General features: G+C 40.0%; 10 protein-coding genes across 16 annotated transcripts in view; 5 read left to right on the top strand and 5 right to left on the bottom strand.

Annotated features, from left to right (window-relative positions):
- Window positions 1–841: 841 nt before the first annotated feature.
- On the bottom strand, window positions 842–2,625 carry med29 (mediator complex subunit 29). 2 transcript variants are annotated; one of them, XM_062418843.1, is made up of 4 exons: window positions 2,431–2,625; window positions 2,192–2,250; window positions 2,006–2,096; window positions 842–1,329 (listed from the first exon to the last, which is right to left on the bottom strand). In XM_062418843.1, exons 1-4 carry the CDS (start codon window positions 2,608–2,610, stop codon window positions 1,102–1,104), a joined length of 558 nt encoding a protein of 185 aa, XP_062274827.1. In that variant the 5' UTR covers window positions 2,611–2,625; the 3' UTR covers window positions 842–1,101. The 2 variants fall into 2 exon arrangements, with proteins under 2 accessions (XP_062274827.1, XP_062274828.1); XM_062418844.1 differs by having other exon boundaries at window positions 2,006–2,090.
- A 1,578-nt stretch (window positions 2,626–4,203) lies between these two features.
- On the top strand, window positions 4,204–18,682 carry ppp2r1bb (protein phosphatase 2, regulatory subunit A, beta b). Its single transcript, XM_062418842.1, has 15 exons — window positions 4,204–4,363; window positions 4,981–5,071; window positions 5,669–5,769; window positions 6,060–6,292; window positions 6,456–6,603; window positions 6,746–6,901; window positions 9,491–9,605; window positions 9,743–9,813; window positions 11,572–11,706; window positions 12,927–13,100; window positions 13,285–13,345; window positions 16,291–16,445; window positions 16,633–16,775; window positions 16,882–16,973; window positions 17,060–18,682. The coding sequence occupies exons 1-15, from the start codon at window positions 4,286–4,288 to the stop codon at window positions 17,074–17,076; spliced, it is 1,770 nt and encodes a 589-aa protein (XP_062274826.1). The 5' UTR covers window positions 4,204–4,285; the 3' UTR covers window positions 17,077–18,682.
- Window positions 18,683–24,839: 6,157 nt separating this feature from the next.
- On the bottom strand, window positions 24,840–68,193 carry sik2b (salt-inducible kinase 2b). Of its 2 annotated transcripts, XM_062419808.1 has the most exons (15): window positions 67,691–68,193; window positions 63,881–63,997; window positions 58,193–58,256; window positions 48,019–48,180; window positions 40,971–41,095; window positions 40,344–40,467; window positions 37,033–37,259; window positions 36,570–36,722; window positions 35,930–36,088; window positions 33,943–34,174; window positions 33,523–33,816; window positions 31,842–31,999; window positions 30,923–31,036; window positions 30,581–30,669; window positions 24,840–29,910 (listed from the first exon to the last, which is right to left on the bottom strand). In XM_062419808.1, exons 1-15 carry the CDS (start codon window positions 67,826–67,828, stop codon window positions 29,283–29,285), a joined length of 2,784 nt encoding a protein of 927 aa, XP_062275792.1. In that variant the 5' UTR covers window positions 67,829–68,193; the 3' UTR covers window positions 24,840–29,282. The 2 variants fall into 2 exon arrangements, with proteins under 2 accessions (XP_062275792.1, XP_062275793.1); XM_062419809.1 differs by lacking the exon at window positions 30,581–30,669 and having other exon boundaries at window positions 29,691–29,910.
- Window positions 68,194–70,435: 2,242 nt separating this feature from the next.
- laynb (layilin b) lies at window positions 70,436–75,402 on the bottom strand. Its single transcript, XM_062419262.1, has 7 exons — window positions 75,189–75,402; window positions 73,642–73,948; window positions 73,155–73,312; window positions 72,415–72,459; window positions 71,658–71,735; window positions 71,389–71,506; window positions 70,436–71,164 (listed from the first exon to the last, which is right to left on the bottom strand). Exons 1-7 carry the CDS (start codon window positions 75,259–75,261, stop codon window positions 70,837–70,839), a joined length of 1,107 nt encoding a protein of 368 aa, XP_062275246.1. The 5' UTR covers window positions 75,262–75,402; the 3' UTR covers window positions 70,436–70,836.
- A 4,696-nt stretch (window positions 75,403–80,098) lies between these two features.
- On the top strand, window positions 80,099–82,823 carry LOC133980714 (zona pellucida-like domain-containing protein 1). Its single transcript, XM_062419494.1, has 10 exons — window positions 80,099–80,192; window positions 80,310–80,536; window positions 80,712–80,902; window positions 81,024–81,096; window positions 81,190–81,287; window positions 81,404–81,487; window positions 81,585–81,756; window positions 82,318–82,426; window positions 82,535–82,558; window positions 82,666–82,823. The coding sequence occupies exons 1-10, from the start codon at window positions 80,099–80,101 to the stop codon at window positions 82,821–82,823; spliced, it is 1,230 nt and encodes a 409-aa protein (XP_062275478.1).
- A 522-nt stretch (window positions 82,824–83,345) lies between these two features.
- On the bottom strand, window positions 83,346–86,038 carry zgc:162608 (uncharacterized protein LOC100037332 homolog). 2 transcript variants are annotated; one of them, XM_062419490.1, is made up of 5 exons: window positions 85,902–86,038; window positions 84,999–85,084; window positions 84,770–84,828; window positions 84,592–84,685; window positions 83,346–84,464 (listed from the first exon to the last, which is right to left on the bottom strand). In XM_062419490.1, the coding sequence occupies exons 3-5, from the start codon at window positions 84,816–84,818 to the stop codon at window positions 83,606–83,608; spliced, it is 1,002 nt and encodes a 333-aa protein (XP_062275474.1). In that variant the 5' UTR covers window positions 84,819–84,828; window positions 84,999–85,084; window positions 85,902–86,038; the 3' UTR covers window positions 83,346–83,605. The 2 variants fall into 2 exon arrangements, with proteins under 2 accessions (XP_062275474.1, XP_062275475.1); XM_062419491.1 differs by having other exon boundaries at window positions 84,999–85,080; window positions 85,902–85,962.
- Window positions 85,804–90,569, top strand: LOC133980711 (uncharacterized). The gene is made up of 7 exons (XM_062419489.1): window positions 85,804–86,083; window positions 87,507–87,601; window positions 88,047–88,270; window positions 88,812–88,973; window positions 89,685–89,864; window positions 90,186–90,306; window positions 90,407–90,569. The coding sequence occupies exons 1-7, from the start codon at window positions 85,890–85,892 to the stop codon at window positions 90,550–90,552; spliced, it is 1,122 nt and encodes a 373-aa protein (XP_062275473.1). The 5' UTR covers window positions 85,804–85,889; the 3' UTR covers window positions 90,553–90,569.
- Window positions 90,565–122,451, top strand: si:dkey-103g5.4 (uncharacterized). Of its 4 annotated transcripts, none has more exons than XM_062419486.1 (29): window positions 90,565–90,856; window positions 90,981–91,143; window positions 91,622–91,810; window positions 92,038–92,212; window positions 92,942–93,081; window positions 94,284–94,460; window positions 94,545–94,654; window positions 94,777–94,934; window positions 95,730–95,957; window positions 96,593–96,931; window positions 97,020–97,168; window positions 98,724–98,982; window positions 100,443–100,613; window positions 100,737–100,894; window positions 101,067–101,207; window positions 101,598–101,742; window positions 102,250–102,401; window positions 102,644–102,769; window positions 103,028–103,217; window positions 103,757–103,831; window positions 104,334–104,459; window positions 106,951–107,010; window positions 107,100–107,216; window positions 112,606–112,760; window positions 113,135–113,221; window positions 115,252–115,398; window positions 115,613–115,798; window positions 115,974–116,083; window positions 116,787–116,922. In XM_062419486.1, coding segments are annotated over exons 1-29 (4,389 nt in total). In that variant the 5' UTR covers window positions 90,565–90,701; the 3' UTR covers window positions 116,788–116,922. The 4 variants fall into 4 exon arrangements, with proteins under 4 accessions (XP_062275470.1, XP_062275471.1, XP_062275469.1 ...); XM_062419487.1 differs by having other exon boundaries at window positions 116,032–116,083; window positions 116,787–116,872; XM_062419485.1 differs by lacking the exons at window positions 115,974–116,083; window positions 116,787–116,922 and adding an exon at window positions 122,278–122,451.
- Window positions 116,080–122,163, bottom strand: LOC133980713 (synapse differentiation-inducing gene protein 1-like). Its single transcript, XM_062419492.1, has 2 exons — window positions 117,511–122,163; window positions 116,080–117,027 (listed from the first exon to the last, which is right to left on the bottom strand). The coding sequence occupies exons 1-2, from the start codon at window positions 117,622–117,624 to the stop codon at window positions 116,884–116,886; spliced, it is 258 nt and encodes an 85-aa protein (XP_062275476.1). The 5' UTR covers window positions 117,625–122,163; the 3' UTR covers window positions 116,080–116,883.
- A 9,128-nt stretch (window positions 122,452–131,579) lies between the features above and the next one.
- Window positions 131,580–142,273, top strand: part of ttc12 (tetratricopeptide repeat domain 12) — a 17,576-nt gene continuing 6,882 nt past the window's right edge. The window contains exons 1-13 of the mRNA XM_062419484.1: window positions 131,580–132,340; window positions 133,302–133,456; window positions 133,748–133,769; window positions 134,026–134,103; window positions 134,221–134,342; window positions 134,699–134,758; window positions 135,282–135,353; window positions 135,715–135,775; window positions 137,169–137,357; window positions 139,270–139,339; window positions 140,146–140,234; window positions 140,628–140,796; window positions 141,289–141,384. Coding sequence (XP_062275468.1) covers window positions 132,289–132,340; window positions 133,302–133,456; window positions 133,748–133,769; window positions 134,026–134,103; window positions 134,221–134,342; window positions 134,699–134,758; window positions 135,282–135,353; window positions 135,715–135,775; window positions 137,169–137,357; window positions 139,270–139,339; window positions 140,146–140,234; window positions 140,628–140,796; window positions 141,289–141,384 — 1,235 coding nt within the window. The 5' untranslated portion in view covers window positions 131,580–132,288. The remainder of the gene's footprint in view (window positions 132,341–133,301; window positions 133,457–133,747; window positions 133,770–134,025; window positions 134,104–134,220; window positions 134,343–134,698; window positions 134,759–135,281; window positions 135,354–135,714; window positions 135,776–137,168; window positions 137,358–139,269; window positions 139,340–140,145; window positions 140,235–140,627; window positions 140,797–141,288; window positions 141,385–142,273) is intronic.

The following is a 142,273-nucleotide window of genomic DNA, read 5'->3' as shown; positions in this document are numbered from 1 at the left end:
TGTCAGTAGCTCAGATTGGTCTGAGATGTTACACAGCTGCAAGCCCACCAGGCTCCCCACTCACGTGCTTCTGTATCAGACTTCATTAATTCCTCTCTGCAACATATGATAGGAAGGAACCTCTTACCTATATACAACAGCTCAACAAGGATCCAAGTATAAGCCACATTTATTCCAGGAATACAGAGCACGCAGACAAAAGTGGCATGCTCCTTTAGTATGTTTATGTAACATGGAAGATGAGCCACTTGAGAACTTCTCACGGTGCCGGTCAAATGTGTTTCATGACTCCCTGATTTATCATGTGAAGGAGGAAACATATTGTGGAATTGGAGATTCAAAGTAAAAGTTGGCAAAATCTGTTAAACCCACCCGCAAAAGTCTCTTTAGATCCCAGTGTTTGGCAACTGTTCTGTTGCCCCACTTTATCAACATAACTGCTACTAAAGCATAGATACGAAAGAGCTTTGCTATTACATGCACATAAGTAACTTTATTCTACTGCCACTATACATTTTAAATCACAAACTAACATTTTATTTTATTATTTTACTATTTCCAGTACTCAACCTTGTAAAACTTTAATGCCAACAAATAAAAAGGTAAAATTTAACCATGTTTTGTTTTGTTTTTTAACCAAATTAACATCTACTCTGGGAACTGCCACATTTTCTTGTATAATTCCCCTTATAATTTGATTTTATCACCACAATGCCAGCATCTACATGGGTTTTTGCACTTTTAAAATCATGCTTTGAATAATTTAAAAGCATTTAATCAAATAAAGAGGATACTGATGAATATTATCTTTTCCATCTTGAATAGTGAGAAAACACCAGTATCAGTAGAAAGATTTTAATAGTCAATACAAATAAGATACAAAAGACTTGTGAGTTTTGAGTTGGCAATTACAACTTTGCCACCACCTGCTGGTCATCTTAGATCATGACTGTTTGTCAAGAATATTTACACAGCGTTTACAAGGAACATAAATTATTTTTAAAAAACAACTAAATACACAGCATCTTGAGAAATAAACAGCAAATGTGAAATTCCAAAAAGCCAGCGGATGCATAAAGAGTCGGGTTAGTGAGTCCAGGACTACATGATTCCCTGAGGTTGTCCTTTTCCTGCAATCTTCTTGGAACACTCCAGCAGAGCGTTGTGGATATCTTTGGCACAGGAGATCTGAGACTTGATCATGCCGAGGTACTGGGCGTAAGACATGGACTCTGTCTGCACTGTGTCTGGCTTGGTGGCTGTTGGAACCAGGTTGGGTGAATGTTTGGCACTGTCGATGCTCTGGGAGAGGCACTCATACGCCAGCCTCTGCACAGAGGACAGAAAAACATGATTATGTTTTCAATTGTAGGTGTGGACACTACTCTATTCATATGTGTTCACTCAATTTTATACAAAGACACATAATTAGGATCGAAAATCAGTTTGTTTTATGGAGGGTTCACAGTAGAGCTGCAATGATTAGACAATATATAAATTAAAGGGACTCATGCCTTCCTTGCATTTCACACAGCACTTTGAAAAAACTTGAACAGCAACAACCCCTCCTCCCTCCTATGTCCCACCCCCCACACTCCCTTCCCCTCCAACACCCCCCAAAGGGTAAAAAAGGTAAGGGTCACTTTAAGAGAAAAACTATTTTGATAATCAAGAAATTGTGTGGCATTTGGCATTTGATTTTTCAAATTCAATGATTTTTGGCCTTTCTTGGTCTTATAATCTGTCTTATGTCTAATAAGACATTCAATGACATCACCTTGGACTGCAAGTAAATTGTGATGGGTATTTTTCACTGTTTGACATTGACCACCTATTGAATGTTAGGGTGCATATATATTTCACTCTGAGACACTTATTAACCATTATTAATTTATCAAAACTAGCAATATTACTGAGTTGCAAAAGGTATAAATAAATAAAGGAAATGTTTCATTAATACCAGCTGTGATGATATACATGTGTACTTTGTGAATTTAAGCCTTACCAAGCACAGCTCCAGCTGATCACACAGGGCATAAAACTCCTCCAGGCTTTTGTCAAAGCGCTGAACGGTGGTGTCGCTACTTTTGCTGAACCAGTAGAAGAAAAACAAACACATTCAAAAATTAGAAACTTTCTTTCAGGTGCACTGCTGTAAAATGTTCAAACCCAACCCGGCTAAGTTACTCACATGCCGTTGTCTATTGACGTATTGTGGGCCAAATTCAGGGATGCAATCTTCATTAAATTCTGAAAAATTAAGAAAAACAAGGATTTAAGTTCTGAGCTTTATTTTCCTACTATTTAATTTATCTCTCATAATAAAGCAGTTGCACTGTGAAATCGTTTGCACAACAACTTTGTCTTGTATGTGACATGTTTTGGGACCATTTTCGATATTAGCCTTTAGCTTGATGCGGAGACAATTACCTGTAGGCTTTCTTTCAGCTGTGGAATAAGCATCTTAAATCTATGAACGGGGTCAAAGTCTTGCTGTTGACTCAACTGCTGCTGCTGCTGTTGTTGCTGCTGTTGTTGTTGTAATGAAGCAGACTGTTGTAGTCCGGCCTGAGACATCGAAACACTAGGTTGTTGCTGTTGAGAAGCCATTTTTGACCGGCTAACTGCGTAATTTTCTTCTTTTTTTCCTACCCGAATTCTGCGAAGACCCGCCCCTACTCTGCCTCTGATTGGCTCTGACTGTAATAGACTCTGAATCTAACTAATCCATTTAACGAAGGCAACAAGTACTAGCCAATCAGAGGCAGAGTAGGGCGGGTATTCGCGAACTACCAGTGGAAAAAAAGCGCTACAATCTGGAAAAAAGAATATATCCGGTTCCTCGTTTGCAAAGTAAAAGCGCTATAATTATTGTAGTATCTACGGAGCCCCTCTGGCAACATGGTCATACAAAAATTAAATTGTGTACACAATATAGCTATAACGTGCGCACGAAATACAAAGTAATAATATTAATATCATTCCTGGGTGCTCGGTGCACTCTCAGTGCCTCCCGTATTTCTGGTGACAGCTGCACATTGTAAGCTCTGACACTTTAAACTTGATGCAGCTGATTTTACATTATGCTCAAGCTCTGACACTGTCCTATGAAATCACTTTAGTCTTTGGCAAATCAAAGTGGAATGATTTTTATTGATCAGATATTATCTGTGGTAATAAAGGATTGCGTAATGTTCTAATCAGGGTTCTATTAGCTGTAATATAGCAGTGTAAAACGGATTTCAGCAAATCAGGACCAAGCATAAAAACATCATCAAAGTGTTAACATACGGGTTTAAAGGAATTATAGCACATTTCATCTGCAGGTAAACGTCAAACTGATCAATAATATAGTGATTTTATTGAATGACAAATGTCCAGAGAACACTATACAGACACATTCAGTAGTTCAGTCAGAGCAACAAGTCAGATAGGCTATAGGTTCCCTTGGCAACGTGATACATACTGTGAGCGCTACTGTAACATGATGCTACTTTCAAAGGAGATGATCAGTGAAAAAGGCACTTTTTAAGCTGATTTCAAGCTGAAACTGTGAACAGAATTTGGCCCGGACGTAGGCTATTGCAGGTTCTAGAGAAGGTGCGCTCGATTTGCTTACCCAGCTGTCCAGGAAGGAAATGTATATTATTAATTAGTATATTATTTCGTGGCCACGAATTAGTATTTCGTGCGCACGTTATACTTATTTCGTGGCCACGAATTAGTATTTCGTGCGCACGTTATAGCTCTATTGTGGCCACAATATAATTTTTTTTTACCATGTCACCAGAGGGGCTTCGTACTAATTGTATATTTTCATGTGCTAAAATCAAAGTACTTTGACCATTAGAGATTATTTTATATTGAAAAGCCTCCCCAAAAAGCTCCTGGTTCGTTTGAATGAGAGTCGTGCTACGTTCCTTTTACCTCGGAATTAGGATAGCCGACCTGAGAATGGCGTCACAGCTGAGATTGAAGTAAGAAAACCAGTTCTAGCCAGGTTAGTCCTTTAATAGCAATACCAGTTGATAAAAAAAACACATTTCATTGTATTTTTCTCATACAAACAGCGTAGCAACATGTCCACAGATAGAAGTTGAACAGTGCTGTGTGTACGACTGGCTTAGTGAGACACAAATAAGACAAAACTGCTAAGAACTATTCCTCGGCGGGTTTTATCGTCGGGTCACTGAACGCAGCAGCAGCAGAGGCTGAAGAGGGAGGGAAACCCCGTAGTACAACACAACAGCGCCATTCGGTAACTGTTACTGCAACAGTGTCCAAAATGGCAGGAGCTGATGGAGACGACTCTCTCTACCCTATCGCAGTTCTCATTGATGAACTGCGAAATGAGGATGTTCAGGTAATAGCATTAGTTTCCTTTTGTATTGTGCGGTAAAATAAATGAAGCCGCGTATGGTGTATTTTCTTAGTCGGACGCCTGAGTGTTATATCTAGCTAACGATTCCGGTCAAGGCCTATCATGCATTTTCTAACCGGGCGCACCCTTTACCAATCTATCATGAGTTACAATGCAAAAAAATATAATGGGGGAGTTTTGGTTGACATTATTTTTAACTGTCATATTAAGCTAATAAAATGAACTGCGTAAAGACGAGCTATATCTTCAGTTCATTGGTTAAACCGCTTGCGTTTGAACGTAGCATCGTAGCAGTAAGCGGTGGCTAATGTTAATGTTAGCAATGACAACAGCATAGCGTCCAAGGCCGCAGTGGGTTAAACTCACTGGTATTATTAGCTTGTGTATTACTCATCAACAAACTTAGAGCTGGCATTTTTTTTTAAAAATCATACTTTACAATGTTAGCTAGCATCATTTCTCGTGATAATGTCTTGTAATTGTACTCGGGTTAGCAAGGTGTAATGATGCTTATTCATTCGCAGTGATAAGTTGCGTAAGCTCTATTATGAATGCTTTTTAAAAAATGTTGTTTTAACGTTGGCTTATTTTGTCTACAGTTGCGACTGAACAGCATCAAGAAGCTGTCCACTATAGCTCTGGCCCTTGGTGTAGAAAGGACTCGCACTGAACTCCTACCTTTCCTCACAGGTAATAAAGTCATTCCTTTTTTACCCTTTTTAAAATCACCTGACCAGTGATACAGCAGCTGTTATTTTGTCCTGTAATAAACACACACACACACACTTTTACCATGTCAAAAATCTATTTATATTTTCTAATTTATATAATATCTAATTTATATAATATGAATATACAAATCATCAATTTCTATATTTAGCTTTTTAATATCTCATTTGTGATCTGGGGCCAAATGCTTCCGCTTGTTGTAATTATAACATGTACCCATCATTTAGTGAGATCAAAGTGTCAAAACACCTGTTAAAAGGCACCACAATACAGGAAATGACATATACTCTGTTAAAAAATTCTGGGGTAAAATATTATGGAATAGTTATGGAAAAGTTAACCTTTTTAAAATCACTTGACCTGTGATACAGCAGCTATGTTATTTTCACAAAGTTGCCCTGTAGTAAAATGTTTTAATATGGTGTACTTTTGACCCTGCCAAGTTGTTGCAATAACTGTCAGGTATGGTGTGAAATTTTCAGCCCTGAACATACACTCATGACTGTTTATGCGGAAATGTCAGTTTTTAAAATTATAACCTTTCTTTTACCTTTTTAGACACCATCTATGATGAAGATGAGGTGCTCTTGGCCTTGGCTGAGCAACTTGGCAATTTCACCATGTTGGTGGGAGGGCCAGAGTATGTCCACTGTCTCCTGGTGAGTTTTGTGGTACTTAAAGCACTGGAGAGTTAATGTAAATGCATGCATATTAACACATACAATTTTGCCCTGATTTTAAGCAGTAGTGGGGAGCCTGCCACTATTACTAAACCAGTTTTACTGTTGTTAATATCAAATACTGTATTTAAGCACCAAAGGGAAAACCTAAAATGTCACACTATCCAACAATTATACATACAGATTACATCCCCAAAAGCTGCATCAAAATATCTTCTATATGAATATTTGAAGAAAAGGGTTTAATCCTATTTTGTCTGGACACACAGCCGCCTCTGGAGAGCCTAGCAACAGTGGAGGAGACAGTAGTCAGAGATAAAGCTGTTGAATCCCTGCGGAAGATCTCTCAGGAGCACTCTCCAGTTGACCTGGAAGTCCATTTTGAGCCTTTGGTCAAGCGACTGGCCAGTGGTGACTGGTTCACTTCTCGCACATCTGCCTGTGGTCTCTTCAGTGTCTGTTATCCCCGTGTCTCCAGCACGGTCAAGGCTGAGATCCGCCAGTAAGTGACTTTTTCTCAAACTGAGGAAAGTGCTCCAACTATGTACTCTTAAGTATTTATGATTTTTAGTTATGTTTGTTTTTGTTTTTAGGCTTCTATTAAAGATGCTGTCTGCAATTAGTTTTGGGTCCCTAATAGAATTTATGTTTGTTATCTCCTATAGGCATTTCCGCACCTTGTGCTCTGATGACACTCCTATGGTGCGCCGTGCTGCAGCATCTAAACTGGGAGAGTTTGCCAAAGTCCTGGAGCTGGATTATGTAAAAAGTGACATCATTTCCCTCTTCACTGCTCTGGCCTCTGATGAGCAGGTATGAGAATTTTTCTTCCTCCATGTTAAATTAAATACCAGTTTCATCCTGCATTATCTTAACTTTCACGTATGCAGTTCCTTTTAATATGACTGTTAAATTCAGTGATGGCAAAACTGTTCCCATTACCTTTTTACATCAGGACTCCGTGCGGCTGCTTGCAGTGGAGGCTTGCGTCAGCATCGCCACTCTGCTGCCTCAGGAGGACCTGGAGACCCTCGTGATGCCAACCCTGCGCCAGGCTGCAGAGGACAAGTCCTGGAGGGTTCGCTACATGGTGGCCGACAAGTTCTCTGAGGTAAGAGGCTCTATTTACTATCCCATATTTCTTTCTCCTTTCCTTACTGAAATCCTGATTAAATGTTGAATTTAAGAAGAAAATTCAGAATTGAGTGCTATTTAGAGCTGTCCAGTTCCTGAGAACCATTTATCTTCAACAATATTGACGCTTGCATATTGCAAACTAGGCTTAATGCCAGCACTCTTTTCTTTAGAGCGCACAGGCACCCCCAGCTCTCAGAGTGGAAATTATATTTGAGTGTGTGGGCACATTTTGACATTTTGCAAAACTGAATGATGCAGGCAAAACAATATAAATGTTAACCCATCTAAGGGAATTTTAATGTGGGTTTTTTCAGATAGCTTATGAGTACTGCATCGTGTCAAGGTAATACTATTATTATACTATAGGTATACTAGTTTATCTTGACAATGCCGGTCAGATTTACATACATGTGCGGCACAAAGCCACACAATGATTCATGTCACGCACACAGCAGCACACTAAAACTAAATGATGTGAACTGCAGCAGTGACTCACCGCCAACTGGGAACGTTAAAGCACGTCTCCTGTGGTTGTTAAATGGTTTAAATATTAATTCACCCATTTTTTGGCAACATGTCGCACGTCATAGATAAAGAAACACAAAGTGGGCGTGTGAGAAACTAAACTAGTAATTACATTTATCTTAATTTGGTACAAATTGTATGTAATGCAATTTGATGATTTGACACAACATTTTGTGTAACATGCAAACTTGCACAGTAGAAGTTGTTGAAACAGAGCTTTTTTCATCTTTGATAGAGTTCAGGTTACTGAGGCCTTGAATTGCTTTCGGTGTTTGTGCTCAGCTGGAAACCATCTTTAGCAGGATCCAGAGATGAAATGGATAATAAAACTATCATGTGACTCTGAGTTTTAAAAAAACAACAACACACAAACCTATTCTCAAATGTTTGTGCTCCTTTAGACTTAATTAAAGTGCAGCAGTTACACATTTATGCACTCTTTTAAGTCTTTCAATGCCCCGTCCTTCGACCTGACAGGCCCAAGCTAAAAAATGTAACACATCTGACCTATGACGAGTGCTATTTGCAAATCTTTGAACATTATTCTAATTACAGCGGTTACCAACTATTCTTTTCATTATCAAGTAGTTTATTTTCTCAATTAATTGTTTTATCCAAGAAATGTGAGATAATAATTTAAAATGTTTCCCAGAGCCAGAGATGACATCGTCCCCAAAGAGGGTTAGGGTTACTCTGGACTAAAGTAATTATAACATATTTACATTTGAGAAACTGGAATACGAGAATTTGCACATTTTTCTTTTAAAAATGACTCAAAACCAAAAAAAGTTAGTTATTAAAATAGTCACTGATTAACTTAATTTAATAGTTAGCAACTCATCGATTGACCAATTGTTGTAAGCTGTAGTTCTGATGATGGTCAATACGAAAGGCCCCTTGTTTATGCTCAGCCCACTCTTAGGGGGTTGAGGGATATTTTAGGTACAATTTATGAGCAGCTAGCATGTCTGAAGCCTGTTTTTGTGCTTTCCCCAAACTGAAATATTCTACAGTTGTGGCCAATTCATGTTTTCTTCTTCTTCCGCGAGGGTCCGTGTGACACAAACGTTATCTGCCCATCTCCACGAGGGTGCACACACAACACAAACTGTACACATTGCAAGCGCATCAACAGCGCATGTGCTAGAAAAGCAAACAAATGCCCATGTTGTTTACTGCATGTATTTACTGTGGTGTTCTTCTCAATAAGTTGTAACATATAAGAAGTCCTCAGCTGCATTCAGACTGAAAACAGCCCGCCTGTTAAAAGTATATGAGGGGCTGTGTTAGTGTAAACCTGTTTTTGTTATAAGTAGTTGTTCAACCAAAAACAAACACTGGAGCTCTTCTTGCGTATGCATGGAATGCGTCTGTGTAGCAGACCAACGCTGACCCTCAATTTTAGTATGTATGGAGCTGAAGTCGCAGAATATTTGAAGTGCAAATAACAAGGGGGGATTATGTGGCCATTTTGACCATTTTGTTTTTTTATTTCAGCATTTAATGTTATAACAATGTACTTGCTTCACATTAAAACTTTACGATGTTGCACAATTGCAGACAGTTAAGTAAAGTTGAATATCTTTTTATATTACACCCATTTAATGCTTGAGTAGAGCATCCATAACTGGGTTTCTGTACTCTGAATGATTATCCAGGCTGTTGAAATGTATTCAGGATTTTTGTGTGTGAAGCTATGAGCAGGTTTGTGGAGTACTAAACATAATAATTAATAACTGATTGTCCAAGTCAATGAAACCACAGCTCCACCTTTTGATAGTCAGAAAGGCTTTTCAGTAAGAATAATTCATATTTTTTCTTCATCACTGACCCCAAAACACACAACCACTTTGACCACAGTTATCCAGCATTCCCCTCCCTGTTTTACATCAGATAAAAAACTTAGGTATCGATGTTTTGTATCTTATTCTTTCCTTATCTTAAAACGATGTCCGATCCAATATAGCATATTTTTTGTATTTACATTTTTTCTCACTTGTGTGGATATTGAGAGAAGTTGTTTTCTCTTTGAATGCAGCTCCAGAAAGCAGTCGGACCAGAGATCACCAAGAACGATCTGGTCCCAGCCTTCCAGAATCTGCTGAAGGACTGTGAAGCTGAGGTCCGTGCTGCTGCTGCCAACAAAGTCAAAGGTTAGTCCATGGGTCACATTAATTGGTAAAAGTATGAATGCCTGATGGAGACTTGAAGAGGTTAAACTGAGCAAGGCTTCAGCTTCTTGTCCAGGCCACTCTGTGTTTTACTGACTGTTGGTTTTTCTTTTTGTCAGAGTTCTGCGAGAACCTCCCGGAGGACAATCGTGAGCAAATCATCATGACTCACATTCTTCCCTGTGTCAAGGTAAAATTAAAAATTAAGAAAATTCTGTCTACCACATTGTGACACTTTTCTGGTGCTCCACTTCTCAGTTGAACTTAAGACTCTTTGATTTGTGTCATTAAGCGATGAAAAAGAGCTATTCTTTTTATAGTCTCACCCAAAGCGTCTATGCAGGCGTGTGGTGTTGTGACATCCGATTAAAGGAAAACTTTGTCTCTACAACCTGGGCCTTATTTTTGTAGTTAGTCGGCCATTATTCCTTTGGAAAATGAAGATGATTTATTGACCAATTCAACTACTAATATCGTGCAAACAGAAGAATTACACATCAGGTCACAACTGCTAATGTAATCAGAAAATCATATCGATGTGAAACTGAAAATCCACAAATGCTAAACAATAAAACAAAAAACACCAGCACATCAATTGTAACAACACTCTTATGCAATTGTCAATTTCATAGAAACTCTGTAAACAAAGTTGAACCACAAAGCTGCTCTGCAACAACACTATTTACAACAGACAGTTGTGGGTATTCATTTTAAATTAGTCTTTATTTTCTCTTCCAACTTAGGTAAAACCAGTTTTATTTACAAGCCATTTGATTTTATGACCACTTGTGTTGCTTGCCCTTCTAGACTCCACATTTAACAAGATTTTTCCAAATCTTAACAGCTGGTGACTAAAATGTAGTAATTGACTGAATGATGTTAAAACTATGGAAAACAAAAGTATCCTTCAACAAAGTCTTGGATGAAACAGCACATTTTCATGATTTCTAGTGAACGATGAAACATTTTTAAGTGTGCATCATCAACATACACACACTAAAGAAGAAGAGATGGTTTGATATAACAAGTATATCTATACATAGACGCCCAATACTATAACGATAACCATAACTGGCTTCAATACATGTTTTGTGTTGCAAAAGTCAAGAGGGTGAGACATCAGTTGTCTGTGTTGTTCAGATTTTAAACAGCAGGTGGCACTGTTGTTTTTATTATCACACTATAAATTAAATTGTAGTGCCATAGATTAAATATAATATAATATATATATTTTAATAGTGGTTGTGGCAGAAGAGGCAGACCAGAGAAATGTCAGGATCTATAGACTCCTGTTTGTAAAGGGAACATATAAATGTTGTAAAGGGCCATTCAGTTTATACTGACAACATGACAGTAAAGATATACATGTAGCAGTAAACTGACACACCAACGTAGAGAGGTGTGTACACAACTTACCATAATATAATTCAACAACATACTTTATATGACACGTAATACTTATGCATTGCATACGCTTCCCCATAGGCTTGGTGATATATGGTGCAGTATGTTGTTTTGGATTTGGAGCAAATATTTTCTAAAAAGTGTTTCAAGTCCTTAATGAGTTTCTACTTAAACCTTTTCATATGGTACATAAAGAAAAATATTGCTGACACAACATTTGGTATCACTGATGTTTAATGTGATCAGGGAACAGAAACATGTAATATTCATGCTTTCTTTTTTTTTTTTCTTAATATGTCATTTTGTTCCTGTCTACATCATATTTGAATGATTCAAACAGTATTTAAATGCAATGACTGTTGTCTACACTAGTATTAAGCCCACTTTGCTTTGTATTTACACCCACGTAGATTATAGCCTCCCTCTGTGTAGTGTGTTGTGAATATGACCGACAGCAGCAGTCTGGATGTTTATTTACGTACTTGCTTTCTCAACTATTTGTTTGTTCTAATCTCTGTCTCCTGTGTGTCCCATCCCTGACCAGGAGCTTGTTTCAGACACCAACCAGCATGTGAAGTCAGCCCTCGCCTCGGTCATTATGGGCCTTTCAACCATCCTGGGCAAGGACAACACAATAGAGCACTTACTGCCTCTTTTCCTGGCTCAGCTCAAGGACGAGGTAAAGGAAATGCAGACTTCTAATTGTCGGACACAATTTTGTTTCCCCGTGTTTTTACACTGCTGGCTTTGTAAATCGTCACAGGGGTCTGAGTGTAACCAGCTTCCTTTTTGACCTTTCATGATCAGCATTTCTGAGACACGTTAAAGGCACTGAACTGCTTTCGTCACATTAACCTTGCTGCCTTCTGACCCGGTAGGAGGATGATCATGCAGTTGGCAGTCAGACTAAGACCTTACAATTAGAAGATTGGATAGCTGTGTCTGAAGCTGTTACATTAACAAAATTGTAGATGCAGTGGGGTTTTTGTAATTGCAGTGGGTTGTTGGGATCTGTGTATGTATACTATGTGCATAACAATGGGCTGTGCAGCAGCTGACGCATGTCTGTACTTTCGTGTAACGTAACAGGTTCATCTACAGTAACAATGGCCCAATCATATCTTTAGTCCAATGAATACATTTCCATGGGGCTCATTTGCATATTGAGATTAGACATGAGTTTGGCAGATAATGCACAACTGTATATACATGTTTTGGGAGGCTTGAGGCTGTCAGTTCTGCCACTGCTCTCCTTAGTCCTATTTAAAGATGGCCCATTTTCCTCACGGCACAAAACAAGACCAGGAGTGTCTAATTAGATTACAGTCCAAACTGACAGCTTTGTCTCACAAATTTCAATAATTCAAGGTGCATGTGTCTGAGGCCAAATGCACAGGGAGCAAGACTGAGAACATTCTGTAGAAATGTCAAGAGATGAATTATTTCGACTTGTGCCTTATTTTGCTGGTAAGTTAACAAGCCCAGCAGAAAGTGGCGAATCGTGCAGTTTTACGTGTCTGCTTTCTGGAATACGTGCATGAATTTGTTTTTTGTTTTTTTAGCTCTTCCCAATGTTAATATCCTGTCTAGATAAGAACTAAAGCAGATCTCCATTTAAGGCTCTTGGATATAAATCTGGGTTACATTATTCAGGACAACAATACTTGATCTAATCTATTTTGTTTAGAGTGATTAAAGTAGCTTGGCTTGTACAGAGCCAATACAATTTGCACTTTGAGAGAGTAAAAAGTAGGGCTGTAATTGTTCAATACAAAGTTTCTTTTTGCTTGACATTTATATCAATTTATGGTGAAAGTGTCTAAAATTTGGAGACTTGATTGTAATAATGATGTGTTGTCATGAGCTTAACTGTTCATTTCAATGATCCTCCTTTCACAGTGCCCTGAGGTGCGTCTCAACATCATTTCCAACCTAGACTGTGTGAATGAGGTGATTGGAATCCGTCAGCTCTCCCAGTCTCTGCTGCCAGCCATTGTGGAGCTAGCAGAGGACGCAAAGTGGAGGGTCCGCCTAGCCATCATAGAGTACATGCCCCTGTTGGCCGGCCAGCTGGTGAGTCACAGAGTCAAGGAAGACCTCTGAAACCATATAAAATGTTTTAAAAGTCTTACTAATTCGTACCATGCGTTGAACCAGAATAGATAGAAATGTGCAGACAACCAGACTTTATTAGGCCTGATTTAACTGAAGGTGTCCGGGAAATTGATCTAACTATGTTGTGTCCTCGTTCCCTCAGGGAGTGGAATTCTTCGACGAGAAGCTCAACACTCTTTGTATGGCCTGGCTTATTGACCACGGTAAGGACGCTCTTGGGTTAAAGTTGTCCAAGCAGTTATATCATACATCAACGGATATTACAGACTAAATGTACTGCATCATACTAAAAAGCCACTAAATGGTATGACGTTAATTCCTATACCCCCTTTCTGTGTAAGAAAACAAAACAAAAAAACCCCAAATCCTTACTTCTCATGTTCTCCTTTTGCTGCTTCAGCCAGTGTCACCATTATAATGCACCAACCCCTTTTTTTGGTAATGATTTCGCACACAATTTAGGCGACATCTGCTTATTGTTCATTATACACTTCTGCAAGGTTGCATTAATTGTCGCTACTATTGTATCTGAAGCTTAATCAGTTTTCCATATCTCAGAGCATCACTGCTCTCACTCACCGACAGGTCTCCTCTTCATACCCTGATACCTTTTTTATTAACAAGACAAAGAGAGACTCAGGTAGAAGGGGAGGAAAATTAAGACCTGAGGGAGGGATGAGACGTGGCAATTTACAGATCTCTGCCAACATTTAAATGTTAGTAAAAAGGGCTGTGAATAAAAACCGTTCTTCTCTGTAGCTCTGTCTACAGTAAACTATAGCTGCGAGGAGGGAAAGAGGATGGTGAAGTACAGAGAGGGAAGAAAAATTAATCTGTTGGCACAAAGGTTTTGGTTTTCAGAATCTGTCATTAGACACCATAGTATAAATTAACTGACCTCTCGTACTTTTAAACGCTCTGTATGTTTATCTCAAGCTACTTGCCTTAACCTTGTTTCTCCCTGTGAAATTTATACGAAGTTATATGAAGTTAAAACTCACATTTGTAGGAACGGAAGTCTGACAGTTCGACTCAACTGAATGAATAGAAAGGGGGAACCATTTTCAGTCTCTTGCTCCGGTATACTGTGTGCCAAACTCTTCATTTGTATCTTTATTCCACCAAAATACAACATGAAACATAAGTGGCAATTAAGAAAATGGCCTGCAGTCTTTTTATTTAAAACTGCATTAATAGATTTAATTTAAAAGCATCTCACAGCCTCCTGCAGACATGACAGTAAGAAACTGAGGGGGAGGCAGAAACAGACTGAGCGCCGAGTTATTTTTTACCTCAGTTGTTTTAAGTTGTTTAATGCTGCAGTGTGCTAATGTTAGTCTCTGAGGGATGGCCTGGAAAGTTCAAAATATACTTCACTTTCATCTCATAAAGGTAATTAGTCATGAAATCAAAACAATTTTGCAACGCTGCCTTTTGTGAAGAGTACTCAGCTCTATCACGTGTGCGCTGTAGACTGTTGAGGTGCTGTACTGTCCTCACAGTTAAGTCCCGGCTTTTTTGTTTCAACAGCATCATTTAGAAAATCAATTTTTGACGTTTGTGAATCAATGTAGAATCATCCACATCCGCATTGTGATGCATGTAAGAATCAATATTTCTTCCCCCTCCCACATCTATAAAGTGGAGTTACTGTGGGTGAGCGTATCCCTGGGCCTTTGTACCCCTGGCTCACCTCGCTACCCAGCAGATCATCCATATTCAAATGCTGGATGAGTTGTGTACTCAACGAGCTACACAACACACCCTGCCTATAAAGCTGTCTTACGCATACGTTTTTCACTCAGAGTATATAGTGTTCTCTTCATCGAGTTTTCCAATTAGAGAGACGTGCGCTATTGAGGACAAAGGGCCAGCTGGGTTACATCATTGGAATGTTGCTGGTGTTAGTTTCTCTCTCTCTCTGTCTCTGTGTGTGTGTGTGTGTGTGTGTGTGTGTGTGTGTGTGTGTGTGTGTGTGTGTGTGTGTGTGTGTGTGTGTGTGTGTGTGTGTGTGTGTGTGTGTGTGTGTGTGTGTGTGTGTGTGTGTGTGTGTGTGTGTGTGTGTGTGTGTGTGTGTGTGTGTGTGTGTGTGTGTGTGTGTGTGGGGCTTAGGGCTGTGCCACCCTTACATAAGCCCTTTAAAGAAAGACAGGAATACAGAAATCAGCCCCTGAATCTTTGCCTCACTGACTCTATTGCAGAGACCTCCCTCCTCTTCTCTCATTTTAACACATTAACCATAACTATTTTGACTTGAAAATATCCACAGTGTGTCCAACCAGGATATAAAATAAAGTATTTTCTAATCTTCGCATGTACTGTACTGCTACTGAGACTATTGAATTTTGTTTTTTTTCCAGCTGTATAATCCAGTGTACAGATAAATGATGTGCTTAGTTTTTTTTATTAAGACAGCAGTCATACAGTCTCAGTTGTGAAATACCAGGATGTCTGAAATAAAACCTACTGACACATCCTACATTCTGTCTACAGAGAATTATCAGTTGGCTCTACAGATTCCCTCAGCTTTACAGAGTTTTATAGTTTAGTTTTCTTGCCCGCAACTTTACTGTTTTGGTTTACTGTCACTGTTGTTTTCAGCTGCCGCAGCACACTACCTGGCCCGCTCCAAATAGCAAACAGACACAGTAAGCAACTAGCTGTTGAAAGTAGCCAAGCTTTGAGTTAGTTGTGAAAAAAACTTAAATTGAAAATTGTTGTCTATGTGGCAAAAAACAAGACCTTGAATGATGAATGATGACGCCGCTCTGCGACTGCTGGACGAGTAAATAATTAGCAATCGTTGGCTAACAAGTTTTTCACATCAACTTTAAAGGTGATGACATGTTGTTGTTGTTGTGTTCGCTGCCCCAAAGTGGCCAAAATAAACATCATAGATTTAAATGCTTAAACATTACTGTAATTCATTAACTTCTTTACCACACACTTGAATTGAAGCAGCAGGTTTCTATGGGGGACGAGGGGGGAAAAAAACAAGAATCATCTTGAGTGCACTAGAAAAGCTTAAACCTCTGTAAGCAGTCTCATCAGGTTAATGTTTTCTGTTGCGTTTTTGTTTGCGGGTTTGTTGGATTTCATTGCAGTTCACTTGTCTCCCAAATTAATTAATGTCACGGTTGTTTTCTAGTGTATGCCATCCGTGAGGCAGCTACCTGTAACCTCATGAAGCTGGTAGAGAAGTTTGGAGCCGAGTGGGCTCAGAACACCATCGTGCCCAAAGTGCTGGGTATGGCCAATGACCCCAATTATCTGCACAGGATGACCACTCTATTCTGCATCAATGTGAGTCAATGCCACCTGATCCCAAAACTACTTTAACCTATTAATGAGACCCTTTTATTTTGTCCTGATACCATTCACTAGCCTTTCTAAGTCTACACAAGTTCCCTTTTTTACACCATATTTCTATATTATCTGTACATGTAGCTGACTTGTCGTCCTGTTTGACCACCTCTATTGTGTGTCTTAGGCCTTGTCAGAGGCTTGTGGCCAGGACATCACCACTAAGCAGATGCTACCAGTGGTCCTCAAGATGTCCAACGACCAGGTGGCCAACGTACGCTTCAATGTGGCCAAGTCCCTTCAGAAGATCGGCCCCGTCCTCGACAGCAAGTATGTCCCAACATCAGATGCTTCCTCTCCACAGTGCTGCGCCGTACAAATCAGACCAGCATTGAAAAGTAGTCTAATAATTCCTCTCTTCTGTGTTTGTCCCCAGTGCCCTTCAGACAGAAGTGAAGCCAGTGCTAGAGAAACTGGCCACAGACACAGACATGGATGTCAAGTATTTTGCCCAGGAGGCTATCAGTGGTGAGCACTTCTCTTCGTTTTCCAGTATGTATGAACTTAGTCTGCTGTACATCTTCAAAACTCATCCCTCCCTCTTCTCTCCACAGTTCTGGCCCTGGCATAACCAACCCAACATGACTAAACCAGACAACCACCCGAAAAATCAACGCAACACTTTTACAAGATATTTATTGATGTTCAGGAACAACTGGTAAATGTATAGAGAAAGCTGTTAAAAATTGTTTTATCCTTTTTTCTTTTTGGTTTTCTTTCTTTCTTTTTTTCTTTACTGTACAATGGTAGTCCATGTCCAGGCATAGCACAGGCTTATTTGTTAACCTTCCGCTTTGCTGTAAATGGGTGCTTTTAACAAAGGCAAAATGTGACGAAATTGCATTAAGTGGTGCATGCTGACTAATGTGCTACTGTTCTAGCTAGGCATCGCTAATCACGACCCCTCTCACATTCCTCCCTTTTTACATCCTTGGCCACTGTTGTACTTTAACCACAGTCATTGCTGCATACCACATGTCTATGTGCGCTACTCAGCGCCGTGCTAGGTCTCTGCACTTTTTCTCCCAGTGCTAGACTTAAACTTTGAGCAGCAGATGGTGCAACAAGCTGTTTATTTTGCCGAGCTTCCTCTCGAATCAGCCCCTTGATCGCTCTCATTTCTCCCAGAGACACTGGTGTGGCTGCCCAGAGAAGTGATTGAAAAGTCTGTGCAGGTCTAAAAGGCAGTCTCTTTTTTGCACCAGACCAAACCTATTGTGTCTCTTTAATACTTAACAGTATGGCGGTGTCCATTACTGCATATAATCTGATAAACTCTCATTGATTGCATGTACTAATCAATCTCAAATAGTGTCCTTGCCCAACTCCATCTACCAGACTACCCCCTCTACACGGTTTGTTTTCTGCTGCAACACAGATTGAATTGGTTGAACAAATGATTTACCTCAACCCAAAGTAATAGGGACCAGCTCAGTCTTAATGTGTTGCTCATAATTATCCCTCTTCCAAATCCACAGTGATTTTGTTCATGTACAAGGGTGGGAGTAGTAGTGTCAGTTGTCTGCAATATGTTCTCGGCATTGCTTTTAATCTTTGTGCCAATGACTTTGATCAGCAGTGGTGTTTTTTTTTTTCTTTTAGTATGCCTGGGTAAACAGTTTTCACCATTCTTTTCTTTAAGGGACACTATTCCTTGGACGTTAATAGGATGGTAAAGCTAAATTGACTACAGCTATCGGGTCTGTTGGATTAATGAAACTGCGATCACCTAGTTTCCCCCTTATGTCCATGCTAAGTCCTCCAGTGTGTATGAGATTTAAAAGCATACAGTCCGAGAAGGGCCACCCAAGGATCCTCGCTGGTGGATCTGTACACAGTGGAGAACAAGTGCATGCTTTCAAAGAAAGTGGGATGGGGGACATGGAGCATGTGTACGTAAGACTGCATAATGTTTTATTATGGGGTGGGAGCTGGGATGGTTATGGGCGGGTTGAATAAATGTATCGTCTGTGTTGAAAAAAAACTTTTGTCTTTTCCTGAACTCCTCCCGCTGTTCCCTCCTCCGCCCTCCCCTCTCAGTTTATTCTCTTGAATAAACCTTGATTGTTGATTGTCCTGTATCACGAAGACTGTGCTTTTATTTTTATTTTGAGATCTCCTCACAATTGGGATGCTGTACTACTGTATCTTGACCTGAATAAAATAACACAAAGGAACCAGTGTAATCTGCTTTCATAACTATTTACATCTCCAGTACATCAAGACCTCTCGGCTCTGTAATTACCAGTTTCTTACTGCATGATGACAGCTAACAGCAAATGATAATATCAAAACCACTGCTTTGTGTTTAACAGTAAATCTATCAAACGAATGTATAAAGATTCCAAAAATATAACATAAATGCCTTTAACATCAATAAAATTGTCACGTAAAGTAATATAAAAATATAATGCATTTAAGATGTGCAACACCATAAAAGTAGACCACGTAGTTTCACATGAGTCATACGTTTGTTATGGGATGACTAAACAGGTGTTTTGACAGTTTTAACAAAAACAAGTGCTGGATGAAGTTTGTGTAAACACAGTAGATGAAATATAAGTTGAGTAAAAGTACTGAGTTGAAATTGTAATGGAAGTGTAGAGCAGATAAACTTTTAAAGAATAAAAGATGAAAGCAGTGGATCTAGAATGTATGTATCTAGAATCTATGAAGCGTTGAGAGCAGTTGAACAATGACATTAAGAGCAGCATAAATGTCGTCAAAAAGGTAAAGATGAAAACAGTTGAAATGTTAGTTTACTGTAACAAATGAAGGCAGCTGAACTGAAAGCAGTTGTAAGGTCAGCTGAAATGCAAGGCTGAAAGGTTATTTGACACAGTTGAAATGTCAGCTGTAATGACTTAAGATGTAGCGACTGAAAGCAGTTAAAGTGTCATTTGAAGAGAGATGAAAGCAGTTGAAATGTCAGTCGAAGGCTTAAGAATGACACGTGAGACTGAAAGCAGTGAAATTGTTACAGGAGTTGAAATGTGAGTTTTTGTCTCAGCTGAAAGCAGTCGAAGTGTTAAATGATGAGATAAATGCAGTTGCAGTCATCATTTTTGACTTTCGCTTTGCCGCTGAAGGATTGAAGTATTCACTGCGTTGATGTCATGTCAGTATTTGGTATGGTATTCAGCACCTCTGGTATGTGGTCAGGTCTGTCAGCACATTTGGATGCTGGTCAGGCTTTGTCAAGCTGCATAGTGACGGAGTGAACAACAATTTTTAAGTACTGTCAGAATTGTGGTCTGGCTTTAGTTCTGGACTCTGACTTGGCCGATAAAACATTGTTTGTTCTGATGCCATACCCGAGTAGCTTTAACTCAATGTTTGGGGTTGTTTACTTGCTGTAAAATACTTTTCTTAAGTGGCACTTCTCCTAGAGACTACCACATTTATTCCCCCAGCACTTCACCAGCCTTACGGGGCCTGCTGCAGAGAAGCGTCCCCTCAGCATGCGACGCTGCGGCCCCCAGGCTTCATGGAGGGGGTGATGTGTTTCTGGTTGTGTGGTTTTGGCAAACAGCTCAGTGCAGGGGCAGAAAAGCTGGAATATACACTTTGTTGAGTACATACAAAAAACAAATAACGCTCACTATAATTCACTGATGTAATAAACTCCTTGGATATTTCTTTGTGGGCTTTGTCACAATATTTATACGCTTTTAAGTATAGTTTGTTAGCCTGTAAACGACTTCAAATAAATGTGGGATTCATTTCACATGTTCCTTGTCTCATATTTGGTCAGCTCTGACCTGGTAGGCAACTGCTGTGAGGATGAAAGCGCAGGTCCTCTAGGCTTTTTTGGCCACAGGGAATCACACAGAGCAAGGCAGAATCTGCAGCTGACCCCTGCCCTCACCCCCGACACCAGCCCTCACACTGACTACTGCTGAGGAGACAATGCAAGTTAAATAGTCTTCACTTTTGCTTTTTCACACATGAAAAACACATTTTTTTATCATTTTATTGCACATAGTTGTACTTGCTGTTTTTCGCTACATGCAGCAGATCTTAGATGCACTCGTCTTTTTTTGTTGATTCCAAATGAGCAATAAGCAAGCACAGAGGATTAAGGCAATAAATCAGATGGCAGGGATCTTTATTAGAATCTCAACTTTCTCTTTTTAATCTCCTCAAATCTCCCATCAGCCATTTGCCCTCCCAATCCTCCACCCGCCCCTTTTTACTGTATACCTCATCGCCAAAGCACATCATGCACATACCATGTAGTGTATGGTGGTAGCTGCTGCAGCATGTCAGCACATTCTGCTACAGCGAGGCTACCCTGAGAGCTATTTAGAATATAGTAGCTTCAAGGCGGGGTGTGTTTTTAGAGAAATGTTGAGAGCTAGGAGGAGGATTGGTTGTAGATGGAGCCCTTGAGACAGTCTATGAGGAGTTTTTTTTTTTTAAGCTAGAAGCAGAGGAACATGCCAAGCTTTAAACTACAACCCAAAATCTTCATTAAAACACGATTACTTGAGGACGAAGGCTAATCCTCACCTAAATCCACTTGAGTTCATGAGGCAGTAATGAAACAGCAGCAACCTATTTCTTTCCTATTTAGATCCTGTTATTTGGGGGTGGGAGGGAGGGGATTTTCAGCAGCCAGAGCACTTGACAGCGCTGAGAGCCCTGACGTCAATGCAGCTGCCTCCCAGGACTGTGTCATTTATAATGAAAGGAGTCAAGCAAAGCCCCCACGCAGCAACGGCGCACGCACACACACACATACACACACACACACACACACACACACACACACACACACACACACATTATGAGGTCAGATGCATCAGGGTGACAAATGACAAACATCAGTTGGGAAGAAGAGGATCGTTGGCCCACATGTTTTCTCTAAGTCACCTTGTCGCTTCTTCCCCCCCCCCCTCCCTCCTCTCTCATTCTGTCATCTATATTCACTGTTTATAAACTGTACAAACTTTCTTCTCTAGAATAATATCAGTGTGGCGGTGAGTGCAGAGAAAACACAAAGGTCGCTCAAGCAGCGTGTGTGTGTGTGTGTGTGTGGATGTGTGTGAGAGAGAGAGAGAGAGAGAGAGAGAGAGAGAGAGAGAGAGAGAGAGAGAGAGAGAGAGAGAGAGAGTCTTGACTTGGCTGTGACATCCATTCCAGAGCCTGCAGGAGCTGATTTTTTCCAGGCACTACTGGGTCATCTGCACTGGGATTTCTGGCTCTGTCCATCTGCCGGCCAGCGTGTATTCGGCTGGTATTCAGAGACAAGGGAATGAGGCTAAATAATGGGGGACACACTCTCTGTGAGTGTGGCGTGACCTTCAATGAAGAGCTGATTTCATAGAAGCTTTTCATTGCAAAAAAAAATCTTTGTTCCACCGATAATCCTCACACACACCGTGCAGAGCCACAGCATTTACGTCACACTCAAGTGCTACAAAGCCTGTTTGCTGCACAGGGCTTGCAGTTTTTAAGTGTGTGTGTGTGTGTTTGTATTTATTGCATGTTGGATATCAGAGAAAAGGTGCAGCTTTTTAAAAAAAGGAATACATTTTTTGCTCAGGGTTCAGAGCTTGAACGTTTGTCTCTGAGTCTTTTTAAAAAATGTTTTATTGAGCAGCACTAATCCTGAACAGTGCTGTGATCTCCTGCTCTAAAAGACGCAGTAGGATGTTGTCATCCACCCTCCTCCTGTTGTCATGGCAACCATTGATGTCATTACAGTATACTTTGGCCTGATGAGTGAATAGGCCTCTGATACTGAGATATTTTATTTGGGGGGGGGGCAGGAAGAAGAACACCAGCTTTCTTTGTCTGTCTGTTGCCCCAAGAGTGTCCGTGACAGGCAGCTTGTTGGAGGTCTCAGCAGCAGACAACAGCACTGAATACACACTATAAATAACTACATTCACAACTGGAAAAATGGCGTTCACTCGAATGCAGGCAAATTTGTGTTGGGGTTGTACTTTTCCAGATCTACAAGTGTGTGAAACTACCCTTCACATTTTACTTGGTGTTGTTTGTTTATCGCTCATGCAGGAGCAGGAGGTGTTGAGCAGGAAGGAGTAGGATCATTTATTTTCATTATTCATGCAGACACATGACATCAGATCTTTCAACAGAGTCAACTTAAGTTTGCATTAAAGGATGCAAAATGCACGGTTACATCAGCTCAAGTCTAAACAGTATGAGAGAGGATGAGTGTGTGCGACCATCCTTATGTTTCAGACTTATCAGTTTGGCTCAGCAGCACCAACAGTGTGTCATGCACAGAGTCTGATCCCAGGAAAAAGAAGTGAGACCCTGGTTTCCATGAACATATTGACCCCCTCCTCCCACCTCCCTCCTTCCCACCCACCTCTGGCAGAGTAATAGTAGGATTAGCTGTTCTCTGTCTAAGTGGGCTGATTGGATGGACGTGTTCCCTCTCCATGATCCTTTCCACACAGAAGGCATAAACAGCGCTGAGAAGTAATTTCATTTTGTGGTGGCACATTTTGCTCTAAATGTATTCACAGACTGAGCATTCACAGCCCTGCAACTTTCTATTCAGATGTGCAGCTGAGATCAATCAGCCAATCAGTGCTGGGCTGAGGACAAGCCCCCTTTGTCTACACTTTTCTATTTGTTTCAGAAAGGTCTGCATGTTTTAGTAAATATTGACAGGCGATTGCCATGGAAACGGACCAAATGTGATGTCAGATCAGTGACCTCAGACACTGGTCAGCTCTTATTGGCAGTGATGAATTATTCAGCCCCTCTTGCAGCCTGATAACACTGAGTATAAAAGCAAAAGTCTGCAGTGGATAACAGCTGGTTGAACAGTAAAAAGAGAAGCAGAGTTGTCTAGAAGATGTGTGTAAGCAGTGGATGATATGGATAAATTATACAGCACAATATGTGACATTTTGCATTGTTATATCAATATATCAATATATCAATATATATATATATATACACACACATTTCAGCAGAATATATACACATTTCAGCAGAATGTATTAGAAGCACAGAATCTCTCATTAAAGGCTTAGTACCCCCAAATAAAAAATATATGTTTCTGGATTTGGAGATATATGTCTCTAAGGTTTCTGCCTACACATAATGAGCATGAATTAAATTTCCATTGTGATGCTCACAACTGTGAAAATTCAAGGACTGGTTTTAAAAATTGGCAACTGCCTCTGAATGCATCATATTGGGTGTGGTGTTAGTCTGTGCACAACTAAAACAAGACTGAAATGATAGAGGTGTTAAAGCAGATACTACATCATTACCTGTTTTGTGTACCAACATTTAAATGGTGCTTGTTCCTGAGTAAATTTATATTTGACCGCCACAAGAAGTGGGGTCAGTAGGGTCTGATTTTTACCCTAGGGCCAATTGGGAAATGATCCAGCCATGATTTGCGTAGCAGTCATCTGAAGACCAGGGCAAATGAAATCATGGCCATCTGCATGACTAGAAACTACTTTCATTTAAGGGAGAAAATGTGTTTCTGTAATTTGAGTGAACTAACCCTTTAACGTCATCATCATGCGAGAGTTGTTCTTATGTGTCAGAAGTGATTTAAATTTAGCACTTATCATCCTGTGGTTGCGTCTGAATCATCCGTTGGAGTTGATGTCTGCTTCTAATAAAACCTGTGTCTGTTCTCGCTTACAAACAACTGCACATCTTGTTTTCTCACCTATATGTCAGACCAGAAAGGCAGTTTTAATGCCTCGGGGTAATTCTGTCCAGGTATGTTGTCACTACCGACAGGAACACGTCTTTTCTTTCAAGTACTTCCTCTGACTGCCCAAACATCCTGGTACTTTCTCTGTTCTCTGACGTGGAGAACTACCCATCTGTTATCTCATATGTAGTTTTACTCACATGCTCATTTAAGGCCGTGAAATGAAATGTGAGGAATTTATGAGACTATTAGCCCCATCAACAAAAGCAGAAATGAACTGAAGTCATTGGTAGTCTCAGTGCGGCATTTAAGGATATAAATATTTAAACGATGCAACACAACCAGTCCTGTGGCTCCTGCTGGATTGGCCGCATCAGGTGCTTTAGTTCTGGATGAAGTGATTTGAGGTCCAGCTATGACTCAACAGTTTATAAGAAGCACACACACACACACACACACACACACACACACACACACACACACACACACACACACACACACACACACACACACACACACACACACACACACACACACACACACACACACACACACACACACACACACACACACACACACACACACACACACACACACACACACACACACACACACACACACACACACACACACACACACACACAAGAAACACCCACAATAGTATGTTGAATAAACCTTTTTTAATCTCAACAGCAAGTTAGCTTATGTGTGGTCAACATCAATGAAGGTAAATATAAAACTGGATTTCTATTGATAGATTGATGTTTTTGTTTTATCAGCAGGAGGTGAAATTATGATACTTGGATACATGTCCACTAGAATCTTTATGACTTTAGTCTTCAACTAGAGAAATATTGCTATAATACTTTTAAATGGCATACACTGATTGACCAACAAGAAAAAGCAGGGTAGAGAAGCTGACAAAGAAGCTCCAAAACTCCACACGGTGGGTCATACAGGGAAACTTCTGAGGGACTTTGGTTTTGTACCTTTGTAAAAACCTGGCTCTACTTACTTTCAGGAAAAGAAAAGTAATCATAAGTAATCATAATAAAATAAATGATAAAAGGGTCCAACCAGAAATCATGGTACTATTCATAGTCTTAATTTAGATTGAAATACGAAAAGTAAAAAGGCACACTGAACACTATTCACGTTCAACACAAAAATTATCCTAGGTGCAACTTGAGCGTACACTGAGGATTCACTACACCCCTAATTTGTACAAAGAAACACTTGTCATGAACAGAAAAGTGTTGCTCTCTTTCTTGGATTAAATCAACAATCAGATAAAGTGTTACTTTGTCTGGTGTTTCTTTGAAAGAAATTTGTTTTGAACCCATTATTGGTGGGGAAGAGAGAGGAGAAAAGGTGTTTCCTACAGATTACAGTTTGTTTCATCTGCCAGGAAACAGCAGAGCGATACAAAACCTTTTCCACCTCGAACACCATCGCCTCCTCTCTCGCTACATCTCTTCTTCCCTTGGTTGTCAAAGTGCTCCAGTATTCAATTTCCACAGATCATCCTGTAGGTGTTCTAGCCTGACCATTAACAATGAAAAGAAAACAATCATCAAAATATTCACTTAAGGCGAAATCCACCCTTAAATACCCTTGCACTGTCATGTATCAACAATTAAATGTTCTGTAAACTCAAGAATTATTATTTTAAGTTAAAGCTGCCTCATACTCTTGTTCTCGAGTGGTTCATTGTCTTTCAAAAAGACATTCTCAACATGACCCACAAACTGGGCGTGACCTGATTCCTGTCAATAAAACGTGGGCGTATGGCCATATAAACATATCCAGCTCTCCAACTGGTTTGTACATTTATGGGTGGAACTATTAATGCAACCACAAGACCTGTTTTGCAACATGTCTTGTGGTTGAAGTGCATTCTGTTCTATTGAGGCCATTGTTGCTGGAGTACATCTGTTTGATTGTTAAAAGTCGAAGAGTTCAACACTGACTCTTTAAGCCTTTTCTCACACACCAAAACTCAGGTTTTGGTGTTGATGTAAGATGGATGTAAGGCCAGAAATATCTCAACATGATGTCATACTGGACAGTTTTACCCAGGAAAAAAAAGGTGAACTCATGAAGAACAAGAGAGGCTCAGGAACACACTATGTATAGCTAGCATTGTTAATTTGTTGAAATGAAATGATTAGTCGATTAATCAATGAACAGAAAGAAATAATTCTGCAACAATTTTGATAATAGATCAGTCCTTGCAAGTTATTTTAAAAAGTGAATATTTACCCTTTTTCTTGATCTTCTGGGAGACTAAATTGAATATTTTCAGGTTTGGACTGTTGGTCAGATAAAACAAGCGCAAGCTTGTTTGTTTTTTTGACATTGTACAGACCAAAAGATCAATCAAAATAATCATCAGGTTAATAATAAGTGAAAATGATCTGTTTTGCAACACTGTTAAAAAGTGTTTAGGGTGGATTTTGCCTTTAAGTCATGCACAGGGGCTGCAACCACAGTTGGTCCATATGTTGTAGCCATCATTACAGCTGGTAACTGCTGCTATAAAGAGTACTGGCCAAACCACTCTGTACTCTGACTGTGAACTCTATAAAACATCTGCTCAGTTGAGGCTACAGACTGAGCCTGACTGTCTTGTCTGAAGGCTAATGTGACTACACATAGTCCTACATATTTAACTCACGACCACTCAGGGTCACGCAGTCTGGCAGATGGTCATGGTCTTATAATCTCATCTCAACCCTATGACGTTCGCCGTCCTGTTATTTTAATGAAAAATAGTTTTTAAAAAATCATCATCATCAACTGCCAGAGAAGATACATCTGTGTGCTTCAAGTGGATTCAACACAGTCTTAAAGGACCAGTGTGTAAGATTTAGTGGCATCCAGTGGTTAGGGTTGCAAATTGCAGTGTTAGGTTTGTCCGTTCTGGGCTGCTGTAGAAACATGGTGATGCATAATGGCAGCCTCTGTGGAAGAGGACCTGCTCCCTATGTAGATATAAAGGGTTCAGTCAAAGGTTACAAAAACACAACTATTCTTATTTTCAGGTGATCATATGACAATTGAAACATACTATGAATGTTATATTCAATTTCTGCCAAGTATGTCTGCCAAGATGCCACCAAATTTTACATACTGCACCTTCAGGTGTAAAACAATAACAACAAAATAAATCCCTCATCTTGTTGCTGGCTGCTGTCAGTCAAAGAGCGTTGGTCAATAGTTGAAATCCAGTGTCAGGTGACTGCAGCCCCAACGTCAGAGAGGAAACATTCTTTCATGAAGTCTTATGAAGGGAATTTTTAGAGGGTAATTTCATTATTATAAACATTATTGATCATTAAAACAACACAGAGGCATGACTGGAGCATTGAGGATGTAAACCAGAACTAAGCAGTCACCAAAAAAGCTACAACTGTGCACAGGTTGAGTTATTTTGAATGGAGACTAGAGTCAATACAGTGTTTGTCTTTGTCAGTAATGATGGATATGATGCACTAATAATGTGATGGATGCAGAAAATTGAAAATTCTGAATTGTGCACGCACGTATGCACGCACGCACGCACGTATGCACGCACGCACGCACGCACTCACACACACACACACACACTCACACACACACGTCTCCAGGCTCGTCCCTTCACTAGCAGGGCAAGTGAGAGATTATCTCCTGGTTACATCATCAACTCCAGTGATGTCACTGCTGACGACTCAGAGGTCCCGGGAACCAATCAGAGCTGGCTGTACAGGTGAGGCTTCCATTCATAATCCCCAAACATCAAGGATTAATATTGCTTCAGTATTGCCACAAAAATAGAATAATATCGACTGTCTAACACGGCAACTTCTCAACCAAACACATGTTAATTACATCAGCCCTCATTTATCTGGCAAATGCATGACCCACAATTCAACTGTTAAACAGACGTGTGGCCGTTTTCACCTGCGAAAGCTGGTAATTGTCCTCATCTTATTGGCTGCATGAGTATAATGACGCCTGCCGGGTGTGTGCAATCAGATGGAAAGGTGGAAAAGCATTTCAGTAGTGTAAGAAATAAATCAGGATCAGTAGTTACAAGTTACAAAAAACACTGAAAACAAACAGAGGAAACTGTATTATTTACGTCACATAGCCAACACCAAAGCCTGCTGCGTTATAGCTGTTATATTATCTAGTCTTTTAACTAAATGATCTCATAGAGAGTTTATGACTGTTTAAAGCACAAATGTAGCTCAAGCTCCACAAATGGTGCATTAATCACCATCTTCAGCATGTATCGGTTTAGGCAAGTTATTTTTTAGGGGAGGGCGCTGTCAAATACTATGTATGTTAGTGTTGAAACCTGTGCACCTATAAATATGACCATCATGTCAGCCTGTGCGCTCACAGTAGTGGGTAAAACAATTTTCTATAAACTGGACAAGATCAGTTTCTTACTAACACTTTTAACACTTGAATATGTGGTGATATCCATGGTACCATGATAAATGAGGGCTATTTTCTCTTGTTCAGTTGTTTTTTTTTTCTACTGAAATAAAAAAAAATGCACAAAAGTGTTTTGAGAACCAGTCTATTGTTGTTGAAGGTGTCCTATTTTAAATACAAAAAGCACTGCCAGCCATTGTGCTTTTGGTTGCCAGTCAGTCAGTCCTAAATTAGTTCACTTCCAAACCATTTCTAGGTGAAATGCTGCACTCTGGCACCCTCCAGGATGTGCAGCATGTTCCCCGGGTTGCACGGCGCAGTCCTGAAGAGCTCATCATCTCACAGGTGACACAACATCCGTGACAACAGCAACTCCGCCTTCTCAGCCCGGCGAAGCTCAACTTGTGCCACTTATCGGACCTGTTCCTGTCTCGTAGGACTGATGAGAACAAGTACAGAGGAGGAGAGGGAGAAAGGGAGGTAGTCTAAGGGAGGATTTTGGTAGAAAGGTTTTCTGAGGTTCATCACAACTAAGAAAAGGAGTTTGTATTAGTCGTACAAAAATTAACCCTTTCCCTTCCCTGTTGCTACGCTTGTGGCCTCCACTTTTATCTCCACTCTCTCTGCTCTTAATGCTGTGTAGGTTCTCATTGCTTAATACTGCTTTCTGTCAACCCCCTCAGCTGGTTTCAGTTGACCAGTACAAAGCCATGCTGGGAGTCCACCGTCTCCATCATCTCACTGTCCAGGAGGTTGCTCTGGAGCTCAGGTAGACCCAGGTTCTCTGATGGCCCTGGACAAACAAAAGCCCTGGCCACAGCTCCTGCCTCAGCCTCTCCTGGAGCAGGTGGGGGCAGCAGGCAGGGGTCCAGTGGGAACTCATACTGCTCTGAATGAAGGGCCTCAGTGGAAGGGCCCAGGACCTGCTGCTCACAGCCTGTAGGGTAGCTGTAGCCCAGGCCGCTGGGGGAGGCGTCATGGTGGAGGTGGTGGTGGAGATGAGATCCAGGGGGCATGTGTTGGGTGTAGTGGTGGTGGCTCATGTAGGGGTCATAAACGAGCCCCTCCCCTGGTTCCATCAGGGGGCTGAGGCTATGGGGGTGGCTGAAGGGTGGCGAGGCCTGGGGGCTGCCCTGCTGCTGAGGCTGAGGTTGGTGGGCAGCTGACATGGGGGGACCCTGAGGGTTTTGTGATGCTGATGGATCCAGAGCAGGGACCCCTGTTGGGTAGGAGCCTTCAGCTATCTGCATCTGGTTGAAGTAGACCGGCAGCCCCATGCCCTGTGACTGCTGCAGATACATCCTCTTCTGGTGCAGTCTGTGAGGAGAGCAGCAGAGCTCAGTTAGATCAGGACGACACAGTTTGACTCACTACGAACAAAATCTTATGTATGGGCAAATCAGCAGCATGGACAAAATTTAGAATGAAAATGGAAATAGGAAACCAAAACTCTGCATTCAAACATGATATTTATGTGGTTTGGGGATTAATCGCCTCATTCCAGATCTTTGAATCACCGCCCACATCTCTGATTAGTTCAGTGATTTGTGTTTTGACCATAAACGGCTGTTTCCACCAGTTGCAGAAACAGTCAATCGGTAGAATCAGATTATAAATGGGGATGTCATTGTCCCACATAGCCAGCTCGCTACTTTGCTACATTCATGAAAAATAGTGACAGAAAAATGGCGACAAGCGTGGATGGGGAAAATGTAGCTTCACAAACTGTTGTAAGTACATTTACAGAGGTAATAACTCTTGAATTATATATTTCTTTTATCATTTTTTAAAAACAAAATGGCAACTCTGCTCTTTTTTCATTTATTTGCAAATGCTCTTTAGGTCTGATTGCAGATTTCCAGAAGAGGGAGGCCATCACAGCAAAATGAACACAAGACGGGAACACCGTAATTATGTTTTATAAACTGTAAGAACAAAAAATAAAAAATAAAAAACAAAATGTGTGACATTTACTGCATTGATTTACCTGTGCTCCTGTAGCTGTTGCTCTAAACTTCGAGGATTCTCCTTACAGAAATGTTGGCAGCTAGCAGGACTGTTAACCAAGACGCTGGCCTTGTGGGCACAAGAGAGATTGGTACTGATGACTGTATTCAGGATAATTACCATGGTAACCAGCTGAAAACAGTTTCATCATTGTTGCATCATGGCAGAGGTGATAACCGTTGAATTTCCAAATGATATCACTGAATGTTACGCAAAGCGTCAATTTGGTTTGATAAGACAGGTCTGTAACATGTATAAACTTGTATAAACCAGTACATGTAGTTTGAGTCACAACATGAGTGTATCCGGCGTTAGACTGTACCTGTAGCCTATGAGTGAGGTACTGTGTCTCCAAACTCTGCCTGCGGGACAGGAGAGGTGGCTGCGGCCCACCTTGGTATAAAGCTAGGCCCTCCTGCTGCTTGGATGCTTCACCCTTCAAACAAACACATGAAGCACGATGTGTTAGAGCAGGGGAAGTTTGTGCCCATATACACGCCTGCTCAAGGGTGCACACATCACAGTTCCCCTCTCCTGTAGGTTAATAAAGCTGTGTCAGGGTCTGGGTGCTTCATCGTCTGGTCTAACTGGATTATCCATGCTGTCTCCTGCTCAAATGCCTGTGTGGTGTCTGATCAGCCAGATGCCTTTCTCTAAATGGCATGTATCATAGGGATTACACATTAGTGAAATGAAATGAAAGCAAATTAAAAGGATGATGGGGCCCCAGTATCATAACCAGCAAAGAGCTGCTTTATTGCATTATGAGATATGGACAAAAAGAAAACAACTAGATCTCATCTGCTTTTACTACTGTTTTTGTATATTGTTTTTTTTACATGGAAGCGTAAGAATCTTTCCTCAAATGGTTCCCTTGTAGTGTGTCTGTGGGTGTATTAGTGGTTGTGTGTGCCCATCTCTGTGTGTGATTTCAGCTTGGGCCTATTGAGTGCCAGTCACTACTAAGGGTAAGTCTGACTGAATTCAACAATGGCTGCATTCACTTTGGCCTAGGCTCCAGGCCCCAGGGGGATGGGAGACAGTAAACAAGCCACAGTTGGCTGCCTCTCCTGGGGTTACACAACAGCCTGGGTGCCCGTTTTTTTCCTCTTTTTCTAGGCGACATGAGGTGAGGATAGGCGAGGGACTGAGGCTGAGAACCGGTTTGGAAAAAGAAAGATCTTGAATGGGGTTGAGTGTAGGATGTGTGAGTTTTTGTGTAATTATGTACGACGACTGACCTCCAGGAGGTTGTGCAAGTGGTGCTGTGGTCCCAGGGGGCCCATGACAGCCCCTTCCCCAGAGCCCATCTGCTCCACTAGCATCTGGACTTTGTTCAGCTCCAGGATGCCTTTGGTCCTCGCCAAGTTCTGTAGGTGCTGCCGGAACGCAACCAAACCTGAGAGAACAATAAATCCAGAAAAAACAGAGTCACTATTGATTTTCACAGCTGTTCAGAATGACTTCTTCCTTTGAAAAAGTATGTGAAAGGCTTTATCTTGTTTTAGAACGTCAGGCTAAATCCTCACTGATGTCAGCAAACTGATTGACTAGATACCACTTTTCATCTCCCCTTTTCGATGTACGTCAGGAGCTGTTGTGGTCGTGTTTGTGCGTTCACATACGAAAGTATCTGTGTAGCTCTAATAAGACCCATCCAGTAGTGACGAACTGTGGCTGCGAACGATAGGACCTGACTCACCGTGATGGTGGGAGTTATGTAAAACCAGAGTCAGCAGTCTGACGCAAAAGAATCCACTGCATTAACGCTTTCCAAAGAGGATTACAAAAAATAAATAAGTAAATAACTGCAAATACCAACTGGGAGGACACAGGTTGTCAATGTAGAGTTTGGGAAACAGGGCTCATTTTCAAGCTATAATTATTGTTTCTACGTGGCTAAAAAACGAGCAATGTATAACGAGCAGGCACAGAATAATGTCACGGTAAAGGAACAAATAGAGAGATAGACTGAGGTTGTTCAACATTCCCTCTTTTTATTTTGGCTCTCTGATGTTGAGTAGAGACAAATCCTGCCTGCCACAGACTGAAACTGAAAAGAGAAAGAAAATAAGTGAGCGACAGATAGGTAGAGGGAGAATGAGTGAAAAAGAGAGGGACAGAAAGGGGAAGAGGGAAAGATATGTGGGCTGAAACCTTCAAATATCTGTCTGTGATTCATAACATGAATCATCACCGCCGTAGTCATCGGAGGGACTGGAGAGGATGAGAGAAGGGAAGAGAGGAGAAGAGACGGGGGGAAAAAAGTGTGTGAAAGAGAGGAAGGGGAGCAAATGAGAGGGTGAGAATGAGACACTTTTATCCAGAAGGCAGTACATACATATATATTTATATACGTGTGTGCGTCTCTGCATGTACAGGGGTGTGAGAGAGCAGCTGCAGCAGGGGTGTTGCGTCTGTGTCATGAGAATCAGAGCTCTTCTTCCTCTTGACTGGTGCTCTAGTGCTACTGGAGCCTCTGATGTACTGTATGCACCAGGACACTTTATACATCAAACTCTCTGCAGCTCATAGTGACTGGGCTTCAGGAGATGTGTCTGATCTGGCATTTAATTGATGCTTTTTTATGTCTCAAAGATTTCAAAGCACTCCTCTCCATCAACCTTGTGTACTTCCACTTCTAGCTTATTTTCAATATATCACAGACACGCATACATACACGCATACATTCATGTCTGAACTCTGTATTCAATGGTGCAGACGGAGCACAGTATGGTGATGATCAGACACACCAAACTGTCTTGTGACTGCATATTGAGGTTGACCCTCAAATGGAGGAAGATACTGAACTCATTCAGCCAGTGTAGCCTGAATGCACATGTTTAGAGAAGTGTCATTTGAAAGAGAAGATGAATAGATATGAAGGAGAGAAAAAAATGAATGAACACCAGTGGCTCTGACCTTGGGTGAGCGAGGTGTCGGAAGCCCGGCGTCCTTCTCTGAAGCTAATGGGTGAGCGGTTGTGCGTCTCCCTGTGCTGAGAGGTCAGGGCGGCCATTGCTGGGTTGGCAGGCCGAGCGCTCAAGAAAGGCGTCGCGGTGACGCCAGAAGCAGAGCTGTTGGTCGGTACCACTTCACTAAGAGACGGGGCGTCCTCCAGTAGACTGACGTCACTATGCATGGAGCCCATGTCATAGCCCATGTCAGAGTCCATGCTACCCATAGAGGGGTTGTGTCCTAGAGCAAATAATTTACCTGGGGGACAAAGAACAGAGAATTGTTTTTTGTTCACTGGGGATTTCTGGAAAAACAGCAATTTTAGCATTATGTGTATGTTACATAGTCTAGTCTAGACGTGTGTTTGATCAGGTGACATTGCACCTTGATTTGAAGTCCCTGGCTGGTTGGTGACCTCAGAGAGGGTGTGTCGCCGTTGGCCAAAACGGGTCGTCTGATAGGCCGAGAGCATGTGGGTTGGATCATCGTCTGTGTCGGGCTCCTCGGTCTCAATGCCCTCATCGATCGATGTCTCCATCATGTTGCTAGGCGACGAGGTAGAGGACTTGCGGAGGACAGTGGGGGGAGGCAGGGGGTCCAGCAGGCAGCCGTTCACCTAGGAAGGGAGGGGGGAGGAGGGAGCGACAGAGACAAAACAATAACTATACATTCAATACTGGTGGCTCCACACTGAAGAAACAGAGACCCATTAACATGTTGAGACAAATGAAAGTTGTTAGGCATATCAAGCATCTTAGACACACACGCACACAAAAATCCATCATTTGCACTAGACCAAACGGATGGATAGAAGGCGACCACCATACTGTGAATCAGGGCTCCATTAGGTACTCTCCTCCTCCTGTTTTCCCTCCACACACCACAGCTGGCCTCATACTGAGAGTGTGAGTGTGTGTGTGTGTGTGTGTGTGTGTGTGTGTGTGTGTGTGTGTGTGTGTGTGTGTGTGTGTGTTACTACATACAGGGCTGTGTGTGTTGGCCTAGAGGTGGAGGGTGTGGATAAAGGAATGCAGGGCCAGGAAGTTAGCTTTGACTGTAAGTGCTATGTGACTGACACACACATACAGACATAAATTCACACACATACACACACGCAGACAAAGATCATCTGCATGAGTTGCCGCAGTAACTGGAAAGCCTGGTGTTGGTCTAGAAAGAGCAACTTTGCCCAATTCCCCATCTGCTTTCTGTAGTGTGCTGGGATAGGAATGCTGTTACTCAACAGGCACGCACGCACACACACACACATGTGCATGGGGGACAAATGGTGGAAAACGACATTGGGAAATAGATGATGAAAAAGAGTGTGGGTGATACGGTTAGAAGCTACAGGATGAAGAAGAGAAGTTTAGATAAAAAAGAAAAAAGTAAAAGAATAGAAATGAATGAGAAGAAAAAAAGAAAAGATGAGCTGTTGGCTGATGGGTAGGAAGTCATGGTGGTGAGATCGCTGGAGCAGCACAGCAGCTTCCTGTCCATGTGTGTTCACTCAGCTTCACATTAGGTCACATCATCACAGGACCGCTTACATAACCGGGCTCCATTCACGCAGATAACACGCACTCAGTCTCTCTGCCCTGCTCTGCTCACCACAGACACGTACAAACACTGTGCATGCACACACACATCACTCTTTACTGGAAACAGGACAGGGTTGGGATGGAAAAGAAACCTTGAAGAATGATACAGCATGTATGTCTTTGTGTGTGTGTGTGTGTGTGTGTGTGTGTGTGTGTGTGTGTGTGTGTGTGTGTGTGTGTGTGTGTGTGTGTGTGTGTGTAGCCCTGCAGGAGCTTGAGGCCGTCAACTCAGACCACTGGTGTCTGTGTTCTGTAAGAGCTGGTCAGCTCATCAACAGGCCTGGGGGAAAAGGTTGTTGGTTGGCACAGAACATAGAAAGAATGAACACACGGTGTGTGTGTGTGTGTGTGTATGTGTGAGTCTGCCTAAGATCTGTGCAGGACAGGCAGCTGTCCTGTCTGATGTGAGTGCTGGCTGAGAGCTTACATAAGAGAACAAGTCAGCTGCACTCTGGCAGGTTGATGGGGCAAGCCAATGCTCAAAACCTCAGAGGTATCTGATGTGCACACTTACACACGCACACATTTCTGATTCACAGTGAGTGGGTACGCTTATCATAGCGAATCACTGTCAAGCTTATCGGGATCATTTTTCAGGACATAGTTGTGCAGGCTGATTACTGCAATAACTACAACTTCCATAACCAAAAAGCCGGATGTGAGCGAGCCATCATATGAGGATAAAGGACGAACACACAGACAGGACACACAAACAAAAGGACATTCTTGTCATTGAAGCCTCAGACTGCTGATACTAGTGTTGAACCTACTTTGGGTGTGTTGACGTCCTCCACCATAAAATTCTGCTCCAGAGGACATGCAGTCTGAGGGAAAGTGAAAGCATCGGAAGAGGTTTGGGGCACAGCAGGGGATCGCAACAGGCGAACGCCCTGTGGGAGCAAACCCACCTGGGCTGAACCACTGGTTGACTGCAGAGAGGGAGAAAAATAGAGTATTTTTGACATTACATCAAAAAACCTGCCATTCGTGGCTGATACCTAACAACATCCTTGATAATTATGCAATTATGTCAAAATTGGGCTGCAGTGAATTTAACTTTATAATTCACATTTAGCAGCAAGACAGGAAAGCCAGATGGTAGGTAGTGAGGGGAAATGAAAGACAAATTGCACAGTGTCGGTAAGAAGAGAGAGAGAGGGCCAAAGAAAAGAAAATAATGAATAATGTAACTGAGGGAGATGCATAAGATCAAGGCTGGGTGGAATATACTAGGAGAGTGCAGGTGAAGACAGAACCCGGCTGGACAGAGTAATGAAAGGGCCACGTCTGTCCATTTGTTTGTTCTTGGGTGCAAGTGTGAATAACGCAGCTTTGATCAGGGAGGCATGGATGGTAATCTCAGTGTGCATTATTCAGAACCCCATCGTTGCCCTGACGCCCCACGGTTACCTTGACGACGGTCTGCTCTGCGATGGTGCTGGGCCGTCGTTGGCGGGCGTCGAGCCTCTGTTCGACGGGGAAGCTGCAGCGATGGGCCTTGAGCCGCTCCACCAGCAGGTAATAGATAGCAGCAAAGTGGTTGTAGCTTTTGTTCTGCAAAGACTGAACGATGACAGACAACATAAATGATGTTAGCTGAAGCCATTTCCCTAAATTTGGATGACTTAAAGGTTCAGTGTGTAGAATTGAGTGGCATCTAGTGGAGCTAAAACAGATAAATAAAAAAGAAGCATGTATTTACACCATATGTTTTTATCCTACTTGTATCTATTTGCATGTTGTTCAATCAAACTGCACAGATTAACATGGAGGAAGAAGTTTTCTGCACATGCATTCTGACATTTAAACCTCTCTTCTTTATACTCCTACTGAATATATGAATCAAGCTTTTCCCCTCTAGCTCAGTCCTCACCTCTATAGTCTTGTGCTGATCAATGCCAAGGCTGTGCATCAGCCGAAGGACCTGCTCGCTGTACTCCCCCACGCCGCCCTCGCCCTCGGTAGACACTGGCTGTTGGTACAGAACAGGCCGCTGCACTGGAACATCTAGAGTCATCCACTTGTGCTCTTTGATCTGGGCCACAGACAGGCGCTTTGATGGATCCAGAACCAACATCCTGCGGATCAGATGCTCACAGTCTGGGAGGGAGTAAAAAGAAAAACGAGAGGATGTGACAAGGTTTTTATAGTGTTTCATATTTCAGATTACCCCTTTTTATAAAAGGAAGAGGTTGTTAATGTTTGAAAATGCTGAGCACTTGTATAAGTTATGGTGAGGCAAATTAAGCCACAAATCGTCATGTCCTTTTCAAAGACGCCCGGATCAAGTGGGGCAGAAATAACATGAAGGAGCTTAAAATCTGCTCATTTCTTTTCTTAGTTTTTTCTGCCGCCACTTCTGAACAGCGTCTCTACACCCTTTTTCTACTTTCCTCCCCTCCTAATGAGAGCTCCTCACCTCTAGTTAATGGCTAAATGAGTTTGACGTCAGACACAGCTGGGTTCTTAACAGGATTACAGTTCCCCTGGTGTTGCCGCTTTGGCCTTACTGCGCCCCTACTGTCTGTACTACATTCCTGCCTGCCACACGGCATCCTTACCCATATACCCTGCTGCTATGCTCTTAAAGCAAAACAGGTGTGTTTGCAACAAATAAGCCCTGTAGTGATTCATTCCCTCCTAGATTTTTGATGCTTCGTCAGAGTATGTTCTTGAATTTTATCAATCACTACCTTGAGATTTCAATCTGAAGTGCTTCAGAAACCTCAGAACAAAGCATACTAGATTCCTATCTCTCTTTATTATTTTTGTTAAATATTGCGTCATTTTTAAATTATTTTCTCACCTCCTTCCTTTATTCTCCTGCTCAACCAGTGTCTACAGATATCCTGTGTGCAGTCAACATTAGGAGGGAGACCTCAGCAGTTCATAACAGAGAGCCCAAGGACCCAGCTGTCAACCTGAACTCCCTGCTGCACATTCTTCCCAGTTGCCCTGCTGATCTACTAACGCTTGCTTTACATCACATATTTTGTATCCTGTGCCTGGTGGTTCAGCCAACATTTTTCTCCATTATGTGCACAACCAATGTGCCCCTCACAGCAATTTTACCTCATGCTGTGGCATTCTAGCAGCTCGTACAGTTAAAATCAGCTTCAAATACATTGTAATCCACTACAGTTTGTTTGACTCAAAAGTTACTCAGGCTCTACTCGTTGCTACAGTCGTGTTTATAACAACAGTTGAAGCTGAGCACATTTCTCAAAGCGTCTATCCACCAGGGAAGGTTGGACTATGTAAGGGCCCGACACTGTATAACTGTCTAGCTGGCCGGCTGGCTGGCTGGCTGGCTGATTGATTGACACACCGTTCTTAGCCAGTACATTACACCACCATGACTCAACCACAGAACCATCCCAGTTAACACTTGCAATCTCCCACTGGTGTAGAGTTGCACCAAGTTCCCCAATGATGGAGAACTGCACACTGCTGTGAGAAGTAAGGGCAGAGAGCAGGCACTGCTTTTTGTTGGTCATTCAACACTATTTCATATATGTTGTTCATATAGAAAACACACAGAAACATAAAAATCAGACTATAACTAATAAATATAAAATATATCCGATGTAAACTGAACGTGAACAAAATCCTATGAGTAGACATTTATAGATGAAATGCACTGCAAACAGCAAGTCAAGGTGTTCAAATGTTGCATACATTTACAAATTACTGCAACACAAGACAGAAAAGAAAAGAAACTTCAATAGCAACACAAGTCAAAGTGGCTCAGCTTCACACAGCAAAGTTTTAGTTGATTATCTGATTTGTCAATCAAAAGAAAAATAATCTGCAACTATTTTCCTCATCAGTTAACCATTTGAACCGCAAATTTCAAATATTTGCTGCTTTTCTCTGTTTTATATCATTGTAATGGAACATCTTTGGGTTGGTCATACATAAGTTCAGGGTCTAGGTACTTGTGATAAGCACTTTTTACAATTTTCTGACAGGCCATAACAATAATTTGACAAAACATTCTGTAGTCCGCGACAAATATCTGCAAATAGGGTTAGACATCCACATTAAAGGATATAGACTCGGGTATCAAGTTATTTGTTTATCTGGATACTACTACTGTACTACTATCTACAAGTCCTGTGCAATACTGTAGGCGAGACATATGACATCATCTATGAGCTACGGAATAAGGAGGATCAAGATAGATCACAACGTTCACAATGTTGAGATGTTCTAGTGAGAGTTAACTGTGCCGTGCTAGGCTGCGCTGTGTACCACAGCATTGGCCGGTGAGAGATGGACTGTTTCTGGATGGAGCAAATAGCACACTCTGTTCTTCTTGTTCAGGGAACAAGGGCTGGACTGGGGGTGGGGAGGCGAGTTTGAGTGTCAGTCTGGCCACGGAGATGACGTTACACTCCTACATTCCCCTTACGTATTAATTGTTTCAAGGTCCTGAAAAAAAGAGGGGGAAAAAATCTGGTCGACTCTCTCGCCACACCCCCTGTGGAGAAAGTGCTACAGACTGCAGATGGGATATAGAGAAACAAGGCAAGACAAACAGACAGGGCCACAGACGGACAGGAAGATGTCTCACTGACAGAGAGCATGAGTCAGACAGACAGACAGATAGAGAGGCAAACAGACACACATGCAGACAGGGGAGAGTCTCTTCAGAGAGACAGACAGGCAAGCAAGCTGCTGGAAGGCTCCACTGGCTCTTCCCCAGGTTACATAAACAGCTCCAGCTCTGGACTTAATCTGCTGCCAGCTAGCTAGCACAGCCGCTAACAGCAGGACTGCTTTGAGACGGTTAGCCAACCTCACTCTGCAGCCCGCATACACACACGGACACACACATTACAGAGGACAATGACAGAGTGTCTCCCACTATATCCCCCTCAAAGGAGTGTAATGCTGTCTCGTTAATGAAATTACAACCTGACTGGTTGAAACCACAAGAGAGTCTGCCAGTGAACATTCAACAGTATGGTGACTCAAATAGGAATAAGTGTGATCTATTCATCTGAGTGGCATGATGGTCCTTCACAGGAATTTGTGTGCCATTTTCACTTGAGTTTGAATATGTACCATGATAAGAAATGCAGACAGGTGTCTAATAAAAACACTGCAGCCATGTACATTTACAAGAATGTGAGGTACTGAGGGTCCATCTAAGAAAAGAATGAGTTTGTCTTGTCTTACCTTCAGTCATGAAGTAGGGGATCCGAAACCTTCCTTCTAGGACTCGCTGTCGGAGCACCGGCAAAGTGGGCCCATCAAAGGGTAACGCACCACACACCAGCACATACAGCACCACCCCCATACTCTGGTGACATTAAAATATAAATACACACAGAGCAGGGTCAGGGCAGGAGAGCAACAATCAGTTTATAGACTAATACTGGTGTCTGGATGTAAATATTATTATTATTTCCATTCAAAAACTTACATTCACGCACATACATCGCTCACATGCACACACAAATGGAAATGATTGCAATATAATGTAGAGCAGGTTATGAACTGTGGTTGGAAAATGACACTCCACATTCCCTACAGAACCATAGGTTGGGAACAAAAGCTGCTGACTTCCCAACATTAACATATATATATATATATATATATAAATATATATAAAACTCATTTTTTAATATTTTATATATATATATAAAATATAAAAAAATGAGTTGCATAAACTTGTAGCATGGTGAATTTAATGTTGCACAAAAACCTGTTAAAGCAAATAGATTGACATGTAAGTTCAATCCTTGAATAAATAAATTAAAATATTATGGTACAATTTTCATTGTATGCCATCACTCCTCTTACCCAGATGTCCAGCTGCGGGCCCTCATACTGTTGGCCCTCGAAGACCTCGGGAGCAGCGTAGGGTGGGCTGCCGCACCATGTGGCCAGAGGCTCCCCGGGCTGGAAGAAGTTCCCAAATCCAAAATCTGCACAAGACAAAACAGCAGAAGTTAGTGGGACGGGAGAAAAGTTCATATCACACTTTATAGTAAAATGTAAAAAGAAGAAGGAATCTATTTTGATAATGGACCACGTGGTGAAGAGCAGGTTGTGCAAAACAGTACTCTCAAAATATAAGTATTTCTTGTAATTGTAAAAAGGGAAGTGGTTCAGGGACATGGTGAATAAAGCAGCGGTGAAGTATGTACTTAAGTGGTCTTACATTGTTCAAACTGACTGTGATCGAGTGTTTCTAAGTGTTTCATGGGGTCTGCAGGTTTTGCATAACGTCATATGTGATCCACATATTTCTGTGTTGAGGAAACGGGCATTTTTATGAGGTAACCTCCCCTGAAGACTGACATGAGGTCATCAAAGGCTTTCTGCTTACCGGTTGTCTTTAGAGTGAATAAAACATTTAAAGGAGCAAGACAGGGAAATCTAACACACACTTCCACAAACACACACAAAACGCTGAGAAGTGCACGTCTGCCTTTCATTAAAATCCAACTAAGAGTTGCAGTAATATCTGCCAAATCACACTGAGCCATCTTGCGTGCCTGCAATCACTCAGCCAACCCTTTTTTCTGTTAGGCTGTATCATTCTCCCTCCCTCTAATCCCACCTCCCTCTTTCTCAAACTTTTTCTCCAGTTACTGATCCTTTGTCTCCTTTCCTCATTTGGTTTCACAAGACTTGCTACAGGTGCTTCTGGATGACAATGACAGAAATATTATCAATGACTATTTTGATAAGTGATTTAAAAATCTGAGTCATGTATCAAGAAACAAATTGTTAATATTTGCAGGTTGTAGCTCAGATTTGTGGATTTGCTCCCTTTCTCTGCTCCATAACATTAATAACATTGTTTTCAGAAAGAACATGGGCATTTTTAAAATATATTTAAATTGATTGACTTGTTAATCAAAACAAGTAAATAAATAATGATTAAGGGGGGGAAAAAATCATGCTTTGTTAAGTTTATTGTGAGCACGACGCTGTAACGTTGTCATGGGACCTGACAGCTAAAGGAGCATACAGTCAGACTCACTTAACCCTCCTTCCCCAACCTTTTACGGTTACATAAACTGAAAATATGTTTTGCAAAACAAATAAATAACACTGATTAAAAAAATGGCTTACATAATGGGGCTGGAGGTGATGTGGGTCCACGCACACGCACATGCACACGCACACACACTAAGCAGTGTGAGAGAGCAAGATACATAGTGTGTAAGCAGTTCCTTTTTCTTTGCTCTGTTCTGTATTAAGACATTTTACAATTAACAGGAAACAATCTACAACATCTTTAAAACATCCACGCAGATTGTAAATTGGGTGTGGCTGCAGATAAAAACTATTTTAAATTATCAACTAATCTGTAAATCATTTTAAGAACACTGACTATATAAAGATGGACATCATGACAGCTCCAAAAAAAAGTTAATGGATGTATTATAAGAGCTGGACACTGGACCATTCAGTCCTATAAGAATTGCTCGGTTGGCGCATATGCCAGAAAATGTTTCTAGCTTCCGTGTCATGTGGCCACTGAATATGCTCCGCAGACGATAAAATGTGAGAAAATTGTGACATTTCTTTGAGCCAAGAGTGTCATCAATGTAGTTATATAATAATGTGTACTGTATAATGTAATATATGGTATTTTTGCTGGATAAATAAGTTAAATGATTATTTGATTATACAAATAGTTGATTGTTGATATTTTTTCTGTCACAAACTAACCATTTCAACACTAAATTTGGGAATATAGAATATCAGTAATGAAGAATGAGGACTCTAGACTGCATCATGACTAGAAATCAAACAAAAAGGTAAAGGATCATTTCAAACAGCACTGGAAAACACATGTGATAGCACAGTGCAACCTCCAATTACCAAACAAGACAAAAAAAAAAGATAATATCAATTGCGTGACTGTGTGTGAGTGCATGTATTCAATTGCAGTACAGGTAGGTGTGGAGAAATAAAGTGGAGGGTAAAGCGCCACAGTGGGGTTTATTACAAGTATGTTTACTGCCTGATTCTGCTGTGAAGGTGAGATGTGAGATGCAGGCAGAGCGGTGCAGTTGGTTTATCGTCAGAAGCTGTGACCCATTTCATGGAGCTGAATACTGAGCAGACTGGTTGACGTCAAATGCTCCAGCACGCTGCAGGGTACTAACACTCACAGCTCAATGGGAAGGGCGGGGTGTGTGTGTGTGTGTGTGTGTGTGTGTGTGTGAGAGAGAGAGAGTGTGTGTGTGTGTTGCGCACAACAGTATTAGCATAATATTAGCCTAAACATGTCACACTGGAATACACTCCAGCTAACAGCTTATAAACTGTGTATGAGAGAGAGAAAGTGAGAGTGTGTGTGTGTGTGTGTGTGTGTGTGTGTGTGTGTGTGTGTGTGTGTACACATGTTAAGTGTATAAGTGGCATCATCATGCTGCAGTAAGAGGACACATCCAGCAGTCAAAAATGTTACTGTGTTATTTCCAATAATGAGGTAAAGCATCAACATATGGCTCAGGATGAACTGCCCTGCATTCATCCTTCCTTTCTTTTCTTGTATCTTCTCTGTCATCATGCTCACTTGTTGTCACTTTCTTCTTTCCTTTCACTTTCACTACCCTTGGGTGCTTGCAGGTCACAAAACATATGCCTCTTTCAAGCCTACAAAAAGAGACATTTCACTGTTTAAAGCAAGACTGTAACAATTGAAACAGGACATAAAACATAATTCCTCCTACTAATGAAAAGTTAAAATTATGAAGAAATATAATATAATATGAAATATGATATAACACACCTTAGCTCGATTCAATACAAACGTAATTGGTCTGGTATGTCCAGTAGCCTATGGAGGATCATGTTTAGATACGTATTCCTCTAGAACAGATGTTACTGAGTCATTTTGCTGACTTGCTGACTCTTCTCTACTTTCGCTTCGGTTGCACACACATTATCACACATGCCCATAGTGACTAGTGTAGAGTAAAAATTAGACAGCCTTTCTGTTACTAATTACCTTAACCTGTAATCAACTCCACCTCACATCTTAAATTTAGTAGATATTTATTTATAATACTCTCTGCATATTTTGCATATTTTATTGTGGAGATGTATTAAACAAACTTTTGATAAATACATATAGATAACTGTTTATTACATGAAGATTACATGATCTGTTCAAAAGCTCCAAAACAGCTATTAAATGGGCCTTGAACAGTGATTGTTTTGCAAACTGCTGTCAATGAACTTTGAAGCTCAGTGTTTATACATATATTAACCCAATGGGCATGTTTGTTTTAGACTTATTCAGTGAATGCAGTACCTGACAAAAATCGAGGTACTTCATCACATTGATGCATTGTGCTTACTACAGAATCCATTGTGTTTACAAAATGTAATTAGACACGTTCTCCAGCAGGTTCCCTCGATTTGGAGATTGTTTGTACTTGCTACATCATTTAATTGAGCATGAAACACCTTTAGGGTTTGGTACACTTCCAATGACATCTTTCTGTGGATGGTATTAACCATAAAAATGTTAATGGCCTATAATGATATGACTTGAAAACTTGTGAAGTACCTGCAAAGTTGTAATAGCATGTAAACAGTTTGCAAATATTAAATAGTGTGTGACATATCAAATGTTGTTTTTGAGAGTGGTTCTGCTAAACCACTTTTCCTTTTTTTGACCGTAGAAATCCTGCCTGCCCTCCTCCTCTTATCCAGCAACTGTCTTGTGTTGTTGTTACTTCCCATCCCCTTCAATCTGTCAACTTGCACATAAAGGGGCTGTTTGAAATGAAAACATGAAGGGCACCTCCCGCTGCTGCTGTTCCCCTCTCCTCTGTAGGCACCATGAGCATGACCTTTCTTTGACTGACCACTGCCTAGTAAAGCTTCATACAGACTGACCACAGGTGGCCTTTAGAAAGTAGGGAGGCATCAGTAGACTGAAGGGGAAAACCTTGAAGATTAAAAACACCTCAGACTGGATGTGAATATGCAGACAAGTGCTGCATCGATTAGATGATAAGGCAAGAGCTGTGGAGTTGCTGCTTTTACATCAATACCAATACAATGACATATTTGGGTTTTGGACTGTTGGTCAGCAAGGCTGGATTATCAACTGGGCAAAGCTGACAACTGTGCAGAGGCTCCAGAGGTGAAAATTCATTTGTGCTAATTTAATTGATTTGTTGGTACTGTGTGTACCGCTAAAGCACATGCCTAACTAAACGATGGGACCCTTAAGGCAACACCAGCATTATTACTTAACGCTGAGGGCATGTCTTGCAGGGGGGCTTTAGTTAAAATGTAACATTAAGGCCCTCATTGTTTTAGTTTATTATGAGCTTACATGGAGCCTGTAACTGAATAAAAATGTGTCTAATACATACAGAATACATACACAATGCAAAGAGCGTGGGCGAAAAAAAGGGAGGGGGGAGTCAACAGGGGCCCAAAGCACATTTTTGCCCAGGGTCCCTCTGGTTAGTTAATCCGGCCCTTTTAGTCTGACAAAACAAGCTATTATATGAGGCTTTTTTCCTATCTTTATTCAAGAGTGTGGTCTTACAATTCAAAAGCACAATTTATTGATTTCATGTAATGCTTTTCCTCAAACTCTACAACACTAACACTCAAATAGACCCTACACAGATTTCGTATGCTCCTGAGTCATGAAGGAGATGTTGTTTTCTCCTCTAGCACACAGATAGGATGTCTGTGTGTTATATGGCCACTACTATATGTAGTTATTATAGTAAAAAGTGTGAATACTGGTGTATATTTCATATTCAAAGTCAAGTCATAAAGAAAGCAAGGAGAAGCACAGTCAATAAAGCCCTTAAGGGTGGATGAACCTGGTTAAGGAGTAACCACCTGTACGGGATGCTCTAAGAAGTTAAACGAAAGCACCCACAAGGTGGCAGAGATCATTTCATTGGTCAACGCTACACCTGGCACTCTATTGGTTGGATAATTTTGACAGGGTTGTTGCACACAAAAACCCCCAAAACAAAACAATACATCTGAGTGCAAGCATACAGTTTGAGCAGACAATGAACTAGTCTGCGCACAAGCATAGATGCAGACTTACTCAGACTGAACACAAAAGGAAAGCAAAACATTTTTTCATCATGGCTGAATGGATGGCGGAGCTAAACACTGCACTGACATCAATATTACTAATGCTGAGAAGAAATTTGGAGTGAGGACTGTCTGTCACATGTACAGTATGAATTTGAAATATTTACTTGTCTAAACTTCATATGTCATGTACCAAACTTGTCAGAACATGTTGAGGGTAAGGAGTACAGAGTGTACCTTGCTGCTGATGACCTCCCCAGAGATGTTTTCTCTAATCACAAGCCAGGTAATGTTCTGTTCATTGTTTTCCTGCTTCAAATCTAATCTGCCGTGCGGACAATCGGCTGTGAGTCAGACATGTTTGTGAAAATTACTGCCGTGGTAATAACATCTCCAGCTTATCATCTTGGACCTTTCTGAGAAACAGTGGCTGGAGTGATGCAGGTGAAACACTCGGTTCTCTAACAGTTATCATCCAGCTGAGACTAATTTGTCCTTATCTGAAGAATGCACCATTAAGAACAAACAAAAGCCACTTAACACTGGTTAAGCTGTGTATGAATTGTTCACTGGACAAAAGTAGTATCATTTATCAGACCAATAGACACTGATTTTATTTTACTATGTGGAGTCTTTAATGTGAAGTCCTTTGAGGAAAAGAGTCCTATTTTTTCCCTGAAGCACACACTCACACTCAGTGTGTCCGGTTTCTTTTCACACCTGTATTTTTAGCTGTCCTCATGTTATCAGCTCACCTTAGATGGATTTTAGTATCAGCTCTGAATTAAGCCTTAGATAAACCTTGGCCACTTTCAGAGCATTGTCAAAGCTGCAACCCTGCCACCCTGCAATGCACTGCTCCTTATCATTCTTTCTTCATCCTCTCATCTGCTACCCTTTCTCCAAAGTAGCCAATCTATTTCATCACCTCCTCTTCTCCTCCAATTAGACTGATACTCTTCTCTTCCGCCACAGTCATTCCCTCCTACTGCCCCCCTCCCTCCCTCCACTCTGGAACACAGCGGTAGGGTGATATTCTCACTAGCTAGCTCTAAATGCCAGTTGCTTAATAATCACACTTTGAAGCTTGTAGTACAGACCTCCAGCTTAGACACAAATCTCTGCCTCTGGCTATGTTCTTCTTCTTGTCCTCAATCTTTAATGTTTCCTCCTCAGGATTAAAGCTGGGGGTCACTGGGGACCCCAAACTTGACTTCCTTTGATCCGTTCTGAATAGGTGGCACAAGCCTTTAGAAGACGTCTGTAGTGACATCCCTCAGCCAACAGCTATCTCACATGCAGCTTCCGACCACTTCTCAACACTGTGCAAATGGTCCAGGCAGGTAGTTAAGACATTTCTGGACTACATCGGCACTGAGATCATGAAAGGCAATGGATCAAAACTTAATGATTCCATATAGGGCTGTCCCAAATACCTTTTTTTGGGCTTTAAAGCTTTGGCAGCAATTATTTGAACCTATTTAAAGCTTCGTGGTGGGGGGTCAGGTGGGGGTGATGGTCCAATAGAGAGTGGCGGAGGAGAGCAAGTTACAGTGCAGGTACCCCCTCTTCCTCTCCACTGGACGCAAACCGACAAAACATTGGCAGCATGAGCAACACAGAGGTGACCAGCGGGGTGGAGTAGGAGGAGTAAGTACCCGCAACGTGACTTAAAAAAAAATAGAGTGTACACAGCAACAAACGAAGCTTCAAAGCATTCGTTAAAGCCCTAATTCCATACAGACATGTATTTATCAATCGTGAATACGTTTATGAGTCTTGCTGTGCAGCATCATAATGGTACCTGCAATTTTGATGTTCATATGGCCGTCCAGCAGCAGATTCTCTGCCTTCAGGTCCCTGTGGACGATGTTGCGGTTGTGACAATATTCCACCGCCGACAGGATCTGCCAAAACTTCCTCCTGGCCTCCAGTTCACTGAGGCGGCCGTGCTTTGCCAGGTAGTCTGCAGCCAGATAGAAAAAAAAAGAAGATAATGATGTGTAATGTGAGAGGTACAGTACAGTATATGCATGTGATACTTTATATTAAGTTATATAACATGGCCCTTCAGGCCTTTCAAACACATTATAAAGTATCAGTTGGATAGAATGTATTCAAGAAACGTTTTCATCCCATTGAGTATTGGTGGATGTGTTGTAAGGATAATTTACTTTTGATGAGGTACAGGCCTGGTGCCAACTGTAGTTTACAGCTGCTTTACATTACGGCATGTTTTGTTAAGTGACTCAGAACATGATGTACGATGTAATTTTTATTCTGAAACTCGGCTTCTAACCCTAAATGTGTGTGTGTGTGTGTGTGTGTGTGTGTGTGTGTGTGTGTGTGTGTGTGTGTGTGTGTGTGTGTGTGTGTGTGTGTGTGTGTGCGTGCAGGCATTTCTTTCCATCTTTGAGAGAACCAGGGCAATTTCAGGGTTAAGATTCATTGTTATGGTTGAGGTTAGAATTGGATTTAGGTTCAGTTTAGGGTATGGGTTAGGTTTAGGCATGTAGTTATGATAATTAGGGAAAAGGTAAGGGGCTAGGGAATGCACTATGTGAATGAGTGTCCTCACAAGGAGATAAAGACAAACTTGTGCTTGTGTGTGTGAGAGAGAGAGTAGGTAAGAGTTGACTGTGGAGAATGAACTGTGTTGTCATAGCCGGAGGAGGAAAGGGAAGGACAAGATTTCTGAGAACTGGCCCTCTGCTACATAACGTCCACATTAGTACAAGTTGGAACAGGGTTTGAGGAGAGGGGGGGGCAGAGGGGCTGTAGAGTTGCCCCAATAATGCGAAGTTTAACTGTGTATGACTGTAGTTCATGTATACAAACACACTCCCACAATCAGTCAGACAAATTAATATACCAACGTAAATATATGAACCTACAGTCTCACCCAGTGAGTAACAAAAATGTGATTTATCTGTTTATCTGCTTAGCACAGGCTGTACACAGAATGGTAAGACAGACCGAGTTTGTGGTCATTCAGAAGACGCATGAAACCAAAGTCTAAAGCTGAAATTTCACCGTCTTCTCCCTTCAAGCATTCAGACCACTGACCTTTCTCTCATTGTCTGCTCTAACACCACCCTCATTGTTTCTTTACCCTTTCCCATTCTGCGTACATTATTTCTACAAAGTCGTCCTGACAGACTATTTTACAGGATACGTGATTTTTTGCAGTCCTGTGAACTTTGGAGAGTGTGGTGTTTGTTGCTGTCGGCAGGGTTCCTCTTCGCACCTCTCTGTCCAGATAGCTTGCTAACTCTTCAATTCACACTCTGTGGCAAACAAGATAGGACACTCTGTGTTGGCTTTCATTCCAGCTGGCATGGATACAGACCACCGACCAAAACTGACAACAATGCACAAAAACCACCAAACACCCTGCCAACCAAACTTCATATATGAGTAAACAGAGTGTGCAAAATATAAGTAACACAATTATATGAAGACCCACAGCACCAATTACATAAAAGAGCTAATTTTTTTTGGCCTGCAGCTGGGCTCACTCGAGATATTAAAAACTACCTTTTGTCTGCCTTTGCATTTGTTAGAAGTACCTTTCTTTATTTCTTTCCTTACTTACACAATATTGCTGTGATTTCCCTTGGTGTGCATAAGCAACCGAACACTTGGTAGGCACACACATTTATGTAAAGATAAGATCACTTTGACATAATTTCGAAACTGGGCCTTTGTCATAATTCTCTGAGAAGTCACACTAAGCCAATTTCACAGTCAGTTAAGATAAAAGACATTTCGCCATAAACTACACACAAGATACTTAAAGTAGAGCAGCATATATCCTGAGGGCAGTGACACGCATGATGTTGTAAACACCTCATCTTAATAACTCTGTATTGTCTTAACTCAGGGTTGACCGAAGGGTCAGCTGCGTATTGAGACAAAGACCGAACAATAAAAATGTCTAAAGGCGATAAGTTGCACTATAAAGCTTTGGGGAGATGATACTGTTTCGTCATCAACTGCGTGGTTGATGAATAGTTAACATCTGGCAGAATGAGAAAACCTGATTAGATAGTAGCTGGTAAATTCCACTGAGGAGGCCATTCAGTGACCGGGGCAGCTTTCATGCAACGCTGCTAATCAAAAAACACACTGGGAAGGGGAATGTGTCAAGGAGGTCCAAGTATGCACCTGTGAAGAGAACTGGACTCTAAAGTAATAACCATTCAGTGATAAAACATTTCCCTTTTCTTGGTTTGCTTCTATCTCTTAGGGTGACAGTATGCTTTAACTGAAGTGCTTGGCAGGTGGTCCAACGTTTGACTGTCTCCGATCACGTCTGAAGGCACAAGAGCCTACACTCAAAGGTGGGGTGAAAATCCTGTCGGCAGAGAGAGATAATCATTTCAACATCAGAATAACGGTGCACACTATCTTCACTCTAAAGGATTTATGGTGGTTCACTCGTTCTTACACAAGCTAGTGACGTTAGTAGGTGCGAGAGGAATACAAGAAGAGCAGAGTCCAAAGACTGCTTACTTTCTTACCTCCACACAGTTGGCCAATCACTGTGTGAAGCAGACGTGGACAGTGGACTGTTTTCTTTAGAAAGTTACAAAAGTTTCCGGAGGCAGCCAATTCTCTATTCTCTATCGCTCTATTCTAAGAAAAGTTGGTGAGGCATCTTTTTTTTTTATGGCGTTGCATTTTAGCTTTTCTCTCTTTTATATCACTATTAATACACTTGAGTTTTGTTCGTTGAATAAAACCAGACGTTTGATGATCACTTTTTCAACAGGGAGCACAGAAGATCTTGGGCACCAAAGATTAGTGTCATCAGTTCAGTAGCCTACCAAATGTGGTCGCAATCTCCCCTTTTGCTACAAACAATTCAAAACCCATATTCTATGTACAATGATCAGCAAATATATCACAGTTGTGCGTGATGAACAAACAATTATTTGATTATCAATCTTGTTAAATTAAAATGTTCTGTTAATCCATTTCTGGGTCAACTGATTAATGGTTTCAGCTACTTGCATGTTTTAACACTTAAAACACCGAAATGCTCAACAAACCGTTACCGTTCTGTAACAACAGCAGCACTGTGTTGCTCTTGCTTGTTCTACAGTAGCACTTCAAAAAACAAGCCATTACTGTTTGACCAATCAACACTGCACAGCCACACACACACCACACACGCACACATAACGCGGTATGTTGCCCCAGTGGAAGGATGAGTAATCCACTGATATAATGTTGGCGAGGGCAAGGACCACATCACAGCGAGGCATGCAGAGCTGCATCCTGGGAAAGTGAACAGAACGAGTATGAATCATAAGGGTATTAGGGAACAGCTCAACAGCCACTGTGTTCCACTTCTGCTGAGAGCTGAGTGAGGAGTTTAGTCTCTTAACAGCTGCTCAGGTTTGGATGGGACAAACATCACGGGTACAAACTGGCTTGTTGGATAGACCTCTGGCTGGACTTCAGATGACACTGTGGGGCAGACATGGAGAGTGCGTGCGTGTGTGTGTGTGTGTGTGTGTGTGTGTGTGTGTGTGTGTGTGTGTGTGTGTGTGTGTGTGTGTGTGCGTAGAGGAAAAGGTGCAAACACACTCTTTTTTCTACATCGGTAAACCACTTAAATGCAGCGCCCACATTAAAGTCACATCTTTGAGTGTGTTGATAGATGTAGGGTGCTGATATTATAACCACCTGGAGCTGCCATTTAGTCCAAGTTATGACCCGCCAGAGATCTGCTGCATCTCCTGGGATACTTACAGTACCCATACAGGAGGCATCCAAATTAAAACTCTTCCAGCTTGATTTACATAGAAAGCAAAGCTCTTACTTTCCCATGTTGCACTCACTACCACTTTATCATTAAAACTCATGAGTTATTTTGCAGAGCCTCTATCTAGGGCAGGGTTGAGTAGAGCTAGGCATATCATGTTTTTCCCATCACCCGCCGTCGACAGCAATTCTCTTGGTATTTGTTGAATTTCACTTTCAGCATGATGGGGCCGACATTAAAGTACATTCAGAAAAACAATTAATTTTACTGAGAGCTAGTTTTGAAATCCAAGCTAGCACTTCGGGTCACACATATGGAAATAAATCCCTATAATACTTTGATGTAGCATACACTGCCTGTGGTACTGTACTGAATCTATAGTAGTATGCTAGTAAGTGGTCATTTGAGATGAGGTCATTTTGGCACAAATACTGTTCCCTATGTTCAAGAATGAACTTCAGTATATTTAAACATATCCTGTATCAGTATTATCTGCATATAGGCCTGGTGAGGTTGCACCGAATCTTTCTAATTCATGTGTTTCTTTAGTTTGTTTCATTGGGTGAACAGCTGCTTCCTGAATCACACAGTGAAACCATTTTCAGACTCAAAAACAGGTGACACGGCACAAAACACTGCCACTGTGTGACTGACAAGTGAAAACAGTGGGTGTGACAGCATGTCAAGCTACCTTTCAATGCCCTTAAGGCCTTCGAAACTTCTTTAGCCTACCGAGAATACTTGTGTAATTAGGGGTTAATAATTTGCATTATGTGTGAAGCCTTGAATAGGCAACTTGAGAATGTGGGTTTTTAAATAACCAATGGATGATTATTTGATTATCCTGCGGTTTTCATGAAAGGATACGGAAGTTTCATAGGGGACGCCTCATGGAACAGGAGGAGATGTTATCAAAAATCATTTTACAGGACCAACGTCCATTCTATGCATGTGCGTAGTCATATTTTACTTTGTGGAAAATATGGCTTTATTAACTTAAAATCTCATCATGTCTATTTTTGATATGATGGTACAGACCTTGATTCAAGTAATATTAGTCTTATATTAAAGATAAACCTCCTAATAAGAACTTAATGAACACACTTAATAAAAAGGTCTGACAATCCCAAAGATGACGGCATACTTGTTAGCTGCTTTCCAGTGGTGGATGATCAAAGGCAAGTACAATGGCTAGTTTTTCTCTTTGGTCTTGTACTTCTTACAATAAATTACAATAGACAACTTGGAGGTGGTTGAAAAATATGAGAGTAAAAGATTACAAATATTAAAGACTAAAGAACCTACAACTGACAATTTGAGGATGATATATCTAAATATATTACAGATACACGATACAGACATTTTACTGATTACCACAATAATGTTCACTACCAATAACAACCTTTGCAGTTCAGTTTACTACTTATACTGTAAGACTGACATATGAAAAAAAACTTATTTATACATGCCCTGATTTTTCTTTTTCCCTTTTTTTATTCTTTACAGTTTCCAAGTGTCTGCAATGACTGAAGCAGACAAGCACAAATTACCTCAGCTCAAGTGTAGAGAAACATGTCACATTTACTCTGGCATAAAACTTGCAAACATCCTTTTTTCCCTGCAGGTTGATCAGTGAAAACCGACTGTCACTCAATTAAAAACATGTTTTTGTAAATATCAAAAGGGAGGAAATCTGCTCGCTCCAAGCATCACCAAAGCTCTGCACAGGAAAGCAGATATTGACTTAATGGACTGCAACATTGTCACATTTATACAGAACTAGAACACTGTGGCTCAAATTAATTCAGAGTGCACTTCTAATTAACCATTACCATTACCAATGGTTGATATATTGTTTGATATTCAGTGTATAAGAGACTAATAAATTGTGCTTACATATGTGTTTAGATCATGCTGGTGTTGGTCAGGTCTGCTAGCCACAGTCTTATTTTTATATGCAATATGATTTAGGATCACAAAGAACAGAGAGTCCAGTACCTCTATAGTCTGCATAAGCTTTTGTCCATCAAATCTATTTGGCACATAGTATGGTAGGGGAATGTTAGTTTGGGGAAGTCTTCTAACTAAATCAGCACTGAGATAACCTAAAAAATGCTGCTTTTTATAGGTCAAACATAACTTTTGCTGATGTAGATGGGTGCAACATTTGGAAACATCCACATTTCAGGTTGGATATCATACATAAATTAAGATACTGATATATTTTAGCTTTTTAAGAGTAACTGCTAATTTTGAGGTACTAACTGTGAAACTGATATTGTAGTATATACAGTTTTGGGTCAGTAGATACATATTTTCCTTTCAAAATAACACTAAAAAAATGAAATACTGAAATGTATAAGACATTACTTTCTGGCAAATGATTTGGTGCCAAACAACTGGTTCTACTTTGTGTGGCTTTTCCTCTTTTCATTCATGCTTTTCATCCGAGTCAAAGCTGCCACACCCTGGTGTCTGACAGATCTGCAGAAAACTGACCCAGAAATATGAGGGATGTATTATGGTGAAATTGAAATTGACAGCCTAAGTAAATAAGAATGTGTGCCAAAAAATAGCCAGAGCATTTCTTTGAAGTCAACAGTCTCCCTGTCTCATTCCCTTTGCATCAGTCAGACAAGAGATCTGTGCAAGTGATTCTACTCACTGACTGCTATTATACTCCCCTCTCTCCAGCAGTTCTTTCTTAAATATGCATGCCCTACATTTCCCCACCACCTTCCAAATTCAAATGGATGTCCCCTGCTTGTGCCTCTATTCTCTTCTGCCTCCTCTTCCCTCCTACCTCTCCTCTCCGCAACTCTGCTTTATTTGTGGTTGACCCAATTTCCAGGTTTGATCCATCCTGCGGTGTTGAGGCAGACTGTTAGAGTGGCAGGCTAACTGACAGACAGACACAAAGGCACATCAACGAACTGGCATGGATGCCTCTGCTGTGCCCATTATGTGCCCACCCACCCCTTCCTGAGAATGAACCCATCACTCTCCGCCTCCTTGTACCAAACCCAGCTCCACTTCTTTGTCTTTACAGCTCCAGACACACACCCACACACACACACATACACACATATAATATATATATATATATATATATGTATATATATATATATATATATATATATATATATATATATATGTATATATATATATATATATATATATATATATATATACACACACACACACACACAACCCCTCCTGCTCATCCACAACATTTACCGTTTGGTCTGAATCAGAGGCTCATACATCGTCTCACTGATTCACTGTAACACAGAGGGTTGCTAAGCATCCACAACTCCACATCTTCCGTTCTCTGTAACCTATGACCGCGTGCAGACCTGAGAAATTCATCATGTCAGGGAAGCGAAGGCAACTCTCAGGAGGGCAATAGTGGAGAAAGAGGCTAGCGATCTGGTTTGGCAGCCAATCCATTTGTCTGAGTGCATCATGACTGAATGACTTGATCCATCTCCAGAAAGCATATTTGGAAATAAAAAAAATGATTGTTCAATTTCATGAAATTGAATAGTGTAATACTGTTGCGTTTTCTGAGCAGGGTGTAGTGCTGCAGCTACCAGTCCTGGTTGAGTCAAAGCTGCTATTGCTGCAGCTGATGATGACATATAAATTTCTTACATAACAATATTACATTGTGCAATCAGGGCAGAGGGGTCTGAGGAATCAGGACACAAAGGTTTTGTAATACCCTGAGATGATCCATGAGGAAATCTATGGATTCTCTAAAATGAGGTTAACCAATCATGATTGGTTATTTAAGAGTTGCGGTGAGGGGGGGGCTGTAATATTCATGTGGTTACGTAGCTTGACAGGACTGATGGGACCTGTCTGCCAGGTCTAAGCTGCACTAGCTGTGACATATGAGCTGATTCTGAGTCTGTCTGTTTTATCTCTGTGCAATTCTGTACTTCCTTCACACACTCTATTCTTATTCAGTTTTCCTACTGTCTATTTCCTAGCTCTCTCTAGGTCACAGGAGCAGGAGTCGCAGTTGCTGAGTCAACATCACAAGTGGAACACTGGCCTCAAAATCACCAAGGCACTCACACACACCCTCTCAGCTGCTGTGGCTGGAAGTAGGCTGCACACACATTCTCAGACTGCCTAATAGGTGAGGCCAATAATCTATGTGGATCAAGATCCATTTACCGGTTGTCCACGTCAGACAGGTCTCCACTAGTGTGACAAGTTCTTGAAATATTTGATTGTATGATTTTGTCTGCATGCTCAGAATGACTCCAGGAATTTTTTCATTTTTGGCTTTTGAAAAATGCAGTCCTGCAATATTTGACCCAAACATTTATAATCCTGCAACAAATGCAAAAAACAAAACAAAACAAAAACAACCCGGTGCACTAAATGTGTTCTGTTTTTGCACCAATGTGATCTCCAGTGTACTAGATTAGAGATCACAGAGCATACAAATTGAGCGTATATGTGTGTGGCAGCGATAGAGCGCATGTGCTGCTATGGCAGACGAAGATAATTTCTTATCTTTGTGTACTATTCTTGCTATGTTCTGACTTGTCTGTCCCCTTCCAACATGAGTTTCTTTATTGGTGCTTCAAACCAAAGCAGTGTGTCAAACACTTCTAGTAAATGAAAACTCATTATTGTACACTGTTTGGACTGTTCATCTGGAAACTTGGATTATGTTTGTATGACAACTTTGAGTTTACTTCCTTATTGGGCACTTTTATTTATCTAAAAAAAAAACAAAAAAAAAGACAGACTGGGACAGTGAGAAAAACAAAGATTTCTTTGGTCACAATTTCCAAAAAGCCAAAAATTAAATAAGGTAAGATGTGTTTGTTCTCTGCGATCTGCTTCAGTCACTTGTTGCTAAATGACTGATAATAGCAACATCTAGTCATTTAAAATCATTATAAAAAGACCTAATAAAAAGACCTCTAGGCTGCTATGATAATAAGTCATTAGCACTTAATCCAGTTAGTCTCCACTGATATTACAGCCTTTAGTGTTCACAACCCATATAGTGAATTTTTACTTTGTACTTGTTCTATATAATTGTTGCACTTTTGAAAATGAAATTTGCATGCGAGTTAAGGTTTGTCTTGTCTTTTTAAAAATACATTCATGTTTTTAATCAAAAATATATACCTAATGCAGACACTGTCAATATTGCTTGATGCCACACTAAATATTATTATATATTGAAATCATTTGTATAATTTTAAAAAGAAATGGTCATTACTTTTGTATTGTGGTGTTTACTTTGTATTACTTTAATACTGATTATGTATAATTTTTCCTTTATATATGATTATTGTCAGTCGATTGGTGCTGAATTGCTCTTTGTGTGACTTCTTTTATTCTGCCAGTTCATGTTTTTTCATATTAGCTTTGTACATTTTTGATTTGGGCGGAGGTTCACTGTGTAAGCCGACAACTTCTTTGCCTCTCCTGTCACATGTTTCATTCTGTTATCCGTTATAATGCTGTTTGTTTAGTGCAAATAAAACTAAACTAATACTGTGGCTGGTCCAAGTAAATGATGAATGTCTTTGTGAACTAGTTGCTGAAGAGCTGTTTCTTCTTTATTGCTACTTTAGCAGATCCAACACTTGAATTTTTAAGAGCAGGACGAAAGTTTAACAGCCAATATTCACAATTTAATTACCATGTGACGTAAATGAAAATGGGGGAATGACACTGAGGTTCGCAAGCATGTAGAAAGTCATCTTGACGTCTTGTATATTCTGAACATTATAAGCAGTAAACCTTTCGGCGGCAAGTGATTCTGCACCACATACATTAATAAATGAATCTTCTTTTTTTTTGAAGATGCTTCTATATAGCCTTCACCAGCCGTCTGTGAAATAATTTCACACAATAATGAAATGCTGTCAGCACATTTAGCACGGCAATTACTAGAAGCACATGACAAGGGCTACATCAGGGCATGTTCTCAGATTTCCACCAATCATGTGACCTTTGAGATTGTGGCCGGGTATAACTGTTCAAGGAACGCAAGCTCAACAAGACTTTGATACTTCCTTGTTTGTCAAAAAAAAAAAAAAAAAACTACTGATGCAACAGTGCAGACTTCTGTGTGAAGCTGATATAGGGAGGGCATGAGTGAACAGAGTGAGAAAATGTCTTAAGGTACTGAGGTCAGACTGATCTTGTACTTGAAGAGATCACTCACCAAAGATCTCCCCATTCTTGGCATACTCCGTGACTAAGTAAAGCATGTTCTTTGTCTCCATCACCTGAGAGAGGGAGAGGACAAAGAAACAGGGGGGCCGAGGGAGGAGGGGGAAAAAGAGTGAGAGAGTACATGTAAATACAAACAGAAGACCACTTTTCAATACCAATATCATCAGGTAATCTTAATTCATAGACTCCTGCAACAATAGAGAATTAGAACAAGTAAAAAGAAAACTATTGTGACAGACAAAAATGGCTCAAATATTACACAACTGACCACACTGCACTATTTGAGGTTAAACTGCAGTGTCTGACGCCCACAAAGTCATGAGCAAACAAAAATACATGAATGGTGCAGGGTCTAAATATGGCATCCATGTAAGAGAATGGAGGTGGACGGTTGGTGTTGCCAAATATATCTGAATGGTACTTAAAACCTTTCAGTCCTCACACAGTGTTGTGTTGTGTAGGAGGAGGAGAACCGATTTAGAAGCAGAAACACTCAGGAGATGAATAGAATTAAATGCGGAGGGGAGAATCAGATGGAGAAGAGAGGATGAATCAGACACACCGAGCCAGACATTCACACTAGAAATCCCACGCTCATTGTTTATGATCAATTTTCCATCTGTTACACTGACCAATTCATGGATTTAGGAAATGAAAGCTATTTTTTTTTGTTTTTTTTTGGTTGGCCCTGGTTGTATAACAAACACACTTTGTCTTCACATCTATCCAACTTTTACTCTTTGTTTTATGAAGCTGGAATACAACTGATTGATAAATTAAACCTGAGTATTGGTACTCAAAACAATTGGCGAAGTGAGCCAATAGAGCATCTAATCTGGGAAACAGATCCTTCTCACAGCAGACATTTTGACTCGTCACAGCAGGAAAAGCACAGGTGTAGCTAATAATATTAACGATGGCTCTGTTTCATTTAGGTGTGCCAGTAAACCAGCATGCACAATAGCAGGGCCCTGGCACAAGCACATTTGAGTGGAATGCAGCCATTATTAACGTTATTAGTTACACCTGTGTTTGATAAAGTTAAAATGTCCACCGTGAGAACAGTCTATGATGTTTCTACAAATCAACATGTTCAACAACATGTTGATTGGCTTCATATGCTGCTTGTCATGAACGTATTAGCTGTCTTAAACTGTTCATTCATCCATTTTATAAACCCTTCTGGGTCAAAGGGGAGGCAATGGAAAAATAACAAAACATAGGGACACACTCAGTCAACACACACGTTTAGGACAGCATTTTCAACTTAAACTAGTCTTATAAGCAGTGTTGTTTGAAATTTTTTGTACTAATATCAACACAATACCCACATTTCATCTTCAGTCCCTGGGAATGTTGATATTATACATTACCGATACTGAAAATATACGTTCCTTTTCTTTTTTCAATAACTTGTTTTGAGAAATTTCCTGCAAAAAAACTTTATTAGTAGCCAGTTCTCAAATGTTAAATGATGTCTAAAGCAAATCAGCCACACTACAACTAAAATAGGTAAAAATAGGGCAAAATTATAATTTAATAAGGACTTGTCAGACCAAAAATTATAATTTTTTTGATGCCAGTTTTATAAACATGACAGTTTTCAATACTGTTTGTAACAAACTCATTTTGTTGGGTCCCAAAAACAGTGCTTAACTTGATATCCAGACCTACTTGCAAAGCCAGATGTCAAGCCAAAATGATGCTTCATCTGAAATGGGTGAAGTTCAACAGGGGTTTAATACTTATGTAACATATCCTGATACAGTGGCCCGGTGGCTACACTTGATTACATGACTAAAGCTGCATAACAGTAAAAGCATTCCTGCACTGCCAATAACTATTAATGAAACTTTAATACAGTGGAGATATAATAAGGAGTATACTGTTTAAAGTATTATACGTTTGCAGTATTTCTGACTCCAGACCAAGCAGACTCTTTGTTGTGAGGAATAGCTATGGGGGTAAATGAATTGAAGCCAAATCTCTGTCATCTCATAAATAGCAGAACTACTGGATATTTTTCACTACAAGTGGAGACAGTCTGAACTCCAGACACCATGAACGGCAAGCAGCACCTTGTTGACACTTTGTGACAGTGTCCTTGTCCAAAGTTGATCCATGAACATGATTCATTAACAACAGTGTTATGCAAAACACACATAAGAAGTCATCACAATTTGCTACCAATTTGATCATGTCCAAGCTGACATAGTCAGTGACATCTTAGTAATTTCAAGCTGATTTCAAGCTATGAGAAAACACAGTTCTAGTCCTTGTGGTGAACAGCAGGCTGTATACAGACTAGACTGTCTTGTGATTTAATATTTATACTAAGACTTTGAATTAATAACTGAATAAGTAGAATGTAATGATTTTAATGTTGTTGTTTTTTTTTAAAACTTGGGCATTAAAAATAGTGTATAAGATATTGATTCAGGGTTATGACCCATCCTATATCCTCAATATATTCAAGCATTTCCTATAACATGGTTAACATTCAAATGAAACACTCATCTGGTATTGGCATCAGTACAAAACTAAGACACAGGTTTGGTTTTGTAATTTGAAAACACATATCAATCATTCATTTTGACTTCTTAAAATCTTTTTACCTGTAGAGAGACTCTCAGCAGTCTACAATAAGAGTGGAGAAAAGAAAAGCTGAGAAAGAAGCGAGAAGGGTAAAAGAAGAAAAGGATGGCGGACTTGGATCAACAGAGAAGAGATTGCACAACAAATGATAATCCAGAGTGGGGTCCACAGTTGGGTTTTCTGTGCATCTCTGTATCTTCATTAGCTTGGGCTTCCCACTGGGTCACAGGTCCAACCCCAGTTTATGAGACTGGAACGGAAATCGCTAATTGACCTGAGCTGATTGGATGGATGGGCCGTTGGAAATAATGATACACACCAAAATATCACAGCAGAGAGCTGGAATGGTGCCACATGGTTGTGTAATGATAATGAACATTCATTTACTTTCCCTAAACAAACTAACAGGACCAACAGGCTTATGTAATACAACTGAATCACAAAACTGAAGTTTTTGGCAGTTGGGCAATTTTTTGTGAGACAGTGGATATCAGGATAACTAGGTTAAATTAGTTTTCTGTGTTGCCTTGTTAATGTGCCAACAAAGTACAACAGCAGATAACTTTGTGTGTCATAAAATGTATGTGAACTTACCCTGCATACCTGGACATGCATATAAGTAGAATAAAAGGTGCCAAAGTGGGATGAGAGAAAGACGTTTATGGGATTCATGGCAATAAAAAACCTTTTAGCACTTAGTTTAACTACCGATTGTGACACTTGGCTCAGTTTTTATGGAACAAATTCAAAGAGGGGGATACAGAAAAACTGCTCTTTTTTTTTACCTTATAAATTAAAGCCAACTTTTGCTGCATGACATCATATCACAAACAAAAATGCATTTAACAAATTAAATTTGAGTTGCATCTTTGCAGTTTACAGTTTAATAAGACAGCTATGATGTATTTTTGGAATGGAGAAAGAGATTTTTAAAAAGTCTTACATTTTGACTTGTCATATCAGGAAAAGCACAGATATTACTATTAACATTAGTGATAGGCTCTGTTCTTTTCAAGCGTGCCAGCCAGAGTGGGAAATTGGCACCAGCCACCAGCCACCAGCTGAATGCAGGTAAAATATGAAAGTTGCTGGTAGATTACAGACAGAAAATAATGATTTACTAGTGAGTGGCTGGTGAATCTTAACATGTATCTGTCAGTACCTGGTAGATGTTCACATTTAAAAAGTTAATTTCCTACCCTGGTACCAGGTAATTTTTTTCACATCTATAAAATGTTCTGCAGTGGACTATGAGATTAATTGAAGTAACGTACATGCCATTGACACTACTTTTTTCATTTCATTCAAGGAATTTTTGAGGGTCCTACATACAAAAAAAGACCAGAGTTCACTATTAATTGTCTGTTTATGAAATATGAACTCTGAGCTGTAAACTTGGAAAATACTGAGTTACAAAACACCAGTTTGATGTGTGCAGAGGCAAATGAGTGTGTTTTAATTTATTTAGTGCATTACAGTATTCTGTAGGTGCTGTGATTTCAGTCAGTGTAATATTTGGGCTTCCTTATGAAATCACCAAATTATCAACTTACTGACACTGTTCTGAAAAATGACCTGGTTCTCAGACATCTATTCTCACCACTGTGTCAAAAGAGCCCATTTTCACCAAAATATCAACAACTTGATTTGCTCATTTTGCTTCATCAGCATGAAACTTTCAACTTGTTGCAGCTCCGAGGGCACGGAAATACCACAGGACACTGCTCATGTTGAAGCATTGCTTGTGCCTGTCATGAAAAAGGACCCTTCTTTGCTCATTAGAGACACTCTTAAAATATTAAGAAACATGCAGATGATTTCCTCAAGGCAGCCACAGATAACTTCAGCTTTGGGTGATTTTGGCTAAATAGTTGTGCAAATAAAGACTGACACTGTCTACATGTTAAAATGCATATATTCTTTGATGGTGCCATAATATCCTAAAGGCTCTGACCGGAATTAATAACTACTCTTAACAAACAATGAATCTATTCTGGCTGAAATAAGAGATTTTACAAGTAAGTTGACAAGTCAATAAAAAAATCTTGATGTGAAATAGATCCATATCTTATTTTGTACAGAGCCTAAATAGATCCTGAAATTATAGTACAAGACAGTTCTGATGTCCACAGGGCAATAACAAAACCTTTCATTGATATTAGCTTGAACTATTAATACTATTTAGTGTGAATCATGCCATAGCACCTAAACACACTGTAAAACACACAGAGACACACAGAGTGCCAAGTGTCAGTCACTCATTAACTATGCTCTCATATCTTAAACTAGCAGTGGCAGGTTCTGCTAGGCAGCAGTTGTTTGTTAATGCATTAGAAAATGACCTGGATTGGTGCTGAGCTTTAACACCCCGACTGCTAAAGCACCTGGAGAGAAGATCAACAAGGAGCAGAGTTAAATTCTGCTCCACAAAACACTGTTCACAATTTAGCCAGAGGCACAGTTAATTCTAGGCCCCCTGAACAGATGTTATGCTGGGCCTCTCAGCTGCTATGCGTGTTACATATCATAGTATCACTTCTGCTCTCCGTGAGGGCTTTTTGTTTCTAGTAGCTTACACTGCCTTTCCTGTACAGACAACCAACCAACAACAGGTGATGCACACTGTATGTACATTAAAGCTATTACAGATTTTTTTTTAAAGTTTAGCATCAAAGTGGGCACTATTGTTAATGGAAAATAATTTAATTAACACCTCTATGTGTGGTTTACTAAGCAGATTAACTCTATATGTATAGTATGGTTCTTTAAATATCACATCTATAGTAACCACAATGCTGCAGTGTCAGATTGTAAAGAGTTGTGCTGGGAGAGGAGCAAAGACCAACGTTAGATCTGAGCACTCAAGACAGAAATACATCTTCTTGCATGCAAATTGAAAGACAAAACCCAGACTCCACACAGCACTACAACACAGGGAATAACAATGAATGGAAGTTATTTCCATTAGGGAGAGACACACAAACAATACAAGAGCCCAATGTTCAAATCTGTGTCAGCACAGACAGGTAGACAAACGATTATTATATATTGTAGGTTGGAGGAAATGGAGCCAGTAGCTCACCTGGTAGAGCTTTATGATGTGCGGGTGGTCCAGCATCTTCATGATCTGAACTTCTCTGTAGATCTTCTCCAGATTGACAGCATCCAGTTGGGTCTTGTCGATGATCTTAATGGCAACCTGCAGGATGATCGAGCATCAACAAGGAATGAGTTACTGCCATCAGTCGGTTTGTCAATAACAACCTGGATCCTTGTTAGGACTCATCAGGCTCGGTGGTCAGCATTAAATACCACACACACACACACACACACACACACACACACACACACACACACACACACACACACACACACACACACACACACACACACACACACACACACACACACACACACACACACACACACACACACACACACACACACACACACACACACACACACACAGTAGTACAACAATTTAATATCCTCCAAGCAGTGAAAGGAGAGTTTGTTCCTTTTTAAGCCGTGAGAGCACAGATCTGTTTCTGAGACACAAGATAAATATTTAAATACAGCTCGTGCAGAAATCTTCATAAACAGTCTTCAAATTTGAGCCATGATGAAATATAAATCGGTTCAGCAGAGGCAAATATGCCTCATTGGATATACACGCACACCCACAATGACATGTATGTGTGTAAATTGCACAACTCACAACTTCAACAGTCTTGGCTTTGATTAATGTTGTCCGGTAGGTAACAAGACAATATTAACATCTCTCCTTCAGACTGTCTCATAAACAACATTTCATCAGTATGATCTGAAGTGTTCCCAAATGTCTGTGAGCCAAGCTGGAGGAGTAAACAACAGAAGACCCCAGTTCCCTTCCCAGCAATCACACCACCAATATACAAAGCTGGAAACTTCTTCGTTCAGACTGAAAACAGCACTGTGTTAAAAAACGCTGATGAGGACGTGCTGTTTCAGGTTCCTGAGAGACTAGAGCAGAGACAGTGAGCTAATTAGTTAGAAACAGAAACTCACTTCCAGCTTTGTAGTAGTGAGAATTGACAGTTTTCTTGGTCCTCTATAAGTTTTAGACTCTGGGTTGCAGAAAAAGCAAACTTGGGCTTTTGGGAAAATTGTATTTTTCAGTCATTTCAGATATTTCATGGACCAATTGATTAATCAGTTATTTGAGAATATAAACAACAAATTAAGTGAAAATGAAAAATAATAGTTAGCTGCAGCCCTATAAATAAGGATCCAAGAGGGCCAGCTAGAGTAACAGATACATGAGTTTGAGTAACCAGATGACAAAATACTGTACAGCAGAGAGAATATCTCACAACTCTGTAAACTTATCACAGGGACGTTTATTTTATCCTCTATCTTGACGATCGCTAGGGAAACAGCAGAGTTACCCTGTTAACTTTACAAAGTCATCTCCCAGGAATGTGCGAATGCATGTGTTTGACCGGCCGTCGCACTGCATTGCTGGATGACATCACATTTCATTGCAGCAAAAAGTAGAGCCAGGCCCAACGTTTTTAACCAGACGACCTTGCGTTTTCCTGCCGGAGCCCTCTGCGTTGGCATTCCTGGTGTGTCAACATAGTGGTATCATTGAAATGAATAAGGGGTCTGTGTTTTTTCACACAGTGTTGTTGTCGGTCTGAACACAGCCTTCTACTTAGCTTGAATCTTAAAGTGGAGTTTGACACCACCACCCCACTGACACCCATTTTGATCCTTTTTCACATATTTGTATCCTTTCAGCTGTGCAGTAATGGATGTTTTGATGTTTAAACCCTCACACTATTACCTCCCTTACACACAGGTATGCAATTTGGCATCAAATCCTATAAAGAAATCCAAATCTCTTAATGGTGCTTCAGCTACAAGTCGGGACCACTAGGGCATCACATTTAAAACCACCAGCCTACTACAGAGAGATTACAGGGTAGTTGAAAAAGATCTGGGCTTACATTGTCAACAATACTGACACACAGACACAGACTAAAAAAAAATAAGACTTTTGATCTTTACTGCCATGAGGTAAATTGAGGACGACTTAGCTTGTATGTACAAGTAATGAGAACGGAAAGGCCGGACAACACTATCAGAAATGCAGTAAATGTGCCACCTGCTGAGCTGACAGACAGGACCACATGGAAATGGGCTTGCACTATGTGAATCCACAGACTGCAATATATACATAATGGGATGAATGGGTCAGTAAAACACACAGGCCCCATGAGTAGAAAAAGTAGGTTATGTATACACAGGTATGCCTATCTAGGAATATACACACACACACATGCACACGGACACATCAGATCTGCTGTTTCATATGTCACTAAACTCTTGTCTTCTTTACACGTACACCATGCTAACATCGCCTCTTTTACCCTGGCAAATTCTCAAGGCAGATGGCATCGCATGAAGTTGATCGCCTGCCTCTACAGCTGACCTTGGCCAGTCTAACAAACGGCCTGGCTCTGGCCGTGGGTCTGGCCGAGCCAAGCAGCTGCAGTTGCTTTGTGTGCTGACCACACGGAGTGACCTCTACCGAACAGGCTAAACCGGTGATCTGAAAACCACTAAGTGTATGCACGTTTCCATTCAACCCAAATACCACACCATCTGAGGGAGGTGCAACCGCTCAGTAAAATCACCTGGTGTAGTGTTTGTCTGAAATGAAAACCTGCATTTGCGTAGCTGTTAGTGTTACGTGGTGGCAGATCACCTGGCTAGACTGCCGGCGTGCCTCTTGACAGGCTTTAATAACCAGATCGACACGATAAAAGTCTTCATAGCCATCTTCTTGCTTTGTTATTCATTAAACCTACCAAGGCCCCATTTGGATGATGCAAACCTTCGTTTTTCTTGCTCACGTTCAGTAGCAAACAGTTGGGGGCCCCAGAGATCAAAGATCAAAGATCAAAGTGTGCAACTGTGTTTTCACAAGTCTCACAGCCTATTTTCAATTACTCCCTCTGTCTTGCACAAACACACACACACACAAGCCTCTTCACACAGAGACTGGCCTCTCTTTACAGTAAATCCCTGTGTCCATGTCATTACAATAGAAAGACATGGTACTCAGTGGCACCGGTCAAGAAAGGCCCCTCTGCACGGCGCTGACACAAAACTATTGGTAAACTCAGACAAATCCGAGCCCTGTTCCCTCTCCGTGCTCATGCTGCTTTGCCTGCAAGCATGACATGTTTGTAATATCAAACCCTCTCCAAACTAAGCAAGGACCCCACAGCAATGCTGACGGATTGCTGTCTGCATACATGCGTGCAGGACACTTTGCTTTCCAATTACAGAGCCCTCTGGCTGGCGTATCCCCGCTCCTCGCAAAGCTCTCAGCTCACTGCTGGCACAAGAAACCACTAAATCACATCATTATTTGGATTACATAATGGGACAATTGGGATGTTTACACCAGCCTGGCTCTTGAGTTAGGTACACTGTGACACTGTCTGGGTTATTAGCAAAAAAAGAAAGAGTGCAGGTGTATTGATGCTGAAAGAAAAGCATGCATGTTTACAGTTTGTGTTTCCCAGCAGCACTGGTGGTCAAACCTCTTACTGGCAGTGATGCTGACTGAAGGGGGAGTCGGGGGGTGAGCTTGCAGGTAGTCAATGCTCTTCTACCTGCAGGATTCAAACACACCAGCTGTTGCTCAGACTGGAGCAGCAGCCAAGTGGCCGGGCAGTTACCTGATCCAAGTTTCTATTAGTGCACGATGTGGACAGCATTTCGGTATCTGCTCTGAATATCTGAAGTGTCAACTAGTGCATAAAAAGTTATGTAACTCAGCTGAACATTAGCTTTTCAGGCTAACTAGTTCACCGACACACACCACTCACTTACTCACCTCGGTCTTAGTTATGCGGTGTCGAGCCAGCTTTACCACCGCGAAATTGCCCTTTCCTAAAGTGCGCTCGATGTCGTAGAAGCCCACTCGGACCGGACCTCGGATCATCGGTTTTTGGACACTGTCAGCCATGACCATGCTGTTGTAAATGGGACTGTGAGTGGACGAGTAGGAGGTAGCCAGACGAGCAGAGGGACACACGAGGGGGGCTCACACAGGCAGGGCAGGCTACAGATAAAGACGAAAGGAAAACAAACCGCCCGCCGCCGCTGTCGCTCGAAGCGTGTCCATTAAAAATAGACAAAGTTGATTTTGTGTCGCCCTGCCAGCTTGAACGCCAATGTGGCGACACTCTCTCCGTCAGTGTGGCGATACGAAGCAGGCCATTTGCTGCGCCCGGGGGCTGTCACACCACGTTCTCCAATACAATACAGCGATAATATTTCAGCTCCAGGCACCTCTATCATCTAGAGAGCACACGAGTTGACTTGCAAAGAGGCATCATGTTCTCCGGTTGACGTGTATTGACGTCAAAGCCATAGGGGTATTTGTACAGGGGGCGGGGCAACGGAGCCGCTCCACACTTCAGTGCCAATTGGTTGCCAAGACAACCAGACCCACCTCTTACGTCAACCGGTAAAATTGCTATTCTGAAATCTGTTTGCTCGCCTGCCCTCCTTGATTGCACGCAGAGGTAACTTTGAAGTTTTGCCCTGCAGGTGTGTAATAAGCTTCGCTCGGCTTTTGAGCGAAATATGCAAGGAAAGGCGGTTAAATTCATCACAAAGCAGCCCTGAAACTGCGACTTTTACTTTGCACATAAATTGCTCTGCAAGAATGAATGGAAAATATTTTAAATAAAAATTATATTTTTAGATTTTTGATTATAACATGAAATAACACATTGCACTAAAACCAGTTTCAGTCATATAATCCAGATAATAATACAATGTGCATTACAAGTGGAAAAGTAATATAGAACATTATATAACGTAACATGCAGGACCTCTTGTGAAACCATGTGAAACCAGACATTTTATCAGCAACAAAGACACTTTGGTCAGCTACATAACAGCACCATCTGTTGGAAAACATAGAAAATTGAAACAAGGATTCCTTTTCAAATGCAGTTTAGTAGTATTTGTACTTCAGTATCAAGCAGTTTACATTCACACACACACAAACACACACACATGCACACACATAGACACTTCCCTTATACATACACTTAAATATATCCATAAAACTACATAAAGAATGGAAGCACAATCTTGCAACAAAACTTTATTTGGCTCCCCAAAATTTATGTCATGTTTGAAATACGGCACACGTTCACACCCAGCAGTTGTTCTCCGCAGCGTCTGCAGTGACAGTCTAATACAGAACAGGGGATCGCAAAGCGGGCAGGCAGAGCAGTGCTCCGAAGGCCTCCACTGTCACGCATAGACTTCCTGAATGTAAGAGTTCCAGATGTGCTTTTGGCATTTCCTGTCTAACATTCTCCAAGAACATACTCAGCCTCTCCTTACTGGGCTTGCTACATCTTTCCACGACACCAACCCAACAGCCCACTCACTACATATTCACAAAATATGCATGTATTTGAAGTCAGTAATGTACAGCAGAGATCATTTCACAAATTTATAAGACAGTTATATGATTTTACAAGCAAACATTGATGAATGAATCCATGACACATCCAAAACTGGTCCCTTCTAAAAAACAAAAACAAAAAAAAACACACTAAGTGGGAGTGTTCAGTTTCTCACACAGTCAGGTGGAGTCGGGAAAGCCCACAGCTTTTATGTTTACCGGGGTCACCACTGTTCTGTCATCAGTGTTTTGCATGTACTGTCCTGTTCCCTGACATCAGAGTCCAAACAGGAAGCCTTACGCAGGGCTGACACCGCTCTTTAGGTTTAGAGAAAAGGTCAGAATACTCCCGGAATATACATAGAGCTAACAGGATCTTTTTGTCCTTGTGTCTCGTAAAATCTGGTGACGTGACTGGAAAGTGGCTGAGTAGTTAAAGTTTGTATTGTTTACAAGATAAGTAACCTTGTGTGAGTTGTGCTTATAGCCAGGGTTAAATGTGCAATCCACCGTGCCAAATAGAGCAGCAGTGGTGCGCCGCCAAACTGACCTGATTTATTCCTGCATATTTTAGTTCATTAATACCTCTTTGCTGCCCAAACTGTAGTGCTGCTATGAAGTTACATCATTTGTAAGAAGTCATGGTTACAACTGGACAATAGAAAGCACTAGAATCAAGTCAAAAACATTTTTCTTACTTTAAGCCAGAGTTTATTAAGCTTGGGGTCAGGACCTGGTGCAGACAGGGTCAGAGGATTCCTTAAACTGTAATCTTGCTCTGTCCAACACTTTCTCAATAACTACTGGAGACGTTGCCATGAAATTTTGTCTAGATATTCAAGGTCCCTAGTGGATAAATCCTCCTGACTTTGATTATCCCATGACTTTTTCTCTAACAGAACCATGCGGTTGACATTTTGGGGTTTTAATAAAATATTTTGTTATGTTATTGGATGGATTGCTGTCATGTTCCTCTCGGGATTAACTGTATTGACTTTGGTTCCTCAACCTTTCATTTAGCACCACCAACAGGTCAAAAAATGACACTGCAATCAGCCTCAGCTATACTGTTCAATGATAATAAGCAAATGTTAGCATGCTAATACACTAAACTAAACTGGTTAACATTGTAAACCTTACACCACATTCTTACTTAATAATAAAATGTATTAAATAGATCTGAAATATATTATAATTTTTATATAATCCATCTAATGCCATGCTCAGATTCACATGACAACTTCAGAGCACTGTAAGTGGTGGTGTAAGAATTTTTGGGACCTAAATATGGGGTCACAGTTGACCAAAACTTGGGAAACCCTGCTATAAGCATTAATCTGACTTGCAGCTTTGCATGCTGGATGCTCAGGATGCAACACTGAAGATACACACAACCATATGTTAAGTCGTCCTGTAAAACATGAGTAACCAGTAGGGTGTAGAGGAAGAGAGGGGATGGAGAACATTGTGTTCTTCTGTCTAGCTTGGTCAAATTGTTAGCTGGTATGAGGGTATGAACACTCACAGAGTATCAACAGAGAGCATCAACAGTCTTATCCATAGATCTCATTTTCCACCCAACCAGTCTGACTGCGGCAGCGTCGGCTCTGAGTTCTGCAGGTCTCATAAATGTCATTGGTCACAAAGCCGCTCTCCCTGTCCGTGCATGACACATTCTCATAATCGTCACACTGGGAGTCCTGGGAAGGAGAGCATGAGTACTTTGTCATGATGTTTTCTTCCATGCTGTTGTCCAGAGCAGTGTGAGGCAGTTTGGTAATGTCACTAAAGGCGTAAGGTCCTTGTACGGGGCAAGGTGAAGCTGCTGTTGACATCCAGGGTTTGGGTCTGCCAGGATAACTTTCCGTTTCTGTCTTCCTCCTGCATGTGAACACAGTGGCATCATCACAGCATGGTTTAACAGGAAACACACTGCTTGTCAGTGACAACTTTGGCAAAACTACCACTTAAAAAAGAGGAAAAGAAGCACACGCAAGAAGTGCTGTGTACATATGGAATTTAAATTACTCTGCATCCATTAACATGTTTTATATTTGAATTAGAATAAATTACTAAACAACTTTGCTTTTATTTTCTGCTTTTACCTTTTAGCATGCTGTTTGTAGCAGAAGAAGCCAGCAGCTGCAAACAGTAGAAGCAGTACAGCAGGAATAGCTGCATAAAGGATGTAGGAAACATACAGGGTGTCGTCTGGGAGAGACACTGCTAAGAAAAAACATGTTACATGACAAAACAGCTTTTGTCATTGTTTGGGTTCAAACATTTTTGTGTCTCTTGAAACTTATAATAAATGACATTAACTCTACATATCAAGAAAAAAAATAGAGTAAAAGAAAGTGCTTTCTTTTCCTACCTGATGATTCAGGTAGCCTTATTTTTATCCTCTCGTCACTTTCTGTAGTTGAGAAAAAGTTTGGCCTCAGAGTTGGAACTGCAGCATTGAAAAATGGAAAAATGAATATCATCAGTAGAATATTAGAAAAAAATACTTACTTATTTACTACATACTTGATAAAACTTTGTTTAATTAACCAGTAATGATTTGAACTGAAGACTACAGAAATATGTGAGACTATCATCTAAAATTATAAAAGTATTACATTAATTACTAATTACATTAGTAACTAATTAATTCCATTCAAAGGGTTTGAATTTACTTATCAGCAGTTGATGTGATTACATGCATCTGTACGAAAATTAACAAAGTATAAACAAAGTATTTCAGGATTTATATGAATGCATAAACTATGAATACGCTATCGTCCACTTGTTTTTTTAAACAGAGGATAATGTCCTATAAAACGTCTTTACCTAATGGATATAAAGGTTGCAGGTCATCATACTGCACTGCTTGTGACCATTACTGTCTGAGTTTATCATGTAATATCATCTACCTTAATTCATTTTGCACACTAGACGTTTTCCTTTGCACGAATGGAAGCTGACATTGAAAGTAAGTGATAAAAAGTAGGGATGTGGTAAGTTTAGTCTCACTCTCCCTGATCAGTACAAACACATCTGCAGTTCTTTGTTATCTGTATCCCACAGAAACATCACGCATACAGTACATACAGTACTCGGGCATAGGGGTGATTGAGAGCATGCTGTACCTGCATGTGCTGTGTTCCCTTCCTCAGTAAATGCTGGTACATTTTCTGAAAAACACAATATAAAGCTATGAGTGAGTTGACCCAAATTCACCCTTTCAATGATATTACATACAGCACATTTTTGTAAAACAATGTAATCTGTTGGGCTTCTCCAAGCTATTGAAACAAGCTTAAATATGTAAACTCACATTCAAACACAGCTTTACATCTAAAATATAAATATAAGAAAGTCGAATATGATAAAGGTTCAATAGAAAATGTTCTAAATGTGATCTGACCTTGTAACCATTATCTAAGTACGAGCACAAATTATGCACATAAATTCAGTATTGGGTTGTTTCATAAGTGGGTGTTACAATGAGTAAAGATTATTTTGAAGTCCCTTAAAGGACTGCAAGTAAGTTCATATACAAACAGGTGAAGAAAAACAATTGAAGAATTGAGAAAAGGAATATTTAATGTATCAGGCATACCTTAAGCACAGGTAGATATTTATTTTTTAGGCTGTCAGACAGTAGAGGATTACAATAATCCAGGAAAATAACATGAAAATGGTGCATTAGTTGTGTAAAGTTAGCTGTGTGACAGCAGTGGCCACATTTGGAAATGGTCATCAGATGATAAAAAGCAGATTTTGTGGATTCAAGGACTGAACAAACCCCAGTATGGCAAATGTCAATAATTCCCAGCCCAGAACAGCCATGTACAACAACCACAGTGTCTGCAATCCACTGGCTCACCTTCTGGGTATTTGCAGACGTAGTTGTTCTTGGAGTTGCAGTTGTCGTCATTCCACTGGAAGAGGAAATGACCTTCTTCGTCAGGTGGTGCCAAGGGCTGGTGATACAGAACCGCACACATTTCCCCACCACATGACGGCTCATCCCAATGCCAGTTTCTACAGAAAATGGGATGCAAAAGTTTAGACTCTGATCACATTCAAAATGGAGAATTTACATTATAACATGCAAAGTTTTACTCTATATTTCAATGTGTCATTGTCCAACTCGTTGCAAATGGCTGCAGACATTCCATTACTCCCACACAAGCATCATTTAATCCAATAATATTTTCTGAGGCACAAGGGACTATGGCCTTTTTTCCAATGATATTTCCTTTTAAGTGTGCTGCTGTGTCCCTGGACATCCATTTTCAATGCTGAAGCAAAAACATTCTCACAGCACATTCAAGGACGTTATTTGATTGCAAATGTAAACAAAATGAGACCTGAACTTGGCCTTGCTTCCATCCAGCCAATAGTACTGAGAGGGGCAACCTGGGCTGGTGGTCCCTGCCCTGAAGCTCTTTGGGCTGCGGCGGAGCCCGATCCAGAAGTCTCCATCTCCAGACTGCAGCTGTTGTATGAACCTCTCTATCAGTCGCTGCTCGCTTTCTGTTTCGATGCTGAGCAACTCGCCTCCATCCAACCTGCAGGCCTGCCTGGCATCCTCAAAGGTCACCCTCCGCCTGATGTCCTGGATGTAGGACACCTTGTAGCAAGGGCGCTCTGTCCCACGCCGACAGATCCTCTGGCCTGGACAGCACATGAGGGAGGAAACAAGAAGATAACTGCAGGCTTTCGTGTTTTCTAAAGATTTACTGTGGTACCCACATGGTAGACAGACTAAACACAACCTACAGTAAAAGGTACTCTGGTGAAATTAGGAACCAGAATTTTCAGCATTGCTTTGACAAACTCTTCCCACATTTTTTGGCAATGTGGAAGTGAACTGTAGTATAAAACCTGTGCTTTTAAGGGGTGTATTGTGACAGACAGTGAACAATAACATTTTAAATGTGTGAATCAAACATGTTTGAAATATAGTGCTTTCCTGAAGTGCCACAATGACTAGCTTAATTACTGACTTAATTTTGTTAATTAAAGCTTTTCATATAGCACATGCCTTGTTTTTTTATGAAAAATATCAACTAATAAACAGACAGACAACAGTTTAAGCATTGATTACTACTAATTGACTACTTGTAACTCAGGTCATATCTATCTGTTGTGAACACGTGTGATATGAGTATGATTTTCCCTTTTTAGGAGAAAAATAAAATATACTTAATAATATGTTGCAGAGTTTTGTTTCTTTATTAATTACTCATCTGCAATCATCTGGTGACCCCTGGGATTGATCTCAGGGGCCCTTAAGGAGGCCCGGCCCCCAAAGTTTGGAACCACTGGATTAAATCATTAGTAATTACCAAATGAGCAAGCAACAAAAAAATGAGCATTTTCTCTTTCTCTGTGAATCTATTCAATTTTATTCATTACAGATTTTTGTAAAGTAGCCCTAATGCATGTTTATAGATTTGGACATCTGTTGCATAATGGCTAAGTGGAAGCACGAAATCAAGGCTGAATTGTCCATAATGTCATTAGTATGGATGCTGTTTTCATTCCAATTATTAGGGGACCTCCTGACTTCAATAACACTGCACTTCTGATGATATTTTCCACCACATCACGTGCTGCTGAGCTGCTCAGTTTGACTGCAGTCTTTTTATAATTAAAATGCACATCCAGTATTGCTTTAAGCTTCTTTAAAACGAGCCTGGTCGCAACTTTTTAAACGTCTTCAACCACTAAAAGGAAATATGATAATCATATTAAAGTTTTGATTGATGCGTGCAGCCTTTCTGTTTCAAAGTATGTTTTTAAAGTGTGTTTAAAGTGTTAAAGTCTTACCTTGCAAATTCAAACCTCAATATTGCAGCGTCTGAAAAGACTTTAAAACGGTTTTCTTTCCCCTCTCGAAGGAAATTCTTACCATTTATTTTAGAAGCGGATCCAGGGTGGAACAAAACGGCGATAACAGTGCCAAACAGCTTCATGAAATCCATCTCTACATGTTCACCCGAGTGTGCAGGACGATTACTATAAGATTCAATGTAAACTAGTTTGTTTGGAGAGGAACTTCAGACTGTCAAACCCGTGATAAACATGCAATAATAACAGAGACAGCGGTGCAGTCTGCCTTCTCAAAAAAGTGGCTCGACTAGTGAAGGCGTGCATATGGCGTCTGGCTGAGGGGAGAAAAAAAATCAGGAATGAGATTGTCCAGATTTTTTCCCCTTTTTTTTCTCTTTGCTTTTTTCTATTCTTTTTTTTTGCTTTGAAAATGACAAAGTTGTGTTGCTTTTCAAAGTCTCTTTTCCTTGTAGATGTAAAAAACATGGGTTGCAAATTTGTGTGTAGTAACATCCCCTTTACTGAATTAGTAAAGTCACATTTCACATAATGTCATTATAACGGAATGAATAGACTTCTTTGTGTATCATGCTTCCTATATTAAAATAAAGAATGGGTATCTCTCATTCACACACACACACACACACACACACACACACACACACACACACACACACACACACACACACACACACACACACACACACACACACACACACACACACACACAAACACAGGTTTGTTTAGGTCACTTTTGGGGTATTTACATAGACTTACATTCATTTCCTTGAGGCTTACCCTAACCTTAACCATCCAAAAATCTGCGCCTAACCAGTTGGGGACATGGCTTTTGTCACCAATTGCACAAGCCATCCCTAATCAACTGGTCTTATTGGTCTCTGTATTGTGTCCCTGAAAGTGACTTAAGTCACACACAGACACAGACACCCAGAGTGATTTAGTGGTGTCTGGGGACAAAATGAAGCGAGAAAACAGAAACAGGAGCAAGGTTGACTTAAAAAAAACTTAAATGGAGCATGTTAAAAGTATTCTTCATTCTTTCCTTTTTTTTGTCTTCTAAACATGCTGATCTGGTGTGATACAGCTATGTTTATTTACCACAGGTCTGATGTGGCTTGTGAGCCCTCCAAAAACTCCAATAAAGCAAAACATGCAACATGATGGAAAGGAAACTGAGAGCGGTGTGAAAACACCATGCAAAAACAGACACAGAGAGGGAGATACTGCAGGGAGAGTAGAAGAGGGAGAGAGTGAGAGAGAGGTTGCCCATGGAACAGGAAAGCATGCGGAGGAGGAAGAGGAAAGGATTTTTTTTCAGCACTATACTTCCTGTTCACTGCTTTAGTTTGGTCTCCAGGCGACTTTATTTCCAGAATAAGGCTGATTACGAAAGTCTGGAACAGTTAGATGGGTTATGCAAAACTAAAATAAATGATTTTATGCAGCTTTATCCAGCAAAATCATCAGACTGAAACTTTTCCCTTACAGACCGAGAGGCTGGAACAATAAATGGTGGCTGGCTTCAGTTATGGTTGAATCAAAGTACTGTTGTTATTGTCGTTGTTGTCTTAGAAAAGAATGTCATATCTGTTACACATATTTGTGTTCATGGGACTCAAATCAGTTATGATCCAATACACTAAAGCCATGGAAATAAAGCTGCTTTTCAGTGTCCCAGGGTCATGTTTATTGGGATTTAAATTAGCAATTTATCTGCTGTAGATTTTTGTTGTTCAAACTATAAAAGTGAAATCTTACAAGGGAGCCAAATGTTTTTGTCAGATGGCTTGATTTTCCTACTATTACATTAGAGGGATCACTGCAAATGTAAAGTTATTCTTAGCAGTCACCTTTATCCTATTACATTTCTATCCGAATGGGAATAGTCCCTTCCTGGATGACGATTTTCCCATGCACAAGGTCACTGAATGGTTTAATGAGTGTGAAAATGATGTGACTCATATACTAAAGCCTTTGCAGTCACCAGATATCGACCACCAATACGACATTTTGTTACCTAAAGTATCTCTAGGGCTTTGGTGGTAGAGATACGTTGTAAAAATGTAAATGTGGAGAAGCAGTCAGAGCAGATGACATACAGAGACACATATACGCTCATTATACAGCAGTCAGTCTAAACACCATGACCACCTGCAATTTATCCTCCTCTTGCATGATTTTTAACAACAGCTATCAACATATGACTTTGGAAGCAGAGTGATAAACAACAGCGCCTCTCTGTGGAGAGCTGACAGAGGACGGACAGTCACAGGCTGTATGTCTGTGTGTAGTTCTGTTGTCGCGCTATGTGGCTTCAGGCCATCTCTCTTTCTCTATTAGTGACACAAGCGTGTCCGTCGTGGAAATTTTGTTGTCAGATTGAGCTGTACTGGATGATTTTTCTTGTTTTGGTTTTTCAAGGCCTTATAGGTTGATTTGATTATCGGGTGATGCATGCTGAATGTTTGTCATGTGATGAAGAACTGTGACTGCGTGTTTCAAATGTTGCCTCTGTTGAGCTTTTTTTTCACATCCTCAGTGTGTTTATCGTCGGGCAACAAACTCAGGAATGTAATGTGAATTATTTACAGTTTTTCCAGGTTTCGGTGGAATAAATCATTTTGCAACTTGACTCATTAAAAAATGTACTTCTTATTCTGCTATTAAGCTTAATTTTAAGATCACCAACAGGCTGTGCAGGACAAAAAAACAACTACTGTATGACTTCATTCTTGTGTTTTTGTTTATTTCAGATTAATTGTTACATAACTGTATATTGGAATGAATGTCTATCAGTGTTTTCTGACAAAAAACAACTAAACAATGGCTGTTATTGTCCTGCCCGTTCATTGAGGGTGAAGTTGTGTCTCTTGGCTTCCACTCCTCAGCGCTGGTGAATCATGAGTCTGTTGGATGCAGACAACAACAAAGCAGTTGAGCTCTGTCTAATTTTGGCCAGGCGATGACACCAAACTACTCATGAAATAAGGCTATTGTGCAATGACACTAACTGATTATGTATTTTTAGCAACAGTTCAGGAATGAAACAGTAATTTATCATAAGAGCAAAAGCATGTACTGTAGTTACCATACACAGGTTACCCATTTACACCCTTAGGTCACATTAATTGCACTAATGATCTCCTTTACTGTACATGCCCACAGAGTACAGTAATACCCCCTCACAAGCTTCCCAGTGTATCCTCTTTCTTCCAAAACCACATCTGTATCCCTCCTGGGCCTTGTTTTCAGTGTTTTCTGATGTGATTGTATGTCAGTTCCCATTGTTGATCCTTGTGAAGGGAGTCTAAAGATTTACACTAATCATTATCAAAGTACACTGAGATAATAATCCTTGTAGCCTGGTCTATCAAACTTTAGCATCCTGATATTAGTTACTTTATGGTTGATTTCTATTCTTTTTTTTAATTCTATCCTAATTTGTTTATCTAACCCTCTTATGCCATTATATTTTTTTGTTATTTTCACATAAACAAATGCTCTTTCAAAACATTTACATGCCATAAACTATGTGTTATAAGCAGTGATTATTTCATGCATTGGTTATTTACGATCAGCCCTTGTACATTTTGTCTAGACATGCTTACATAATCTGCCATTATCAGAGACCCTACGGCCAGAAGGATTATAGGAAAATTGAGGAATGGAGAATGTGATTAGAGTGCAGAAGAATGGCCGATGAGTGGCTTTAGGAGGTTTATCATTGGATGCAGGTGAGGACAGAAAAAACTGTACAAGAGTGACGCATCTGTGGATAGTGTAACAAATGTCTCCTCTCACCATTCTTCATTCCAGCAACAATAGGGCTTCTTGGTCTCATCCATAACAGTTGTGGCCTATAGCTACAGATTACCTGCAATGTAAAACTGTAAATAAATGAGGAGAGGTTTGACAAAGGTTACTCCTGGTTGACTGTGTACTGTGTAGCTTGTGGCAAATGTGATCACATTACAAGCATTCTAGGTGTTTCATTCTCAAAATATGAATCTACTATTGAAGACAGTGAACCTCTACACACTTTTTTTTATATATATCTTTTAAAATATATCTAATTTGAGATTGAAAGGTTTGGAAAGCTTTGCAAAACATTTGTTTTTATTTGGATTAAATGGGTTTGCAGCCAAAATCTTCTTGCAAAGCTAATTATTGTCTATTTAAAAATGTAGTCCTTTGCCTAAAACAAAACATACTGTATCTACTAATAATTATGTATATTGCATCAATATTTAAACTTAATTTAGGCCATACCTTTCACCTCTAATCTGCAGTTATCATTTTTGATGAAGGCAAAACCTGAAACATCAGTTCTACTTAACCTGAGGGATCAGTGTCAAAGCCCACCAACACATTAATCTGCTGCTATCATGCCAGGAGCTGCTGCTGTCTTAATGAAAAGTCACGGTAGAAAGGTGGAGAAAGTGTGTGTGTGTGTGTGTGTGTGTGTGTGTGTGTGTGTGTGTGTGTGTGTGTGTGTGTGTGTGTGTGTGTGTGTGTGTGTGTGTGTGTGAGTATGCGTGTGCGTGTGCGTGTGCATGTGTGTGCAGGGGTCTAAAATTAGTTGAAGAGAGTCACACCTCTATGGTTTTAGGTGTCGTGAGGCTGTGTGAGACTATAAAAGCCTCTGTGACAAACACCTGCTCAGGTACCAACAAGGTAAGACCCTCCTCAGGTTGTCACGTAGGTCTTTTTTTGTTTGAAATGCATTCATTTGTGAATTATAATGTGAATTATGAATTGACTGAAATGTTATATATTCAGAGTTTAAACAAAATAAAATAACATTTGCAACACAATTTGACATCATACAAACTGCAGTCATGCAATTTTCCCCCCCAATTAATCACTTGCATCTTTATGTATTTTTCACAGATTGAACATCTTGCTATTGTTATTTTGTGTCCCTCCATCCCTTATATGACTGAACCAACTGAACTTCTTGCAGACAGGATGACTCTTTATCTTTGTCTCCCTCTGGTGATTGTGCTCCTGCAGCCTGCTCTATGTCTCTATAACTGCTCCTCTGAGTACCAGAGGACCCCAGGTTGGTTAACAACTATTTCGACTGAATCAGATCAGTTTAATATGAGTATTCTGCACAAACCATGCATACATCAGAAATATCCTTTAAGTTTCATTTGGTTGGTCTTTTTTTTCTCAGACAACTTGGACCTGTCAGTTGACTGTGGCACCAGTATAATCACACTGGAGGTCAACCTGTGCACTGCTCAGTGGGCAGGTTTCAACTCCACAGACCTGGCACTGAATGGGAACCACAACGACACAGATTGCCAGGGCTCCATCGACACCAGTGTGGACCCTCCAGTCATCCGTTACCAGCTCCCTGTTAACCACAGTCAGGATAACCCCTGTCGCCACTCCCTGCAGGTCAGAAAATATCTGGTAGAAGAGGTTAGATTGTGCTGAATTAGGGAGATATTTGGAAAAAATTGAAAAATTGGAACTGAAACTGAGCTTTAAATGAGAAACACTTTGTTGAAAGTTATTTGGCAACATAAGGGTCTTGTTATGATTTTCGCTAACTTTCACTGTTCTTGTTCAGATTGTGGATGAGAGGCCCGACCCCAATGGTCCCTTCAGCAGCTTCCTATCTATCCAGTCAGTTATCATCACAGGCAACATTGAAACCCCCAGATCTGACCAGGGTCTGATCAGCTACTCCACAGACCTCTACTATCACTTCTCCTGCCGCTACCCACTGGAGTACCTGATCAACAACACACAGATCGTGGCGTGAGTTACTGTAGAAATTATTTCTTTGTACCATGATTTAGGCAAGTTGTAAATGTATCACATTGCATTTTGACAGAAGCAACTCACTGAGTTTTTATTCTCTTTTCCATGATTCCTTTAGCTCTTCAGTCTCGGTGTCAAACAGCGATAATAATGGAACCTTCATTGATACACTGAAAATGAGTGTTTTTAATGTAAGTACAAGTTGCCATTTACAAGAGCTGCCTCAAACACACTTCAGAGCTATTTCTCTAGACTTATTTTACTCTGACATCTTATTGCTGCAGGACTCTGATTATGGCTATCCATTAGTCATACCTTCAGGAGGACTTGAGCTGCGATCAAGGATCTATGTGGAGGTGAAGGCTGTTAACCTGACAGGAAAGTAAGTATTTGGATGTGTGAATGCTCATAGTGAATTTGTTTATATGAAAACAAATACTGAGCACATTATATTCCTGTGGCAAACAGTAACTCAGTAGCCCAATGTCCTGTTTTCAGTTTCCATGTTCTGCTTGATCACTGCTTTGGGACTCCCACTGCTTACAACATGTCACACACTGAGAAGCACAACTTCTTCACTGGGTATGGTAGCCCACATTATTAATATAGCTTCATACTGTACGTACGTGCATTAAACAATTTGCCTCTTAAATATATGAATAACTCTGCTTTTCACTAGCTGTGCAGTGGACCAAAGGACAACTCTGACTAGCAATGGCCTTTCCAAGGTTGCCCGTTATAACTTTGAAGCCTTCCGCTTTGTTCAACACCGTGACCAAACAAAGTCTAGCATCTATCTGCATTGCATACTGAGACTCTGTGAGCCCAGCAAGTGTCAGGAGCTGTTGAACGTAAGTGGGAAAAGAACAAATTGCTTTGCTTTTAAGACATCAGGAACAGAAATTGCAGTGCAACTTTCAAAGGCATATCATGGCACTAATGTAAGGGCAAAGATCTGAATGATATAGTTTATGACCATGTATATAATGTAGCTGTTTTATGAATCCTTGGACGTAGAAATTTCCTGTGTTAAACAAACAACGGGACACTTTTAAAGCCACATAAAAAGACCAAAAACAAATATTTAGTCTTAATTTTGTAGTTAGTTAGTTAATTAGTTTATTGTTTTTAGGAAATGTGATGTCCTTATTACACAGCTGACAGTGGAGAGATGATAAGAAATGTGAGGAGAGAAATAGGAAATGACTGCAAGGTCTCCAGATTTTAACCAGGTTTTTGCCATTCATGGGCAACACCTTTAATGCCAAAGCCATGAAGACCCTTCTCTTCATGTGATTTATTTTTGATAAATGATTTATTACTTCTTAAACTAAAAGGTGTGTGTGAAAAAGCTGTTGTTATACATGATATAGTGTAGATCAAACTAAACTCATCTGGATCTTGTTTTTCAGGCTTGTAATACAGGAGGAAGCAGAAGAAAAAGATCTATCACTCCTTTTGGAGAGGAGAGCAGTGAATCTGCCACTGTTTCAGTTGGACCGCTGTACACTGCTAGACAAGGTTAGACCCACTTAAATAAAGTCTTTTAACTGGTCTCCTGTTATTTAAAAACTATGATCAAATATTGACTTCTTTACTTACTCTGTTTTTAATCTCTACCCACAACAGACAGGCCGCATGCAGCTGCTTACAGTGAGTATATTTTGATCAAGTTCATAAATCCAGAAATATATCCTAATGTCTTGAAGGTTATTTGACCTAAACCAAAATATCCATTTAACTCCCTCTATGTGCATCAGGTAATAATGTGACACCAGAGAAAGATGACATGAATGTGACGGGCTTAGTGGTGGGTGTTGTATTTGGCTCGGCTGCTGCTGTCCTGCTGGTTCTTGGTGGTTGGTTTGCCCTGAAGAAGTTTTATTGGATGGGAGGATTACCTCAGTCCTTCCACTGACAGCTTTACTGGAAAAATGCCTTCCCCTGGTAACCTTGTACCAAACTATGTGTTTATTGTGATTTTGTAACATCCGACAATGTCATGATTTTAAAAACTGAAGGTAGCTGTCAGGTAACCAACTAAATATATAGCCTTTTGTTTATATACATTATGTACTTGTATTGTCCGTCCAGTCAGTGTCACTATTCGGTTATGAAGGAACAGTCAAAACCTGAGCTATTAAAAAAATAAAAAATGTAAATGCAAAATATGTTTTTGTAAGTGTTTTGTAATATGTGAGCAAATTAGTATTTGTATTTTATGTTATTATTATTCATCCATTGATATTCCTACCAGTCTATGAGTGGCTTTAGGTATCTTGTATCTCAATTGCATTGCTTTAAATAGTTAAAACACATTATAATATGGTGTACATTAGTCAGACTTGCAGCTATATCTTGTACATGTTCAAAATAAAGCTTAAAATCAACTGTGTGTCATTCTGTGGTTAATATTATGTAATAAAAGAACAGCAACAGGTGATTTTTTCAATCTTCAAATGTTTTACTTTGAACAAGAAGCATCTTTATACACAACACAGTTAATACACTGACTCATTCACATACACAATGAAAGAAACACTTCAATCAAATCAATATATTCATAAATATGTACAGGCTACTTACTTTTTTCAGGAACATAAAACCAAATCCTGGACAACAATACTTCAAAAGAATAGTTTCAGTGGGACCATAATGGCGACTTTTCTGTCTTTTCTTTGAAATGCATATTTGTCTCTGTCACTGCACTGAATGCAGAATGTCCTGGATCAGAGCAGAGAGTTTGACTGAGAAATCCTCCTGCAAAGAGCCACCTAACTGTGTGGAGGAGGAAGAAGAGAGAAACAGGCTTGGGGCTTCCTGGACCTCCAGCTCACCTCCTTGCCCAACAAACAGCCTCTCCATCCGGGACTGAACCATCTGGCTCTGCAGAGCTGAATTTTGGCAGAAGCGCTCCATACTGGCTGTCACTTCAGGCTTCAGAGGCCTTGCAGTTTCTAGCAGAGCGGCAAGCTCCGCTTTGAAAGTCCCCACCCTATTCTGTGCCTCCACCCTTAGTGAGTTCACTTCCTGCCCCAACTTGGAGCTCATTTCCTGCCAGAGCTCTGACCTTGCTGCCTCTCCCTCACTAGCACTGATCTCTTTCAGATGTTCGATCACCCCAATGGATTTAGTCTGGAAGTCGCTAATAATGTCAGCCAGCTTAGAGCCGCTGTGCTCCAGGGTTTGGCCCATCCACTGAAAGGCTTCCTGGTAGTGAGCCGGACTGACCTCTGCCTGAGAATCGACTGTCTCCAGGCCCTGCAGATAGAGGCTCAGCTGCCCACACAGATCTTGTGTGTTGCTACTGAGAGAGCTCTGGAGCTGCTGGGTGAGGGGAGCCAAGCGTTCCCTCATGCTGGCCAGGGTGGAGCTGAGGTGAGCTGGAGATGGGGACAACCTCGCTCGCAGCTCAGCCAGCTCTTGGCGCAGACGGGCTCTTAGACGCTCCGACTCCATGTTGAGTTTGCGCTGCATCTCTTCTGCCACAGGGTTCTTGTTGAGATCATCTTCTTGATTGTACAGGCCATTGTCATCTATATGGTTTTTGTAGAGTGTGCTGTGCAATTAGAGACAAAAACACTCCTTTAGAGAGTATATCGACATTCAGGTATTTTACTTTGTGTTGAGTGTACACATGTAAATTTATCTCAGGTGGTTTAATGTACTTGATTTGAACCACTTACTGCAGATCTTTTGTGAGTTCTGTCTTGTCATGAGACTGATTTTCCTTTAAATCTGCCCAGGTTGCCTCCCTGGTGTTGCGGTGGAGTGGGTAACCTGCAGTAAAAGAAAACATGTATGAAAAAAGAGCAATTCACTGCAAAATAAAGATTCAATTAGTAATGGAGGAACAATGAATACCTGAAGTGGTCAAGAATGAGAGGGTGAAGATCACGACTTTTAGATGCATGTTTATCTTCCTGTGGAAGGACAGATGAGAAAATGTAACAAGAAATTTACATCACAATGAACCAATTCATGTATACTGAACATTTCCACAAATTATCTAATACATTCTACAACAGACATTCCCCTATAAATCTAAAACAAGACGTGGAGATCAATATGGGAAACAGTGGCTGGCCTTTACCTGAGGATCAGGGGTGTGCAGAGTGACTTCTCCGCTCATCTGACTTATAAAGGTCCTTGTTATCAGAGCGGCTGCCCAAACTCTGCCTGTGTCAACAGTCAACACGTGGAGGGTCACAATGACAGTAGAAAACAACATGCACACATATGCACACACACACTCATTATCACATTATCAGAGTGAGCACATGTTAATGACGCCAGCGTCCCTTGTTGAACCTTCATAAAACTTGCATTTGACGCAGCATGGATTTATGGAAATTATGTCCGTACAGATGCATCACTTTCAGGTCGAGTGATGAAGGCGAAAGTATTTTGATAGGCAGAATGATAAAAACAAGAAGGCTGCTATAATGTTGATATGGAAAGACTGCTGCCAACTCAACAACACTTGCTGCACTTTCTGCACTGCTTTTATTGAAAAGTGAAAACCTATTTTTCCTTTTTTAAATGAAAAAGTCCAAATGAGGTAGAAGTTTAATGGGGCTTCCCAAAAAGGTTCAACAAGTTCAATTTTGTGAATACAGAGTCAGATAAGAAATTTGGCTGAAAATATGGCTTTTTACGTCAAAGGCCCTATTTTCCAGGAAGTTGAATTATATGAATATTTACAGTGGGGTCCCTTGTTTGATCCACAGTGCTTGTAAGCATTACACAAGTGGGTTTTTATGTTTTGTATGTGTTAAATTGTGCAAGAATTCAGTTTTGGACCAGCTTTTAGAGCCTTGATTATCATGGCTTGCTTTGGATGTTTGAAAATCAAACGTTTACACATCAGTGTTTGTGCTGCTGGCCACGACAGAGCAGCTCAAAACAACCCAAGTAAACACTGCTGATTGTGCTAAACTCTGTGCTCTAGATTTTTTCCCTTTCCATAAACAAGGAATGACAGATGTCTACTTACAGGGCAACTTGGATGAGGTGCTTTTGCATTTCCCGTTCCATTATTGCTGATAATGTGGCTTCATATTTCCAAACTCCTGTCTATGATCTTATTAGTCTGTTTTGCGGCTGTGAATACGACGTGGAGGGTTATTCCACTGGTGACATGGATATGTGGGTGAAAGTTGAATCCTGTTCAGTTAGGTAAGTTACAAGTCGTCATTTGAGGATCATAGTCCATGCCTACCATGGAGAACTATGTAGGTTATTTCATTCAACCAAAGTCCAGCATTATTTCAATACAACAACAGTGTGGAGTGAGGAAAGCAGTAGTTACACGTACAGTTAAATGCTACAGTTAGCACACATTAACATATTATGTACACACACACACACACACACACACACACACACACACACACACACACACACACACACACACACACACACACACACACACACACACACACACACACACACACACACACACACACACACACACACAAATACACACAAATACACACAAATGCATATGCACACATGAAGGAATTTATACTTGTAGAAAAAGTTACAGTACATCTTGATGACTTACATTCATGATTATATATATACATAATTGTATCACTTTATAGACTTTACATAATAAAAAACTGGGACGGGCCTCCTTTTTCATTTAAATATGGAGCAAAGGGTAACAATGTTCCCCTTGGTTATTGTACACAGACATGCAGAGATTAGACTCACAGGAACTGTGTACAGGTCAAAGGTTTCCATGAAATCCTTTGACATGCATATATATATATATATATATATATATATTGCACTTCATTTACACTCCTTGAGTTTATTGATAAAAGAGACATTTCTTGATGCAAAATATCAGTCAGCTACAGACCGCAAAGACCTTAAACATAGTGTCACTTTCTACTGTTGCAATAAGTAAACATGGAGGAACAACCATAGTAATATTCAGTATACGTTTGTCAAATATTTTCTTTGCAAGTGAAGCTGGGAGTTGCAGCTGGCTTGCATAAAGCCAGATATATCTGAGCAGATGTCTGTTCTTGTGGTGTGAATCTGAATGTGAATTCAGCCACTGCTGTGACGCATTTACTTGTTCATAGACTCCTCTAAAGCAAAGCTGTGTTGACGTACGTTGGGAGCCAAATCATTAATCAGTTTCATGGTTGTAGTGAGAAGAACAAATACAGTAATGTGATCTGGCAGCACCAGGTAGCTGTACTCTCTGTCTTTTCTGTTGTGTTCAGTACCAGTCCCTCCACTGTCACTGTCACCTTACCTCACAGGCCTCATAAATCATTCAAAATGCTATTTAAAGTTATGCAGACTAACTAGCCCAATACTTACCTCCATCTACCAACAGACAGAAAAGGTCCTGCGTGCAGAACTGCAGCAGACAGGAGAGGTTTATCAAGGGAGTGAGTTAGCTACAACATCTTCATAACAATTTTCTTGGCTATGGCCAAAACAAGACAGGCAACCAAGAGATTATTTACAGATCCAGGATGAAGAATTAATAACTTTTTGCTGAGTAGTTCATGAGTCCTTTTCCTTAAAAGGTGGTAATATTAACAATGCTAAGAACAAGGAGATGTAAGAATTTCAGGTGTCTGTGGTGGCTGTTTGCTTGTGTGCTTCCCATTCTGGTTCATGGAAAAAACTTCAGCCGACATGTCCTGGAGAGGCCACCATGCCAGCCAGGTAGGCTATCCTGATACAAACTATGATTTTTGTTAGAATATTGCAAGAAATAAACAACAAATTCTGAAACATAACCACATTATCTGCTTATGGTGAATACATTTAGCCTCTTATTATATTGACTATGACTTTTACAATGAAGTAAACTGAATATTAGTGAAGTGAAAATAGTCAACAGATATAGTATATAAAGGTATGTACACATATTTAATCCTTTATTTATTTATCAACCACAAAAAACACACAAAGACTAAGTTTCGATAAAACAATAATAAGCAAACAAAAAGATGAATCAACAACAGCGAACACACTGGGGAAAATTATGAAATTCACCATGAGACCCTGTACTAAAATGTATTCTGTTTTTTCCTTAGATTACTATATTTAACCCAGAAAGATGTTAAAGCAAAAAAAAAAAGTCAGAACATATTATTGTTTCCATCAGGTTTCTACTGCCCACTGGGGAACTTTTCTCTAATCCCCTGTCCGAAGGGAAGCTATGGGCCAATTGTTGGTGGTGATTCCATGGACAGCTGTCTAAAGTGCCCTCCTCACCACTACTGTCCTAGACCAGGCATGTCAGCTCCTATGCCATGTGGCCCTGTTGCTCAGCAGCCACTGTCTGGCCAGGACACCTGCATCTGCTCAGGAGTGGGACAGACTTTTCAAGTGAGTAGTAGAACTGTAATTTCTCCAGTCTATGATTTGTTTTTGTGTGTGTCATTTTTTAGCCCTGAGATACAGCGGGCACACTAATAAAGCCATGAGAGAAGCTTCCTGACTCTCTCTCAGAAACCTTACACTGAACAATCTGTAGCTTCAAGTTGAAAGAGCTGCAGATCATGTTCCCTCACAGCAGGCTCATGTTTCCCTGTCTGTTGCAGCATGCATGAGTGTTGAACTCTTCATTCATCAACTTATAATAAGGAGAATGAGATTTTTTACCCTGACTCTTACCTAGGCATTGGCGTGAATGAATGAATAAAGAAAGGGACAATGGAAGAAGAGATGAAGGAATTAATAGGTAAACTAACAAATCAATATATAGATAGATAAATAGATTGTTTGTGTGTCTGGCTGTGTCAATGAATGAATGAATGACTAAAATTGCATCGTTACCTAATAGAATTAGGTAACAAACTGGCCAAACTGCGAACCTTGTATTGCATTATACAAGAAAATAATTTGAAACCTGTTGCCTCTCCTGCAGGCCAGTGATGGGTGGTGCCCCTGTACCCTTGGCTACCAACATACCAACAATGAAGATGCTTGTGTACAAAAACTGTACGATGTCTGCAGAAATGGAAATACACGTACACAGTATGGCGACTGTCTGGACAGACATCAGTGGTCACTTCATTGTAGGCAGCAGGTTAGACTTTGTGTAATCATACACACACACACACACACACACACACACACACACACACACACACACACACACACACACACACACACACACACACACACACACACACACACACACACAGATGCACACACTGAAAGTGGAGGCATTTCTGTCATAAAATGACACCACACAGGGATCTAGTTTCCCTTTCTGGCAGGAAACTCCTCCTGAAGATTGGTCTGAATGGTGCTTTAGGATTTTGAAAGAGGCACAACTCGAGTTGTAAACTATGATCTGTTTACAGAACTGACTCTACAATCATAGACAAGGCTAATGAGTACAACCTTGATGTCTTTGCCCTTTCCTCCATAAACAGGAGTTTATCTGGTACGCGCCTGTACAAGCCTCACTTAATATTTAACCATCAACTGCTTCCTGTGACTGTTGGCTAGGAAGGCCTTCACTGTTCTCTCCATGCAGTGTATTTTTTTTGTAACTGTCCTTCATAGTAGTCTTTGGCATGAATGACCCCTCACCTAGTTACACACCAAAACTGAACATAAGTTGAGAATGCTTGCAAATTTTAGATTATGTTAAAATGCAACCACTTAAAAATATACACAGGCAAAAGGTGGCCCAAGCAGAGAAGGAATAACACATATTTGCTTGCTTTGAAGTTAACTTTCAGTATAAAACTGAAACTACTGTAGCTTTACAGTAGTTACTTTCTTGCAGGTGTGCCAATCTGCAGAAGACTTTCAGGGTTATGATGGAGAGCTGGGTCTGTGTGTGTGCAAAGAGCCTCCTGGAAGAGCTGCATGTGGAGGTCTGTGCAGGAGCAGGCCTGCTACTGAATTGAATCTCAAGTGTCGATCCAGTGGAGAGATGCAACTGGTATGGAGCTATGACAGTCAGGTGAGCAAAGGCAGATGCGGATTTACCTTAACATATTCAGGCATACTGTAAAAGGAAAAGCACATGGGTCAATAAAAAATTGAAAACTGTATCTGATAAGTTCTCTCTCTACTCATGATATACACACCCCTAAATACAGTATTTCCATTGAAACTGTCTGAAAATAAACATGTAGTGAGTGCAGCTTGAGCTATACTACCTCAGACAATGCATGCAAAACCTTCTTACAATGTCTTGCACAGACGGTGAATGCTTATAAGATAAGTGTCTCTTGTACTTCAGTGACCTCTTAAGGCAAACGCTGTTATTGTGTCTGTGCAGGTGTCGGGCGTCTCCAGCAGCATGATAGAGACAGTTTTTAAACAGTGGGACTCCCAAGGGACTCTTCTGTGCAACAGCCATCTGAACTCCACACGTCCTGTCTACATTGTTCAGACAACAGGTGGAGGCAGACATCCCTTATTGTCCTGCACTTGATTTTCTTTGTGACTCCCTGCCTCTCTCATGTCTTCCTTTCTCTCCTTCTATCTCTCACCTCGCAGAGGCAGGCTTCCGTGGCCTCCTCAGTGGCATCCCAAAGGAACTTCAGCAACTGTTTTCTGTCACCAAAAAGCAGGACACTCAGAGCTCAGCTGGTTTGTTGCAACAAAACAATAACTTCTTATCAAGTGATATTATTATACTATAATTATAACGAATACATGATAAACTTTAGATGAAAAATAGTCAATACTTGATACAATCATTACAATCATCTTCACTGTTGTTTAAGAACAAGATTCTGACATTCTGTGGGAGTTCCCTAAAGTTGAAAATATAAGCCATGGAGGCACAGAAATGAATTCACGCAGCAGGAGCAGGAACAAGAGCGATATCAAGGAAGAAGGTAGAGAGACGGGTGCGACTGGAGTTGTGAACCCAACAACATGTCTCCATTTGGGTGACGTTATATTGTTCACTGTCAATGCACGTCACTATCCTCAGTATGATATGTAAGTCAGCTGCTGGGTGTACAAGCTTTTCATGTATATTTTTTTATTTTAATTTGCTAGACTGTGTCTCTATGTATTGACATGCTGTGCATTTAATCCTTAATCTTTGCTTCATGTTGTTCAGTGACAACCTGTACAACACAAACAGTGATTTTGACTGGGGTGCGTTCCGACAACTAAAAGAGGAGCTGACTCTGTCTTGGACACCTCCCAGCTTCTTTTCAGTGGTGTTTAACCAGCCTGGAGTGTATGTTCTTACACTGAGCAGCCATCAGCACAAACACTTGGTAACTACATGTTCACATAAAATAAGAATTAAAGCTGTTAAGCCTATTATTGTAATATATTGTAATATTTTTGTAATAGAAATTGATAAACAGACTGTAATGTGAAATTTGTTGCTAAAAGCTCTAAAAACCCATAGTACGCTACCTGCTCAGCACCAAACATCCGACAGACACGGTTAGCAACTAGCTATGAAGTGAGGGGAGTGAATATTGAACATGTGCCAGAGTGGACACAACACAACTCCAAATCAGTGCTTTTTGTCTGCTGGATGTGGAAATATAATTTTTATTATATTACTAATAATAATAATATATCATTCATCATATATTTATCGTATGACATGTCAGTCTTTTCTTTACAACTTGCTGGTAATGCTGGATGTGTGAAATGTTGTGTTTTGCACCTCAGAGCTCCTGTAGATGTGAAACAATAATCAATGTATCAATCAAACTGACCTCTACTACTGTTGTCTCTCAGTATGTTAGAGTGATGCCTGCAGGCGGCCAGTGTTATGAGCCCGGGCCCTTCTTCCCAACTATTCCTCGTCATGTGACCAGGGTGGGAATCAGTCGGAGGCGCAACCTGTTACTGCGGCCAGACTGGCTGGTGACGGGTGGACTGCTATTTGGAGCTGTGGTCATCCTCTGTGTATGTGTTACACTGCTGGTAAGAGATGACACATACACACACACACACACACACACACACACACACACACACACACACACACACACACACACACACACACACACACACACACACACACACACACACACACACACATACACACACACACACACACACACACACACACACACACACACACCCATTATGAATAAATACAATATGTTTGATATATCCCTCATTCACATTGTAAATCTATCTATCTATAGATCCTGTTTCGTGAATATGGTTGGCCAGAGAAAAAGCCAATCAGAGTGCAGTATCGCTTGTTGCAGTTGACCTACCACATGGATGACTACTCATCAAAAGGGTCAAGGGTGATCTCACTTAGGAAGATTCACCGAAGCCAACAAGCAAGAATGACACAAGACTCCATTCAACCAGGTCCAGACTATTTAAGCTGAAACCACAGAACACACACACACACACACACACACACACACACACACACACACACACACACACACACACACACACACACACGCACACACACACACGCACACACGCACACACACACACACACACACACACACACACACACACACACACACACACACACACACACTTTTCAACCTTATGGCTTCTTATGTAACACTTACAGTGACCCTGGGCGTTGCTCCCACCCAACCAATTACTGTTGAAAAGGTTGTTGTCATACACCTCATATCACGTGCAGTGACTTACAGTAAAAATGACAACAGTCCAAATTTCACGGGTCTTGGGAAATCACCTCAAACAACAATATCTTGAGATGATTTATTTATAATTGCTCTATGAAGTACAATGCAAAGTATTTATCCAAGCTACACAGTTATTTAACACTAGACTTAATATACTAGTTCCAAAATTATACTTCACATTTTCTATGCCTTAAAGTTGGCTACTAATAAAATGCAGTGGGCAAAAACTGGCCTTCCAAAATAGCCTGAGGACAAACAACAAAATACAACAGAAAGCTATTTACTGGCAAGAAGTGAAATTATTTATGAAAGCCTCTACGAGTTCATATACCAGAATATGCAAAGACGTTGGTGACGCATTTCAAGCTCACTGACCTGATTTTTAATGTGTTTTTTCCCCCCACATGTGATCTCTCTTTCTGTCTCTTTTCAGTCTGTGGAGACCCCTCAGAGGAGTTCTGGGATTATGAGCATCAGGTGGATCTGGAGGCATTCAGCAGCAACACTTTCTACAGCCTCCTGCTCAAACAGAGTCTGTCTGTAACCACACGGCTGGGACAGCTCAGCACTGAGGTCTGCAGCTCAAACTTTAAATGGAAATTAAATGTACATTTTGTGTAAGGATTGACATTTAAATCTTCTTTTCCTTTACGCACTCTGAGACATGCATCTACTCTAGGGGCTCTGAAAGCTTTCCCCTTTCTACTGATGCAATACAATATGAATACATTACTCATGCCCATAAAACAAATTGTTTTATGAAATAGCTTATGGACATTATATTAAGAAGACAATTTGTGCAGTATAGGTTTTGTTTACAGTGGCCGAGTTGTATTGAAGCTTCACTCTGACAACAACCTGATTTACACATTCATGTATATGTTAGGTTGAAGCTTTGATATCCATTTTAGGATACAGAATATTCAGTTTTATCTGTCTGTATCCACGTATTGTATGCCTGCCTAAATCAGCCTCTTAGTCTGAGTTTGGTTGTAGTTACAAGGTTGAAGTAAGGCCACAGAGCAGCAGCTTCACAACAAAGAACAATAAGAAAACAAAAGAAAATGAAATCTAGAATTGCACAAATGCCTTTTCATATATATGGTTTTCCTTTCTTAGTTGCAGAGGTTGTCATTCAATCTTCTTCTTATTATTATTGAGTACTACGTGTTGTTTTTATCATCTTAGCCTCAGGCGAGGTCCTGGACGCCATTGTCTGAAGGTAGATATTGTTGTGCATCAAGTGTTGAGGCTTCAGGTTGTCCCAGTGAACACAGTGAAGGAGAGCAGGACTAGCAAAAACATATTATAGTTTCAAGATTTCTTCACACACTCCAATGTCCCACAAGCATTGATATAAACATTCTCTTTTTATCTTTCCCTCCTTTTATCTTCCACTTGCTACTGTCCCTTCTTCATACATTGCACTCATAAAGTTCACCTCTATTGAAATAGATTGGGTGTCGCATTGGAATTTTTGTCGCACCCCTCTCTCTCCTGCGTTCTTCCCTGTTTTTACTATCAAATTGCTGGCTGCTGGCTTAGGAGACAGAGATTGTTGTTACAGTCCTCAGGACAGTAGAAGTGATAAAGATGTAAGGGGAGATGGAGCACCTTGCACCCGTGTCATCCCACAAACGTACATGTCTCACCACTGTCGGTTATGAGCCTGCTATCTGCATCTGGATGGGATGAGATGTGTGATCTGATTACTGCTATCTTATGAAGATGTGGGGTCGTCATTTTGTTTTATATTTGTGTAATTGTGTATGCAGGTAAAGGAGCTGTACCAGGGAGTGCTTGGGAAATTGCAGCTTCTCCACCCACGCTTGATCACTGAGGAGAGAATGGGGGAGGGTTATGAGAGGATAAGGAGGGACGTGGAGAGGGAGGTGGTGCGACGAAAGTCTCTGGCCTCACAGCTGAGGACTCTACTTGACAGTCAGCTCCAGGTTCACATTGCATTGCATGACTGTTTGTGTATCTCTCATCATACACCAAAAAAAATTCCATTGACTGTTTTTCCTGTCCTGAAGGTTTTGAGGCGAGAGCAGCAAACACAGCAGAGGGTTAACAGTGCGTTCAAAGCTCAGCTCCAAGAGTGCCTCAGACTACTGGGCAAGGTTTACAGCAACAACCATCAAAAGTAACATTTTTCACTGACATTAATGTGTACACTTTCACCAATTTGCCACCAATTATTTAATATCTGCAAAGTGGCACAAAAAAGCAGAGCAGAATAAACCCCTTTCTATTTTCTATCTTCAGTTTGATACAGAGGCTAACATCCCTGGTTGATGAGATGGGAGAGCTAGTATCAGCAGAATGCCAGCGTCAGGGGGCCTGGGGGTTGTTGGGTGAAGGCACAGGGGCCAAGCTGCTCTGTCCTGACACAGGAACTGTGCTGACCAATGACTGCATCTTTGGTGAGGTTTATTTCATTTTAAAAGAAAAACCTTCTTTGACAGTCAGATGACTGTAATCCAAAACCTGTCTTCTGAATCTTACAGAAACATCACCATCTATTGGTACATATGTGCACTACAACAAAAATGTACACTGTTAACACAAGTTGTGTTAAAAGTATTGAAGTTGTAATTAATGTATTAAAGGTTGTTGTGTAATATTGGTGTGCATTGAAATTATAGTTTATATATATTTTTCTGAATATTTGGCCATAATAGTACTCTAAGTAGTGTGTTTTTCAGTTCAGGCATGTTGATATTTTCTATAGTATTCAAAATAACAATAAAAAAAACCCCCAAATAATATAAACATAAATTAAGTTCCAATTGTAATATTATAATATTATAATATTGCACATTATAACCTTACTGTTTATAAGGGAGCTACAATTTATAAGCATTGCTCTGCACTTATTGAGTCCTGTGATCTCTCCTGTGCCACAATCTGAGCTTTAAGATATCTGCAAGATACAGCACGAGCATTCAAAATTCTCAGAAAATAACGTTAAGATGACATTTTCATGACAAATGAGGATATTGTAACACTTTTTTCAGCCAAATAAATGATACAGAGACATGATTTGCTACATGACTCATGTTTCTTCACTACAGACCTCTTTTAAAGGAAACAATCAGCATGAATAGCTGCCTGCCCAGAATGTGACTGCACCCTATTACAAAAAAGCTTAAATCATCATCATAATCACTTACAGTTTCATATTGCTCACAATATTCTCTCCTTCTGCTTTACTCCAGGTCCTGATGGGGACTTACGTGTCTGTCGGACAGTTCATTGTGATTCAGTCACAGGCCTCGTGAGGACAAACGCTCACAGCCATATGTTGCTGAGCAGTGGCCACACCATGGCAGTGCCACCAGATTTCTTCCTCCACCCACAAACTGGACGGGTTATGTCCATCGCTGGCAACGTAGCCTATGATCCTGCCAGCTCTACTTTAGTGTTTATAACTGACTCATGTACAGGTACTGTGACAGAAAGGGTGGTAGGATGAAATTAAGATGAGTAAAAACTTAGATTAAAGTAAATTATGTAAATTATGAAGGAAATAAAAAAATTCCCTAACATGTACGTACGTTGTAGTGGCACTTTTAACTGCGGATAACATTGCAGATGATTATAATGCAGCTAAAATTGACTTTTTTTCTACAGTCATGATTTTGATGAGTTCTGTGCAAACTGCCATTTCTCTAAATTCTAAATTGTTGGCCCATAATACAACATCCTTCGAGGCAAACAATTGACTAGGGGAAGCAAGCATTGAATATGTTTCAAGTACAGTATGTCACAACTTGGCAAAATTGTACTGCATCTAGAATCCTTATTACTTTAAATTGATCATCCAACATAAGATCATGTGGTAATTGTAGGTGGGAACACAGTGATCACTTGAACATATAATGAATGCATTATTTTATTCTCTTTCTTTGTAAGTTACTGAAGGGTGTTCTGATAACAGTGTGACAAATACTGACTTTAGGGGTCTTAACTGTTGCATCATGCAGTAAAGATGACTCTGATTTATTACATTTCACTGCATAAGAGTTTCTGAGCTGGACCTCTCCTTTAATTGAATAACCTATGCCATTCTCACTCCCAGGAGACAACAGGAAGTGGGACAGTGCGCTCCTTCCTTTCATACCATACCCAACCTCCTGTCACAACGACCAGCCTCTGCCCAGCACTCGACTCAGAGGCCTCAGACCGGGCCAGAGACTGCACTTGGGTGCACCCATGGCAGACCCAGACACGGGGGTCCCAGTACCTATTCTGGCTGTAACCATCCACCCCCAGACTGGACTACTCTACCCACTGGGAGGGGTGCATGTCTGCCCCCTCACCCGCTTGCTGCAGCCTATACAGATTGGCTATCCAATGCTGGACCCCAGGACAGGGAACATTGTTCTCACTGTTGGGGTCAGTCTAGATCCAGTAACAGGTCAGTGCTTCTGGTAAGTCTCCAGTGCAACCTGTGTCAGAATTACTACACTGTAAGTGAGTGAATCTTGCTCTGTATGTTTGCGCAGGAGCTGTACTGCCAGTAGGTGGAGTCCTGCTGGCAGAATCCTTCATTGAACCTCTGAGTGGGCGGATGGTGAAGGTGGGAGGGGCGAGCACACAAGCAGGACAACTTGTGCCTACTGCAGGAGGATACCAGGCTCTTCTAGACAGCAAGGCAAGGTGTTTGATAAAGCTTTTGATGCATTTTCAAAAGCCAATAAACAAAAAATATACTAATTTAGGAACAGTATACAGCACAATATTTTTTTTTTTTTTTTTTAATAATATTTTTTATTGATTTCACAGGTTATAACAAAGAGCCATTTACATCAGAAGGCTTATTTTCCATTTTTCTTCAACAACATACCCTTTCATTTCCCCACCCTACCCAGTCATCCACACTACACTTTCTACACCGTACAGATTACACTATAAACACCAAATTAAAAATAATACAATGCATAATGTAACAAATGATACAATGCATAATACAACATACAGTCAAAATGTCCATGAAGCGAATAAATTATTATTTTTGAGATAAGTTGAGAAGTGCACATCATCATCTGCACCATACATTCCAATGGAAACATAGGGAAAAGAATAAAAAACAAAACAAAACAAAACAAAACAAACAAAAATAGGGGGGGGGGGGGGGGGGGGGGGGTCAGCAAGGAAATAAGGTGACAAGGTCAACTTGTACTCTAACAACCCTGAGGCATGCCAAAAGATAGTGCTGTTCAAAGGGGGTGCTCATTTATCTTCGAGAGTTTTTAATTCTCTTATGTATTCCAGTGTTGGATTCCAAACTAACTCAAATTTTTCAGGAGACCCTCTTAAATTGTATTTAATTTTTTCTAGATTGAGGAACATCATAAGGTCTTTAAGCCATGTGGACGCCGTGGGGGCAAGCGGTGACTTCCATCCTAGTAGTATTCTCCTCCTCGCTAATAAGGATGCAAAGGCAATAGTGTCCTTTGCCCACTTTCTAAAATTCTCATGATTTGGTATTACCCCAAAGATACCAACTTGGTGGCTTGGTGGTAATGTAACACTTAGAAATTGGACAAATGACCAAAGATATCTGTCCAGTAATCATGAAGGCGAGGACAAGACCAAAACATGTGTGTCATGTCTGCTGGAGATAAATTACACCTGTTACAGGAGTCTGTGACATTAGGATATATTTTAGAAAGTTTAGAATTGGTAAAATAAGTGCGGTGAACCACCTTAAACTGTATTAAACTCAGCCTTGCACAAGAAGTACTCCCATTCACTCTGCTGAGTGCCTCCTCCCAGTCATTGTCAGCAATAGGGCAACCCAGCTCCTCCTCCCAGGTTTTTCTTATCTGATCAAGTGGGGTCTCTGTGAGCTGGGATATTGAAATATATATTCTGGAAATGAGGCCTTTTTGACTAGCAGGAATGTCTAAAATTGAATCGACAGCAGAATCAGGTGGGGAGTTTGGAAAGATTGAATTATTCAGCTTGGCAAAGTTACGGACAGCACAATATTATAGTTGAAATAAATCAAAACACATGTTCTCAAACAGGACATTTGATTATATAGTATTAGTGACATTTACAAAAAGGTCATTTCACTTATTTTATGATCTATGATTACCTTGTTCTACCTTTTCTTGGTCCATTGATATGCATGATTTTGAATCATTGTTTGACCACAAAGCCTTGTAAACGCAATTGAAATCAGTTCAACTTTAATCAATCAGGTTCTGGCTGTGATGTTCAAAATAGTGGAGCTCCTGAAGCCACTAACTGAAGAGTGGGGGTCAGATCCAGCCTTGCAGCACCTGCAGCCCCATTTGGGAAATGAGCAAGGGAGTAGTCGGCAAGATGATCTTTCTGCTGCAGCCAAGGAGCTCCAGCAGGTATGGGGAAGGAGTCTGCACTGCCAGCTGCAGCTGCAGACCAGGTTGGAGATCCTACTGGACTGGGCCGTGGGTCTCCAACAGGATGGAGGTACTCTGGGTGAGAAGTTGAATAGATCTGAGCAAGCATTTGAGTCGCTCTTTTCTGTCTCTTTTAGCTATAAATGAGCATTATTCTTCCACTAACGTTGAAACCTTTGCTGGTGGTTTGTCCTTAAAGGAGAAAACACTCACCATTTTTTATTAATTTAGCCTTAATTTCTGCTTGTCATCACCCTCCTATAAATCTGCTCATTGTTGAGTAGACAAATACTATATTTTTATATGTGCTTATCTTATTTAGTTTACTCTTTTTTGTAATATATGAAGATAATTTCATGAAACCAACACCTGCATTGCTTTTGGAAGTACAAACATTTAATATTATAAACATTTTGTGACTAACTTTTTGCTCCTTCTGGGTGTCACAGCCTTGTCCTTAAGTGTCCACTGCTACTGAGAAGAAGAACGTTTTAGGCATAAAGTGAACTGTATTTTTTAATCTTAAGAAGGGCTTTGGAAAGATTTCATGAGCCTAAGGAGGATGACATTTTCATAACTTAAAGACTTTTTGGATGACCTTTACTTTTCACAAGCAACCGCCCGCTTCAGAAACTAAGCAAACCGGTTTTGTCTCACATACTCACTCATTTTAGCATGTGCACTAACTCATATACAACCCAAGTTCTTCTTTTCTTGGTATTATAGTAATACCAGCTCAAAATATTATCATATTCAAACAAATCTTGAGTCTTCCCACTGCCATTACATCAGAGTACCCACGCTGCTTTGAGATGACTTTTGTTGTGATTTGGTGCTATATAAATAGATTGATTGATTGATTGATTGATTGATTGATTGATTGATTGATTGATTGATTGATTGATTGATTGACTGCCATGGCAGTAGCACAATGAAATAAAATCCGCAAGTTTCATATAAATTTCACTGGAATTAGATATTACATGAACTGTGAATGTTCATTATATTATATTATAGACATAGATAAACTCATATTATGTATGTTTCTCTTTTAGTTTGAGTTCCTCCTCTGAACTGAAATGTTCTGCTAGAGGCCATTTCCAATCCATCATCTTTGCATTTTGTTCAATATTGTAACACTACTGTGGCCAATGTTAGCTGCTGTGATGGTATGATCAGGTGTGCAGTGTTAGATAATCTGCTAATCTACATTTAATGTGCTTTGCCAGATGTGCTATGGAGTCACAATCCTGTTTAATGTACCTTTGCTCTGCCTGTATTTATTTTTGCATTCCCTTTTGTCTAAAAGTAGTTTGATCATAGCTAAAGGAAATGCTACTAAGCAGTGTTAACATACTCTGTCAGAAATGTAAAGTGATTAAATGTCAGTCTTCTGTACGCTGGTCATCAATGTCTTGTTAACCTAATTTTGCACATTATGAAATTGTTCATGAATGCTTTGAGAAAATATCTGAGTACGTTATTATATTTTATTTTCCATTTCTAACCCTCTGACTGCTCCTGTGTTGTTCATACCAGGAGAAATGCCTGTCTCAGGTTCAGATATTTGTGTGCCGGCTCTGCTGGGGATGGAGTACCCTGACCCCATGGGATCTGGACTTTGTGTCCCTGTTTTGGGGTGCCACACTGACCTCATGTCTGGGATTTCAATACCACTGGCAGGGACTATGGTGGACCCAGATGGGAAAGGTACTGTGAAAAGCAAACCTAGATTTATGTCCAGTGTTTATGTAATCCACTTTCAAAATGTATTCAACAAATAAAGAACAGATAAAGTTGTGTCTTTTTCTGTGTATTTTCTGCTCTTCACAGGCCTAGTGCCGATCCGTTATGGATTTCGGACTGTCGACCCAGTAACAGGGGTGTTGGCCCCAGTGGTCGGAGCCAGGCTGGATGTGTCCAGAAAAATTGTTGTACCTGTTACAGCGTCCTACTGGTTAACAGTGGCAGATCAAACAGATAGTGTGCAGGTGGGGAAGTAGGGGAGAGACATTTACAATGACCATTTTTCAAATCTAAGGTGATTGAAGCCATGTCTGTTTGAACTCTCTTTTTTATTTTTATTTAGCAGCCTACTGAATACATGTAGATGAAATGAATGAATCCGATGTGCTTCCATATGTTGTCCCTATTGTACACCAGGTAGAGGCGCTGCTGAGAGAGGTGTGTGTGCGAAACACTTACTGGCAGCAGCAGAGGCAGCGGGAGGAAGATATTCTTTCTGATCTGGACTCTGCTCTGTTCAAGTGCCTCTTTAGAGTAACAGAAGATAACTCTTATGAGGTCAGCGGGGGATGGGGGGGGGGGGGGGGGTAGGGGTGGGGTTGTTTTGGTGCTAAATATCTTACATACCATGGCCTCTGAGTATAGGAGGAGACATTGGGGAACATCATCACGCAACATGGGGAAATGAGAGTACAAATGTAGGGGTAAACAGCATTGGGAAGTAATTTTGGGAAGCTATTGATTTCAAGTGAGCAAGATGATATTGTTAGGTTCCTGTGCAGTAGGAAAGTCACCTAACTAATAGGTAAGGAAAGTCACTACATGTCTGTGTGTGCATGTAATTGCCATTGTTCCTTAAATTGGGTATGTGTGCATGTCTTTTGTGCATCAGTATGCAAATGTGTGCCTCTACTTTTCACATTACAAGTGTAAGTTTTTATTCTGCAGCAGGTCCAGTGGTCAGGGAGGCACCTAAGGGATGCAGCCATGGAGCTGCAGGATTCAGTGCAGGCTGAGGCCCAGAGGAGAGCAGCTCAGCGCTCCCACTTGGCTCTGGTCCTGCCTCCACATGTACTAAACATCCTCACACTGGGTAAATTGGCTGTCAAGCTGGCTGAATGAAGAGCACGATGGAAATTTCAGTCATGGCCGTCGGCGTGGTTATATTCATCACTTTCTAAATGAGAGACGCTCCTTGCTAGCGTCTGGGGGTGACCAGATTAGAATGGATGAAATTCAGGGCACGTCCTGATTTTGCCAAGTGTTTTTTGTCGTGAGTCCAATATTTTGCATGATAGCCCTGAGACTAACTGTTTCATTACATAGAGCCCTGCTGTCAATGCCTGTACAATAAAAAAACAAAACAAAACAAAAAATAGGAGGGAAAAATAGCTGTGCAATGAGGCACAAATCACAAGATGCTGCATCCAACATTAAAGTTTTCAAGTGTGCTACTACAGCTCATAATTCAGGAATGTCCTGAATTCTTTAGGATGTCTGGTCACCCTACAATCATACTGACATCATTTCAATGTTCAATATTTTATTTGAGTTGACACCATCTCTGGGTCTATGTGTATCTCTGGCTGTGTGTGTATAGGTGACGATGAAGAGTGGGATCAGCAGTGTGTTTGGCACTCAGAGCTGGTGTCAGGCCTTGATAAGGTGGATGTGTGTGTGGAGCAACTGCAACAGGACCAGGACAAATGGACAACACAAAGAGGCGACTGGGCGGTAACCCTCCATGTAATGGTGAGAATGGCTTTGTGGTTTATTAGTGGCACGGTAGCTTTACTGGTGACTGACAGAGTTAGGTCAGGTGTTTGTTTTTCTCTCAGGCCACAGATGCCAAATATATAAAATTCACAGCACCATTTTAGTACTTTAACGTTTGAGTCCACATCAGGTGTTAGTTCCCCTATACCATTGTTATCTAAATGTAAATGAGTCTGCATGTTTCTGATTGCACAAGTATGTGTATATGTGTCTTCCAGGAAAGAGAACTGAGACAGAGTGAGTTGTGGGAGCAGTGTTATTCTAGACAGACAGAGTTGGAGGCTGCTCTTATTGCGCTACATTTTGCCAGACAACTTTCTCAGCTCCGTGCTGACACTGCTCAGGTCAGACTACATAAAGACACACAAAATAAATAACACTTAATATAAATAAAACTAAATATGAATGCAGGGAAGTGGATGGATATATGTTTTTGACTTTTTCCTTTCGAATCAGCTACCCTCATCGGTCAGAGAACATTTTAATTACATTTTAAATAAATTGCATAATAAAGATAGAGGGATGTTGAGAAATGTTTATTTTGGTTATCTCTTCTCCTTTCCATGTTGTTCTGAGCTACCCCTCTCTATTTGTTTGTCCAGGCTGTACTGTGTGGGAACTTTTGGTACAAGGAATATGGTCTGGTCCAGTGCAGTGAACACAAACCAAATGTGAATGTCATAGGTTTGCTCCAAAAGAAGGCTTTACCTCTGCTGGAGAGACTGAACCAGCTCCTAGAAGATAAACAGCCTGTCAGCTTCTCACGTAACACCTGCCATCAGCACATTTCTGGTAATGAATTAGTACCAGATATGGGTAGTGCATTTACTACATGATAGGGATACTAATTCATTATAAGAGGTAAACGTTTAGATACACTGTTTATACATAAAAGCACACTTTCTCATTGTGTAATGGCATTATCAGGTAGCTATATACATTATGTGCTTCCCACTGTGTTATTTGAGCAGCAGGTGTCGTACTTCTATTTTTATTATCATTGTTGTTACTGTGCCTCTCAGTGCCACCCCCCCTCACACACACTCTCTCTTGCTCCTCCCTCCTTCTTTCTGTCTCTCTAAAAACAACCAGTTAAGGCAGATGGCCGCCCACCTCGAGCCTGGTTATGCAATTATTTGCCGCTATCACCAAGTGCTTGAATGTTGAGTCTCTTTAAATCAAATTAAAGAGTACGGTCTAAACCTGCCCTATGTGAAAGCTTGTGGTAGCTTGTTGTACCTTTTTTTAATTTTTTTTTTTTTTTTTTTTTTTTTTTTAATCTGGCGCTATATAAATAAAACTTAAAATTGAATTTCTGAGGTATGTTTCAGGTTTGTCAACAAAGCAGGCGTATGGTATGGAGATGGCCTCCAGAGTTTGGACAGCATCTGTGCCTGTGGTGAAAGGTTTGTTCTTTTTCAAACCACGTAAGCCTTATGATAACATGTCTGTATAAATGTGTAGGAGGAGTCTATAGACATATTGAATTGAGTGTTTGTGTGATTATTGTCAAAATGCAGCGGGATAAATCAGTCAGAAAGTAAACAGGCACTGAGTTAAAATTGAGTTTGTTTTAGCTTCAGGGTGTTCTGTTTCTTTACAAAGTTTTGTTTTTCTACTGTCTCTGGAATTAAGAGAAGGAGGTGCAAGATGAGCTGATTACTATGACTCTACAGTGTTTACCACTAGGATTAGTTTAACAACAATAAAACATAAACGGTTTATGTGTCTATCAAAACTAGCCCTCTAAAGTAAATGCATTACCTCAAAATGATCTGTATTGGGTCTTTATAGAGCTAACTTTACAAAACAAAGCCTCACAGCAGTGTGGGGAGAGGCTTGAACTGAATTGTCTTGATCTCTGGGTTGCAATGTACAAAAGGTTTCTGACAGTTTGTATTTCTAAAGGAATCTCAACCCAGTCTTTGAGGGAGCCTGTCAAATCTCAGCCCCAGGACACTGGTCTGCAGGCCAGTTCAGCACCAACACACAACTCAACAAGACACACTGCATCTTCTGGAATTCACTCCCAGGGTGAGATGAGGCACAAATTATAGTACTGAATGCTGGACCCTTTTCTGTGTGTGTGTTGTGTCTCAGAGGGTTAAAAATCAGACTTATACATTGACTTGTGGAATTGAAGTGGTTTATTGCAAAAAAACCTAACAAGATATCCATCGTACGTCTCATATTTATACACATATGCAGTGGTGTGCAGTCAGGGGCAGCAAGGCTAGCACTGCTAGCCCTGTCAAATTTTTTTTTCTGTTTTCCCCATAATTAAAAGGTCATTCTGAAATGTATCTGGAGATCTGGAGTCAATTACTTGTTCACTATGCAACTTTATCCAGAAAACGAATGGTTATATTTTGTGGAGCTCAAATCTCCTAAACGCATCACAGCTCCTTTCCTCTGCTGGGGTCAGCAGTAGTTGCATTGCTAGCCTCTGATCGAGCTGGACGCTGCTATTGGGTGAGTAACGTTGAGTGACCGTATCATCAGCCAATCAAATTTTGATGTGTTATTGACAGAACGCCCTATGTCAAGCAGAGTTTCTAGTGCTGGCCTGGGCGTCGTCATTCAAATGAGCTTGGCTGATTGGCCCATGGGCAGGTGCGTGATGAAGCACTGTCTGTTATTCTGGAAAGGTGATGGCGGTTGATTTAACAGCAAAATCGGTAGATAAAGATACTGTATGATTGTGGACCTGCTTTGGGTGCCTTTTTTTTAACTTTCTCTGGACCAGATTGGCGCTGCTGTTGGGCTAATATCTCTCTCTCTCTCTCTCTCTCTCTCTCTCTCTCTCTTTGTGAAGTAAATTTAAAACTGTTTATGGAGCATGTTTGTGTCTGTTATAGAAATTGATTTCATTTTTGAAGTGATTTAGAAGTTTCCTCTAAGGGTGAAGAGCAGTCGGGCAGTATGTGCTGTTTTTGATGTTGTGTCACATGGTATGTGCATTGTAAAGTGGGCAGTGACCTAAGGGAAGATGATCTGATGGCATGCTGCACAGTGGTGTCTTGATGCGTTGCGGATGTTGGGGGGGGGGGAGAGAGAGTGGGAAACATGCACGCACGCTACTGCATATCGGACAGTATCAGCCAGGATCCAAACATTTCCTGTTTTTATGACATTGTAGGACTTTTGCACAAAAGAGTATATCTTTCACACAACCACCTTCCTCCTCTCGCTGCACAGAGGCTGATCTCCCGCTTGCCAAGAGTCAGGATGGCTTCCTGTTTCCTAGGGCCTCACCCAAAATGACTTTGCATGAACCATCCTGTTTAACTTTAACTCAAAATGACCTTATATTACCAGTATGCATACTACCTATACTGTATGTACCTATGTCATGTTCTTTTATAGATTCTGGAAACATATGTCTGGGAAAGGACACACATCCATGCATACATAGATTGAGGGAATTTGAACGCTTATTATTCTATTGAGAATTATTATTAATATTCTTGCTGAGAGTTAGAGGAGAACATTGATACCATTCTCATATTTTTTTGTGAAATCTGAGCCCACGGCCAGCGGCTGATTAGCTTAGTTTAGCATAAAGACTTAAAACAGGGGGTAAACAGCTAGCCTGACTCTGCATGAAGGTAACATAATCTGCCTAACAGCACCTCTAAATATAAATATATATACATATATAGTTCTATAAGCACAGGCAGATCCTGGATGGATAATACTCTCCTCTAGTCACACACATGCAATTGCCCACTGAAATTTGTCTCTATCTAGCTGGTCAATTAGGATGAACCTATCAATTACATGCGTCTCACATAGTATAATGGCTTGATCCCACTTGGCAAGTGTATGTGTGTTCCGGCTCCAACATGGCCGCTGGAGTTGGCCAAAGAGTTCGGTAGAGGGCAGAACCTGTGTGAGATAGAGCAATAAGTTTAAGTGTTATGGGGTTTCTGTGCTTGACTATTGCTGCGTCCAAAACTCCATACTAACATCTTTTTATTATTCTCAAACAGTATTTGAGATTTTTTAGTATGTTTGAAACCTTAGTATGAAACCAATAGTACATGAAGTGCATATTAATATTACACACTACACCGGCATAAATATCCCACAATGCAACAAAGTAGTAACACTAACAACAATAACATAACAGACTATGGCGCACAACAACCGAGGTAGCTCTGGCGTAACGTCAATAATGCTTCAATTAAAGCAAGGTTTCACTTTGCTAGGTGTAATATATATTTTTAAATAGTTCAGACTTTAAGGTTAGCATGAGTTACCATGGTTATGCATCTCCAACTGGCAAGGAGGCTAATTACAGCTCAGTGCATCTGAAAAGATACATACTACTGTTTATTTACTTGAAAGTTGTTCAACGATTGTACACATACTGAGTATTAAATAGTATGTGATTTTGGACGCAGTGTATTTCTTTGCTGGTTACCTCTCAACCTCACAGCAACACCAAGAAAAATATCCCAAAATGTTTACAAATGCCTTAAATAATTGATTGTTTCAATTGATTGTTTCAATTCCTTCATAGAGAGCCAACCTCTAAAAGAGTCTGCTCAGCCTGTACACATCCCTGTCCCCTCAATCTCAGGTAACATCATGATGTGATGTAACACATAATTAGAATATGGTGCCTGTGTTACATTACCTTAATTAATTCATGCTGCTTTTATTCTCCAGAAGAGGACTGGACCAGGCTGCTGGAGCTCTCTCCTTTGTTCCAGCTGTTGAAAGGCGTGGAGCTACAGCTGAAGTGTTGGGCTTGTGGGGCAGGGCTTGTTGGAGGAGGGCTCAGTGGTAGGTCGGACACACTTGGGGCTGTCAGTATTTAATTAGGTACTGAGCCGACCAACTGCATGCACAAACATAAAACACATGTAGACAGCATAACCATCGAGTACTCAGTATGTAATGGTATACTTTTGTGAAAAGAGCAGAATGCAACCTTGTTTAAGTACTGTGTATTCTTTTTCAGCACAGCTTCTATGTGTTTTTCCACCCACTCCACAAAGCTTTGATGAAGCCCAGATGGTAGACATTTTTGAAACTCAAGTGTTTGGGCAAAAATACCCAACACAGAGCTTTGATGATGCGCAGATGGAAGACATTATTTACTTTGCAAGTTACTTTGTTTAGCTTAAGGGTCTCAGGGTTTAATTAGATGACTTTACTCAGATCAGTCTTTCTGAGGCACTGTCAAATGATGACTAGTTCCTGGTGTAACTATTAAAAAACATCATGTTTTGTTACCTTACGAATTAAATAAGTGGTTCCAAATGCAATACATAAATATATAACTTTAAAGATCCCCTCCAGACATGTTTTAATATGTATATAAAATACTCTACTTTGTATAATGATTGGTATGATTTTTAATCATTTTTCTACAAAAGTCTTAGTTCTGTCTGGTGGCAAGGACAGAAATTGTATTTTGGGTGTGCAAATACAAAAAGTGGGTAGGCCATCTCTTTCCAGAAAAGGTGAATAAGGGGAAAAAACAGACAAACTGAAAAAAAGTGACCAGTTTACTTTGTAATGTTCTACATCACAAAGGCAAAAACAGCAAAACTCTTTGTATCCAACGGTGCAGTGTCTTTTATTGCCTGTCCAATCTAGTAAACAGTATATTTCCATCAGCAAGACCGGCTCAACAGTGCAGAGCACTCAAATAACTACTTTATTGCATAAAGGGGTACTAAATGGACTCACAAGAATCGCACATAATACATCCTTCATGCATTAATTATAGCCTACCGTAATTGTTGCTTCAGTACAACAACAACAACCAGCTCACGCATAATCAAGTCTGCACATTTTACAAGAATTGTTTCTTACACTCTATTCTCGATTTAATTAAACTGTTTATCCCACTATGATGAGAAGCACTTTGATTTTCCATCCTCGACTTACATACACATTTGGCTGAAAGTGTAGTTCACAAATGGCACATAAACTGGCGGGTGAACCCATATCCGTGACATTTCAGTTGGGGGTGTTGATTATCAAACACCCCCTCCCAAAAAATGTTTGAGTTCATTAAATAGGCTACTTGCAGTGATCCTACCACAGCAGAAACAACAAGTACTTCTCCCCATTGAGAGAGACGCTGTGTGCATTTAGGTGTAACTTCACTGATTATTTATATCTCCCACAACGCCGACATGATCGGTCAGGATCTAATGTTAATTAATGTTTTGTGTTCTTCCATAGTTTCAAAAAGTCACACACACAGTCAAGGTTCATACTATAATACACATTGACTGGAAGAAAGTGTTACACCACCAGGGAGCAAGTGGCCAGGTTGACTTTGTGTAGTGGGCTGATGAGTATAGTGGACTTGGTCAATTGAGGTGGTGGAGTTTCCTTTTCGTCAACTTTTTTCAAATAACACATCAAAAAAACTTTGTGTAGCTATTGTTGTAGCATTAACATTTCATCGCCTAAAAAGCAGCTAGTTGGCTGAAGGCAACTCAGGAAGGGCTGCATGTCAGAACCAGACTAATCCATTTACATTCCTGAGACTTCCCACACAGGCAGGGCTGCCAAGTTTTGACTTCAGCTTGGAGTGAGATTTGTGTCAGTTGAGAGGGGGTTCATAATAAAATGAGCATTATTCCTCGACATCTCTCTGGCCTTACAAACCAACACCTTTTCATTCCTTCTTGTTAATTTGTGTTTATTGTGTAGCATTTTTGATAAAGTCAAGATATTACAGATTTTTTTTTTTAAAACATAGGACTTTGAAACTCATCAAATCACACCAATCATCAAGGAGCTAGAAACCAATTAATTTCAACTTTAAGTACGTGGCTACGTTGTATTGTGTAATGATCTTTCTTTCATCCAGCTGCTCCACTCTTACTTCCTCTGTCTGCTATCTTTTATCCTGCATATGACTCATTCATGACAGAGAAATATGAGCTCTCCAGGAGGAAAGTGCTGTCTTAACTTTGTTACGCTCTGTGCCTCAGCACTCTCAACGGGAAAAACAAAAAAACCAAAACATTGCCCCTCCATCATTTAAAAGCAATCTGCTCAGGTCAGACTTTAATCCGGTTAAAAGTGGGCGTTGCTTAGAGATAACATGTTACAGAGCTGCAGAGAGAAACAGAGCTACAAAAAACTCCACACACACCAACTGTTGTTAGATTTGGAAGAGGATGAGGGAGAATGCCCCTGAGTGCAGGATGAGTCATTACAATCATTAACGGGAAGAGAAAAGACAGGCGTTTGTCCGGAATCATTGGACACTGGAGGTGTAACCGCCAGGGCTTAGAGGGTGGGAAGAGCACCTGTGGGAGTCAGGAGTGCAGACGTTTCTCAGCAGCGACATATATTAATCACAGTGAAACAAACAGTGCAATGACATTTAAAAAGGCCAGACTTAATTTGTAGTGATGGGAATTTGCCAGTTGGGAGTGAGCCAGATCATTTGGCACAGTTCAGCAAGAAGAGCCGCCCCTTTAGCTCCCAAACGGCTCTTCATTAATTACTACTTCTGGCTTTTATAATTCAGCCAAATTTAACATTTTTTCAATTTTGTGTTTGTCCCTTTCTCCATAGATTTTTAAGCAAAAACGCCACCGACACATCACTAGTCATTTCCCATTTTGTCCTGTAGCTCTTCATCTCCCTGGCTGTCTGTTCCTGCAGCTATGAAATCTTTTCTAAAAAAAGTTTAATAATGGTGTAACTGGTGCCGTTACTGAACATGTCTGACCACACCTCTGTAACTTGCAGCTGGCGATGGCAAGGCTGGCCCCAGGGGCCCCTGGGCACTGACACTCATGGACCCCCTCACAACGTCTCGCAGCACTAAACACGTCCACCTAATTATACCCACCCTGGCCATTAAAATTATTTAGAGCTTCCAGTCAAGCTGGCATGTCAAATCACACACCTGTTTGTCAAAAACTGAATAAGTAGTTCAGGTGAGCTGATAACATTATCTAATCATCCACAACAAATAGCACAACTAAATGCACACATAAAATAATGGTTCTTACCATTAAAGGAGAGAGTGCTGAAAGCCTCCTTATTGCATTTTTTATTGCATTTCTGTAAGGGCCGACCAACAAAAAAAAAAAGAGTATTTTTACCCCATCACGCAGGGCTCCTTTCTGCTCAAGAGACCCCGGGCACTTGCCCAGATTGCCCGTATGGTAGATCCGGGCCAGGGCGATGGTGACACAAAATGACGACAATTAGTGTCCGAAATCTGAACTAGAGGTAATGCACACTAAAATGTGGTTTTGAGCTGTAAACTAAATTATATTACTGCACTGAGATGAAACTCATCGATGCTGATGTTAATATTAACATCTTAAAAAAATGGCATTTTATGGGTTGAAAATGGTTCAAGCTGTCATTTGCTATTTAAACTCAGCCATGAGAAGGTGGTGCCAGTGCTGACCATGGATGTATTAGAAGATCTGGATACTGGACCAAAAATGGTGCAATCCAATAGGCCAATAGAAGTTGCTTGGTTGGTGCATACCAAGCCCCCAGGAAGAGCGGCAGGCCTTGAAGCTTTCTAGCTTCCGGGTTTGCTTCTAAGTTATACGGCCCACTGAATATGCGCAGTAGTGTTTTTTTTGCTGACCCCACCCATAAGTTCCCCCTCAGCCATAGACTTTACATTAAGATAACATCATAGATTTATAAATTGCTTAAGATAAAACCTCCATGGATCAAAAATAAATAATAGAAAGAATCATAATTGGCCTTGTTTGCAGTTTGAGGTGTTCTGTGAACAATTTTACAGACATCTCTTTTACAACGGCTAATGGTTGAGCAGCGGCACCCTATCCAGCTATTATAATATGCCAAAAAAAGTTCCTAGCTTCCAGGTTTGCTTCTGCGTTATTTGGCCCATTGAATATGTGCAGTAGTAAGCGACAGGGCCCATGACATCCATGATGCTGACATAGTCGACTGTTTGGGAGGTCCCTACGTCATGAATTTTATGTAAATGATAGAATGATATTGCCCGCTTCCACCAAGCCCCGCACTCATTTTCAAGTATATGCTCATTGAGGTAGACAGCGGTTCAGGCCTGCTGGAGAAGTCTCTCCTCTGCGACTGTCTGTGGGAGGAAGAGTTGCTGGCAGCCATGAGAACCAAAGAAATTCTCTTCGCATCTCACCCTGTAATTTTTCAACTCTGCAGTTATCAGCGTGTCAAAGCTTGTTTGAAAACGTTAAATGGCAGTGTAAGTCCATCGGAGCTCTGCTGAAACTGGATTTCAGATTCATCTGACAGGTCAGCTGCTGCTCCGCATGAAGCTGTCCGTAGCAGAGCATAGCTGCAGAGGTGTGTTTAGACATGTTCAGTACCCAGATACACTTGTTATTAAACGTTTAAAATATATATTTTATCAGCCGATAGCTGCAGGAACAGACAGCCGGGGAGATGAAGAGCTACAGGACAAAATGGGAAATAACTAGTGATGATCTATGGAGAAAGGCACACACACAAAATTGAAAATGTTTTAAATTTGGCTGAATTATAAAAGCCAGAAGTAGTAATTAATGAAGAGCCGTTTGGGAGCTGGAAGAGCCGGCTTACTTGCTGAACTGAGCCAAATGAATGACGTAATTCCCATCACTACAAATTATGGCCTGTTTAAATGTTGTTGCACTGTTTGTTTCTCTGTGACTAATATGTGTTGAGCAACTTCTGCCCTCCTGATTTTCACACCCCACATTGCATTGTGGGGCGTGAAAATCTTCAAATAAATTCTAAAACTCACAGGTGATCAGTGAAGGGCTGCAGGATATGTATGTTTTGTCTGCTGATGCCAGAATAAAGTGCATTACAATAATCCTGGAAGTGAAAAAAAATGATTAACTTTTTCTAAATCAGTAGATAGAAGAAATTATCTGATTTTAGGGAGTGATTTCGGACACATGTCGAGGCCATCTTGAATTACCTGGATCATCTGCTACACAACATCTTTATGGACCAAAAAAACAGCAGTGGACGGCTCCTCTCTCTCCGTTGCAGGACGGAGAGATTTAAAAGATCCTTCGCTCCTAAAGCCATCAGGCTGTCTAATTCTTCAATAATTTACAGAAGAGCTAACAGATTAATTGAATTTCCCCTCGGGGATAAATAAAGTAACCCCCCAACACTGTTTATGGCCTTGCTGCTTGTGCCAATCTGTTCTCTCCGTTTTTTTGTCCAGACAAAGGCAAGAATAGTTTTGTAGACATCCTCGATGCTCAATGGGAATGTGAGGGAGAGTTGATCCCTTCTGACCCCTCAACCCTCAACCCCAGAGAGTTCCTGGTCTTCCAACATGGACTATTCCTGATGCAAACACTGCACAGTCTAAAACTGGTTGGTATCAAAGTTTCACTCTTACTCTAAACCTTGGTACCTATCCATTTTTAAATTGATTTTAATGTTTAATTTTGAGGCTTTGAGTGGCCTGGCTTGGCGCGATCTTTAAAATTTAAATTCCTGTTGAACCTCCATGCAGCCTGTGGTATTCAGGCAGGAAACCTTCTAACTAAGATTGCATTTATGGTTAAAGACTAAAGGTGACTTGGCCTTTGTGTCGAGTTCTTGGTATGTATTTATTTATTTATTCTTCTTTGTTTTTTAACTATGAAATAGTTTTGTATCTATCTTTTTTCAGTGTTACTGTGGGCAGGGCTACTGAAGGCATATTGTAATACAAATAATGGGGTTTCTGTTGTTTTTCCTCACAGACTCCAGCCATTTCACTTCAGATAGCATCTAGTCTTCCAAACAACAACTACTTCAATAACGCCTTCAGAAATTCCTTCTTTTATCAGGTAAACTTGGAGCTTGTTGTCTGCCAAAGTGTATGTTGAATTTGCAATTAAAAACAAACAACAAACTAAACCCCTTATTACCGGGGGAAACAAAGTAATCTAATATCACAGAATTTTTGAAGATGAGATGACGCCTAGCTGTGCTATTTCCTGCTTTAGTAAAAATATTGTCTGCTGTGTTCAGTTTGGAAAAAAGATCATTAAACTGACAAACTGCAGAGATTATTTTTTAGCTCTCTGGGAGCTCATACTTCTAAACATTTTATACAACATGCTGCAGCTGTCTGATAACTGTAAGCACCTTGTCCACAGATATTAAACAGTGCTCCACAGGCAGTTAAAATCTGTCCAAATTTAATTTAGCTCTGTGAAAGGCGTGGTATATTGTTGTTTCACTAAGGACTTACGTCAGATCTGCCACTCTTATACTCTTTCTGAGGTCTTTTTAGAATCTATTATGTGCCTTTTTTCTAAGATGAACAAATAATGTAATATCTGGACCACTGTGCTAGACACTGTTTTGATTTATGAGTAATGAATCCCTAGACAACTGTCATACTGTCAGTGGTAGAATGTAACAAAATAAATAGTACTGTGTTGAAGTTCAATTTTGATTTGAGTTGATTTAAATTTTACTTGACAATACTTGATTACACATGGTTTTAGGTTAACCTGCAGCAATTATTTTCAATTTATGCTACTTACACTTGAACTTCATCACATTTCAGGGAAATATTACTATTTATTTACCACATTTATCTGACAGGTTACTGGTTAGTTATACAGTACAGTACAAACTGTATAATCAAATATTGTTTTATATTAATCTACTCAACAGTATATCATTTTGTTAAAATAATATCCACCTCAACCAGATGCAAACATTAAAATTCTCCATACATCAGTAATAATAATCTAATATTATAATATATGATAACATACAATATGTGCAATTCTGCTAGATAACCAGGACCTTTACTTTTAATATTTAGGTTACATTTTGTTATTTAAGTAATGATTTGGGTGCAGGGCATTTACTGGTAATGACCCAATGCTATGCACAACTAACAAGTGGTGACAGAGAATCAATACATTTGACAAATGATAGGATTAAGGGAATAAGGGAATAAGTGGATGCAACTGCAGGAAAAATGGAACAAACTACATGTTACAGCACGTCCACATGAACTGTGGCCACATTAATAAACTGATTTTCATTCATAGTAACTGTATATCAGAACGAAAGAGTTCAGACAACAGCAGAGCACTAAGTTACTGTTCACATCTTTTTGGAGTATCCACCAGTGCTGAAAGGGCTATTCAGTCTCAAAAGTGAAAGGGTTTATAGAACATCGCCCTGAGCCCTGCTGATCTCTGGACACAAAAGACTCACACATCAGTTCCTACCCCCCTCTGTTTACAAGGGAGAGAGGTCAGACAGAAAGACAAATCAGTAAATAACAAGCAATTTTACAACCTTCAGGTTTCTAAGGCATAGGGTTATAAAGTTTGTTTCTGGGGTAGGTTGCAGTATTTCAGATTCCTTTGGAGTTCAGAGGGATTCACTACACTGGAAGAGGATATGAGCTGCAGCTGTTGCTTGGACAATTTGGACTCTGTGAGCGAACATTTCATCCCGCAGAAGGGCAAACAAAGGCTTTGAATAAACACTTTAAAGAATATACTGTTTATCTACTGCTTATGTAGTATCGTACATATATTGGTTTCATTGGTACAAGCATCTTTCATTTTCTTCATGCTGAATGTGCAACTCCAGCTTCCACCTAGAGTTTAGTGTACTTTATAGGAGACAAATTAACGTTTGTATCATTGAATTGGTCACTTCTTGTAAAAGAGGAAGTTATAGACAAAAGTTCTTTTATTTCCCTTTCACAGATGGCCTACGAATGGCCTTTGTATTGTACATTGCAATGTGATGAGGCACTGTGCATGCTTTTTAATTCTTTGTACAGTTGCAATGTGTTACTGATAATAGGTCAGATGCGTGTGAATGACTGCCTTGTTTACAGGAGGCAGAGGAGACACTTTTTGTCCGGCACCAGAGGCTCCACTCGGTTGGGGGCTTCTCTCTGCTCCTCCTCCACTGTCTGTCCCATATCAAAATTAAAGACATGAACTCTGACTCCAGTCCTGCCTTCCAGAGGCTTTTCTTCAAGGTACAGACAAACATCCAAAGTCTGCATGAATCCTTAATGGTCTGGGGAAAATAGCTTTGACAGTACTTTCCTTTTCAGATGTAACTCAGCTTTGAACATGTTTAATTGGCTACTTATTGATAGGTGGACTCATATCATTTCCAGTGTCAGGTTTCAGGATAATGTGAATTTTAATTAATTATTTAATTAATAATTTTTTCATTGTGCATCACAGGTACTGCAGGCATGCCTGGGGGAGCTGTTTCAGGCCAGACTGGGTGTGTCCCCCTCTAGACAGGAAGCCAATTTATGTGTGTGGCTCCAAGACCAAGAGGTCCCTTCGGGGAATCTGTCAATCTCTCATGCTGCCTCCTTGCTTCACGTGCTACACAAAACAAGCAGAGGATTGTTTTCACAAGATGTAAGTAGCTATGATCATTAACTATAGCATGGTTCATCAGTTAGTCATTTTTTAATTACTTCTGCATGATTGCTCAGGTGGATGAGTGGCAAGATAATACTTGTCAGATGGAAGGAGACCAGAGCCTTGCGTGTTTCCTGTTGTGTGTGTTTGTGTTTGTGATGATAAAAAACAGGACATTGAGGAGCTTCAGAGGAAGCACAGAGAATCATATCTGTTCTCCCATCTTGAAGGAATTTTGAAAGGAAAGAGTTCTGCGGCAGAGAAAAACGAAAACCAGATTTGGTAAACAGAGACTGTTTAATACTTCAGTATTTGTGTACAATGCAAGAATGCAGTTTTAAAATCCAAAACAGTTTGACACAATAAGAACAAAACAAAAACAGGCAGAAGTATTGATGTTTACCAAGTAAGCAAGTTATGTTTTATATAATGTTGTAAAGTCTATATTCAGATAAGTCATGCAAATACAGAGCTGTTAAACAAAAATGCAAAGCTAGCTAGACAAAGCACCCATCTGATTATTACAGGCAATACTGACAGAACAAATCAGAAAGCTATACTACATCCTTACAATCATGGACCCTTCAGGAAACTTATTGCACAACATGAGGAATACTTCATTTCCATCAACCTAATTAGTACCAACTCCAGAACATTTTTGGAAATTGGGCCAGTTTCTAATCTCGATTGTTACTTTTATCATAAGCTCACCAAATCAAAATAAAATAAGAAAAAATTAGTTTTTGTTTAGTTAGTTGCATTTTTGTCACTGAACATGCTTGTTTTATCATAATCACTGATCTCAAAAACATTCACGTGAAAGTCTCCTTAAAAAAACATACATACTTTTAGTTTTTACCACCACAAGTAGTGCTTTAAAATGGCATTCCTTTGGTCTGTTTATGGGAGCCTGATCCAGTATATAGACCAACACGTGTACAATCCATATGTACTCACTGATTTAGACATCTGTTTTTCTATTTAGAGACCTTGCGTGTGGAGGAGGGGAAGTCCATAACAAAGGCGGTGTTCAGATTCCAACAGGTCTGCCAGCAAAAGCAGGCTCTTTTGAAGATGTTAGTTCAGTGTTTTGAAGTGGCTTGGATTGCAACAATAATGATGATCAAAATTATTCCACAGACAAGTCCGATGACGTTTAGCATCTTGGCTGTCCTGGATGCATCAGCAGCTCTGGTTGAGTCCCCGAGGGCAGTAGCATTTTGTACCTTTTAAAAAACAATGATCAAGATTAGTTCTATTGTATGCAATTGAATTGCTGGAAAAATTGTGTTTGACTGAGGAAATACAATCCTCAGATTTAATCACATTCAGTTGAAACAAATTTGTCATTGAGAAAAAAAAAGTGAGATGCTCCATAAACTGGAAATTTGTTTTGTAATTTAGCAATTCAGATTCATTTATAAGACATGTTTGAACTGGAAAATATATCCATACACATGCAAAACTAACCTGACTGGTTACATAATGAACAGTCTCAAGATTTGTTTCCTAATGCCTCAAACCAGACAACAAGCTACAGTACATGTTAAATTATAGAAAATGGGAAGTATTCCACTTAATTGAATGTGCTATTTGCTATTTACAAATTGTTTTTTTTTTAAATAGTTTTTGAATTTAGGGCATGCAAGACTAGATAGGAGCAGATGAGAATGAAAAAAAAGCTTCATGTTAAGGAAATTGATACGTACCCTGCAGGAGCAGACGATAGCTGCAACCCCAAGAGGCAGACAGCAGCATAAAGTGTTGAAGATTGACCATCCTAGGTAGGATGGAGCAACAGTACGGACCTGGCCTGATTCCATAGTGGCTCTCTGGATGGGAGTTATGTGTTGCTGGAAAATATCTGACTGTAGTGGCTGATGGGAGTGGCATCCTATGCTCTTTTATTCCTTATGGGTGTGGTTTCTGGGGCTATATGAGACATGTTTGAGCATCGAACGCAGAGAAAATAGACCCAATCACCAAACAGCTATGATTTTGGGCATCCCTTTTTAACTTTACTTGAGCTTGACTGGCTGAAGTAACATGATGTCAAGATGGGGGTGGGAACCTGTAAAATGAGTCTTTCCAGACCCTCTATCTGAGTTGATTTTGTTGTCTACTTTGGCATTCTGTAACTCATAGTATTACAGCACATATATAACAATTCCCATAGTTTTATTCAAAAGATACACTTTATCAAGTCATGCCCATACACCTCTCCCTAATTTTGCCAATTCTGCATGTACATTCATGAAAAGAATGTAGGGTTGGTTTAAACTTTGTTAGGGATTTTTTTGTTAGAAAAGTAAATATTTAAAACTGTATAGTCTGTGTTATAAAAAATAGGATTATGATGTAATTCAGATGTCTTGAAACATGCAGTGTGTTTTCCTATTTTTATATGACTATTCTTGACATTTGATACTAATTGTTTTACCTAAAAACTGAAGTTACTGTAGCAAAAAGGAGAAGGCGCGAAAAGGTCAAGAGGTAGGGGGATTTACGGGAACTGAGAAACTGTTACGTGTTACCTATGTCTGCCAGTTGTGAGGGGGGGCTGGGAAAGGTTATCAGTAGGGGTGCGACGATACACTAAGCTCACGAGACGAGACGAGACGAGACGAGATATTGGGTTCACGAGATCGAGACGAGACAAGATTTTAACTATATTTTTAAGAAAACTTCAATGAGCAAATACATGACTGTTCTTTTATTTAAAATTCACAAAATGGAAATGGAATTGAAATGTTTGAACTAATCATCTTGTAATGAATCACTTTAGTTCTACTTTCTAAATATATAATTATCATATGCAGTATGCAGCACTGTAAAAGGTTTCCCCATATAGATATTTTATAGATGGATAATTTTGGTATTTATGGAAATAACAACCATAGATACAAAAGTTAGATACAATCACAAATACTAAAAAGTAAATTGTAAAGAGTAAAAACAATTGTAATATATAAATATAAATTATATAAAGAATCCAATTATCACAAATTATAACATATCGCTAATAAAAAAGCACAGAAATAAAGGTAAATTGCACAAATCCTGTATCACATAAATACACAAGTAGAACAACATATAAATTGTGTTATAATTTTACTTTTTGCATCATTAGGCTTCCATAGCTGCTAGATTCCCTTCTCCTCCTACCTCAGGCTTTCAGTGTAGAGACCTGAGGTCAATTTACCACTGCTCCTCTCCTCATCTCATAATTCTGACTGAGATCTTCTCAGCAGGTAGAAGCTGCAACAAGGTTAATGATCCACACATGACATTATAAAAAGAAGACATGACGTGCGAATGAGCGATTTTTTTTTTGGTGCGCCCCTTAATTATAGCTTCGCGAGACAATATTCACGTCAACAAGAAATATCGTTGCGCTTCATCTCGCGGGATCTCGTGGTATGAGATCTCGTCACACCCCTAGTTATCAGTATTCCTTGGTTTTGGTTTCTGTACTTCTGTACTTCATGACTTTGTTACTGTGTTACTATTCAAATTTCCACTGGGAGTTGAAACTGTTTGTTGTTCATGAGAACGACTGTGTGTCCTTCTCCATGCTGGCATGAGTAAAAGAGAAAGATTCATCACTCCGTTGTCTGTGATTCTTCAGAGAAACTTGTAGTAAAAAAATTATACAATTGTTCTGACCGCATAACTGTACAGTCACTTAACATTTCCACCGCATGATACTGGGGGAAAATGGGGGCTGCAGTGGGATTCCTGCAGTGGGAGTCCTTGAACCCTATCAAATTCTAAAGCTTAGCTGAATTATGTTGTATCATCTTATACAGTGTTTTTAAATGCTGTCCCATCTCGTGCAGTGTGGTAAACGTGTGTGCCTGCATGCATGCTGTTTGACATACCTGCATGCAATGCATGACTGAGCTGGAGAAGCAGCATAAACAGATGGTTTGAGGGATGTTTCAGGGAAAGGAGAGGCTAGTGATGAAAACAATTCCCGTTCATCTGCTGGTTGGGTGTAATCTTTACTGAAAGCCTCAAGGACAAGGGGTGAAAGCTACAGGAAATGAAACAGATACGTATCTGAGTGGTTTTTAATTCACTGTCGGTTCAGTCCTCCTGTCAGCTTGTCCAAGGAGAGAAGTGTTTGGATGTTATGATATTGTGATCTCCAAGAGAGGTGGACCACAGCGTGTCTTACTTCACAGTGAGCGAGTGGGCTACAACTGCTTACTGACGCTGAAAATCTGGAAGTAAGGGCGAAAGTATAAACAATTTACCTGTTAATAATTATTACTGTTAAACAAGCAGGACATAAACTAGAGTACAACACCCTTGACTTCCAATAGTCAACTCCCCTCTCAACCACAGCCGTTATGCCCATCCAAAATAGCTGGTGCTGGATAAATGCAGCAGGTCAGCTAAACTGCATTGTATTGAATGAGCCTGAACTCTGCTTTGAAGGAAGCCCTAATGGGAGAGGGGGTTTTCTGTGATGTCTTAAAATGTCTTCCTATAAATGCTGTTTAATTTCAGAACAAAAGCTTAAAAACACAGATTGCAACCGCAGCATACTTTTTGTGTCGTGTTTTGAAAACCATGCCCAATTCAAAAAAGTAATCGGCACCATAATCTGCAACCAAGGGCTGAACTGCTAACAAAATGCCTGTAGCTAGATAAAAACATTAGATTTCAGCATGTCAAAGGATCATTTTAACACCTTTTATTTACCACTGAGGAGGTTTATAGTATATGCTGAAACATGTTACATTAAATGCAATACATGAATACAAGGGCTGACGTCACATCTGCAGTAGAGATAGAACTGTGTAGTAAACTCCACTACATAACAGGCTGACATGACACACACAGCTGATAATTTGTAATCGGGCAGGAAAATTGCAGTTATTTCTGATTTGAGCTCTTTTTTTTGTCCCTGTAGGCATACAAGGAAATAACACTTGATAACTCTAAGTGATCAGCAGCAATGAAAACAAGATGGGAACAAGATAAGATAATAAATAGGACCTAGTAAAAACCCTGTTGGAGTGCATTAGCAGTAGTGGGGGGTGGGGTGTAGGTGGTAATATTTATTGCTCCGTCCTCAGCAGCTATGGCAGTCTGTTAGTTTGGGTTTTGATGGCTCCGTATTTCTTACCCGATGGTGAGGGGACAAACCAACTGTGACCTGGGTGGGTTGGGTCCTTACTGATGCTGCTAGCCTTCTTGTGTAGACGTGCAGCAAGATGGTTGCTCACAGGCTGAAGAACACCAATCACACCAGGAAACAGGATCTGAATGTTTATTCTATAAGAGCAGCACAGGACACAGTCAGCATACACACACACACACACACACACACACTGCAGCGTCGTCTCTCTGTCTCCAGCACAATAGCTGTAGTAGCTTTTTTTGTTGTTGTTGTGTGTATTAAAACAGTTTTACAAAAATTAACAAAATACTAATGTAATGTGTAATGTAATGTACTAACAACTCATAACTAATACAATGCACACAAATGTAAATGTTATAATAATGGAATATTACACTCAAGTTTTGAGGAAGTTCACCAGATAATAACATTTAAAAAAAGTAATAAACCTTGACTCAGCTACAGATGGCTAGCATACTCTTTGTCTTTGTTGTTTTGGAGTATAGTTCCCACAGTCTTCTGTGCTGTTTTACTACCTGGACCAAGTCCTTCTGGTTCTCGGTGGTACAAGTGGCATACCACACTGTGGTGCAGTAATAGAAGATACTCTCTATGGTGCTTCTGTAACAGTTTATTAGGAGCTGAGATATAAGTATGGCCTGTTTGAGTTTTCTTAGGAAGAAAAGCCTCTGTTGAGCTTTCTTCACCAGGTGGGAGGTGTTAAGGAATTATGAGACATCCTTTGTTTTATGAATTCAGGATGTTGTAAACACACTCCACCTCGCCATTTATGTGGAGAGGGGATGCGTAGGCTTCCTGAGGTCCACAATGATATTCAGTCTATTACTATTATTATTATTAAAGCCTATTACAAACACTGCATACCTTTCAATAAATCCATCCCTGTTACTAGCAACATGTCCAGGTGTATGTGTCACTTTTAAAGAGGTTTTTGAGCTGCAGGCTGCCTGTGCAGTTCATTTCTGTGTCTCTTCCGCCACACAGCATATAGCCCTATATTCACTTTTGTCTTCTTAAAGGCTCAGTCTTTTAGTTCAGCAGCGTATAAAAAATTAATTCTCAGTCCTTTAGCCTTATGTTAGTGTATCCCACCACAAAGCAGCTTTCAGGCATTTTTCTCTCGTTTGCTAGCAGACAGAAATGAGAAAGAAGCACCTTCACACAATACAAAGTAAGTGTAGAGCAGGGGTCTGCAACCTTAGGCACGCATGCCATGGTTGGCAGTATAGTCATTGACACACTGGCAAAAGCAGTACCCTCTCAGCAGCATTTAAAATCACTCGTTAACCACCACACCTGCTCATGAGTGGCCTGTATTCTTTAGTTTGACAGACAGTGTGCCTTCCTCCCTCCCTCATGGACAGAAGAGTTGCAGCAGATGTTGAAGTGTCACGTTGTGAGCACAGATCCGCTTACTTTGTTGTTGTTGTGTTTTACATTATAATAAAGAACAAATTCCAGCATCTTTGTAATAATAAAGACCTATCTAAATAAATCACCTCTGGGTCTCTTCCTGCTCCAATTTACAGCTCGTCAGTCCATGGTGAGAGAGGAGCAAAGCTGCATAAAAAAAAAAAAACATCAGTCAGCTCCCAAAATTAAAATGTTAATGTTGATGTTTCATGTTGATGGCAGCGTTCTCATATAATATACGTTTTTTGTTTGATGTACTGATGCACTGTGGTCTCCATTTTGACATTTCCTCCCAGTGCAATATGTTTTAAATGAGTTACTGAAAGCAGTGTTTTGAAAATGGGATCCATAAATAATTCCTATGCCCTTGTTGTGAGTAATGGGAAAATATCATTAAAATGTTCTTACATGGTTACAAGGTTGCCTCCCCCTGGTGTAGAGCATGCATGTTTTGTTGGTAGTGAATTGCTTTCTGTATTGAGACTCCCTAAAAACTCATTTGGATATATTCATGTTTGTCAAACATGTAATTAAAAGTAAGTGGCGCTCCTATCTTACATCAAGAATAATTTCCATGGACACAGATGCAAGACCAAATATACAAATTATAGGAATACTTGAATAGAATATCATGTATACGTTCATATTATATGACATACATTAATACAAACCTATCTCATATTGAATGCATGTATTATTAAAGATCCAAGATTTCACTTTGTATGTATGCGCACAAATGTTCATTTCTGCTGTAGCATTTCACCCATCTGTGAGAGACAAAACAAAAATTCAATCTATTAATTGAATTAAAAAAAATGCAAAGGCTAAAAGGCAGGTGGAATGGCTGCATACAGATATATTATATATATTTATATATATTCTTATGGGCATTCTAACTTTTTCTTGGCACATTTTAGTAACAACACAACAACACATCTGTCAATACCAGTGTGTTGACAGGTGTTCTACCTCATACCTGACATAGATTTCAATATTTTGGTTTTTGGAGAGGATTAGATTCACATGGTTGGACTGCAACACAAAAGAGGAAACATCTATGCAGTGCAAAGTACCTTGTGCCTTGTTACCAGTTAGCTAGCCAGTAAATTTCATCCAATATTTGCATGGCATATGATATGGGGCTACAAGTTATGACATTCTAATGTCAGCATTAGTGGATAGTGCACATTATTTGTATTACACTAATGTAACTCATTCTCCATTGTGGAAAACTCATGAATGTGCAGTCAGAGCACAGGCTGAGAGGGTCACAGAACTTGCTGATGCATGCACTACTACATTCTGCAAAACCACTCTCATCCAGATGAAATATGAAGTTTTTCGTATCCTTCTTTGTGTTATCATAACAATTAGTATTCTTTAAGTTGCTAACTCTGAATTTAATCATCCACTGTTGCCCAATTCTATTACAGTCTTGTCATTAATGCAGTTACTCTTAAAACATAAATATCAGTATTTTCCACTCCACCACTTCCCCACACTCAAGTAGATCTTTAACCCTGGCTACTATTCATCCCTGCCTCTGTAGCATTGACCTTTTTTCACATTTCCTTCCATTAATCAAAATGTGCTCCTTTTTCCTGATACTGATTACAATGGCCAGTTGGGTGTTTTCCCATGATAAAAAAAAGTGCTGTTCAAGTTGCTTTGACCAGTTCTTAATCTTCTTAAAATAACTTGCTCTTTTTTGTTGATTCCACTATATTTCTTACTACTCCTACTTTATTTTGTATTGTAAGTGTCTTCTTTTTGTTGCACTATCCCAGTGCTGCTGTCTTTTTAAAATTATTTCCCCTTAAACTATGCTTTCCCCTCCTGATTTTGAAAGTTTCACATATTATCTCCTGACCTGATTCTTGGCTAGTTTATCTCTTTTCTCATTTCCCGGCATTCCTGAGTGTGCTGGAACCTGCATGAACTTTGTTTTTCCCCTGACCGGTTAACCTAGAATTAGTAAATAACATTTCATATAATTTGTCTTGGTGATTACTGCCTGATCCTGATTTAATGCTTGACAGTCCTGACACAGAGTCACTATAGATGAATATTTTACTTGCTGTCACTTTTTCCGCCCACTCTAATGCTAACAGTACTGCAATTAGCTCAATAGCATAAACATGCAAATAATCTGACGTTTTCTTACTGACCCCACTCTGATGACTGGGAGTCACCACTGCTGCCCCTGAAGCTTCAGTTAGTGGATCCTGTGATCCATCTATAAAAAGTTGTGTATAATCAGTGGTTCATGTCTGTATTATTCGTAAACTAGATCTGTTTTATTACTGTACTTAATTTTCAGTAGTTCCATGTCCACACAAGCATTTTGCAACATCCAGACTGGTCTCACAGTTTGCAACAATTGGACAAAATTAGATTGAATTAACTGCTATATGCTTCCCTATGTATTCAAAACTAGTTTTTTGTACTTTTACTTCCCTAATTATCTCATTTGTGAAGAACATAACTTTAGTTTTTTCCACAGAGAATTTAAAGCCCCATTTTATTCCCCATCTTTCCACTTGATTGATCGTTTCTTGTATTTTCTTTACTGTATGTTTCATATTCTCTACTCTCTCAACAAAACCCAATCAGCAGCAAACAGAAACTTCCCTTATTTAAAGGCATACTTTCAAATATATCATTCATCATAAGTAATGTGGGACTTTGTGGCAGCGCTGATTCTCCAGATCTCAGCTGATCAAGAAGAACCAATTCCCAACCACATAAAAAAGGAAATACAAAATAATGAATTTAGAAATGCAGAAGACAGCAATGAAGACTCAAAGGGGCCTGAACAGAACAACGTTTCTTGCTGTCAACATCTGTAGAAAGTCAAGGACGGAGTGGAATGACATGTATGCAAATTCCCACCCCGGAAAAAGGGCGCTGTCACACCCTGATTGGTCAAGAGTGGAATGCATCCAGCTGCTCTCAATCAGCATGAGGGAGCCAGTCCCTACACCCTGTGCAACAGATGTTCTGAATAATCCTTCATTCAACCCAGAGGGATTTCGATATTCAGCTCCAAGAAATTCGAAAAAGAGAAATAACGGCAAGTCCTAAAAATAGATGACTGCTACAAGTTATAACACTCCCCTGGGGTGTAACGCTTTCTATAACATGGTTTTCTGAGATCTCTGACCCTATCTTAACCTGAATAGTCCCTCCACTTGGAAAATCCATAATCCAATTGATGATGTCTCCCCAAATTCCCATTCGATGAAGCATGATCAGCAATCCTATCCGTATCATATACCTTTTCCACATCAAAAAACACTGCAGCCACTGCAACCTGGTCTTTACTAACCTCATCCTCTGAACACAGAACCACGTTTATTGTGCATCAGCCTCTCATTAACCTTTGTTTCCATTAGTTTATAGATATGTTACATTAGATCAGTGGGAAGTGGAAACACTGTCAAGTTTACTACCTTAAAGGATATTTTCCAGGCTTTCTAAATGGGATTATAATAGCTTCCTTCCAGCTCATAGGGATGTGCCCCTCCTCCCAAACCTTTTTGTATAACAGCAGCAATTTATTTAATCCTCATTCACTTAGATGTTTAATAATCATTAAGAATATTCAGTTTTATCCTGATGCACTCTTCCCTGTGTTGGCTAATGTTCTCCAACAGTAAATGGGATATCTAATTCATTCCCACTGCTATTCTTTTTCCCTAATGCCTCCATATTTCCATATTTAGTTTTCCCCTACCCTGCTTTCCCCCCTTAGACAGATTATTGGAGCTGTGTCCTGCAACAAAGGTATGTACCATTAGCTCAGCATTTCTTTGTTGTTTACTGCCACTCCACTGCTCAGAACAGGGTGGTTCCATTCCTTCCTGTCTCCTCCCATTTCTTACTATTTTCCTGAACATTGCTCAGGCTTGTTTGTAGTAAACCAAATGCTGGAAATGATGGGATTGTTTGACTTGGCGGGGGTTTATGTCATTTTGAGCTTCCCATCTCATACCACCATGCAAATTTATAAACTCCCAGAAATGCTTATTGTTCTATAATTAACTGTGTAACATACACATATTCATGAAACCCCCAAATGCCCCCAAACGTTTTGGATAACAAGCAGAAATTGATAAAGAAAATAGTCCTATGAACGGCAACTTCAGCTCCAAAGCCCTGCCAGATGTTCTATCCACAAGACCAAAGTTATTTGCATTTATTGTCGATGTGAATTGAGTTACCATCGGAGTACATCGAGTCTCAAATACCAGTCGCTGGCCAAGCAGCTGATACAGAGAGTCCTGCTCATCCTCCACAATGTTAACCGGCCTGCATGCTGGAGCCAGCATGCTGGAGCCAGTTTAGCTATCGCTAGTTTGATGCTTGTAGAGTTGTTCATGCATTTCCGTTGCAAACTATCTAGTGTGGAGGAGGGCTCTCTGTATTAGCTGCTCAGCCAGCAGATGGTTTGTCATGTTATGCTTTCAGCAGATTTTTGGAGCATGCAATATTTCAATGTTCTGGATTGTTTCAGTAATATTAAACAACATTTGCATAAAGCAAGCATATGTGTCCACTCCCATGTTGATCAGAGTATTAAAAACTCGAAAAATATCCTTCATAGTATATTATATATTGCAATTAATCACGAGTTAACTCATGACAATCATGCGATTGATTGCGATTAAATATTTGAATCGATTGACAGCCCTAATAGGTATTGAATCTCAATTCCTTACACTGCATTGATCCCAGCACTTGCTGAATTAACTAAAACACTTATCCCCTTTTAACAACAGCGAGACACTCAAAATAAAACCTGAATATGTATATTGGTCAGTTTATGATACAAGATTAAAAATGACTTTGCTTCTTGAAACAAATTCCTGCCTGAAATGTACGTTTTATCCTGGTTTACCAGTCCTGCTTCCAGCAAACAACATTAAGCAGCTTCTGCTCATCCTTTTCATGCTCAGCATATAAGATTCACATCTCATCGTCAACATGATTTGTTAAGGCAGTGCAATTTTAATTGTAAGTAGGTAATTAGCTTATTCATTCAGCTGGCTTCTTTGCTCTTGAAAACATACATCACATCTAATGAGAAGTTGCAGTGATTATCATTCATGTTAAGTCCAATGTAATTTCAAATCATATTTCCATGTCAGCCTCTCCTACCTGGGCAATGGCTGTCTGAAAAGTACATTTCCAATTGTGCAGCTTTGAGTTCTCAATGTCCCTGTCAGAGTAATGTTAAAGTTGTGATAAGCCTCAGTGTTCTTGTTATCTCCTTTATCTTTGGCTTTGGAATTTAAAATCATTGTATCTTCTTCATAGCTAGTAATTACACATCAGGACAATGCCATAATCACTGCTATTTAAGTAAATTATTTTCTCAATTCAAGTGCACATTTTGTTACTGCCAACAAAATACATTCACATGATTCTCAATAGCAATCAAGAATCATTTTATAGATACACATTAATTTTGCCAGACAGCTAAAGCACAGGCAATAACAATAGGTACTTTCCGGAGCACAATATAGCAGCATTCCATGAGAGAGCACAGACTACTGACTGTGCACTTAATCGATTGGATAATGGCAGTGGAATAGCCTCCACCCATCTTGTCTCTGTTGCAGTCCCAATAAATAGAATGTGCAGGAAAATGTCTGGGCCACAAATGGGAGTAGATTTCAGGAGCCATGTGTTCACATTCATGATGCCTCTTTTGGTGTACACTGACAGTCAGCAGTAGGTTCATTTTCCAGATTAAAAGCATTGCTGCAGGCAAGTCATGCATTTGATTTGGAGAAAGCTCTTTCCTATTTTACTTTTGTGTCTGTCTTCAGCAGTTTAGAAAAATGTTATATGAAAAGACAAAAAAAATAGCATGTAGCAAAATCATTATATGTAATCACAGGATTTTCTGCAATATACATGTCTCTGCATCCACTTGTAATTGCAGCAATACAACTGCCATTACAATTTATCTAGTTGAGGATTACAATGCTTCTTTTGCATAATTGTATTTTGTATTATTACTATACTCTGTATTTCAAACCAGTACTTTCTTTTTAGGTCTAATTCTGGACCCAGCATCAATGTTTGCTTACAAAGAGGAACCAAATGAGAAGAGGATGAGGAAACTGCATCAGTAAATATTTTGATAAAACAGGATGAACAACATTTCACATCATTACGGTGTAACAGTTCAAGTTAGATTTATTGTAATGTTTTTGTAGAAAATAATTGTTTAAAAGACACTTTGGACAGTTTACACTGTCATGTTTACACTTGTAAAAAGTTTCAACACAGTAAGCAAAGCCTATTACTAGAAATAATTAAGCAGGACAGTTTTGAAGTGGGGTTCATCTCTTGAGATAACCTCAAAAGGAAGAATGGAGCCATGAGCAGATTTATCGTGCAGAGGCAGATAAAGTGGTGAGCACTTAATCAATGACAGCATTGTGTTGCCAGTGAGACGGGACACTTAGGCATCCACAGTAGTAGGAGTGTGGCAACAGAAAAGCCCCTGTTAGCCATCACAGGAATAACTCCAAACATTATGATCTGCGTCAGTCCACACATACTATGGTGTAGCTGCCTTCATAATTCCTCAATAGCTGACATATGCCATGCAGTTCCTAAGCACTTGTAATCATTTGGATACACAATGCATAAACGGGCAAACGTTATTTTAAAATCACTGCTGAAAGTGTCTGCTCATTCTCATGTTGCCATTTTGTCAGCATGTGTTCAGATTGAAGTTTCTTTGCTCACTATACTCTTTATCATACCAAAGCCCTTCTTTTTAGTCTAAGTGTCTGGCAATGATCTCTGTTGACCTTTGAGGTCTTGGTTCAGGAAGTTTGCTATTAAAAGACTTTAAAAGCCTGCCACTGTGGAATGTGTCGGATATACTGCGAGAACAGTCCTTTTAAAATGACACTTTAATTGCTTTATTATATTGCTTAAAAAAAGAAGGAGAGAAACCTGCTACCATGAATTAAAAATGTGTGTGGCAAATCAGGATGCTCAATGCTGTGAATTTGGAATGTTTTTATCTTCATTTTCTTTGTGCATTGGGGGATAAGGAACCTCACTGTCTGTCACTGTTGGTGTCTGTGATCTGGCTGAGAACACAAGGGCCCTGTGGGAATTAGGTCAGTTTTGCCATTCCCTTTTAGGACTACATGTTTCAATTATCTGCCCCTATAGTTTGAGGGACAGCAAGCCTTTTGTTGAATCATGAGAAATGTAAATATCCCAAAAACCTACAGGCTTATGATTCAAAAGGAAAATGTTGAAATGGTGCCCAAGTGACAAACAATTGTAACATAGAAAACTGTGTGTGTGTGTGTGTGTGTGTGTGTGTGTGTGTGTTTGTGCGTTTGGACACAGTTTCCACATATGCGCACTCGTAAACACGATTGTAGTGAAACTTTTCCAGAGTGGTCCGCTGTACACAGTTTTTCCTATCAGCCTTTTACACAATAATCTCGTAGGCTACTCCATCCGGACTTGCCGGATCATATTTAATTATCTCTTATTCAACACGCCCACACTAACACAGCCCTCTTTGTTTTACACAGGACTGTTTCCAGTAAAAATCTTCAGAGAGACGTTTTTGCGTGTGTGTGGCAGGTGGGTGGGTTTTAGGTTTACAGTGGACGTTTACTATTTTAAATAAAACCGTCCTAATAGCTCTGCTTTATTACAAACGATCCCTCCATATACAGTAAACCTGTATCAGAAAGCAGAACATAAATAACCGTCACATCCTGACCGATTCAATGTTAATGAAGTTACCGCTGATGTGCCAAATGCGCACATCACTCTCAATTTAAAGACACTCGTTTAAGCTGCTATGCAATGCTGCAGGTATTTAACTCACAACCAGCTGTGTGAAACAGAACACCAATAGGCCTACAATGTTTCTGTGGAATACTGCATTCATTCAATGACATCAGAACAACATAAATGTAAAATTTAGACATTAATCATTTCAAACCTGCCTGAGTCACAATAACAACATCATGACGATCTTTGGGTTAAAATGTGGAGGAAAGCAGGACACCATGGAAACCAAACCCTCCGCCTAAAAACTTCACTGCCCGCATGCTCATTTTACGTGCAGAACCACATTGTACTTCTTCCTTTGGCACTGAGCTCACAACTGTGCACTGTTACTGTGGACAAGGAAACAAACGAGGACAGAGAACCTCCTTTCCCTGCCTCCGTACGTGTTGCAATACATGGGGCCATTTGAGGAGATACAGTGATTCGCAACTTAAAAATAATGTGCGAGGAGGGTAAATTGGGAGGCTCCCCTAATTCAGGCGCCAGTGATTGCACATAGGCTTCCCGAGAAGATGAAGCTATATACTCTGGCATTTGGGCCACATGTCCACTTTATGTGTTATAATACCTTCCCAATCAGAGAAAATATCCCCTCTTATTATCCCCCTCTGGCACTGAAGTCCCTAGCCCAAATGAGTAAACAGCTGAGAGCCATATGTGGCCTGCCCATGCCGACTGCCTATTCTGCTATAAATGCACTGCACTTGAAATAGTAAATGTGTGTCAAGTCAATGCCTTTATTTGCTTTGTTGTCTCGTTGAAAGATGAAACTCCATAGCCATTCACTCACTCACTCTTGATAAAGCAGCCACTTCCCAGACCATGTAGACTTTCTCAGATACTGATTATTACACACCCAATGTAATAATATTGACCCACTAATTGTGCTTGTGCCAGTATACCAGTTTTATAAACTGATGGGCTCAATAGTTGACAAAGGTAAACACCATTTTAGAGGTATCAAATGAACCCTTTATTGGTTTAACAGCAACTAATGTTGCAATTTAAAAATCAGTTCTTTGTGTGACTCACTAAGCAAAAATATATTCTGGTACAGTAGAAAGTCACTGTTCTTATTTTTTGACAGCAGGAATAAAGACTCAATAAAAAGTGATTTACCACAACATGCTAATTACACTTTATACAGAAATTTCAATATCCATATGTAGTCTACAATTTGTGGTTATGAGCTGAGCTCATCTCTGTCTCTCTATTAATTTTGAAGTTATATTAAACTCTTTGTTTACCCACAGTACATTCATGTGGAGATAAGTCACTCTTACTCCTTCCTAAAGTTATGGCCAACATTAAATTACTATTATTCTACATTATACTATTATTATGAGAGTCAGCTGATGTTAGAAAACATGTTTGCATAGCTGTGACTTTTTATGTGACTTAAACCACAGGGAGGCAGTGTTGGTCTATTACTAAGAAAAAAGGAAGGCCAAAGTTTGTGGTTCAAGTGCAAGGTGTTGAATGCTCTCATATGAAGATGCTCACTTTTGAAAAGCATAAAAGCTTATTCATTGAAGTGCTGAGGCGACAGTATCTTTGGCCACTTGGCGCTGAACTCACAGCAATATACTGATGCACAGAATACAGAGGGGGCACAGCTGCACTTTAGAGTCACATAAAGAAATACTCAAAGTGTAATTGCAGTCATGGAATGAATTCATAGTGATTCATTAAAAAGAAAGTTTTGACACTTATTGTATTATTTGGGCTGAAGTAAAATATGATTAGAGGTGCTGCCTTTACTTTCTTTCGGAAAGAACACAATTATGAAAGAACATAATTTACTCTGTGTATGCACAATGCACTTATGGCAAAGTGATATAGTGATATATGTTGTGTTGTTAATTGCACATCACATTTAAGCAGGTAGTACCCGTTGTGATAATAAACTGAATACAGGTCTACATGTTTTGCAACTATGTTTCAATTTAGTTGAGGATCTTACGAGTGTCCCTGAAGGCATCCCGTCACTATGGCAACTCACAATGCGGAAATCCTGATGGAAAAGTCAGTAGCATAAAGTAAAACGGATTATTTAATTAAAAAGGAAAGACGCACGATGGACAAACTTGAAGACCTGGAGAATTTTCTGAAGAATATTGACAAAATAAGTAAGTAATATAGTCGTGAAGCTAATGCTGACAGTTTTAACAGATCATGTTAAAGCGTTAGCTAGCTAAACGTATGTGGATTATTGTCTGTGACAAACCACCAACGCGAACATAGTGACATATAAGAAATAAAACAAATATAAAGTCACATTGCAGAGTATACTGTTTTAACGTAATGCTTAATCACAGTGGTGTAAAAACTGTAGCCTCTTTTTTCTATGCGATGTCCACTTTCATGAGTTGTAAGGTAGTTTAACTTGTGCAAATAGGTTATAATGTACAAAACATGGTTGATGTATACACATTTCTGTGAAATAAATCTGATTATCAGGGTTCCCACGGTCATGAAATTCCTGGAAAAGTTATGAAATTAGAAAAACTGTTTTCCAGGCCTGGAAATGGTTTGGAATAAGGTGAATGTTTTGGAAAAGTTTTGAATTAGGGATGACCCTATCTGATATCAAAGATAATGGATATAAGACAGGCTGCATGAACTTGGACCCCCCACTTTTACCATGTCAAAAATCAGTAGATTCATTTAATATGAATATACAAATCATCAATTTCTATATTTAGCTTTTTAATATCTTCTAATTTGTTATCTGGGGCCAAACACTTGCTCTGGGATGCAATTATAAAATGTACCTGTCATTTAGTGAAATCAAAGTGTCAAAACACCAGCCACCAGAATACAGGAAATGACATCTACTCTGTTAAACATTTGATAAACTACTTAAATTAAGCCATGGAAATGGGGTAAAATATAATGGTATAGTTATGGAAAAGTTTTGAAAATACATTGGTAGAAATGTGTGGGAACCCTGAAACATGGTTGATGTATACAATTTGTGTTAAATAAATGTGATTATGTTTTATAGTAGATGTGAATCGTTCAAATTTAACGTGAGAATGGAGAGTGAAAGCTGTAAATAGTAAAATAAATCATGAATTATATTTTCAGGTGAGCTAGTGTCGGATATGAACTCTGCTGATGTCGAAGTCCAGCAGAAGGCAGTGGAGAAGGCTGATTGCTATCTTGCTGCCTTGGATGAGCCATGTAGGACAAAAGTTAACAAGACTGCAATCAACACAAACCCACCACTCCAGACTCCCCTGGTAAAGAAATAAAGACTCTCTCTCTCTCTATGTAGATTTAAACATTAGACAGGCGAGAGAGAGTCTCTCTCTCACTCTCTCTCTCGCTATCTCTCTCTCTCTCTCTCTCTCTCTCTCTCTCTCTCTCTCTCTCTCTCTCTCTCTCTCTCGCTCTCTCTCTCTCTCTCTCTCATCTCTCTCTGTGTGTGTGTGTTGTCTGCCTTGTCTACCCTCTTTGTGTAAGAAGGGACAAATGAATAAGAAGGTAGTTTTTTGATAACATTATTTTAACAGTTTTTTTCTATTTTCCAGGGTCCACAGAGTGAAAGTCCAGGTGAGCAACAATGAAAATAAATCCTTCTGTAGCTGTCTGCTCCAATGACTTGCAACATTTTTAAGCAGTATGTCTTTATTGTGCGTAGAAACCTTTTTAGCATTAAAAATCACACAGATACTTTCTGTGTGATTTTTAATGCTTGTGGGAATCTCTATAGTCACCAATTATCTGACAATGTAAGGGAGGTCTTATTTATCTTTATAGTTCCCACCTTTTTTGTTCTTACTGTAAGTGTTTGTCTTTTTATGGCCAGAAAATTTCATGAAGATTATGGAGAGAGATGCTGACGACAGAAGAAAAAAGAGGATTGCAAAAGAGCAAAAAGCCACTGGTGTGTGAATCTGGGTTCCTTTAAGCTGCTGTTGGTGTTGAACAGTTTGTAGTACTTGCTGCTCTGTTGGGCCAACAGCATTTCCTTATAAATGTTGCACTTTTTGTGTTCATGCAGCATTCAAGGACAAAGGGAATGAAGCCTTTGCCCAAGAAGACTATGAAATGGCTGTGAAGTATTACAGTGAAGGCTTGGCTGAGCTACGTGACATGCAGCATTTATACACCAACCGAGCACAAGTGAATACTTTCAACTTATGTTTTTCATCTTAAGACAAAATAATCCTTTGTTCCTCAGTAGATCAAAACACAGCTGCTTTGTGTGCTTATCATCTTGACCTCATGAAGATCTCTGAAACCTGAGGGTTGCTAGCTAGCTATGGATTTAAATTTCAATATTGATGTAATTAACTTCATTTTACAATGAATATGTTCCCTTTCAAAGACCCAGCATCTTGAAAGTTGACACTGTGGTATTAATAACAAAACTTTATGATAATACCAATCAGATTATTTATTTTGTGAGGCCAGATTATTTCCTTGTCTGTTTTTGATGTATGGTCACCGCCGCCTGTCTAATGTTTAAATCTACATAGGCCTACATCAAACTGGAAAAGTACAAGGAGGCTATCAATGACTGTGAATGGGCCTTGAAGGTAAGGCCTAGCTGGGGACTGGGGTTAGTCAGTTGCAGCCTCATTCATCATAATATCATCTGATGCACCATTCATTGTGGTCCAGGTAGCCCAGAGGACATGTGTTTGGTAGATAATTGGTTGGATACTCTGTCTGGCACAGTACTGAAAAGAAACCCTTATAGGTGAAGGCTACAGGTAATCAGCAGCGCAGACACAATGTTCTCTGAAGAAAGCATTGTGTCTGAAAAAGGGGACAAAAGTAAATTGTGTTTATGGGTTTCTCCAAATTCCTAATTTGTGCTTTTTCATGATGAAATACGCTTTTGAATGCTAAATAACTCCACAAATTAAATGTAATGATATCACTGTAACACATACTACACTTTCTGGAGCAGGGTATATTTGTGAAGTTCAGATTGAATATTTGTATCTTACCTTGCTTGTGTTATCAATGCAGAAACTTTAAATCTCCATTATGGAGATGTGCTGATGATTACGTGCTTTAACTAATATGCTTCCATGATCATTTTCTCGTTATCAGTGCAATGAGAGATGCCTAAAGGCTTACCTACACATGGGGAAAGCATATCTGGCATTGAAGAATTATAATGAGGTACAGTAAGTATAATTTCCTCTCATTACATCTAATCATACCACATTTCTTTTAACACATTGCTCTTATATACAGACAACCACCCTTGACATCTATGTGTAGAAACATGTTTTGCATTCTCATAGTTATATATCTGGAATAGGGAACAAAGTATAAGAACTTTAAAGTAAAAAATGAGCACTCGCGCAGTCATAGTTTTTATCTAAATGAAGTTGATGGGGTCACAGCAATCCTCTGTAAAATCTGTCACTCCATACATTAGATATTGGCAGTCTTGTGGTGTAATACTGTAGTCTTTTAGGGTGGATTTTACCAGTGAAGCACATAATTTTATTAGTAATTAGTAACTTCTCCTTTTCAGTCCAGAAACTGCTTTGAAAAGATAATGGAAATTGAACCTGGGAAAGAGAAGATGGTGAAAGGTAAATTTTGTTTTCAAGGGTAAGATTTGGAAAAACGCATTTATGTCATGATGTGGGCATTGCCCTCATTATGGCTTTATTATTTGACACCATGAAAAGTTTTAGAATGTATTCATGCTTTTCAAAAATGTTCATTGTGACTCAATTATTATTTTATGAAATCAGTTCAACATTAGTCATAATGATCTTACATTATTACATTTATGCACAGTATTAGACTGAAGTATAGAAAAGATTCTCCATTGTTATTGACTTGGTTATCAGATATGTGGTCGTCACTGACTTCCCGTGGTAGCATTTTTAATTGCAAGGGCTTCATGACAATCTAAATCTCAACAACACTCTGTTGTTGCCCAGGCAAAAATACTTTTTTTTCTACTGATGATAACTGTGTTTACTGCTAATGTGTATATTGTTGAGAAATACTTAAAAAAATAATTCATCCTTTAATTCTCCTCCACTTCCTATTGATGTCTACACAAACAGCTCTGTGGTCTCTTTGCTATTGTCATATCTGGTGTAAAATGTAATGTCAGGTGGAACGGAGCAGGTGGACCCAAATGCAGGAGACTGCAGGTTGAGCGAGGCTAAAAGATAACTTCTTTAAAGGCTTGTGCAGGTGAAAACAAAGCTGGCAGATCAGAGCCAAAACAAAAACAGAGCAGAACAAAGGATCTGATGAAACTAAACTGAAAACTAGGACTTAAATACAAGCTAAACTGACGAGGGGATGAGGTGCAGGTGGAGCAGGAGAACAGGAAAAGAGCTGATAGGCTGAGGAAGACACAGGGAAAATGGCAGGGTTAATGAGGCTGAGACAGAGCAGATGTGTAGATGAGCAAAGGAGATAAAAGCAAGCATAGGAACACAGAGTAAATAGGAAATCAAAAACCCAGAAAACACAATAAGTGGGATGTAAGATAATCTGAGAGACATGTTAACTCAAAGTCCAAACACGGATCTGTTCAATTATCCAAAAACTTATACATAACCACTTGGAATGTGGATTGCTTGATAGCACTAAACCTGAAAGCTCAGTAAAACCAGCCAGAAACACATTCACAGAACAATCTGGTAATATAACAAACATTCTCATAGTTAACCAGGTGAGAGGTTCAATGCAAAGAGCAACAGTATCTCAAGTGAAGTGGCCTATGCATATAATCAGGAATGTACATGTCCTCCCACTCAGTCCAGTTCAACAGAAGAGGACATAGTTTGAGGGCATCTGTTGGACTGGTGGAAGGACAGAGAGGACATAGAGCAAGACTGGGAAAGAAACATAATGTGTAAAAACACTTTCAGCTAACTTGTCACTGTGATAGTGCGACTAGAGTTACCACACAGTCTGCTTTGTCTTCCCTTTAAACTGCTCTGTTTTTTCTCCATGCAGAATACCTAACCAGGGTAAATTTGGTGGAAGAAAAAGAGAGTCAAGAAATGAATGCGAGGCAAGAGTTTGAGAAGGGAGAGGGGAAGGCCATAACAGTGCCCCAGCTGTTGGAGAAGCTGTCAAGACGTAGGCAGATGCCTCTTTACTACTGCGGAGGATTGGCGATTCTGTCACAAGTAGTTACTGACTGTGAGTGTTCTTTTGGGAGATGCTTTGTACAATTATCTTTCTCCTGTAATCCATTTGTGCCCACTCTTTCCTCAATAACTGCTTCACTGGTTCACCTATTTCCTGGTTTTATGGTTAAAATGATAGCAAAGGATCAGCCAGAAAGGATAAGGAGACTTGATGGAAAAAATAGAGTTAATACAGTACTTAAGTACTCACAGCGAAAATCCCACAGAATGGCATCAAGTGAACCAGGGCTGCTAAATCATTTCTTGTCTTCTTCTATGACAATGGCAGAGAGGGGAGACCTAACACTATCCATTGCTGATTTCTCTCCATGCTCCATTTCACAGTGAGCCTATTTCCAATATGGCCTATAAAACCACACTGAAATAACAAAATATACTGTGTCTACAGTCCAAAGGAAAAGTAAATATACTATAGCACAATAAAATTGCACTTTTTCATTTGCATAAAACATTGCTGTGCGGAATGTTTAAAAATATTTTTTATTAGAAATTCCCCTGTCCTATAAATCCTGATGTAATTTGGTTGCTGATCTGCCGAGTGAGCAGTTCTAAGCCAGATGTGTCAGCCGTTTCCTCAGCTATTATAATTTGAAAATACTACTTAAATGATAGCTCAGTGCCATATTAGAGAAGGTAGCTAGAGTTAGCCATTATCAGAAGTACCACAATTTCTAGTAAAAACCCTGGTAAAGAAAAAAAGAGCTCACAAAGTGAGGACAGCACATCCCATGCTGCAACATGATGAGGGAAAGAGTTGCATGAGACAAATCAAATATGATTGCTTTCGCTTGATTCTAACACAGTGCTGCTCTTGATTTCAACTGAATCAAATCAACCAGCCTTAATTTCATCTAAGCACAGATGAAGCATTGTGATCCTGTGTCAAAGTGGGAAATTTGTTGGGCACAAGATATTTCAACACACGCACCCATTTTATAATGATGACATCAGGTTGGAAAGTATCTGATACGGTATTTGTTTACAGAGTAAAAAGGGGTCATTGTGGAAACCTACAGGCAGCAGTTGCTCTTCATCAGGTTGATCACCCCTCCTCTGTCAGCTACTGATATTTTTGTGAATGTTTTTGACCCAACAAATGACTTTGAAACTCCACACTACTAACATGACTCTTGAGATATTGCCAAAAGGCAGAAATCACAAATTTTGTAAAACAGCCTAACAGTACAATTCATCAAGGTGATTGGCCCTCTGAGGAGTATTTAATTTGTTATATTTTAGCTAAGTAGGTGTCTTTAATGAAGTAGTTCTGACATGCGCTGCCCTAGTGCTGCTCTTATATAGGCCTAGAATAACTTCAGCTGAGGTATTTTGATCACACAGAAAAAGCCGATGGAATAAAGCTATAAAAAACAACTTAGATCATAGTGTCTAACTCTTTATACTCTAACATGCATCACTATCTGTCATACGCCATATTCCTTTTCACTATTTGCCCTCTGCAGAATGGCAAACATTTCTTAACCAATCTCTCTTTTTTCTTCATTTAGATGAATAAAAGTGTACTGTCAAATGATATAATGCCTGTCTCATAGTGCCATTCATTGGAAAAGGGCAAAACTTACATAACTCACAACTTGAAAGGATCTCAGCAGGGCTGACATTACAAGCTTTCTCCACTACAAGTATTCCCTCACTTCTTTGTTCGACTTTCTGTACACCCCAACTCATTATTAGAGGAAAACAGACCATTCATCACTGTACCTCACTATTGCAGCATATTCGATGTATTATTTTCTCTCATGCCCTTGACTGTAAACCGGTGAACAGGGCAAACTAAACTAAAAGAGAGGGGTGTTATGTTTCTCTAAAACCTTGAGGCTGCCTGGTGATGATATATCTTTTTCTGCCTTTTTACACTACTGTCTACTGTTCTCTTCCAACAGGTACTGGCCAGACCCTTTTTAGACTGAACAATGGCTTTAGTATCATCAGCGACAATGACACAGTGAGGAGGTAAGGAGACCAGTGGGAGAGGCAGCTGTCAGCACTCAGTGGAGCTTTGACAGATGGACCCAGAGACAGAGGCATACAGAGGCAATGATGGCCTAAACTAGAGAAATCCTTCTCTCTCTCTCTCTCTCTCTCTCTCTCTCTCTCTCTCTCCCTCTTTCTCTCTCTCACTCTCTCACTTTCTGGTTGTTTGTGTGATAGCCCAAATAGGAAAAGATTATCACATTGGAGATTTAAATGAGCAGAGGCCCTGTGTTTTTGTCCCAGAAAGAGGGGGTGTTTTGTACAAGATACAAATTATGACTCCCTCATCCTCATGTCAAATCAGTAAGGTTATTATTAACTTGTCACATACTTTCCATGTTGTATATTATTAGCACTGTCATTATTTAAGATAGAACACAGTGTCTGGAAGGCAGAGTGCAAGTAGCCCATTAGGACATTGCCGTGAGCTATATTACTTATAGATTACCAGCAGAAATCTACCAGAGCTACATCTATGATATAGTTAATAAGGCTGATCTTGATCATAATCTGAAGGGGCACTTTGAGTTCATGTACTCTTGATGCTGCTAAACTATAGAAATCCTAAATTCTTCATTAATAGTTAACAAAAAACAAAGTGGAGGGAATGTCATCAGTAGTTCCCCTTGATATGAACCTTACAGGTCTCCAAAAAAAGGCACAACATTTTTCTTTTAAAGATGTATTTAGATCTAGTTGACAAATACTGTGTATAAAACAAAATCATTATTCAACACAGTTGGCAGAGAACAGAGATAAGATCACCTTGTTTATTCTCTCCACAGTTGCCTGTTGCAGAAAACAAAGGATCCACACAGACAGGACTTGTGTTTGTCTGTTCTAAAATTATGGAGGCTTATTTGTTGTGGAAATGGTATGTAGATAATTGAGTTACACTTAATTAGAAATTAGCAATTTGCTCTACTTGACTTGGAAGGAAAATAGAGGAAAAACACTAACATAACCTTCTATTATGGCATTGTGTGATTATTGTGTTACTTCGTTACTGAAACCCTTTTGTCAAGCCTTTATTTGTCTTTGGCTCACACAGGTTATGTGGGCAACAGCCCATCATGTGCTTGTGCCAACTGTGTTTACTTATTTACTGCTATTCACTATGATATAATGTTATACCAACAACAACATACATCACCCAGCTGTCAAGTTCATGTGATTATGTTTAAAGAGCATGCTACTGCTCCATGGGAACATAACAGAAAACTGTATCCATTGAACTCTCATCCTTATAAAAGCCCTTTTCTTTCAGATGAAAACCAGAAGATGCTGATGACATGCCCAGTCTTCAGACAGTCTGTTGTTTACTTGGTAACATCAGAGCATGTTTCAGCACGGAAAGAATGCCTGGAATTGCTCTGTTTGTACTCAAAGATGCCACATGGCAGACATTTGGCCTTGGACACATTGAATGTGCACATGTAAGGGATTTCTTTGTGTTGTCACCCAATGCAAGTATCACAGCTGGTGTAAAAAACATTTCTGTTCCTCCAAACATGCACATGTCAGGAAGGCAATGATACATATATATATATATATAAAGATGGTAGTCTTATTCTACGTGCATGTTCTAAGTAAGCAAATTATTTACTTTTTCTACCATTTCCCTCCAATTTTGAGTAGAGTTGTCATCATGTTGTTGTGTTCATTCAGTGAGATTTTAGAAATGTCATTTATTGTTGCTTTGTTACAAAGTTTTAAAATGACACTGAGTGACCCGTGATAATATCTGAATTGCTACTGATTGGATTTTGCACATCATCATTATCTGGGTGAAAAGTATTAACTGATATCTTGATGATATTCATTAAGAACATTTAGACAAATGCTTTGATCTCTTTTTCTTTTTGTTTCTTTTCCTTTCTCCTCTCTCTCTTTGTTCATCTTACTCTACTCCTAATCTGGATCTAAAGGTTAGTGGGGAACCTCATGGCATGTGTTTCAAAGCCTGAGCAGCAGCAGGAGTACACAGCAGTCAAGATTCTGGAGAACTTTGAAGCAGAAAACAAGTATTACTGCAACACAATACAGCCAAACAAAAACACCAGAGCTATTCTCCTCACGCCACACAAAAAGATTAATTTCGATTTACGAACAAGGACACACATTTTCAAATACTCTGCAGAATTCATACTATGACCCACAGGATAATCTATTATACTTTCATGTATCATATCCATATATATTAAAAGCACTTAAAAATCCAACCACGTCAGTAGAGGTCCTCTGAGAAATGGAAAGTGTGACATCTTTAATAAATCAACATGTGCTATCTAAGTGTTAATGTCACTTGAAGGCAAAAGGCCGCTCTCAACCTGTTTCCCTCTCTGGCGCCTCATGAAAATAGACATGAAAGGACAACACAGGCTCTCAGACACAGCAGGAAATAAGTCGAGGTGTCAGGCAGTGAAATGGGAAGATCAATTTTCCTTGTCTATAGCTCAAAGAGAGTTACTCAACAAAAAAGTGTTACATCCTACAGAGGTTTTCTCTTCATCATAAGAGCTCGGCTGGGTCAATGTTGGGCTTTGATGGATATTTTTGTTGTGCTGTAAGAGAAATATTTACTACTAAACAGTATTTATCTGAATTTATATGAATTTATATGAGTTTATGATATGAATATATATGTATACACACACACACACACACATACGAGCTGTCACAGCTTATCCATCTGACTTTCACTGTGTTTTTGGTGGATGAATGAGAATCTTATGAGACTGGACACTCAATGCTATTTGACCACTAAACTGAATTGCTGTGTAAACTTTCCTTTATGGTTCTGACATCTGTATTTTTGGTAAAAGTAAAAGACCATATGAGTCTACCACACTGTTTTGATGCGCTTACTGCTGTACTTTCTTACATTTATGGAAAGAGGTCCCCTCTTTTGCG

Source organism: Scomber scombrus, chromosome 5 (assembly GCF_963691925.1).
Source record: "Scomber scombrus chromosome 5, fScoSco1.1, whole genome shotgun sequence".
Classification (NCBI taxonomy): Eukaryota; Metazoa; Chordata; class Actinopteri; order Scombriformes; family Scombridae; genus Scomber; species Scomber scombrus.
This window is presented reverse-complemented; position numbering and strand designations above follow the sequence as displayed.

Bases quoted from the DNA above. Each gene is read 5' to 3' on its own strand.
- med29 (XM_062418843.1), bottom strand. From the start codon at position 2,610: ATGGCTTCTCAACAGCAACAACCTAGTGTTTCGATGTCTCAGGCCGGA. The intron at 2,251-2,430 runs GTAATTGTCTCC...TTAATTTTTCAG, and splicing joins AGCTGAAAGAAAGCCTACAG to AATTTAATGAAGATTGCATC. The intron at 2,097-2,191 runs GTGAGTAACTTA...TTTCTTCTACTG, and splicing joins ACGTCAATAGACAACGGCAT to GTTCAGCAAAAGTAGCGACA.
- ppp2r1bb (XM_062418842.1), top strand. From the start codon at position 4,286: ATGGCAGGAGCTGATGGAGACGACTCTCTCTACCCTATCGCAGTTCTC. The intron at 6,293-6,455 runs GTAAGTGACTTT...TATCTCCTATAG, and splicing joins GTCAAGGCTGAGATCCGCCA to GCATTTCCGCACCTTGTGCT. The intron at 16,446-16,632 runs GTGAGTCAATGC...TGTGTGTCTTAG, and splicing joins CCACTCTATTCTGCATCAAT to GCCTTGTCAGAGGCTTGTGG.
- sik2b (XM_062419808.1), bottom strand. From the start codon at position 67,828: ATGGTCATGGCTGACAGTGTCCAAAAACCGATGATCCGAGGTCCGGTC. The intron at 41,096-48,018 runs GTACCATTATGA...TGTCTTGTGCAG, and splicing joins TATGAACATCAAAATTGCAG to ATTTTGGATTTGGGAACTTC. The intron at 40,468-40,970 runs GTAAGAGGAGTG...TAATGTCACCAG, and splicing joins GCCCGCAGCTGGACATCTGG to AGTATGGGGGTGGTGCTGTA.
- laynb (XM_062419262.1), bottom strand. From the start codon at position 75,261: ATGGATTTCATGAAGCTGTTTGGCACTGTTATCGCCGTTTTGTTCCAC. The intron at 71,736-72,414 runs GTACAGCATGCT...TCAATGCTGCAG, and splicing joins AGGGAACACAGCACATGCAG to TTCCAACTCTGAGGCCAAAC. The intron at 71,507-71,657 runs GTAGGAAAAGAA...TTTTCTTAGCAG, and splicing joins AAGGCTACCTGAATCATCAG to TGTCTCTCCCAGACGACACC.
- LOC133980714 (XM_062419494.1), top strand. From the start codon at position 80,099: ATGACTCTTTATCTTTGTCTCCCTCTGGTGATTGTGCTCCTGCAGCCT. The intron at 80,193-80,309 runs GTTGGTTAACAA...TTTTTTTCTCAG, and splicing joins TGAGTACCAGAGGACCCCAG to ACAACTTGGACCTGTCAGTT. The intron at 81,288-81,403 runs GTAAGTATTTGG...TCCTGTTTTCAG, and splicing joins GCTGTTAACCTGACAGGAAA to TTTCCATGTTCTGCTTGATC.
- zgc:162608 (XM_062419490.1), bottom strand. From the start codon at position 84,818: ATGCATCTAAAAGTCGTGATCTTCACCCTCTCATTCTTGACCACTTCA. The intron at 84,686-84,769 runs GTATTCATTGTT...CTTTTACTGCAG, and splicing joins CTCATTCTTGACCACTTCAG to GTTACCCACTCCACCGCAAC. The intron at 84,465-84,591 runs GTAAGTGGTTCA...CTAATTGCACAG, and splicing joins GAACTCACAAAAGATCTGCA to CACACTCTACAAAAACCATA.
- LOC133980711 (XM_062419489.1), top strand. From the start codon at position 85,890: ATGTCTACTTACAGGGCAACTTGGATGAGGTGCTTTTGCATTTCCCGT. The intron at 87,602-88,046 runs GTAGGCTATCCT...TGTTTCCATCAG, and splicing joins GAGGCCACCATGCCAGCCAG to GTTTCTACTGCCCACTGGGG. The intron at 89,865-90,185 runs GTGAGCAAAGGC...GTGTCTGTGCAG, and splicing joins TATGGAGCTATGACAGTCAG to GTGTCGGGCGTCTCCAGCAG.
- si:dkey-103g5.4 (XM_062419485.1), top strand. From the start codon at position 90,702: ATGAATTCACGCAGCAGGAGCAGGAACAAGAGCGATATCAAGGAAGAA. The intron at 93,082-94,283 runs GTCTGCAGCTCA...TTGTGTATGCAG, and splicing joins TGGGACAGCTCAGCACTGAG to GTAAAGGAGCTGTACCAGGG. The intron at 98,983-100,442 runs GTGAGAAGTTGA...TGTTCATACCAG, and splicing joins ACAGGATGGAGGTACTCTGG to GAGAAATGCCTGTCTCAGGT.
- LOC133980713 (XM_062419492.1), bottom strand. From the start codon at position 117,624: ATGGAATCAGGCCAGGTCCGTACTGTTGCTCCATCCTACCTAGGATGG. The intron at 117,028-117,510 runs GTACGTATCAAT...GTTTTTTAAAAG, and splicing joins CTATCGTCTGCTCCTGCAGG to GTACAAAATGCTACTGCCCT.